Source organism: Atractosteus spatula, chromosome 14, assembly GCF_055471065.1.
Source record: "Atractosteus spatula isolate fAtrSpa1 chromosome 14, fAtrSpa1.hap1, whole genome shotgun sequence".
Lineage (NCBI taxonomy): Eukaryota > Metazoa > Chordata > Actinopteri > Semionotiformes > Lepisosteidae > Atractosteus > Atractosteus spatula.
In genome coordinates this window covers 41,410,776-41,526,419 of record NC_142719.1, presented here as the reverse complement: position 1 = coordinate 41,526,419, position 115,644 = coordinate 41,410,776, and the positions used below count along the sequence as shown (strand labels likewise).

The following is a 115,644-nucleotide window of genomic DNA, read 5'->3' as shown; positions in this document are numbered from 1 at the left end:
ATACCCAAACTGGTACTGCTAATCCTTCAGGGAAACTGGCTGAACTAAACTTGTTTTTCAGCTTGTTAAGAAAAGGACAAGGAAGAAGATGTATTTTTCAAAATGCTGGATGGAATTCCTAAACTGTAAAAACAATCCCAGGATGTAAGACACATTTGTGCAATCCTGCGAGTTTTTATTCGAGACGCACCTGGCACCTTTCCACCACAAGGAACGTGGTGTACTGCACGCTATTAAACTTTCCTTATCACTGTGACTGTGCAGTTTTTAAACAGCACCTGTGAGAACACACTCTCCTGTGTATGTGCACTCCATTCAGCAGTAATGTGAAAGTAATGGTATTACTGCTGCTGCTTCTTATATCACTACTACTGCTGCTACAGACAACAACTAAAGCTTATTACTAATCCTGTTACTACTAATATACTAATTGTAATACAGTTACTGCTGCCACTACCTAAGTTGCTATTACTACTCCTGCTGCTAATGTGACTGCAACTACAGCTGCTACTAATCCTACTGCTGCTATTTTCCCAATGCTACTACTAATATACTACTTCTAATACTGATTCTGATGCCACTACTAAAACTGCCATCACTACTAGTGCCACTTCTTCTATTCCTACTCTGTTACTACAGTACTTTCGGTGCCCTCCTTGTCCTACTACTGCTCCACTTACTGTTTATGTGGATACAGCTACTACTATTGCTTATATTCCTATTACTGCAGCTACTAGCACAGACAGCATTACAACTAGTAGTAGTCTTACTACTACTGCCATTCACATGATTAAATCTTCCCACATCTGCTGCTAATTTGACTATTACAACTGCCGCGAGCACTGTCAGTGATAATATTAAAAGTTCTCGTTAATAGAGTTTTGAGGACTCTAGAAGCGTAAAGTATATCCCCTGCTCAGCACAAGACAAAAGAGCAGGAAAGGAACCTGAACGTGGAGCCGAGGTTAAAAGTCACTTATATTCATGCTGTATGAAAGGCTGAGCTGGTATTACTGTTTCTCAGTGACCAGACCATCCAGCCTCTGCACCCTGCAGCGCACCCTGATGCCTTCAGTGAGACACCAGCCCTGGCTGGAGTCTGTCCCATTTTCTTCACCTTTGCAAAAATATTGATCAAATGCTGTACAAGACCTTATCTGTGAGGATCTACATTCCCTGCATGCCTAACCCAATATTATTGTCGCCTATGGGAGTAGAAATCTGTGCATTGTGGTAGACTGAAGACATAAAAGTGGGCTTGTCTTAAACACCTCGAACTCAGGATGTGTGTTTTTGAAAGGGAAGCACGCAGGCCATGTTTAGGACCAGAACTGTCACTTTTGAAGACTTCATGTCAGCATTTGTGTGCTTTTCGCAAGGCAAGGGCGAGGAGGGGGGCAGAATTCCCACATGACCATGCTAGCCCAGCCTTGCTTGCAAAAACTCTCCTGCAGCACGCAAGAGGGCCTACCTGTATGTGTGTTCCCAAAGGGAGCAGAGCAGCAAAACCAATTTTGCAAACCTGCAGAAATTAACAAAAAGATGACCTGCTCTGCCACTTCCTCGCTATGAACATGCACATTTGTACAGCCAAACTAAGCTGTGTTATGGATCAAAGCACTTTGAAAATGCTGCTCCACGAGCAGATGTCCCTTAAGTTGGCTTGCTGGTGTTTATACTGTCCTGATGCTGCAGCCCTGTCTCTCTTACTCTTTAACAGGCAGGAGCTGAGGGTCAATGGCTTGACCTTGGGAGATTACCACATGCATATTAATTCTATCAGGGGGAGCCTACATGTGCAGTGGGGGGTGAACAGGCTGCCCTGCCCTCTGCTTTCTTGTCTTTTTCAGTCAGGTTTGTTCAGCACAAACTCTGTTAGCTGACATGGTTGATGTCACTCCAATAACAGATGCTATAAGGGTAGCACAGGGGGCAGAAAACAGTGACTCTTGATTGGAGACCATTGTACACCTTGAGGTTAACGGCCAGTATGAACTCTCACTATCTCCAATCTCACCTGCAGTCAGGTGTCTTTCATACACACTGCTAGGGCAGGATTGGAATTAGTCCAGTAAGCTCGTTGACTCCTGCATCTTGCCGACCTCCTGTACGCTTACAGTGAAGTCACTGACAGACACCCCTCCATTCGGTCCGATCTCTCCTGTTAGGCGAACACAGCACACGAGCTCAAGTGACCAGGCGGAGGAGCAGGTCAATGAATCTCATTCTCTCCTGAATGGGTACAGGTGTCATTGCTAGAGAACTGAATCTTAAAAAATAATTTTTCATTGATTTGTGAAACCGAACAAAAATAAAGCAGCTGTTTTCTTTAAGTAATGTGTAACTGTAACGTGTTGCCGTTTTGAAAGAGAGTTCCTCAACACTGTCCACAATAACATACTGGAGCATTTGTATGTTATTTTTAAATGTAATGAAAGGAAATGAGAGGGCATCCGCTCATCATTTTACAGACCCATCCATGACTGTGCAAGACATTTCTAATGAGGTTCAAAGGACACAGTGGCCATTATGAAGAAACAAATCTGTTTTATTATTGAACATAAACTAATGTATACTGAGTGGTAAATATACTGTAATATACTGTATCAGTGATCAGTGTGTACTATATATACTGTACATACAGTAAACATAAATCAAAATTACATTACATATACTGCATGCATATATGAATGAGATAAGATGATTCAGATGTTTCTTTTTTCTGTGCAAGAAACAGAAGCCTGCCTGAACTCCTGCAGAGCAAGAGTTATGATCTTAGTGTGGCCTTTCCCAGGGTCACTATGAAACTCTCATGGTGCATGGATATGTACTTATCTTTTTTTAACCCCCTTTCTATGTGTTGATACCCAGTAATATGCAACTGGGGTTTAATTCTGAAAAGACTAACAACTGCAGTGTAGCACAGTCAATGTCACAGGAAGAGGTGAGGCCAGAAATCTTTATAGTGAGCGTGAGGTTCTACACGGTTCAATTAGCGAGCAGATAGTGAAAGGGCAAAGAAATACCGATAAGAACCTGTTTATTGTGTCATTGCTGCGGTGTGTGCTGTTGCAGGCAGGCAGGGTGTTGTTATAGCGTCGCTTTGTCTGCTTGGCTGGGTTCCTGAGTTGATGTGGATTTTTACTTTTACTGGGGAGTATTGTTTTAAAATTTGTATATTCACCCATTACTTGAGTAGAGCAGCTTAAGACAGAGTCCCAACAGAAAGTAGGCTTAAAAGAAACAACCACAGTTCGTGCATAGGGAAAAATAGGTTTAATTTGGCAAGTAAATTAGAGCCTGATCATTTTCAACAAGACAGCTTTTGTTAATGTTTTATCATACTTGCCATTAAAGGTGCCAAAAAATAAAACCTTATACTATAATTATTACTGTGTCCTTTAAATATTAGCATTTCTGATCTGTTACAAAACCTTAAATCATCAATTGTTTCCGATTAGTTAACACCCTGTTTAAGAAAGCTTCTTGTTATTTAGCCACGTGTACTGTGGCAGGATCACCAAATGCAGATGTGGTCACATGCGATCCTGAAGAAAAGCTGTTCAGCTTTAATACCGGCTGGATGAGAGCCTACTTATATAGGGCATAGGCAGCCATCGCCATCTGTGCTGAGTATGAAACTGGGGTCAAATCAGGGTCACAGAGGGGTCAGTCCCACATGTGAGTGCGCCACCATATTCTCTTCAGCAGAGGGCACTCTAAACACATTTCCTTCCTGTCAAGGTCAAGCTTGCACAGATGCTGGGTTGGGACATAAAACGTAATATTATAATAATAATTCCTTACACTTATATATATATATAGCACTTTTTGGGACACTCCACTCAAAGCACTTTACAGGTAATGGGGATCCCCTCCACTCCACTCACCTCCAGGAGGGTGCAGCCCCACCTGGATGATGCGACGGCAGCCATAGTGCGCCAGAACGCTCCTCACACACCAGCTCTCAGTGGGGGGGGGAGACCAAAGTGATGAAGCCAGTTCATAGATGGGGATTATTAGGAGGTCATGACAGGTAAAGGGAAATTTGGCCAGGACACCAGGGTAACACCCCTCTACTCTTTTTGAGAAACATCCTGGGATTTTTAATGACCACAGAGAGTCAGCACCTTGGTTTTACATCTCATTCGAAGGACGGCGCCTGTTTACAATCTAGTGTCCCCATCACCATACTGGGGCATTATGACCCACACAGACCGCAGGGTGAGCGCCCCCTACTGGCCCCTCTAATACCTCTTCCTGCAACAACCTTAACTTTTCCCCGGTGGTCTCCCATCCAGGCACTGGCCAGGTTTACACCTGCTGAGCTTCAGAGGGTTGTCAGTGGTGAGTTGCAGGGTGATATGGCTACTGATTATATCTTACACTCCTGTTGGAGCCCAAAACCTCACCCTCCAAATGGACTATCTGTGGACACGTAGATCCCTCCATGAAGACTTGGTGGCAAAAACACAGTGTTCCCTAATCCTGGTCTTGCAGACTGCATGGGTTTTAATTCAAACAGAGCTTGATATCACTTAGCCTGATTGAACCCATTGACTGAGCTATTTCCATGGTTACAAATTAACCCTACACTGATTAATACAGAACTAGCAATGAATAATAACAGCGTTTTATGCATTTTAACTCACTCCAGTATCTGTGCATCATTAATTGGTAATCTATTATGAACGGCCAACAATAGCTAAAGGGAAGCAACTATTTATTGATCACGTTGTAGCCAAACCAGAGCAGAATTCTCTCGTTTGCAAAAATGTCTGGGCAATTACTCACCCCACTTCCTTCAGTAATTAAACCAAAAACTGACTTTCACTGGGCCATGCTGAGGCACCCAAGCCTAGCTACCTTCTCACCCAATAAACGGACTGTCTAGCATGCCCCAGCAAGCCACTGCAAATCAAAGAGAAATGCTGGGAAACACAGGATTCTGCAAATGCAGTATGACTTTGCAAATTGTTTTCGACAAAGACGTGCAGCTTGCAGATAATTGGGCTCGTTCTGATCCGCAAGAGGGTGATTTGTCGGGTGAGGCAGTTCTCAGCTATCACACATCCAGCTGGGGACATCTCACCACCCACACCAGTCCACACCAGCAGACCCCTCCGATGCCTTTACTACACTGATTGGAGCGCTGCTCAACAGCCCCTCTGAAGAGGAAGCCATGTGGGCTTTCTGTTATGTTTCACAACTGATCTGGCACTTCTGACAGAAAATGACATGCCAGCAGTGTGAAACGCTGAATACAAGTAGCTGAGCCCTGCACGATCCGTGAAGCTGGTCCGGATTGTTTCTGGTATTTCTCCTTATCAGCAGTTGGAGAAGAAGGGAGATTTCCATACACCCACTTCCCAGCTGTTCTTCTTCCCAGTTCTGGGAAGCACAGTCCAGATGCAATTAAGCTTTATTCAGAGAAAGATAATATTGACTCCTGTTCGCAAACTTTATTCATAATTTAATAGCCTTTTTTTTATTTTTCAACCCCCAACCTTCTTAATCAGAATGTATTTTATGGGCTAGTCTAAAGCAAAGCACTTAAAAGGGTAAAATGCCATACTGAGCAATTTGTTAAATAACCGGTATCAGCTAAACGAACAACTATGTACTCCCCAAGATTTAAATTTCTTGAGTCAAACCCGAGGCACAGTGTATACACAGAGTTTCAGGTAACATGTAAGTGGCATACTAACATGCATTTGCAGTCTCAACTCAGCAACAGATTCTGCTCTTTGTTTTGCACGGCAGTTGAAACATTTCTGCTTCTTATTCCCTTTAATTCTAGATGGAATATTTTTCAAAGAGTTACTGACAGACAGTTCAAAGAGTTCTCTTACAGACCAGATCAGAAAGCATTCGCTTCCTAAAGCGCAGATTCCAGAAGGATTTGGAATGCAAGTCTATGGGCAGGGCACTGGCCCCCTGGAAGAAGGGGAGACGTTCGCTGGCATGTTGTGGTACTGATCAGAGCAGCAAGCGGAGCTGAATGAGAGATAGCAGGACTTTCTGGGATTGCTGCCAGACAGCCTTACTATAAAACAAGAGAAAAAGCTTCATAAGTTCAGCACATGATGAATATTTACATTCACGCCTTTTGAGATTCTGTAGGTGAGAATGGCCATCGCTGTCCTGTCTGGTCAAAGTGTGTACTTTCTCCAGTACACATAAAGCCACAGACTGCTCTATATGAACACAGTGCAGTGACACATTGATAGTGAAGAGAAACACATCCAAAACCTCCACAGGGATGTCGAAAGCCTCATTCTGTAATCACATTGTGCCCCCTCTCCTGGCCCAACGAGCAGAGGTCAGTGTCTCCAGCAATCACACGAAGGACTTGCGTCACAGAGACGTTTGATCCACTCCAGTCTTTACAAGACCCTGGCTCTGGCGCAAAACACCCTGATGAAACAGAGCAGTGAATGATTTCATCCACTATTAACCCTGTGAGCCTATCTACTGTATGCGCATTTCTTCAAAGGGAGGGAGGTACAGTAGGTGTAGCTTTGCAAAGGACCTCTGATCTGTTTCCTTGTCATTGGGGCCCTTCGGCGCACTGCACCTCATCAGGCCATTCAGATGCCTGCAATGTCCACTTCTGGAAAAAAAAAGTAGAAAAACAGATTCGACCAGGTTTTTACTACGGTAAATTGTATTCGTCTCCTAGGGTTCTGCAATATGTCACGTGACTGATGACAAACACATGGCAGAGAGCTCCTAGGTTGCTGAAAGAGGGAGTTCAATGATCACGTGTCCGGGGGGCGCAGTGTTTTCTTAGTAGAGGGCGGTCTGTCTAGAAGCACCCATGTACCATAAAGGTGCCGTGGCCTGATCAAGCAACCGACAGAAACCGCAAACTCCACTGGGCAAGCGCTGGTTGTTTCTGACAGATTTCTCTTGAAACCTTTAACCCTCATCCAGGAATTTCACAGATTCAGTGCCAGGATTAGGCTGCAGCCCCGCTGGCCATGACTGGTGATCTCGAACACACTATCTGTAATCACATTATTGCTTTCAGCAACACAGAGGGCAGCAACATAAAGTATCAATTCATATTTTACTACAAAATATGTATTTATCTATGATCTACACTTGCTTTTTTCCAAAACCAACAGCATATGACTTTAGAGGCCTCTTTGAATTCTTAGCACTTTAGAAGCTGGAAGAAAAGTTTCATTTAATGTCTAATTAGGACTTACTGTCTTCTCTAGGTCTTGAGGTGATTCGAAGTGAACTATAGAACCTGTTGGATTCCAGTGCTCAATGAACGTTAGGGAATCCAGCCATAAGTATTTATAACGATTTTTTTAACTGACTATAGAGATTTGCGTAAGAGAAAGTCTAGTGAAAGTGAAATCTATTACCTACCTTGGCTGATAACAAACCACGTGGAGAGGGGACTGCGATTTTGAACGACTGTGCAAGGGCAGTAGTAAATAGTAAACCACTGGCAGACACGGAGCCGCTCTGAGAGTTTGTGTTAAAAATGTATGGCACGCAGCAAGAGTACACTTCGCTCAGTGCCCAGGGTGTTTGTGTAAGATCCGATGACTTTAAACCCCTTTATCACCTGAACGATCCAGTGCGCTCGTTTGTTTAGCCAGCACGACAATGAAATTAGTTCCACATAATTGAGCAGCACATACACAGACTGCGGGTCACATGGCACAGAGGCACGTGTTGGCGCAGGCTATCGTCCGCCGCGAGGAGCGGCCGGTTACTGACGCGTGCCTCTTTCGTAACAGGAGCGGGGGAAACGTGTTTTTCACAGTTTTGACCAAAACTAACTCTCATGGTTTCCCCTGAAATCGTATTCGTCAGGTCTGTGCGCGATATTGGGCTGTGTGGTGTAGAAGCATCAACAATCTGTAGGTGAAAGGTAGGTTTTATCATGTGTACCTGGGCGCTTTGTCTCAGATTAATACATCTAGAACTCAAAGCTCAGAGCTTCACTGCTGTGAGTATTCGTGCAATGATTAACATTTAACATCTTTGAATTCAAAACATTACAAAAGTACAACAGATATTGCAAGAGTCACAGCCTGACAGAGCCTATCTTGCAAGATCCCATAGGCACATGTATTACATCAGAACAATCCTCCATCTGACAGGAAAAGTAATTGATCGAGGAGTTCAACTCTGTGGCTTCTTTTAAGATTTTTTTGCTGATGAGTCTTGCTAGACATCTGCATGTATATGGTTTCTAAAATTTGGCTGAATTATTTCGTATAGAATGTTCAACATATACAGTATCTTGTATAAATTAACTAATCAAAATCCTTGGTTTGCTACCTATTGTAATAAAGAGTAGATCATCAATAACTTGTTACATACACTGCTGGTAAAGTTCAGATGTTTGAAAAAAGCTATTTAGTTTATAATCCTCATTTCACTGTTTTGTTAAGTATCAGATTTTTAATAACTGTAGTTTTGATAAACAGCATACTCCCCTTAGTAATTATTATTCAGCCCTGTGTCACTTACTCCCACAGCCAAATTGCTCTGTATGCTATTAGATCATTTCACAAGGATGTCTTCTTATTGCAAACGCAATGGTAATTTGAAAACAATATTGACAGTTTCAAAATCTCCTTTACATAAGTGAATAAGTAAGACAAAGGTTCTCTGGGATTTTATGTTAGTGTAAATTTGTATAGCTGTGATACAACTTGTTTTACTTTTCTTTTCACCTGTGTAACAGAAATGTGCATGCTGGTCAAATCTGTAGAACTGTATTTTACATACTCGACTCCAACTCAGAGCCAATGTGAATATTCACACTCAGGGTTACACTGATGTCATCTAAGGCAGTTCTAATCTGCAGTGATCAGAACCTTAGCAAGACTCCAATATGTTCTATTGTGCTTCTGACCCCATTTCTGTCATCAGGTGACAAGCAAAAAAATTTCGCCTCTGTTAAAACCCCAAGTAAGAAGTAAGTAAGATTTACTGGAAGCTTAAATGCTCCTGCGTGTGCCCTGTGATAGCACAATAAGAAAAGCTTGACAAGCGATCCTCAGAGGAGAACGTGTAGATTAAGTCTGAGTGTGAACTGGGATGACTAGAAAGGCTCACATTTAGCACCTAGATTCCAGTGTTTTATAAGAGGCCATTAAATATTCACAGCAAAATTGAAAACGTTCGTTTTTAATATGTATTGTTGGCATTTTAAAAATGCATATTTGCTGTTTTGCATTTTATGTAATAGCAAAGGAGTGAAGTCATCATCACAGAGCACTTGGGCATTTTGCAGGAAAGGAGTCTGATGCAGTATCATTACCATTGTGACTTAACGTCTTTCTTAAATATATTCCATAGTGTTTCAAGATGTAAAAAAAACAGTTTGCATTTGCTTAGCACTTGTAATGACACATCACTTTATAGCCTTAGAAGGAATTTTAATACATTTACATAGAACGATACTACAGAAGGTAGATTGATTGAGAAAAATGCAGCATTAAGCTACTGCGATAAAAATAAAATGTAGAAATGAAGAAAAAATATAGTGCCTGTTCAGCACCTACAGCAAATGAGGTGAAGGACGAAAGTAAAATACACTTGAATAGTGAGTGAACAGTCTGCCCAAAAGTTCAGCACAGGAGCTCATGGTCTGGGCTTGTGTGGCTGGCTGTCCTTATGATACTGGTTTATAGGTTAGCAAGGCAGGGATATACTGTAGATCATAGGATGCTTGCAGATGGCTGGTTCTAACAAAGAGGACAGCAAAGGTAAAGTACTGTATAAGCAAGCAGGTAGCAGAACATGCACATAGGAATACTGTCCAGGCTGAAATATTCACAGTGATTATGATGGGAAAAGGAGAATGGAATCTACAAATTTGCATGCAATCTCCTGTTTTTCTTTCCTCACCCTTACTGTCTGAAAAATGCAAAATAAAGATGTCAATACTTTCTTCCTCAAGCTTTGCATTTATTTTCATTTTTTTAAAATATGTGATACATTGTTATAAAATAGAAACTGATATAATGGCCTTTATACTCATATTCTCATTCGGGAATGACTTACTGACCTTATCTCTGTTGAATCTTTCACACTGGTCACTCCTTAGAAAGTATATCACAAGAAAATGATGTTCCCTTCCAGTAACACTACTGCAGCATGAAAGCAGAACTTGATGTCTGTGGGTGTTTCACAAAGTAAAAGCAATTCATAACTAAAACAATTGAGAAGGTGTCATTAGTTGGATTTTATTCATTTCTGTCCTCCTGCTTTGCAACATATGAATTCAAATGATCATCCAAATAAGAGCTCTTTGGATGCTGTGACAATCCAGTTGTTTCACTTTGTCTTCACTAGCAAATCTTTGTCCTCAAAGACCATCTCTCAGGTGAAAAATGTGCTGATGATCACATCCGCCTTGTGGATGATGCAGTTGTATTGCACAACAATCAAAACGTTTCAAGCATTCTGATACAGTACAGGGAAACTGGTCAATCACTGATATGCTTCGTTTTAAGAAAACAGGGATACTTTGTAGAGAGGATGCCGAGACGACACTGTTGAATAAATGATATTTCAGTAGTTCGGTTAGATCCTAGGGAATATGAGATAGAGACAAGATATGTTGTGAGTATTTGGCATGACTCGCCAGGCTGAGGGAATGGCTGTCTAGCAGTGTGTGATAAGGCTGCATAAATCCCCCTCACTATTGTAAGGAATGAGCTGGGGAGCAGCTGCAGGGGTGTAGATAATAATAATAATAATTGGTTACACTTTTATAGCGCTTTTCTGGACACTCCACTCAAAGCGCTTTAGAGGTAGATGGGGAGGCGGGAGTGGGGGGTGTGCGTGTGAGAGGGAAATATGTGAAAGGAAGTCCTGGGTGCAAAACTAATCACTAATATACACAGGTGAATGGAAGTGTGTGAGAATAGGCTCTAGCTCTCCTCTTGAAATTCTGTTATAAACTCCAGCTGATCACTTCTTGGATGCATACATTGCCTTTATTTTTTAAATGCCCTCAGCACCCACCATCACTGTTCCAGATTCTTAACTTGATTTGCTTTCTGTTCTATTTGATTCATATCCTAAACATGAATTCTTAAAAATTATATTGATAGATTGATAAATGATGTTATCATTTCATCACATAAAATGATATCAAGAGAAGTGGGGCCATTTTCTCTCGAGAAATACATTGCCCTCATTTTAACAACATTGATCTGTCCAGGAAAGATGCCTCTGTGTCCCCTAAGAAAAAAAATGTATGATCCTTCCCAAACTGTAAATATGATTGATTGCTGTTTTATAATGACCAGAGCTGTGTGTGCCTGCATTACGAACTCACCTCAGATCAATGTGATGACATGATGTCCACAATATTCTATACAGTTGATGGCCAAAACAAAGCACATTGCATGAGCTAGCTTCACGACTGCAACATGTGGCTAATGAAACCCCTCTCTCAACAAAATTAAGCATTTCAGAACTTCTAGCAAGTGACAGTCTGGGTTATGGATGGGGAGCAAAACCCCCAGAATGCACTGCTGTCCTCCGGAGAGTTTACCCCAGAAAATGTGCTATTTTGGAATTCTTTTTTTTGCATGTTTGGAAATTAGATTAGCTTTGTTACAATCTTCCGTGTTTTGCTTTTCCCCACTGGTTTTGTCATGACGTTGTAGTGTTTTATCTTGTTTTCACTGTGCCATACCACCGTAATAGATAGGGCCATATTATAATCCAGCTAGTCCTGGGACTTCATCTCGTCTCTTCAGGTTTTTCCTAGTAGAATATACAGTTTAACCGACTGATTTTCTAATCAACCTGAATTAATCCATCAGAGGAAAACTTTGGATATTTTGTCCCAAAGCCTCATCCTCCTCAGACGTTGGCAATCTTAAATGATCGAGTCTCATTCAGATTATTTACTGTTGTAACCCACAGCAGGGAGCTCACTTGGATTGGAGTGAATTCAACCAGGAAATACCGTTCCTACCTCCGTTCAGATTGGCCCACACTGAAACTTTAATGGACATTTGGAAAGCTGAAACGGATATACGTTAAGCATCTACACACTTTGACTTTCCATTTAAAGATGGGAGTTTTTTTTTTAAAGAATAAAAAATAATGCATGTGCACATGCTTTGGAAATACTCGAGTTTACATTTTCCATTTCCTTAACTGTTTCATTCTGTCTCCAGGAAGCAGACTGAATAGTTGCAAAGTGAGGGACAGTGACCCAGCATACATAAGTGAGGCCTGTGGTTATCATTGCCTCTGTACCACAAAAGGATTTGTAATGAGATCATCCTTATGAAACAATAATCCATTGTCATCACCACCACCTCGTCTTGCCTTGCTGGTTATGTATCCTAATTTGGAAGCTGTGAACTAAAATAATACACATCTCCACATACACACAGAGAACCAAGGATGAGAATAAGACTCCCATGACAGAAGCGTTTTGGGTTTTATGAGCTGCAGATCAATACTGGTTTGCTCTCACACCTGGCGTAATTTGTGTTAGCTTAGTACATGCATATAAAATGTATTTACCTGCTACATATCCGTCTTTGTTTCATTATATGTAGTGAGCATTGCTTGGATTTGTGCAGTGCCTTTCATTGCATAGTCCCCCAAAGATGCTTCATACAAAGGAGAAGATCCAGCTCATCCGCCAGTGAAGAGCAGATCCCCAGCTAGGCTGGCACTCTGCTCATTCTCCTCATCGTGCAGAAAAACTGGGGAAGAGGTGAGAAATTGCTTCACCAGCTGAGTTATGGGGGAGCTTTAGGGAGTCCAGATTGTGGAGACCTAGAATGGAAATCAGCTTGGACACCAGGGTCAGCATTGGGTCTTTAACGACCAGGTAGGAAGGACCTTGATTTAATACCCCATCCCGAAGGCTGGCGGTTTCTACAGCACAGTGTCCTCTACCATCACACTCCTTGGGAAACCATAGTTTAAAGATGGAAGAGTGCCTCCTACTGGTCTGCCAAACCCACTTAGAGCCGCAACCCATAGGTTTTCTTCAGCCCGTGCCACTATTGACCAGGCCCAGCCTTGCTTAGCTTCTGAGCTCAGGCTACACAAGCATCGCATTGTACAAGAGCCAGTCTCTGCTGATGAGAAGCAGGACTAGAACATCCTGCTGCCACCAGCTTGCTTGTCAGGAGGGATGGTGCTGACTGTGTAATGCACTTGCTTCAGATGTACCTCCTTGCATTTATACCAAAAACGTTCCAGTTTTGTCCTGTCGGACCACAAAGCCGTTTTTCACATGATTGCAGTATCACTTACAGTAGGTGCGTTGTTGCAGACCCCTTACAGGATGTGAGGTTTTTTTTCCCCGGTTCCATACAAGTCATCTATGTGGAGTGACAGGGAAATTGATGCCCCATGGACATTATCTCCCATGTCATCCACTGACTTCTGGAACTGTAACAAAGTCAGATATAACTCTCAGGCATCCCTATCCTGGTCTGGGCTTCTTAAAGATCGGCTTTTCCATGCTCAAAGAGAAATTAAGGGTCTTTGAAATGTTTTTATACCCTTCTCCTGATCTGTGCCTTTATACAGCTTTTATGGAGTTGGAGTTGTTACAAAAGGTCCCTGGTGTTCATGGTTGAATCTTTCCTTGAAATTCACTACCTGACTGAAGGACCTTACAGACACAGGCACAGCACGTTTATTCTGAAGCAATGTGAACTACTATTATTGCACTCAACTAATTGTGCGGCTCGTTAAGATAATTATTGTGTACCTAGGTTTTCCACAGCAAAAGTCTGGAAATTTATGCAATCACGGTTTATATTTTTTTCACATCGTCTATTTACTTGTTTTATTTGTTTTGTTTTGTTTTTTGCTTTGAATATGTGGAGTGGTTTGTGTGTATATCAAAAGAATTGCTACTACAAAGGAACCTGACCGCTTTAAAGACACAACCTTGAGACCCGTGCGAGAGTCTGGAGACTTCTGCCAGGCTTGTCTTCGGGATTATCAAGGATTGAAGGAAAACCGCCTTCAAAACAGCATGCATACGTTACTACCCAAGCCTGCTCATTGTTGTGGTAGAACTTCAAGGCGGCGTTCACATTGTCCCATTGTTGTCGAGCTGTCTAATTACACGGTACACGCGGTCACCGTTTTCTTCTAGATGGACAAGGAACCGTCATCTCCTCCGAGGAATGCGGTGAAGGTCGGTGGCGGTTGGTGACAGTTGCAATGCAGGCTGTGCCGATCTTCGCACGGACCCGCAGTGTCTGCTCCTGGCGGGACTGCAGTTTTCCAACTGGCATTAAAGAGCGCTGTGGCGATCTCCTCTCGGAGGCGCCGGGTAAGCCCGTGTGCGCTGCTCTGCAAGCACGCACCGGCTGCGACACTGCGCCCGCCTGTCCCGGGGTTCAGCGGCCCCCCAGCTGTCTGTGTCGGAAGCTGCAGCTGTCTGTGCAGCCCGTTAAAAAAAAAAAACGACTTTATTTGAGTTGTTTACTCGGCCCAGTTCGTCCACGTCACCGGCCCAGGAGATACCAGCTAATCTGTCAATCAAACTGGCCCGTGCACCTGCAGCAGCAGGCGAGTATCGAAGATTTAATAGCAAAACCCCTCGGTACGCTAGGAGACCAGACAGAGCGCAGCCAGCATCATTTAATAATCGACGTGAGCACTTGATCTTTGAAATACAGCAATATTCGTGAGCAATCATCATATTTCATTAAAATACATCCTAATTACATACTTGGAAGATCTGTCGTTCATCTCTCTAAAACATCAACATAAAAGGGGATGTATAGTCCAGTAAACTTTTATCTGTCCCACTTGTTGAAATAGCCTCGTTATTTAGGGTGTTGCGCCCACTCGGTCGACTTGGGATAGTGGATCTACATGACAAGCAGCGGTGCTGTGTGCGTTGCTTGCCGTATGAATGAGTCATCATCGGTTGGCAACATGCGTCCATCGTGTTGGTGCAGACACGGCCGCGTTGACGCTGTGGTTTCTGTGGCGGATAAGCAGCACAGGGGGATACACGTCCATCGGACTGATCCACACAGAAGGCGAGACCGCCTGCGCCAGGTAGCATCAGTGAAGGACAGGGGGAGCGATAACTCGTCTGCGAGCCGAGTGCGGACCAAGCCTTGACCAAGTTCAGAGTCGCAATCGCCCTCTGCCGGAGGAGAGGCGCCAGTGACACTACCCGACTGCAGTATACTCCTGCTCTCCGGCTCAGGGCTCTCATTCGCTAGAAGATGGCGGACTGCACTTCACTGTTGGATGAGGAGCTCTCTTCTTTCGTCTTCAATTACCTGACAGAAAACACCGGGAGCCAGGTAGGAGCAGCCCGGGTTTCATACCGGCAGGATCGCGCGTCCGGGGCATAGTCGGTGGTCCTGTGCTTTATTCTCGGAAACGCCAACGTTGCAAGCCGGCAGCCTGTGACAGCCGGTATTGCACATGAAACTGCAGCCGGCGTCTTGTGCGCCTCTTGACTGTAGTGTGGGCTTCACGTGGAGACTGGGGAACTGCAGCCTGGCAGTTTTATCACGGTCGCAGGGCGTGCTTTTCGAAAATGGTTTTAAGAATAGAAATCAGGGAAAACAGGTGTGTGCGTGCGTGTGTGACATTACCCGTGCAGTGCCTGAATGCTGCGTTTTCTGGAAACAACACAAGAACACTTCGCAGCATATGCAGTGTGTAGAATACGCAGCTACTATAGTTCCAGCCCGTTCAGTTTTTTTTTCTCCATTGACTGTACAGACACGTGGGTGTCCTTTTTTATCAGAACTTGCCGTAACCTTTTACTTATCACAACTTATTTATTTTTAGAAAAAAAAACTACATTTATATCTGCGGCAGTGTGTAATGATTGAATAATATATATATAGAGAGAGATTTTGAAACTGAATATGCATTTAAACTGATTCCGGTACGTCTCGGTCTGCAAAAAAAGGAAACCACAAGGAAGTTGTTTTAAATTCTCCCTTTACATACACTTCTAGCGCTGTTTGTGCTTGCGCCTTGCCGACTGGAGCTCGTACGCGCGTAAATGTGGGATTTTGCGGCTGAACTTGAGCTCCAGACAGGCTTGATCGCGGCACGCCAGCGGGATGTTTCTTTAAGACGAAGTTGTAACAGCGGAGTTGCGCTCTCAGATCGCAGGCGACACGCTTACTGGGTCACCGAGATCCAAAGGTTTTAGACGGATGACGAAATGTTTCATTGTAACGTGAGGTGGTTTGATTTTTAATCTCCTCCCCCCCCAGCTCAAAAATAACAAGTTGATTTTTTCTGTCCCTTTTGTAATAGCGTTTGCGTAACCATACCGGCGACCAGTGTTACAAAACCGGGGGTAGACGGGGGGGGGGGGGGGGCTTTTATATGTAACACTTTTTGTTTGCATACATAATCTGGCGAGAGGGCATGTGTCAGACTTCTGTCATCACTGATGAAGCAGTATACTTTGTCGCGCAGGTATTCCAATAGCATACCTATAATTTATTTGCATTTCGAAGCATCGATGTTTACCCATGCTGAAATATTACATTTTAACTTAAAATCCGCGTTATCGTCGCAAAATGTCACTTTGTTGTAAACTAGACTGAGCAGCGCTATCTCCAAGATACGGATGTAACTGTGGAACAGGAACAAAATACGTCTTAATGAGTCCTTTAGGAGTACCGGTAGCACGTGTGCTCTTAAGTAAATGAATGACCCGTTTCTTTTTTCCCCCGAAACGATTTCACCTTTGAAGAGTAAAGAATATTTGTATTTGCTTTGCGTTTATTTGGGGTAGTTCGGGCTCGGGCGGATCGAGGGGGCTCGGGCTGTGGTGGGAGCTATTCCGGATTCAAGTCACATGCTTTGATGAATGAAGTCTGCGTGGCGAGGTGTCGGCCGGCATTTATCAACCGTGTGAACCGTGTGACCCTCACCCACAATACAAACCTCAATAAATGGGGGGTAATTCATGCATCGGTATTCTTCCTCTGTTATTATGATCTTAATGATTGTTGTGTTGTTGCAGATCCATGTGTGACGAGTGCTCGTGTTAAACCTGAACGTCTCCCCCCCCCCTCCTCCTCCTCCTCCCGATTTTAGAGCGCAGTGCTTGCGAGTTCCTACCGCTTTACTGCGGTCCACATTTACAAGTCCCACACGGGGCAACATGTGAAAAACTGCGCCCAGTCGAGCGTGTGAGCTCTGGGCAGGTGAACCGCACAGCGTCATGGAAAAGAAAGCTGCAGTGCTTCTGCCGTGGTCAAGTTCAGCGGCGGACAACGTCTTCCAAGCTGCGCTCCACACTCGTGACCGGGCTAACAGACGGGCGCTGCTGCAGTCATGTGCTCTGCTGTAGTAAAGGAAGGAGGCGGCTCCGGTGACGCGCTCTGACGACATCCCCGGGCACACTCCCGGGTCTGGGAGAAGCGCGCTCCCGCGGGCCTGGCTGCTCTCATTGCTGCGCACCGAAGAGGCTCTCTCTCCCCCAGTCTGGTCCGGCCCGGGGAGGGTTCAAGGCATCAGTCTTGTCAGACGAGATGTGCTGACCTCGAAAGCTCAGCCCCTGAGGCACTTATACTTACATAAGGCACTACACATCCCCACCGCTGAAATGTTAGCGGAGATGTTTTTATTTAAAGGGCTTCATGTTTATGCGAATGGATGACATTTTTGTGAGGCGTTCCGGGGCAGTTGAGTGGTCCTCACCAGTTGTAGTAGTAACAGGCAGTTGCCTACCTGCGCAAAATATGAGGATGGAGTGAGACACAGCCTGCAATTTAGCTGCAGTCCCTACAGCTCAGTTCGGGTCGTCTTTGTCCCCAGTCCTGGAGGAACAGACGCTTTCTGGAGTGTGCGTTTTTTATTGGCTGCACAGTGACCGAGGGGAAGTGGATAGAAAACAGAAGAGCGCCAGTTTTCCAGACGCACCGGCCGAAATCCTATCGGTTTCAAGAGGGGAAGTCTAAGGTTTCCATGTTTAGCAACGGCCTTTGGAAACAATGTAGTAGATTTAAAATAGCCTCTTTCGGCTGTGCGCGTCGGTGGAAGGCGAGTCGCTCTTGGCGCTGCGGTGCCGCGGGTCCGGTTTCTGTGATGTGCTCCGAGCCTGCTTATGTATTATTCAGTCTGCTCCCAACACTGGCTCCAGTGACACAGCAGCGTGGGCAGAGTCTGCTATGATGTCTTCTTTCAGCATTGATCCAGATAAGTGTTGTTAATAAATCAGACTCTCTCACACAAGCTCTTTGCTGCTTGTTTGGGTTTGCTGCCTATCCGTATAATTTTCAGTCCAGCTATGTGTGACATACCTTTTCAGTTCACTGGAGGCATATCGGAGAGATTACAGATTCCCCCCCCCCCCCCGTCAGTGGGATGGCCAGGATAGAGAGTGGTGGCTGGTGGAATTTTTGGACCGATCAGTGAAAAATACAAATAAAACTTGTAATCATCCCATCAGTGCCCTGGTAACTTAATCACGTTACAATAACATGCAGTAGTAGCAGTAATTTATTTAAGAAGTCTTCTTTGGGAGACATTTGTGACTTGGGGTTCATAGTGTCAAGAGTCTGGAGCTGCAACGCCTACCAACACAGATACCTGCGATGAAGGTTTCAGTTAGGATAACACAAACTGCCTCAGTTTTTTCGAGTAGCATTCCATCATAGGCAAGCGCTATAAAATGACGTTTTGTTCTGTCAGTGAGCCTGGAACCAGGGCCAGTGCAGATGACGTTTAAGTTGAATTAGAGCGTGGAAGCCCAATGTGTAAACTCACTGATCAGCGTACTGTGTGTCAGGTGAGGAAGAGAGCCCTGTGTTTTTTGTGTTTTTGACATTGAATTTGTTGGGAGTAAGAAGAAATCATTGCCATTCTAAAAAAGTATACTGTATTTGTGAATTCAAGCTGGCTTTATTTCTGCTTTGTCGTGTCTCTCTTGCGTTAGCACGATGTGTCAACTTGAAAGGAATCTTAATTCGACCAGAATACGATAAATTCAGATTTACATAAATCATGTCGTGTCTAACATTAAAAACAATGCATGTCTAAGCTAGACAAAGTAGACAAAGAACAAAAAAGTTATTTTTAACATGAATAGGTTTGAATATTTTGTTTCTAGTTTTGAGAAGTCTTTCCCACCTGACACCTGTGACCAGATGTCTGGCTGTTTGTTTCTTAGTCAGAATGAAATGAGATGGATGATTAAAGAGATCTGTGGTTAATTAATTAGGGAGAAGTTATGATGATTAAATCATAAACTGATCGTCCGCGTCTTTGCACACTCTTCTGTGGATCTGTCATCTCACTCACAGGCTGGTCTCGAGGGAAAGCCGTGCATGTGGATGAGCTGTCAGGATTCTCCCATTTTGATTGCCCCCCGAGCATTAAGTCACGTATAGTACAAGAAACTAGGCATCAATGAATAATCACGTGCGATCCGTCATGTGTGGGGAGGCAAATAATAGAAAATGTATTAAAGGTCAGCCCACATCTGGGAGTTTTGAGCTACGGCGTGTTAAATGAAAAATGGTTCATCTTAAAGCAGTTGAGCGCTGAAATGTGATTTATCGGTGTCTCTCCAGTGTTCAAGACAACAGCGGTCACCTTCCAGAGCATGCGTGAACTGTGCATGGCCACGCTGACCGTGGCCGGCCCCACCCCCTCTCTGAGGGGGCGATGATGTTAAGGTGCTCAGAGCGGTGAACCCGAGCACGTCAGCGAGAGAGAGAGAGATGTGTGTGTCAGAAAGACAGACGGTGTGCTGCGTACGGTACCAGTCACGCTGCAGTGCTGTGGAGTGCAATAAGATGGAAGGAGTACTGCAGCCGTTCAGAAGTGAAGGAGTGACGTGTGACTCAGTGACGGCACCAATCAGTTACCTCCTGGCAAAACCTTTTACTGTAATCCGTGCTCCACCTAGCCTCCGGTTTCCGTGGAATGCTAAAAGGTGGTGACAGAGAGTGGGCTTTAGTCCGGGGGGGGGGGCATTTTCTCAAGCTTCCTCGAGCCTGAGCACCGCCTGTCCTCTGTCAGCTAGCAGCTCCCAGAGTGCACGAGGCGTCACCACAGCACGTGCTGTCCAGGCGTGCTCCCGAGCCACTTTAAGTCCTTGCCACTCTATAGGCGGCTGGGGTGCTACCGTACAGTACCTTGCTGGAAATAGCTTTGTCAGCTGCCTGAACGGAACTAAATGCACCAGCTTGTGAAGGGAGACGCTCAGCTTCCTCCCGCCGGACCAGCCCTCCCCCAAGGTGACTCTTGAAATAGCACCATCGTGTTCTAGATTCCCAGCGAGGGCGCTGAGTAGTGATGAATTAACATACACAGACTTTGCTCTTCCCTGTAGGCAGCGTGCAGGAGGAGGCGGCGGCTAAGTCGCAAATAGCTGGACCCTGATTTTTTTCTGCATTAGGCCTTTTCCAGCCCCGTTGTGGTTGTGCAAGAAACACGAGCGGGCATCTCGTGATTTACAAAGCCAGACAGCGCGGTGACACTTGATATGCAAAATGAATTAGGCTGCAGGTGTGCAGTCGGTTCGGTTGATTGTTTTCTCCACCACCTGCTTTGGTATTAATTGCCCCAGCAGAAACATTTTGATGTCAGTTGTCCTTAGTATCCACTAGCTTCCTGTTGTAACTGCATCCAGCAGCAAGAAAGCCCTTGAATTTGCACTCCAGTCCTTTTAAAGGCAGGTATTCTGCTAACGCTGTGCTCGAGTCTTTAGCGGTGGGTGGAATTTAGCCCTGGTGCAGGTGTGGCGTTCATTCATGGGCCTGCAGGTTGTGAATGCAAAACACTACAAACAGCCTGCCTTAAACTCCTACGGCCAGGTCATGTTCCACTACGGCTGAAGTGTAGCTCAGGCCTCTTTGGATAAAAAAGACTGCGGCTGCAGGTTCCACAGGTTAGAGGCAGGATCAAAACCTGGCATGGATAGATCTGCTTCTTAGTGGTAGTCTTGTTTTTTATCCTTGACTGAGATCCATGTATCATTATCTTTCCAAAATAAAAACCCTGCACTTCCCATAGCTCTTAAGCTCTTAGCAGTCAAGAGTACCTTTAAAACAGGTGAGACACAAATGGAGTAAGAGTGATATCATCTCAGTTAGTATCTTGTTTACAATCTAAATAAATGGCCTGTATCATTATTGTTTAGATTTGATGATATTTCTGGGTAGCACTATTTGTTGTGACAATAGCTTAGGTAGATGTGAGCTCATCTAGGTTTATGAGCTGAAGGCAGCTGTGCACAAGACAATGAGCACATGTTGAGTGGCAGCTGATGCTAGCTGCCTTGTTTTGAGCAACCTTGCATAGACTGACGTGCAGTTTGAAAAAAAGCTTTTCTGCACTGTTCAGTGCCGGCAGTTAATAAAACATGAAATGGACCTGACTGCTGTACAGGGGGAGTCTTATGTCCTGCCCTGCAAGGGGGCCATCACATGGTGAATAGTCTGCTTTACCTTGAACATCAGCGGGGTGGAGAGAAGTGACTGGTGCCCACGTGCTGGACATGTCAGAGCAGCTTTGGTGAGCATGTCATCTTGCAAGAGGAAAATTCCAGTGCCAGGCGGAGCGTCTCGCCTTGTGCCCTGCTGACGAAACACCCGGAAACTGCAGGTCGAGACAGGACGGTTGGAATCGGGGATTAAAATCACTCAATCGGTAGGGAGGATGTCCCATCCTCTAATTTTCACTCAGTGAGTCCTACAGCTCTCACAGGTGAGTGGGCATCAGCTGGAGGTCAAGTGTGGCTTTCGCTGACGGTGTTGTGAGCCCACAGGAGCCTGCCTCGCCGCAGTCTTCAACGACCCTGGCTGATCGTTGGTCCCAGTGTCTAACCGTGTGCACAGTTGACCTGATGACCTCAGACAAGCTTCAGCTGGCTCTACCTGGGCTGTCTGTTTCCACCTGTTCCCCAGATCAAGGCCTTCACTGGTTGAGCAGCATTGGACCCCTCATGTGTACAGGTGTGTTTGTTTTTTGACAGTAGAAATTTGCCTGTTGAAAAATTTGTTTGGACCTTATGTGGAATTAGAATGGTAGCAGAATAAAACTTCCTGTAAACTGAGTGCTGGGAAAAAAAAGCCGTAATGATGATGTTCTTAACGCCGGAAGGCCGTGTGATTCCTGAAGTGGAAAACGTATTGTTGTGGGGAGAAGGGAATTCAGAAACAGGGCTTGAGAGGCTTATGAAAGCTGTCTATAAAGTGACTCATGCTGGCAAGCCAGTGCCTGTGTTTCCGTGTGAAACTTTCCGCGCTCTCACAAGACAGGGGCAGAGTGTAGGCTGGTTACATGAGAGAGGCATTTTAGGGTATTTAGAGAAGAACATAGCCCCTAGGAAACAGGAATGCAGCCTATTGCGTCTTCTCAGGAGCTTTGTGTTGCATTGGCTTGGAGAAGTGAAGAGATCCCCAGTTGCTGTTGAAGGCATTCAAGCCAGTTCTTTTTTTTCTACAACTCTTTGTCTTCTGGGCAGGATGCCAGGACAGTCTGTACCTGTAAATTTCCATTGTTGTTGTCCAGGCTAATCAGTAGGGAAATGAGATGCTGTAAATGACTAGGCAGTAAACGAGCACTGCAGGTAAGTGGGTGTGTGCTCCCTGGCTCTGAGGCTCTCCTGCAGGCCTCGTCAGGGCCCACCTGGGACATTCTTTAAAACCACAAGTCACCAAGCAGACAAGTTCTGCTAAAAGTAAATATTTCAGAGTCCCTGAAAGACTAAGTGAGACACCCTGAAACACCACCCAAAACCTATTATCTTTAAGTTTAAGCATCTTCCTTACATGGTTAGTATCATCTATGCTCGTACCGTGTTATAAGATGCTTAGAAATGTTGTTTTTGTCCTTTGGTACCAAGATGTATGTAAGTGCTTTTTAGTTTTATACTCACTAGTATTAATTTAAATTTCAATCAAACTCATATTTGATTTCCTAGCAGTGTCACTGTACAGTCCAATAAATGACCCTGGACTCCAAAGTCACAGAGCCTTCATCTGAATATTAAGATAATATTGATTTTTGTGATTATGTGAAATTGTGTAGAAACTCATTAAATCGATAAAGGCTGATTTTAGCCTGACCGTGGAGTTTCTGCAGTGGCACTCAGTCTGAGCTGTGAGCACTATAAAGAAAATCCACTTTTTTGTCCTGTGTTCAGTTAATCTTTTTCCATAGTTGGAAGCACCCCTGTGAGACTGGGTTTAAATTGTTATACTCAAAAAAGCAGTTCAAAGATTCTGAAAAGCGAGTGTGTACCAGCTGTTAAGATACTGCCCTTATAAAGACAGGCTGTTTTTCACCCTGAAGGGACTTGAAGGACTTGCCATAAATAGGATTTTTCAGTGTTTTTTACCCCTCAGTAGGTTAATAGCTACACTTCCCAGTATGGATAAGAGGTCTCAAGGTCTTATTTTTTGCCTTATGGATGCTGTTGTAGATCACTATTGGGGCCCTTCCAAACTGAGGCAAAGTGCATTGAACTTTAGTGAGGAAGCCCATCACTAAAATATGCATACTACTAATGGCAACTCAAAGAAACGAGAAAAACAGAAGTCTATTTTATTTTTTCAAATACTGACTCCCTGCAGTGTCAAATGAAATTGTGATGTGTGTATTTTTAGCCCTTGTACTATGGTAGCTCTGTATGTTCATGTCTTATTCAGTTGGGCTCACTATAATGCAGGTGAAAACTACTGTACAGTATGTTGTTCTTTTCACATTGTGTACTGTGTTGTGCCTGCTTTGAACACATGGCGTGGATAGTTTAGATTTCAAATTGTCAGCCTTTAAAAGAGCGGGGCTTTATCAAGCCTCTTGTTGTTATTTCCGGGAAGCAGAGTTCATACGTTTTAGCAAACAAACAGGGATACATTCCAAAGGTTTCAGTTGACTAGAGCAAAAAAGAAAAAAAGATCCCGATTAGTGCCTGACAGATTATCGCAGTTCATCGTCTCTGATATCTGATGCAGAGGTGTCACTGTGGTACAGTCTCTTCAGGTGAGCTCAGCTGAATGGGACGATCAAACGGGAAGGTTCTCAGGAGGCTCTCGGCTCTGCTCCTGATTACTTATTGATTTCTTTGAAGATGTTTGTCCAGAGAGGGAGAAAAATGTTTTGCTCTGAGTAATGATGTCCTTAAGGCAGTTTTTCACAAGTGCAGTCCTTGGACACAGGTGGTGCTTCAAACTGAACACTGTAAAGTAAATAAATTTTTACTTTGCTCTCACTGGCACCAACTTTTCAGGAGATTTCTTTTTTACAAGAGGGCCTATTTCTTTACTGCAATAAAGAGTTCAGTAGGTTGGTGTTTTCCATTTCTGAGCCACAGTGACTTGTGAGGCCAGAACTTATCCTGGTTTCTGAAATATCCATCACTGTTATCTCCTCCCAGTAACGCTGGTCCCACTTATCCAGTTTGGTGGACTGGAGTGACTGGGGTACAGTATCACTCATGGTACCACAGCAGTGTCTGCAGCAGGGACTCGAATCCCCAGCCTGCCAGTTATGAGCCCAGAAACGAATCCACTACACCGACCCAAAGACTTCGGTAGGAAGGGGAGGAGGAAGAGTGCGCACTCTGCGAGCTGGTCTTGTGAAGCTCGGCCTTCTGCTCCCACTCAAGGAGAATCTCGGCAGTGGCCTGCTTCTTTTGCAAACAGGCGCTTGTTTTCCTGGCGCGGAGCAGGACGTGTAAACAAGCTTGTGGTGGGTTCACTCAAATAAAGCTCGAACACTCGCCCCCCACCCCCCACCCCCGTCCTGCGTCAGTCTTGACTTTCCTTTTGGTTCTTTCAGAAAGGCTGTTCCCGTTGCAATGCAAAGATTAAAGTTCCGCGTCCGTGTGTCACTCCACAAGGGACTGCCAGTACCCTTGCTTCCTCCGATTTTTATTTTCCTGTGGGAAAAAAACATAAGCGGATCCAGTCTTTTTTTTTTCCCTTCGAATAGCTTAACGTGCCACTAGACAGCCCGGAGGAGGCAGCTGGCTTCCACAGCCGGAGTGCAGAGAGGGAGCCGGCACACTTAAGCCACTGAATGTTATCAGAGTGGCCAAAGCGCAAGCCTATTCCCTGATGGCAGCTGCTCAGAGTAATTATTATTTCCATCTTGAGGTGTGCTGTTTTACCACAGCATGTGTTTTCATTCTTTAATCCGGAGACTGTCACTTCGTCGCGGTGCGTGCTGACTGCTGTGGGGTGTGGGGGTGTCTTTTTGGGGGGGGCACTCTGCTGAAGGTTCCCTTGCTGAACTGAGCTGCAAGACTCCAGTTGCCTTTAGAAATGGCTACCATAAACCCAAGGGAATACTTAATATTAAGACTGGTTTTGATTGTAGAAGGCTAGCGTGGCAAAACAGTGAAATGTCCATGTTTATTTTGGGGGGTCACAAACCTTTTCATTGCACTGTATGTATAGTATTGATCGCTCGTCAATCTAAAGGGAGGGTCTCTAACCCTGGTCCCGGAGAGCCCCAGTCCACTCGTTCTTGTTGTTTTCACCCTTAATCACTTGCTTTTTAATGATGAGGAACTCTTGTTTAAGCAATTGATCAGTCAAGCTCGTAATGATTCATTGAAGGTGCAGTAACTCTGGTCCTTGAGGGCGGTTCTGGTTCATGTTCCGAATGCTCTCTGAATTAATTAATTGATTGATCATACCACCTGTTTAATTGGAACAATATTTGAATTATTCCAGGCCTTTAGAAACGGATGATTTAAAAGCTGCTGTACCAATAACACCTGCTGAACAGAGGCTCTCCAGGGTTGGAGACCCCTACTTTAGAATTAAGAGCTTTCATAACTGTCTGTAAGCCACTGTGCTTTGCTGGCAGCCAGCCCTCTCCAGTTACATAAGAGCCTCGCACACCCCCAGACAGACTTCACTAAAGCACAGTGACATAAACCCTGGCACACATTTCAGCAGACTCCCACTCTTACCTGAGAATAGGCTGAAATAGCTTTGCCTTCCTGGGCCTACTTGGAAATGGCAACTATATCTTTACGCACATAAATCCATACCTAGATTGCGAACTTGTGTTTTCTAGTCACAATAGCTAATTTGCAGCCAGGATGCCGTGCAGAAGCTAAGAGGGAGTTTCAACCCTCCCTGATCTCTGAATGCGTCGTGTGGAGAAGCCGATAAGGCTCCCAATGTACTGAAATTTGTTCCAGTTCTGCAGATCCTCGCCTTTAAGTTTCCAGGGTGTAGAACGGAAATTTGGATCACGCTGCAGGACAGCCGAATTCCGATGAGTTGCCCTGTTGGACACACCAAAACACCTTGGCTAAAGCATATTCTGATGTGCTAAACTGAACTTTCGAGCTGTCAGTAAATACTATATATAATATAATATTACATATGATATCATATGTAATGAAATTATATGTTTTAGGCAGTAGCGTAAAACATACAAGGCAATGAGGCAATGCTATTGTACTCTTGAGTAAGGTTGTCACTCAGGGTGCTGTCAGTAAATATGTCATACCGTATATAGTATGTTGCAGCTGTATAATAGGGTACAAATGTGAGAAAAAAATGCTAAATTTAATATTAGAATAAGTTACCCATATAATTAGGTTACCAACAGAGGTCTGAGCTGCAGTAACGCTTAGTAGGTCTCGGTTTAAATTCTGCACTGAGATGAAGGATCAAGTAGAACGGTCCCCACCTCCTCTGTCTACCCACGTCTGCTCTGGAAATGATCTCTTCTTCACCTTTGTTGCACATGAAGAGGACTACTGGCCCCCGGGAATTTCGGGAACCTTGCGGAGTTTTCCCGGAATGTCTGGAATCGGCCTTGGAATGAGGGAGGAGGTAGATCGCTCAGGCGATTGGTTGCAGTCTGAGCTCCACTCTTTGAAAGTCTGGCACAAAGTCCTGTGGGCGTTTCCCAACAGTCTGAGCTCGTCCCTCCTCTATTGATCTTTATTGGGGAAAAATACACCACAGGTTGAATCGCTACCTTCTGTACGGAACATCCTTGTAAAGCAAAGTGTACAGACTGAATCAGTGCTTGTGTGTAGCTGCTGATTCAGTACATATTGATATTGGTGTAACCGGAATCAATAGGTTTTCACTGAAAAAAAAACCTTCCCTACCCTTTCTATAGCCTGCTTTTCAAAAAAGGCTTATAGTTCTTCGTGTGTCAATGCAAGGAAAGATTCAGCTTTCAGATGTAGGTCTGGTTCTTTCTGAAGTTTGGTGTTTGTTTCTTAAAGAGTCCAGCAATTAGGAACATCTTTCAAGTTTTTTTTGTGTTAATCCTACCCTCCAGAGCTATGTGTCATTGTACTGTGTGTTGTGAAATAGGAAGAAAGGGAAGTTTGGACCCCTGTTGCTAATTCTTTTACAGAAGTGCAGAAGTGGAGATGGTTACTGAGCCAGTTTCTGAACAAATACTGGATTTCATTCCCAAGAGTTGATGCTAATCCACTGCTTCTGTGTCCTTAGCTTTCTCCAGGCTGAGCCCAAATAGGAACGTAAGGGCTCAGACGTGTTGAGCAGTTAAATGGATTAAACGGCTAATTTGAGAGGAATATTTCAGATTACAAGGTGTTGTATTTGAGTAATTGCCGTGTAGCTGTTCGTGACGTGAGCGGTCGTATTGTTCTGTGTTGCATGTGTTCTGGCTGTGTTCGGAGTGTTTCCAATCCTTTCTGCACTCTCCACGAGGTGACCGTTTCGCAGTTCTAAACACCCTTGCGCAGCTTAACCCAGAGTCGATTTTCTGCTGGTGGTGGGTTGAGTTATGCTAGCGCTTCAGTGAAACGTGCAGACAAATAAACGTTTCAACAGAAAGGAGAAGCACGTCCTGTACAGTCGTCACAGGCTGATTTTCTTATCAAGCATGAAGAACACTGAGCTCAGAGGGCAATGAAAACTTTCCTCTAAACTGGGATGTAGTGAAGACTTGGTGACTCCTAATTAATGTTTAAAGGGACTTAGACAGTAGGAAAATAAACACTGAAAACAAAGAGCCCTACATGTAATGTACTGCTGGCCAAATGCCTGGTTAAAAAAGCATCTTTGGTGTCTTATTGTGTTCCTCTAAACTCCATTTTAGGTCAGTGCTCTCTTTCCTTGGAGAGACGCTGTATTTGGGATTAGTTTAAATTTCAGCTAATTCCCAAGCTTGGCTGCTGTGCAGTATGGGTGTGTTTGTGTGTGTGGGGGGTGTTAAAGGTTTTTTTTCAGTCATTTTTTAGTCCAGTTTTCCTTTATACAACTTTGTGTTTCTTTTATATGCCAAAATTAGTACAATTATAAAAAATAGTTTCTATCGCAACCTTGTTATATTAAAACAAAAGGGCTTAATTGCTTACTGGCTGCTGATTTTATCTGTTGTGTTTTATGTGTGTGCTCAAGTGCACATGTGGGCACCGTGCTGGAGCAATGTGAGACCAGCATCAAGCAGACAACCTTCTAAATCCCTCTGCAAATGTAGGACACTTTGACCTGAGATTCATACATCTTATCAAAAGATCAGGCTATGAAATTGAAGAAAATAGTTTGGGATCATCCTATATCCCAAACACACAGTATGAGTCGAAAAACATCTTTGTCAATAACACTTGTGTAAATAAGTCTCTTTTCCTGTCTTGGGTCATATTGTGCAATGTTATTGATTCATCACGTATCCAGCTTTCCTTTGACATGTTAATAATTAAGAGTTATGGAGTTTGTTTCGTGGGTTTCCAACATCCTCCTAAGATGTCTGGATATTCTGATTATGCAGTCATGCAGTTTACTTTTGTTTGGTGTGTTTTCATTATGACCTGCAAACAATTCCTGAAAACATGGGGTATTTGAAGAATTCCCCTTTTCACCTGATGCTGCAGTTCTGAGTATTTTCAGTCACCTCCAGGTCCTGTAGCTGCTCTTTAAGTTTTCTCTTTAATAGCTGCGGTGTGGGCGTCCTAGAGAAAGCCATCCTAGGAATCAAATTGTAATGCCACACAGCTCAGCAGAGAAACTGAAAATAAAAACCGAGGACAGGAGGCGCTTCCTTGCCCAGAGGGGTGCGGGACTACGAAACAAGCTACTCAGCCATGTCGCTTCTTTCAAGAAACAGTTGGATGGGATCCTTGGATGGGTTGGATGGCACAAATGGCCTCCTCTCATTTGAAAGCGTTCTTATTGAGCTGTTCCTACTGCCTGTAAATGCAAGGCCATGAGCTTGCTAGACTGTTCTACCAGCTAGCGTGTTTCTCTGCGGTGTTTTATTGTCTGCAGCTCGATCAACAGGCTCTTAGAGCATAGTGCCTGGTTTGAGGGGGTGCGATCCCGTTGGAGAGATTCACTTTAGAGCTGCTTTAGAAAAAGAAACTGGGCACCGTTTAAACTTTCCAACAGGGTTTTGTGAGAGTCGTTGATGATACACAGAACCTGAGCTGTCTGGTTCTGCAGCACTGATCTCTTTTTCTCCTCTCAGACCTTTATTCTTGTCCTGTTTCTTTGCGTCACGGTTCAGTTCATTCGAAGCGCTCGATAATTGCTATCTGTCTGGTGGCACTTTAATATTGAGCACATGTGGCACTGAGGAGCATGCTTTTCATTTAGCACCCTAATTAATGAGTGCCATAACGAGAGCATGAGATTGGGCAGCCTTTCTCCAAGTTTTTTTTGAAAATAGATTGTTTTTTTGTTGAAGCCAAATATTTACTGTGAGATGGATTTTTGAAATCTTTTTTTTAAAAGATGGACATGGTGTTGTTTTAAAGCACAGTGGCAATGTGAATGAGAGGGGTGGTTCACTGACTTGTCGTAAGCTTGAGATTGCTTGTGCCTGTATGGCTTGCACAGCGTGGTGATTTCTCCTCAGAGTAAGATAGCGATCGAAAAAAGCACAGCAGTTGCACTTTTTGTATTGCCTCGGTTTGCTTTAATTAGTATAATTAAACACCGTATTCATGTGATCCTCAACTCTGTTATCCTCTCAGAACATTTTCCCTACACAGTTTGACTTTTCTTGGAAAGCACTGCTGTATTTTTCTTCAAATATAATCGCAGGGTATCTGTCACCTTCAAGGGTATATTTTGTTATGCTTAAAATCCCTCCTGGAATACACAGATGTTAATGTTTTCTTAAACACTGCTCTGTAGTACATCTCCAGAGCGTACAGTACATGGTAGAAAATGGAAGAAATATTGAGGTTTAGAACTTCCTTGATGTACTGATGGCAGCAAAAAGGGTGTACAAACCATGCGTAAAAGTTACCCTTTTATTCTGCTGAACTTTACACGATACCTGTTGATCTAGGTTTATATGGAAAACTATAAATATAGAATGAGTGGTGCCAAAAACAGAATAAAACCTCAAAGGAAACGTGGGATGCTTTGAAACACACCCAAAAGAAATACATTGCTTGGAAATAGACCAAGCATGTTTTATAAATACCTATATGTTCAAGATAATTTAGCTTTACCATTTTCTTATATCTCCTTTATATCTCCTGTTCTCCTGTACCAATCTGGGTGCTGGTGTTTTTAAGGAGCTTTCCCTTAGCATGTCAAAAAACACTTGAGATGCAAAACCTCATTTAAAATGTTGAGGTCTCACCTCATGCTTTGCTTTTAAAGTGGATTGCAAGGTGTGAGCTGTGCTAAGACAACGGTTTCATAACTCATCCAAAGCACAGGAGTGACTCGCCCGGGGGCAGCCTGCTGCTGGTAAGGAACTGCCAGTCGGTGGCACAGCCCACACCTGAACTGGGAAGCTCCTTGCAGAGAGATCCTTTAGTCCAGCACCTGTCCTACCTGCTGTAGCCACACACAGACAGTCCCTGCGTTTTGAACTTTATAGTGAAATTGAAAGGACATCCGAAAGCCTTCGTCATTTCAGCACACATTTGGGTAACCTACCTATCAGCATGTTCAAGATGAACATTGCCTATATATTTTGTATCTGTTGTAGCTTTCATGCTTTCCGGAGTTTGATAGGATTTTATGCTGTAAATCGCTGCCCATTCTTCTTTGTCCGGCTGCGACAGCACGGCTGGGTGGTGTGTTCTGACTCCCCTATCTCTTTGTGTAGAAAACGGTGCCTCTGTTGCTCTGTTTCTCGAAGGCCCTCCACACTGCCATGCGTGTTTGCTGCTTCGTGGGCGCATGTTTGCTGCAGTGGTGCTTCTCCTGTTCGCGAGCCCCGCCGGCTGTAGATTCTGGGGAGCTGCTGCAGCAGAGTGGGGGGGAGCACCATGTCGCCCTCTTACGCGGCACTCATCTCTCTCGAACGATTCCGTGTCGATAGTCTCCCCTTGCCCTTCAGCCCAGACCCCATAGGAATCTGAAGTGGTGGAGGTGGACGCTGGCGCGGTGGCTGGGACTGTGGGTGTCGTGAAGGTTGTCGGTGGAATCTGGCCATAATGAGACAAGCCGGGAGCTAAGGACAGCTGTCTCTGGAATCCGAACTGCCCGACAGGTGTCGGGCCACATTCTGGCCACAGGCACGGAGGGTTACCGGGGCTGTCAGTCGGTCTTTTGTTCTGGCTGCTGCTGACGGTGATACCCGCTCCCCCCAGCTGAGAAAGGCCGCGTGTTTTTACGAGGGCACTTGTATGTGTGATGCCAGCTGCTGGCTTTTTCATGCTTGGTAATTTACCTCGACTTAAAGCATGCAGACAGGCGTGCGATGAAAACCTTGACGTGGGTTTATTTACCTACACTACGTGCTCGTTTTTCTACTTTTGGCACGCGAGTCTATGGCTCGTGTACTGTAGCATATAGCATCCGCTTCAGCTGTGTCGAGCAGTATTGTTTTGTATCGCATGTTAACAAGATAAATCTGGTACATTTTTAATCTCTCTGCACGTACATTGGAAGATACAAACCTCTGTAATAATTTCTACACTGGTTTGATTCAGCTGTGTGATAGTGCCTTAGAAATTTTATTTTATTGCACACTATGCTGCATATTTTCCTGCACTTTCTCCTTCTGGTGTGTTTAGTGGCCCACTGATACTTTTGGGAAAACAAACAAACTTCTCCTGTCAGGATTCACCCTCCTTTCCCTGGGGACTTTGTGCACCAGGATTTGCTTTGTGCTCTGTTTGCGTAAGCTCAGTAGGACACTGGGCCCTTTGAAACACAACGGTAAGACAGACCACAGAGAAAAGAACAACGATTAAAAAAAACAGGTTTTGGGTTCAATATCTACTCCCTTCAGTGCACAGAAGGACAGGTGATTCTTAAAGCATTCCCTGCTTGGCAGAGACAACTGGAGGGGACTGAGGAATTATAACAACCATGTGCAGGATTTTTCCTCTGTAATCTATGAGCTGGCCTTATAAATGTGTTCTTATTTCTTGGAATTGCTGGATATATTGGATGTATTCATCGGAAGCGTCAGAAGCAGTACGGGGTAGGGGGCGATAGTGACTGTGATGCCTGCTGTTTGATTACACATGGGAGCGGAGCAGAGCAGCCTGCCGCGCTGTGATTTAGCAGAGAGATTCATGGTTTACAGAAGCAGAGGCAGGAGAGGTGAGTGATGGAAGACCAGTGTCGCTGGGATGTGTCAGGGAGGCATCCCTCACTCTGAGCTCCTGTCTCAAGGACAGGGCAGCTGATTGGATCTGTAAAGGCCCAGCTGGGTGAGGTGGGGGGAGGCTGGTGTAATGAGAGCTGTTGAAATGGCTACCTGTTTACCCAGACCTGGGCACTACAGGTCTACAGTACAACAGCTATGCATGACCAGGAGGGCAATAACAGAGCACATTTTCAGATCTTTCTTCTAGACAACCAGCCGCCCTTCCACAGGTACCGCCCACTCTCCGAGTGATTCATGTTGGGCATAAATGTGTACGCAGCACACAGATCTGAAAAAAATCTCATTTGGGAAATTGATGCAGGAATCTCTCAGTATTCAAAGTGTGTCAGATTAGAAAAGGACCAAACATACGGTAGTAAAGTATGTATCTGTGACAGCTTGTGGTTCATGACACCCTTGCTGCATCCCCGCTGGGATCTATATACTGTAGCCAGGTCAACATGTCGATTATAATGGTGGGCTCCACGCAAACACTTTTATTTATAACACACTTTCATTAGGTCCGCTGCTAAATAGGGTATGGAAAAGTATGAGGCACTGGGTCAGAGGTTTTTATTTTAGGAAAAAAAGATTTTAAAATAAAGATCAGAGTCTGACTCCCATTTCAGATAAAAAAGTGCATTTTGGCAGACATTAGCTGCATGGACACAGATTTTCTTTTCATTATTACGTGTTAGGGGAAAAAAAAACTACTGCTAGTCTTGTCACGGCTCCTATTTTTAAGTCTTTTGCTCATCAGAAACGAATCTTTCTGCTTCTCGGTGATGTCATCTGCACACTGCACTTGCCGTCTCATTCGCAGCTGAATGACGTCCCAGTGGACCTGTATTGTGATTGATGGGTTCTGCGACCACAGCTAGACGCGTCTTAAGACACCTTTTTAAATACATGGACAAAACAGGTTCGCTTTCCCTCTCCTGTCCCCTCCGACTGTGGCTCAGGAACGGAAGTCCTGGAGTGGAGAACGGGCTCTAGCTGGCCTGGGAACTGAACAGTAAATGAAGGATCTGTAACACTCTTTTCTGTTTGCTTTGTTTTCATAATTTCTTTTTTTTTTTACAGAAGTATAATTATAAGTACGGAACAGAATTTGAAAATAAGCCCAGGATCAAAACAACAGTCAAATGACACTCACGATGATGGGAATAACAGATATAATTACAACACAGTGATAACATAATTAGACAGCACCATGGAAGGCAAAAATAAACTTAGGTCGACATCCCTCCCCCCACCCATCCACTGTCTTTCCCCACGGGAAAGTTGCGATTAAAACCTTAATGCTCCTAATTGTACAGTTCATCTTCCGTAATGTTGGGTGTCGGAGGAGAGGAGGTGACCGTCAGTCTGCGTGCCTCCAGCCAGACAGCTGTCTGACAGGGTACCAGTTGGGGAGTTCGGCCTTGACTGTAATAGATACCCTCATGACTGGAGTCGTGAAACGCACTCTCTGAACCCAGATTCGTATTGCCGTAGTTTTCCTGCTCCCTCAGAGGAAGTGTGTGTCATGCCGTTGCAGTCGAGTTCACGGTTTCCTACAGGAGCCATCACAGACTTACAGACTGGCGCCTTTCTCTTTATGGAATGATGTTTGCCCCCTGTGTGGTTTATTATTATTTTGATCTGGCTCTCGAGATTAGACCCCTCGATTAAATAACTACTAAGCACTGAACACTACTACTAACTGCTGAATGGCCTCCTGGTTTATTCATTTTCTTAAGTTCTTATTTTTATCAAGTTAAACCTGATAGCAGGTTTCCTTATTGCAGACGTTTATAACAGCAGTCTCCTTGTTGGAGACTTCGGGGCAAAGTCTGCCCGAGATAGCGTGGGCAAACAGGCGAAAAGTGAAAGTCACCCTTGATGGTTTGAAAAGCTTGGGGACTGGGTCGGTGCAGCAAAACAGGGACCGTGCAGGTGTGCCATAGGCCAGTATTGAAAATATGTAGCATGTGTGTGCGCTGCGTTGTTATTGCAAGAAAAGGGGAGGTACAACTGACAAGCACCTCCAGTCATTATAAAACTGCTCAGGTATCCTACACATATGAAGTGTTCAGTATCAGTATCAGTCTTCTGCATGACTCTCTGCTTCAGACGCGCTCTGACGCACATTACCCAGCAACCAGACAGTTGCACAGACTGTGCGCTGTTACCTGCTCCCTTTTGTGCTTGGAGTTATGCTGAACTACTATTATACCTTTGTCAACGCATCTCTTTTTTTAATGTGGTCAGTGAAAGACTGTGGATACTAAAGTGGAAATTCATTTTTTTAAATTAAAAAAATGCTGTTTAGCCATTATGGTGATGATGAGTCTGCCTTTTGAAATGTTTTTTTCTGTTTGGCTTAAGTGCAGCAATTACATAATATATAGTTTGCTATAAATGAATGCAAGTGAAATATAGCTCTGAGGCTTGTGAAGGAAGCGAGCGAACTGCAGACCTTTTGAAAACCGGGAATCTTTATAGACAGTGAGCTATCAAACAGAGGCCAATGGTGAAAGGCAGCTCGGTGGGCTGCAGGCCCCTGCTCAGCCCTTAATTAAAGTAATTGAATCAATATCTGAATGATAACTTCTCTAGACAGGGAGCAGGAGTGAGCCTGCAGACAGCCCAGACTGGTATGCAGAACGAGAACGATCGACGTGGGAGCTGGGCGCAATTTGGTTCAATTATATCTTCCTTTGTGTGAGTTCATTACACTTGGAGTTTTCCCACTGTGCACACAAAGACCCAAAGAGCCGCAAGCTGGTTGCGCTGCAGAACAGTGGAATATAACTTGTGTCACATGCTCGGCACTGTTCAGGGCTTTCTGGAACAGTTCTACATTCTGATCAGACTTGATGTGACGAGAGGACATGAATGGGTTTCACTTCCTTTGAATTTTCTTTCCGATGGAAGGTGGGGATGGCTTTGTTTTCCTGAAGGGGCACTGCATCATTATGGAGTGGGCTTAAAAAAAAATGAACTGCTTCCTGCTCACAAAGATCTTGAGCACGTGTGTCATCGAGACAACACTTGCTGTGCCTTCAATTCACTTCTCTGTCACTACAGTTAAGTATTTTCTTGCATTTTCCCCTTGAACAGATGTGTGTTAGTGCTGCAATACCAGAATCCAAAAGTGACTATTTTTTTTAAAAAAACTCGGTAGCATTTCTTTTTTTCCAGAACCTGCAAAAGCAAGATGGCCTGTAGGTTTCCGTGCTGGATTTCAAGCGCTGCAGAAAGCAGGGCTTGTGCCTTCCAGAGCTGGGCGGCCCCACGTCCTGTAAGATAGAGCCGCGCTCTTCCCGAGTGAAGCTGGGAGCGAGGTGCACCGGAAGAGCGCTCTCCGCCGAATCTGGGCCATGCAAGTGTACTAGGTCTTGGGGGAGGAGGAACACTTTCAGAGCAGTTCAATTACTTCCCCGAGAGAGGGCCTGGTGCTGCTGGCATCACTGGGCTGCAGAATTCCCAGGCAGCCCGGTCTGTCCTTGTGCTGCGAGTGGCCTTGATCAGAATTGTGCGTCAGCACTTTTTGTAAAGCAGCGCGGGATGGCGTCTAGGCTTGGGCACGTGTGCGTCTGCGTGGCCGCGCGACCGTGTGCTGTGATTGCCCCCCGCGTGGCGTTCCGAACCCGTCAGCCTTCTGCTCGCTGCAGCCCGAGACGGAAACGCCAGGGCAGCGCTTGGGAAATGAAAAAAATAAGCTCTGCCCGGCGTGGCCCAGCGTGGCCCGCCCGGCCGACCACAAGCCCGACAGCCGAGCCCTCAGCCACAGAAAAGAAGGAAAAATAAAAGACGGTGTCAGGCCGCAGAGAGAGAAGAGAAGCGGCAGATGTGCAAACCGAGCACCGGAGACGCCCAGGGCCCTGGCTCTTGGGCTGATGCTCTGTGGGGCCATTTCACCACATTCCTGTTCAACCAGTAGAGCGAGCGATGCTTTAAATTGTGACTAATTACTTGGGCCTTGCACTCTGAAACTGTGGTGACAAAACTGAAACTTGGAGAAAGAGAGGGGACGGGTTTTGAGATACAGCCAAGTGCCATTTTCCCCCCATCCATCTCCCTTCCCAACATGCCCCACTGCCTGTCCGAAGACAGGCCAATCGCATTGTTTAGTTAAAGAATGAATGAGTGCGTGTTTTGGTGGGTTCCTGGTGTGTCAAAGACTCTTCCTATGATACCTGTGCTCCGGGTGCACCCTCATTTGTGAAGTTAGTACTAGAATAGCAAGTTCCTCTTCTCTCCACTTTCAGTTTTTATCTTCTCAGCACTTGCGAAATCTTAAGACGAGGAACAGACTAGAGCCCTCTGGAGCCACAGCGGCTAATGGCTCCAAAATCAAGGCTGCCACTAATTCAGTTTCCTAATAAATAAAGCAAGCTGCGTTGGCTGTCTTTCCAAGCAGCCTGCAGTCTTAAATCGATGCGTCCCAGCCTCACACACGTCCGATTGTGAAGACAAAGGAAATTTCGCAAGGCCCTGTAAAATACAAAATCAGTATTTTACAGAGGGTGCGGCGCCTTGCTCCTGGTGGCTTGCTGGCTGGCTTGCTGTCGCTACACCAGCTGCCTGCCTCACCTGGAAAAGCGCAGACGAAGGAAGGAAAGCAAGGGAATGTGCGCAGCTGAGGGAATGTCGGGATGGATCCGTGTCTGCGAGCGTCTGGGAGGTAATGGAGCATGGGTTAGCTAGGGGCGACAGAGAGAGGGGACAAAACCTTTAGCGACATTCAGATGTATTTCCGGATCGGGCTCTTTTTCCAATCTCCAGTACGGACCAACCATGTCTTTTTCGGTGCATTGGCTATACTGGTATCGCCCAGAAGTATAAACGTTCTCTGTCTGACACGGATATCTGACCTTCTTGAACACAAAACGGGTTTAGTACTACACCTACATAAGATCCTCTGGATTCAGGAAAACATAATCCAGTCTTTCCCAAAGCAAGCAGGTTCTCTGGTGTCTGCACCTGCTCACTTTTGGGCTCAGTATGGGGGTTTTGCGTTGCTTTGATAATAAAGCTGGGTTTTAATGGGACAGATGTGCATAAACGTTTGATGGATCACCTAGCAGAGGCGATTGTACTAAGTCGATGTTTGACAGACTTTGGATTTTGTGTGCAAGGTGTTGGTTAAGGTGTGGCTGCTGGCATGTGACAGCTTAGCTCCAAAGAGTTGTCCTCTTTAGCATGCTAGCTGTGTCGCAGGATCCTGATATTTGCACTTTATTTGAAAAAAAAACCCTGACCTTTAGGAAAGACAGGAAGCTGGGAGGTAGAACCACAGGGCCTCCTTGGAGAAATGCACAACCTTTCCTGCACAGAGAGATGCCGCACTGGAGCCCCACTCTCTCTGCAGTGCGCCAGGATAAGGCAAGCGCCTGTGGTGAACTGGCAGCGTCTCTTCACATGAGGGGAAGCTGACAGGTTTGGGAACCTGCAGGAGCCGATTTTAGCAAAGGTGCAGCGGAGTAGCAGAGCTTTCTAGTGCTGCAAGACCAATATTGGTTAAGTTCGAGTTAAAATAGGACAGACTGCTGCGTGTCGGTGTCCTGTTTTGCTGCGTAAGGGAAAATGCAGTGTTGACCTCATTCAGGTTATCAAAAGAATGCATAATGTCTTATGCGATATGGAGACTTCTCCTCTGCCATTTTCTATGTGACCTTGTGCTCATTGTTTACATCAGCTGAACAGAAGAATAAAAAATCGAATCAGTCAAGAACTCCAATCAAGCAGTGCTGCGGAGGGGCATCAGTAGAGCTCCTCCTGTCAGTTCAGCTCTGGCCCGCGCTGTCTCAGTTTTGGCCATTCTGGATGTCATTGTACTCCCTCCAGGTGATGCTGATGCTGAGGAGTGCAGATGTCTCTCGTGATTTCTTCATAGCTCTCAGAACGGATGTGTGTATTTCATGTTTACAAAAATTGTACAAAAAATGTGACACGGTACCTATCTTGAATTCAAATTCTTTTTGAATTTCATTTGCAGCTCTTACAGTATTTGCAGCTTATCCCCCTAATTTGGTATCATCTTCTTACCTGATTTAATAAGTATACCAGAATCTAAATATAAATTAAAAATAGCAGTGATCCTAATACAGATCCCTGATGTACACCCTTGGGTACATCAACCCAGCTGCTGCGTTCACCTGTACCCATGGTTTCCTATACATTAACCAGCTCTGAAACCAAAGACATGCATTACCTTGAATGCCTGCCACCTACAATTTGAGCATTCATGTTGATGAGGAATTCTAACAAAAGGCAAATGCTCTGTTTGTATCGATTGTTGCTGTTTGCTTGTTTAAAGAACACTTAATGAGTTGGTTAAGGAAGACTTGCCATTGCTGAATCTAGACAGACTATCCCCTAGACTCTACCATACTGATGATCCACTGTGTATTGAACCTGCTATGGATACCAGCTGAAACTCCGGCATGGTAAAGAGTTGAATGTATTTAAACTTGAGTTTACAAATGCTTTAAAAATTACTTTTGATAGAACTGCCTGTGGTGTAAGAGGAGACCATAGGTTTTAAAAACCTAAAATTAAAGCTAAATAAAGCTAAAACAGTTGTAAAAACTAAATTTATGAAATAATTAAAAAATATGAGGGATACAGTTTTATTGCCTGGTTCTTGCTGTCATTCAGAGGTAATGGCACTTACTGCAGACTCTGGTCTATTGCTTGTAATGCTGAGGAGCAACTTGTCTTACAGTTATTGAACTTAATGATGGACTTGAGTACTGCCTGGTTTTGCCCAGTTTTCTGACTGGTTGGGAGTTTCAATCAAAACGGTACAATGTTCGTGTGAGGAAGGGGGAAGAAAAGCCGTTTTCAGCCAGAGTACCTGGCGGTGGGTGTTTTGCATGTCCTGGCGCTGTCAGCATCTTGAAATGGAATATGTAATTGGATTTCCGGTGGCTTGACGAGCTGACTTCACCTTCCTTCCCTGGAGGAATCCGGGAGGCCGCACTTGGAGGGTGATAATGGCTGACTAGGAGCCCCCTTGCCCGTCACCTTAAGATGAACCTCAAGGGTTTCAGACCGGTCTTCTTCCTGCACCTAAAACACGTGTTACATAGCTGGGTTTGTCCTTGAAGATACAGTAGCTGCCTTTCAAAGACAAAGAGAAGTATAAAAAAAGAAGCAGCACACCCTGGTTTAATTACCCTTAACGACCCTAACCGATCGCTTATCCTGGCAGATTCATTAGGGGCCTGGAGCAGGAACAGACCAGTAACCCTTTCCTAGCGTCACTCCGTGTAGTCCCTGTGTTGGCATGGCTTCTGCTTGTGTGCCATTTTCTATCCCAGAAGCCACAGTCCTCCACCAGCCAGGGTGAGCTTCCAGGCGCTCCTCACTCTGAATCCTTTTAGCAAACCAAACACCTTGCTAGCAGGAAAAAAAGCCTGATGTTGCTTTTTAATGCAGCTGGAGTCTTGCTCCTGTCCTTAAGAGGAAGATGCAGGAGTTAGGCCTAAATGTCAGATGACTAAGTTTCCAAAAAATAAAAACCATTACTTATGTTTAATTTGCCAGTTGTATTTGCTGAATCTGATTCTTGAGCTTCACTGCAAAGTTGTTGTTTTTTCTGAAAACGAGACTCCTAGTTGTTTTGGTGATGTTTCATGTCTTCGGGAGTAGACTGATAGCACACGCATCCTGCCATAGAGATATATTCAGTGGCTTCCAAGCAAAGAATCACGTTAGAATCACATAAGAAAAGTTTGGATTGAGAGGAGACTGATATGTTGAAGGTAGTTTAGAACTGAATTTAAAGGATGAATACTGAGAGTAGTAGCAGCTGCGGTTAGTGTGGTTAGTGTCAAGTCAGACGTTAGCTGAACAACAGTCCTGAGAGAAATGGGTAGTTAGTGCGTCCAATAAAGTAGCAATAAAAATACTATACTATCCTTGAGAACTGTGAAATCTGAATTAATATTTCACCTGTCAAGTAACAATCTGTTGGCAGTCGCCAGCCTATAACTTGTGTGTCTGATCAGGGTGGGGTTGGTTATAATTCTAAATATTTAAAGTGAGGTTAAAGAACTGTGATGATTAATTCATGGTGGGCTTGATCACTCAGAGGAATGTTGTTTTGCCTGCTGGTTCCTCTTTGTCTGCTGGTGAGATTGGGTTGCTGCTAATCTCATTAAAACCTCTAAGTGAATTCTGCGGGAATACGCCAGGGCTACCTTTGAAGTCGCTGGGTTTTCCGGGGATCCCTGGAAACTGGCAGAGAGCCCACAACTGGAATAGGTCACTTTCCAGGTTTCCAGCCTTTATTAAGACTTCAGAAGATCCAGGCCCATGCACACAAATTGGAAACATTTACTCACTGCAGTTAAACTGCAAGTAATGAGCGCAGCACTGTTCTCCGGTAACGCGGGGTATTTGAAGTGCACTTTCATGAACTGGAATATAATACTGGGGCATTTGGGTCACATGGTACTATGGGTTTTAGGTCATTAATTGTAATTTAGACATGCAGTGTCTTTATGATGACCTTATTAGTATTAGTTTCAAAAAGTAGATATTCAAATAGTTTGTTCTAGCAAAGAGAATCCTGGGGACAGACCTAGGAGGGCAGGACATCAGCCCTGGACTTTGCACTGACTCTAAATAACACATGTACCTCAAACCCAATACCTGGGGGATCCTGGGACCCCCAGAGGTTTCTTCTCCCACTGTTTTTTTTTGTTTTCCTGTCCTCTGTGGCTCCACGGTCTACTCTTGTTAACTGTGCAGATTAAAATACTGTTTTAACAAGAAGGCTGTGGGTTGCAGTCCCGGACAGAGCACTGCTTGAGCAAAGCATCTCCCTCAGACTGCTTTAGTTAAATGTCCAGGTGTATAAACTTAAGTTGCTTTGAATGAAAGTGTCATCCAAATAACATTATCATAATAATATAGTGTGCCTGATCGTCCTGGGATTTAATTTCAGCTTGTACTTACCTTTGATGTTTTCTCTGCACAACATTTTTCTGACACAGTTATTAGAAATGTTATATTGCTGCTGCTATAAAGTTAATATCCTGTAATGCTCTGCAGGGCCTTGGTTTTTGAGCACTGCCTGGATGTGTTTGAAATGGCGATGCAGGTGGAACTGTATCACGTAGATGATGTTTGTGGCCCGAGTATCTGAGCTGTAAGCAACAAACAGCAGTTTGAAAATACTAGTCAGGCATTTTTATGTGCGTGTGCTTCGTGGATGAGGTTTCAAACATCAACACTATAGCATTTTACAGCACAGTGCTTCACAGGACCATAAAATCCTGGGGTCGAAGATTCGGCAGGGCTGTGACAGCTGCTCCTCGGAGGTGTCTCTTCGTCCTCCACGGTGAAGGTCAGCGCGACACTTCAGTCAGGGTTTATATTTCAAAACAAACCTCGCTCCAGCAGCACCCTAGAATAGATGGGCCAATTCTGACCTTGTGCAGGAGCCCTATTTTCGCTCTTGTCAAACCAGCGCAGGCTGAAACCTGAAACTCAAAGGATGTTTAACATGGGGCATGTGACAGTTTCTGTCTTGCACCGCAGGTATCTCTCTCTTCCTCCCCGTTTAGATGTTCAGAACGAACAGTGAAACAGGAGACAAGTGGAATAAACCATTCATTGTTCGTTTCCATGCAGAAAAGAGAAGAAAAGAAACGCAAGATTTCGCCTGTGGAGCCTTCTGTGGGTGTCAACACACCCTTCACACCTGAAGAAGGCTCCACAGGCGAAACGTTGTGTTTCTTTTCTTGCCTTTTCAGCAGGGAATAGACCTTTACTTGTTCCTTTGCGGCCTGTGCGTGCTGCGCGTCGCTCCCTACTCGAACTGCGACAACTGGAAACTACCTGGAAGAGCATTTATCACAGAACAAGAGGCAAAGTTTTTACCCAAAGTGTTGTGGGTAAAACGTGACATCACAAGCTACCCAGCAATGGTTTGTTAGCTGATTCCATTGGCTTTTTTAAAAAAAACAGAGGGGCTGAATGGCTTCCTCTTGTTTGTAACCGTTGTTATGTTCTTAAAATTACAAAACCAGTACCACTGCTGTGTGGCTGTTTGTTTTTTCATCAGACGGGAGAAAGCATTTCCTAAGGGATAGCCTGAAACCTAGTAAGAGACCAGTAGTGCAAAAACTATGACCATATTAGGACCTGAGACAAGCCTGCAGTGTTCAGCTGGGCTGTGCTAGGAGACGGTGGCTTGTTACAGATTATAATGAATTGGAAAAGGAAAAGAGATCCCCTCCACTCTCCCTCCTCGGCTCACCCCTGGAGATTAATCTCTGCTTCCTCCTCTGCCTGTGTTTATTCACTACATGCTTGTGTCAGAATCGGAATTACCTTCACCCTTGCAAAAGTTTGCTGTGCCCAAAGTGTAGTAAAAGCACACATACAGTGATGTAGATAGAAATGCAAGCAAACTGCTGGAAAAAAAAGGCATGAGGGTCAACCATCATATAAACTGTGAGAAACTGTAGTAAAGGCTTGTTAAATTTATGCTGCAGGCTAAAAAGGTATAATTGTACAAACACTGTGCAGATGTATGATGGCAAACTTTCACAAGGGTGAATGAATTATACTTAGTTCATGCTTCAGAGGAATAGCTCTGATGGGGAGGTGGAGATCACACAAAAGATGGAGCACACATAGGGGGACTGGCCAGGATTGTGCAGGGCCTGACACAGATGCTCACAGAGAGGATTGCTACAGCATGGGCTGTTTGAAAAGAGGGTTGTTTGGGAGGCTGCTCATGTGAATCGAGCGAGCTCTGTCAGTCAACAGAGCTGATCTGGTATTTTGGACACTCTTCACCAGCAGGATTTGTGATCTTGGTTCTCCTTTAAGAAGTGTTTCCTAAGCCTGACCTTGCTTTCCCCTCTGCCACCTTTATAGGTTCATTCCACTTGATGACGCGCTTTAATATCAGTGCAGGTCAAAGTGCCTCATGTGCAGCCTGATGTGATGTGGGTTTTAAAATCCCTGATCATGTGCCGGTTGGATCAAAATCCTGCCCTGGAGGGCTGGAGCCTGGGCAAGGTTCAGAAGCACTGCAAAAATCACAGCAGAGGAAGTGGAGATTGCTGGAGTGGAGGCTGCTACTGCCCTCTTCTGGTAAAGAGCTGAACCTCACGTTAACCATGGCATTTTAAGTGACCCCACTAATCGCCGTCTAGGCATATCTGCATACTCGAGGCCTGGCAGCAGATGGGGACTAAGGGGTCTGTAATCCTATTGCTGCAATCTGTGCTAAAGGTTTTTTTGAGTCTGGACTCTTCATTATCCCCTCAGGTTACGTAAGGTTTTCTCAGACTTGCTGCCATTAGATGCTGCAGTATGGAATATAGTTTTAGTCAACAGAGCTGTCCTCTGGCTTTGCTGTGTCTGAAAATTGACGTTGTGAGGCTCTGTGAGATGAAAGCCCTATGTCCTGTTTAATACCCTGAATGGTGGGTTTGTGAGGACGTGTACACAGTAGGAACAGATGGTTTGCTTGTGCTGTTGTTTGTTTTTTTTCAATGAGACAATCAGCTGTGCAGGATTTTAGCTGTTATTCCCAGTTTCAAAGTGTCCAGGGCCTGTAATTGACAGGCAAAACCTGTTTATTCTCCTGTAAGGTCTTGTTCCTTATACAGTGTTGTCCTGGCCTTTGTAGCAAAAGACCACACATGAGTGTCTATAACATGTTTCATCCCTCTCTTTTACATGATAACTCTTATGTCATCAGCGTGATTGTCTAATGTTAGAATATTATTGCATCTAATCTAAATTGGAGTGGTTGATGTTAGCTTTTGAACAGAAATGAACAAAACAAGGAACACGCGAAGAATCACTTCTATATTTTTTTTTTAAAAAGTATTTGTTTTTTGAGTTAATTGCCTGAGTATTTTAGCATTTTGAAGTGAGGGTTTAACATAGTGGTGAGCTGTGCAGGTCTGAAGGTAAGGACAGCCATTGTAGTGTGTGATCCACATCCCCTTTCACAAGCTGCAATAACCATATTCCTCATTCCATGAAGTCATTATAATAATTAAACTACAGTCCAAGTCTTGTAAAACTTGTGCAGGTGGACCAGAAGCACAAGCGGATTATTTGCGCATCTTTAACGTTGCTGCAGAAATACAGGTCCTTCCTCGTGGATCTTCTCAGAGTGAAGCAACACGCGTGCAAATCCCAGCACTGTAGCACTGGTATTGCAGGAGCCTCAGGCAATTTCAGATCTCAAATGGGTCAAACAGCTCCTGCTGCAGTGGGTCTTTTTAAACCCCCCCTTTATAAAGGACGTCTGCGCTTGAAAAAAGAAAATCCAACAGTATATACAAGCTGGTGACACATGCTCACGCACACATGCAATGCATGTCTCTAGATGAAGGTGATGGTAAGAAACTGCATATATTTCTTCGTAATCCTGCTGTATGACTGCTCTGATTCTTAAAGGCAGGAATTTAGTCTTGTCCTTCAGCCATGCTGGAATGGTCCAGTTTTTTGAGTTTGAGGACCTGCTTCATAATGGCACAGACGCACAACGACACCGGCAGTCCCTAGTTATCTAAAATGAATCCAGTCAAGCTGATGCAGGCAAAAGAAATAAGAAGTCAGAGATGTGCTTCACAAATTTTCATATATCTTCCTTGTGTGATTCACAGTACTTGATTCTCAAGGGTGTGAATGATGTTTTTGATTGGCTGTTGATGTCGGTTTATTATTAAATTTTATTTCAGTTATGTTATTAAAATGCTATTACCCTTCTTACTGACCTGATTATTCTGACAGTTTAATTCTATATAATCAAAAACAAAGCAAGCAAGCCCTGCCTCTGGTAGCCAAGCATTGTGGTTGGGTTTTTTTAACACTGAAAGCAAGAACTGCTAGAGACAGAAACACAGGAGTATCCAAGTCTAAAGATCCAGTTGCACTGTCGCATCACCAATATTACACTGGGGAATCTCATGTAAGATCATGTGAAAGTGAACCTTGTGCCAGTAAAACATGAATGATGCAACTTGAGAGCTGCCCTTCTCTGACTTTGCTCATACGAAGCACAGCCCTATACCCCCCCTTGCAGACGTGAGTATTGCTGATCGTCTGATCCATTATTTCTCCCTTGTTTAACTGATTTAAAGCTTAAGTATTGACGTATTTTTTAGAAGGGGTGGGAACACAACTGTAAATATCCTTCTTCTTAATCTGCAGTTTGGATGACAGAGAAAAGATCTTATTTCTCCCCCCAAGCAGGGGGTGCACTGCAAACCTTTGTGCTGTTAAGTTCGCAAGTTGTGTATTCAGTGAATTTCTCTCTAATCTGTTTTAAGTTAACAGCACACATTTCCAGGAACTGATAAGATTTCTTGAAGATCCATTTTAGATGCATTGGTCTTAATGAAACAGCAATTAATTGTGCATATGCACCGCACTTCATAAATGGTGTTCATTAGTCTTTAAACTGTAACCTTAATGAGAACCACGCTAAGGATTTGCCAATTAATCACATTTATCCTCCTTAAAAACAAATTGCCTTTCACAAATTGTCTCTGTTGATTTTGTTTTCAAATTACTGTAAGCCACTCTGGAAAAATAAGACATTTTCAAACATGTTTGTGAGAATGGTGAGACTGCCCACATTGATAAAATAGGCTGCAAATAAATTAAGCCTCATCAGGCCTCTGTGCTCTTGTACAAAAGAGTAAGATTCTGCTGTGGTGTAGTCTAGTGAGTGCATAGTAAAGAGCAGTGAAACCACAATGTAATTCTGGTAAAAGCAGATTAAAAATGTCAGAAATCATAATCAAATGAAAGAAGGGGGATGAAAAATAACACAAGACACAGTCTTCTACCCTCTTCCTGAGTGTTCTAATATACTGTCCATCACAGTGGAATTGCCTCTCATGTAGTTCTCCATCAGGTGTGCACACACTCATGCAGTGGAGCACTGTGAAATACCCTGGACTGGGGCTTTTCGAGAGTCCGTTAAGGTTTGGAGTGGGAAGTATGAACAGAAGCCTGTTGTAACAACCTACTCGAGGGAGAGAAAGTGGAAATGTTGGGGGGAGAGCAGGTTATTATGCACGAGCAAAGTAATTTATTGTACCATTAAATGGGCTTTCACAGTAGTTTCTAAGAGCCCTGTCTCATGTCTGGCTTACACAATGGAGGCTTTGGCTTGGACAATGGCAGCTCTGTATAAGAGTGCCTTTACTGTGCAATCAATATGTGCTATTTTTTTAAAGAGTCAGCTCGTGTCTTGTTTTACCTGTAAGTAATTACCTGTCAGCCTGCAGCGAGATCGCCAGCGTGGCAGAAGAGCCCAGGTGATTTTGTGCAAGGTCACCACTCTGTTCGACCCCTTCCCAACTTCAAACCCTTCCCTTCCTTTCATTTTCTGTGCCATCCTGGGATTCACGTCTCACCCCGTTTCTTCTCGGCTTCCCTCCTTTAACTGTAACATCCAGCAAAAGACCAATTACTGTTCCCATGCCTGCTTTCTATAGTACTGTACCTTTGCTGTTTGCTAGGCAGTGTAATTAATCAGCTGCCTTCTGCTTGGAAGATGAAAGTACAGGCACCCAGCTTTTCAGAAGCTTTGTGCCTGTATAGCCACTTTGCTTTATGTACCTTGCTTGTAGTCTCTGTGTTTCTAACTTTGCTGCTTTTGATGTTGGAGCACAGGAGCTGGCGGTGTGAACAGGACCCTTACTGTAGCAAAGTGTCATCCTATAGTGCGAATGACAAAAGGCACAGCGATGCTCTGCTTTGCTTCCCGTGAATTGGATGAATTTTGTGGCAGTGCTTCAGAAGCTTAAGAGTTTGTGGGTTTTGGTCTTCGCTTTTATAGAATATTGTGAAAACAATGATTGGTTCTTTTTTTAATCAAAAATACCGCTTGATGAAGTGATTCTTGGCCCTTTTTTAGGCAGTAGTTTTTTCTGGGGGTATTTAAAGTTGCACAAAACAAACTACCTCACCTTAGGAGGTACCTTTCCCCCCCAGTCATTACACTGACTGCAACCCCACCAGGGCCACATTACAGATTCCATTAGCGCCGCTGCCTGGCGGCTCCACGGTTGCAGGTTCGATTCTTGCTTTGGGGCACAGATTACGCTGGGTGGAATTTGCATATTCTCCTCCAAGCTCCCAGTGACGCGACGACATTGGGACCAGCTGCGCGAGGCCGCTGGAGATGCCTTCTCTCAGCTGCTGCTGTTCTGCCACGTCCTTGTCTGAATCTGTGATCTGCCGGTGACAGCATCGTCCTCGAAGTCGTAGCTGAGGTGTGCTTTTGCAGGTTTTCTCTTATCCACAGAGCCATCACCTCCCACCCCACGTTCTCCTCACCCAAAAAAGAAGATGAGAAACCTTTTTAATTGTCGTGAATCTTGTTAGAGCTCACATGCTGTCATATCTTAAGAAGCTTCAGACAGTCAAGTGACAGCAATTAGCGACAGTAAGAAGGAGATTGTCATGACTGGGAGCTCTATCTGTAAGAGGTTGGGCACATACAGCAGAATAGCAATAGAACACACCTTTTTGATGGCAGCTACAGATTCTGTCTCTCATTCTCCTTGTGAAGGAAAATTGCTGCTCTTAATCTGCATTGGAAGAAGCATATTTTCAGACAGCATTACACAGTTATTGAGCAAATATTCACCTACTGTAGGTGCTTATGATTATGTCCCTAATCTGTCCCACGTCAGCCTTAACGCTGCAAAACGGAACAATTTAGAAACAAACGAGATGGGTAGAAAACTTACGTACACAGCGCCGTCGCTGAAGCGGTGAAGTTCTGATGTCTGCAGCAGGTGTGATATTATGTGGTATACAATGCAGTTTACAATGAAAGGCTTTATCGGTTCTGTCTCGTAAATTACCTTTTAAGTACAGCGGACATGGGACCTATGCTGCAGGCCAAAAGTATTAACCTTCTGGTGTCACCCTTAGCCTGGCTTGGAGTCAAAATTGTAACACTTGCAATATACTTACACACTTACAACTTATATGATCCAGGCTTAGTAGGGCAATATACCTAATGCATCAAATGGAAACAGCACATGATCAGCTGTTCAGTTGTGCAGAACAGTAAGAGATTTGTTTATACTCCTGCCCATTTCTCACGTTACTGTTATTGTAATTAGTGGTTCATATTTTCTAACTGCTGAAAAGAACTGGTGTCCCATCTGGGGTGCAGTCCTGCCTCTCGCCCCGTGCTTCCTGGATCCTCACCAGGCACAAGCGTCTTCCCGAGAAAGGACGGACGGGTAATTGCCAGTGAACGGGATTAGTGGAATATTGTAAGTGTAGCTGTAACTGAGCGAATCCTTGCAGCTGCGCTCTGGTAGCCTTTTACACTCAGTACTGTATAACCTGTGGACCTCTCGTGATGGCAACGCAGAGGTCTCGGTATAATGAGCTGGCAGGTTCTCAAAGCTCCTTTCCCGTGGATTGAATCCTCTTGCTGATCAGATCCCATTACTGATCTGCGGCGAGCGCCCAACACGGGGGCCCCGGCGCTGCCCTTGACCCGCTCCTGACACTCGCCTCGCCCTCCTGATGCGGATCTGGCGCTCGTTAGCCGGGATCGCGATGGGAGACGCGGATCTGGCAGACGCGTTGCATTTGCAAAGGCTCAATTAATCTGGCCTGCTCTGGGCCCGCTAAATTTGGCTTTCTGAAATCTCAAAACCGGCATTCCTCCAGCTCTAAGAGGGACATCAGGGTCCTTACTCTAATCACGGGCTTAAACAGAAACTACCTAGAATGCAGGTTACACACAGTATCATATGAGTCTGTTTCTGTATCCCATAATTCTAGGTTACCCAGCATTATTTAAACCACCCTGAGCTGAAAACTGAGGGTAACGGAGAGCGCTGTAGGGTTTTAGTTACAGTCCCTACTTTCCTGGCACTAAATCTAAAGAGTGTTTGAACCTTGTTGCCATGACAATCAAATATTAACTATTCTACTGCTTGGGACTGTAATTTCGGGAACACTTACATTTTGATTTTACCATCTACTGTACCTTTCAGTATGGAAAGAACTATGGTTAAATGGAGCTACATGAAGCCAAAAAGCATAAGAGCTACCTCTCAGGCTTGAAAAACGACAATAAATTATTCAATTATCAGGCAGTAGAAATTACTTTTAAGAGGACCCAGATGTCTTTTTCTGTCAGTCATATACAGTCATCTCTATTACTGTAAATCCAAAACAGAACCACTGCATTGGGATTTAAAATATAAAACAAATATTTAGGAATTATTTCTTGACCAGTTCCCATTTTTACATCAGCCACCCTGTAATTGTACTGGGGTTGCAACTGGTACTTCTACAGTTTCCATTCCTACATAGGGATAAGGCGAAAGATGCATTTTGCCTATTAATGTCCCGATTTATTATTTTTTAAAGGAGGCACACCAAACAGCATCTTCAGAGACAATAAAGACTGTACCCCCTGCACCAGCAGAAAGAACAATTCAACATTTCTTGAGTCTCCAGGGAGATTACATGGCAGAGATGTGTTAATTTGTCATATAACCTTTAGTGTATGACTAATGCAGAGTTTCATTTCGTGAAGGTTAAACTGTTTGTCAAGGAAAAGGAGACGCTTGAGTATTCTTGGCATCACCGGTATCAGAAAATACAGCTTTTTAATGAGGGAGTTTAATGACTACCTGGCCTTGTTAGCTCAAATAAATGAATGTTTTTTGTGCATTGGATCAGTTTCTTCATCTTTTGTATTGTATTTTGATGGAATTTGCGCAGTGAGGTGTTCGGTATATAAAGGGGACTTGATGTTCTGGCATTTAAGATTGTGCTTTCCATATACAGGTGTTCTCCAGGAGAGGGAGGGGAAAATCTTTTGAGTTGAGGAAACATCGTTACATCAGATTTTTAAAGAGCCATTGTTGCGAAACAGAATGGAATACGCTGAGAGATAGGACAGGCATTTTTATGACTTATCCTGTTGGGTCTTGTGAGCAGTGAAGAAAGAAGTTCTGTTCATTCCTCAAGAGGTCTGCAGAAGCCATGGTAATTTTCCGTAGTGGTGTTTTTTGTTTTGTACAGTTTCCACAAAGTCACTTCTTTCCCCTTGCATCAGCATTGAGCTTCATGCACGAAGCATTCTTCATCTCCAAAGGCACAGTTTCAAATGAAACAGCAGTTGCTTGCGCTAAAGAGATGGTGTTTTTTTTTCAAGGCTCCGCCATTGAATTGCATATCCGGCGGGTGGCAGAGCAAGCATTCACTCCTCTTGCCCAAGTCAGGAGACGGTGACAGGCTGGAGCTCAAGTATTCAGAATCCACACACTCAACCCAAAGAATTGCTTTCAGGCTCAGAATCGAAGCTCACAAGTGAAAATGAAGGGCAGGTGCATGTGTGAAAATAGGAAGCACTTCTTTACACAGATGGTTTTAGTTTTTGGCAGGCCTTTTGTTCATCTCTTGGCTTAAACGTTTCTGGGAATGATGGTGGGGCATCTTGATGTTATGGACCCAGATTCCGTAAATATCAATCTTTTTTTCTGAAAAGCTCTCCATCAGAATGAGGGAAGTGGTGCGCTTCAGTGCAAAAATCATTTTCAGAGAAGGCATTTTTTTCTTCTCATTAAAAGAAGGTATCTAGGAACATTAGAAAGAGAGCACGTGTTTCATTAAAGCAGCAGACTTTTGAATATGTTTCATTTCCATCCCATTCTCAGTAATGTCATCTGCATTAGAGCTTTCCCCGTATTTAACTAAAACATATTCAGTTTAGCTCTATTTACCACAATGTTGTTTCTTATTAAACTTGTATCCATACATTTTTACATTTTATTTTCGGAAAATATGGGACCATGCAATTTGTGCATTGGAGTACAAAAGCTTGGGAAATGATCTTGTTAACCTTTAAAGACGATAACGCCAATAACTAGAGCTTCCGAAGTTGTTTGTGTGATATTTATTCAGGTCTTCCAGGACATCTGTCACGGTTCTAGGCTTCCTTGTGTCAGGAAAGGTAAGACAGTCATCTGAAATGAAAACAAACAGAGCAGCAAGTAAACAGCTGCTGTGGCTCAGGGAACAATAGTTCAGAAAGAGCTGTGGCTGAAAATGGGCTGCTTGACCTTTCAGATTGACCTTGCCTACTTGTTAAAACCTTATCTCAGCCGCAGTCCCTCTGCTTTGTGTTTCGCCATCTTAAGCTGCCAACAGTGGCCCAATTTTTACTTTTAACTGTCCTATTTCCTTAAGTCCTTTAATTAAATCAATTAATCTTCCTTAAGTCAATTAATTATTTTTCTTCTGTTAGCAGAATGAGAGGCAGGGAAAAACAATTCTTCAAAGCCTGGCATGAAACTGAAATTAAAAGTCACTCTGCGCATCAAGACAGGTAGTGGCAAGCGTTGCTATGACACAAGATCCTCGTTATGTGACCTGTTGCTCTTTAACGTTTGTTCTGCATCATCCACCAAAAACCAGATCAGCGTTTCCTGCACCTCCCAGGAGGCCTAACCCAGTTATCCAGTTTCCTGAAGGCAGTGGTCTGTGATGTGGCCGGTTGCGAAGATACAGGAGTGTGGAGGTAGACTCTGGGATTCAGCGGTGAATGTGCGCGCGGTTGTCACGACTAACCGTGGATAAGAGGAGACCTTGTGAGGCTAGATATTTAAATACCTGCCGACCCCACGCGGAGCAAAGTGTGGTCTCTGGCACAGGATCAGCAACGTCCAAGCATGCCAAATTCTGCCGGAGAATTTTGAGAGTTGGAGCCCCACGTGGAGTTGAGTGGATTTTCCAGATCTCCAGCATTCCTTGGAACAGCCTTTGCGGTTTAGTGTTTCTAGCTAACCTCTGCAGGGCCATGCTCTGACTGTATCTCTCCGGCTCAAGTCTGGAGTAATCCAGTTAGCACTGGATGCAGGTCAGTGTGCTTTTTTTTTTCTGCCTGTCTCCCTTGTTCAGGCATGAATTGTCAGCTTGGAGGTCCCATCTGGATGTGGCATTTGCCAGCATTTCAAAAGCCTGACCCATCACAAGCAGCTTGTGTACCAGTCATAAGACCAGGGGATAACGGCTATATATATCATACCTTAGATAGCAGCCAGCTCCAAGAGAGCAGGCACCCAGATAAGAGCCTATTAACTTGCCAAGCACTCGAGATAAATGAACAGGCTGTGGGCTTGTTCAAATCCGAAACTCGAGCTGAGCCTCCAAGAGCCCCGAGATTTGGAAGCTGGGCGAGCCTGCGGGGGTTGAGATTGTGCTCGGCCAGGATTCTCGGTGGGGTCGCTGCAGTGGCGGGATTTCGGAACCAGACCAGCTTCTGGGGTGAACGGCGGTGGGAGGACCCCCGGGCAGGAAGTGGCGGGGTAACAGAAGGTGGGGCGCAGTGCTTGCCCGCACGTTTCTGTACTTCCTGACACCTCGCGCTTGTCCGCCCTGCGCCCAGCTTTCCAGATCCTCTCTTGCACGCTGTGTGTTGGAGCTGTGGAGGGAGGTGATCGCGCTGGAGGTGGGCATATTCCTCTGGTAGTCCCTTTTGATTCTCAAAAGAATAAAATAAAGTAAAACAAACTTAGAACTAAACCACAATGAGCACGTTGTATTTATCTCCCTACATGACAGTCGTGACCCTCCCTGCCCCAGGAAACAGCAGAGCAGATATTTTTCATCACCCAGTGCCTGCTCTGCAAATCTTCTGCAAGCACGCTTAAAAAAAATCTCGGCTGAATCTCAGCCTGTCTTCCCTTCAGGAGTCATCTCTTCTTCGTGAGGGAAAGGGTCTGATCGGTTACATTAGCTGCTTAACTGAAGGAAGAGAATTTGCAGTTTCCCCACACAACCAAAAGGCTTTTCCCTGAACGCTGGGCTTTTTTTGCAGTGTAACAATAGGCCTTCTGGCTCCACAGCAGAGCTGCTTTCACTGTGACTGAAGCACATGCCTGGACCTCTGGCACAGCTTTACGTAACGTGCAGTAATCAACATATGTAGGCTATAATTAGAGTATTTTTAGCAGACAACTCAGCACTCAACCTTTCATTGTGGAGACAGGAAGTACTGAATTAGATGAACAGAAATGCTTGTGCTTTTAACAGTTTTAGCAATTGCCTTTCCCTTTTAATATGTTTGTCTCTGTTTTCTTGCAAATGCAGTATCAATGCTCAAGGGGGAAACATCAGCATTAAAAGTATTTCCTCCTAACACGGGACGACAGCAAATGCAATGTTAACCTCAGGAGACTGGGTTTTAGTTTGTCGTTGCTTTGCTTCACTTTGCTGTCTGGTGTCTGTGGCTTGTTGAAGCATACATGGAAGGATTTCACAGATCTCAGTTTGTGCCGTGCTCTATTTGCATATTCATGGTTTCATTAAACAATGTTTGGCCCGCTTGTCCAGAAATGACAAGACTGTTGGAAGCCCATGCCTAGTGATTTGTGTTAATTCTAAATCTACTGCTGAGCATTCAGTCTCTCCACCAAAGCTGTGTGACTCGTCTGCGTTCTGTGCCTGGATTAGCAATTATGTGCACCAGCTTTGTCTTCTATTCACGTTTGCATCTTAGACATGTATCACAGCAGACTGAGGTACATTCTGGTTTTGTGGTAAATGTTTGTCTTTTCAGTACAAAAAAAGGAAGCTAAGGATGCTCATGTTGTACCTGTAACCTGCCATTCCTTCGACTAGGCCTCTTTCATTTTGCATCACATCCTGCCGAAGCTCAGCTCACACTCTCCTTCTTGCATGCTGCTCTGAAGAAGGAGCTGGATTTTGCAGCTGAAATTTCTGCTCCGACTTTTGTGAGTTTTGTGCAGAGGGCACCAGTCTGTCTGCGAGGACATTCCAGAGTAGTGTTACTTTCACTCCTTCTTATCACCTGTCTGTTTTTTTCCTCCCTCTCAAAGTCTTCCATTCAAAGTCTACAATGGATTTCATGATGATTCTGATAAGATAATGCAACTAATTTGTGGGCTTCCTGGAAGGCAGGCTGAGTAAGCATTTAAGCACTTAACAGAGCCCGCATTATGATCCATAGTAATGTAAAGATTGTCTTATACTATCCAGCTTGATTTCTTCAAATACAGCTTGCTCTCAGGTACTGCAAATGTAACAATAGCGCTTCTTAGCTGTCCATGCATGTGTCTTTTCACTGAGAAATGCACAGAGGTATTGTTCATTGCATGCTGCACCTGGTTGGATCAATTGCTTTGTTACAGAGGGACTGAGGCAAGAGTTGAGTGTTTGACAATGGTGTTGTACAGTACGTTAGCGACAGAGTGAGTGACAATGTGGTTCTGTGACTCCAGTGTCGACTGGCCCTCACACTCCCCCAACATCACAGTGGTCATCCTGTTGCTCAAATGAGCAAAGAGCAAAGTGTTCTAAAAATTAAGCAGCAGTGAATACAGCTCAGGGCAAGACTTCTATTTACAGGGCAGTTGGATTCATGTCAGATACGAGAACCTGTGCGTTCTTGTAAAACATTATGCTGGTGAAGCAGGAAATAATAATTTGCTTGTGTCTTACTATTTTGCAGCCACATTTCAGTATGGAAACTCAGAATGCGGTAAGAAGTGTCACATGTTCAGAATCTGGTCTGGTGTTATTGGCTTACGTACGGAAGCCCTGATCATTCTGCACCCACATCAGTCATTTCAGTATCTTTTCAGTCTGCTAAGGATACCCTTTCTAAACTCTGAACTGAATAAAGTGTGGGCGGGTTGGCTTCTTTAATCAAAGTGCGAATTCTTCTGTCCGGCATGTCTGAGCCCCAGACCTTCAGGACTCAAGGATGTTATATTGATTTAACGTAAATCATGCAAAAGATCAGAATAAAAAAAAGAGAGAGAAAAGAGTGAGCCAGTCTGGAAATTACAGTCGCCCGGAAGAATTCATGGGAATTGATTTTGTTGGGTTCCTGTTTTCCTGGGAGTGTAAGCAGAGACGTGTAGCGCACTTGGATGTGTGTGTGGGGGGGGGTTTGGGGGGCTGGAGCTGCAGCAGTCTGCTGAGCTGCGATGAGTCACCCAGGCACATGAGCGGGATGTGAGAGGAGTGCTAAAAGAGCTCACCTGCATCAGCAGCCCCATCCCTGATCCCTGATCCCTAATCCCTGATCCCTGATCCCTGATCCCTGATCCCTGATCCCCGATCCCCGATCCCCGATCCCCGATCCCCGATCCCTACACCAGGCAGCCAGCTGCTGAGCCACATCAGGCTACTGCCAGGGATGACTGTGGGCAGAGGGAGTTTGTGTTGGGGGAGAGAGGGGCAACACCTAACCAGAATCTCTCAAAGCCTTTCTGACATTTTCGGATGGATTCCAGGAGCATTGTCTTCGGGAATAAACCTTAGCCGTCTTGGATTCTGCAGAAAACAGTGTTACTGTTGCAGGTTACTGTTGTCAATCTGAAAATTGCAGTAGCCTGTCTGCTGCGTATGGTTTTGACGCAGGGTGTAAATGGGAAAACAAAGTTTGTTTCCCCTGTTCTTCTCTTTTTGTTTTCCGACATGCAGTCAGGAGAGCAATTCATGATCTTCCATTTCCATTTCTGTGCACTTTCTAAATTTGTATGTGGGGGTGAATGACGTAATGTATTACAAAGGATTAAGTAGTCAATAGAATCCAGTCATGTAGGCTGTTAGTCCTTGTAAAGAGAAGACCTTTCTTGGTTTGTTAAGTGAATAGCATACTTGTGTAATGGAGATGGTCTATATGCAGTGGTCCCCTTTATCAAATATGCATGGACAGTGTAATGCAACATTTATGCCTCTTACTCGTGTAAGCAACAGCATCACAATGGCAGCTGTCTGTTGGCTGTAATGTCTTTTTATTTAGTAGCTTACATTTAGATTTGCACATATCAGGTGCCCAAAAAAATGTTTTTTCCCTCTCCACTTCTCTACTAGGATCGGGCACGAATTACATGCAGTGTAACAAGCTGTTACTGTTATCAGTGACATTGTCACCCTAGCCCTGCCGCAGTAAAATGGTGAATCTTGACGTAGTGCTTATGCAGCTGCAACAACACCAAGCACAAAACTGAGCAGCACAAACACATGTGGTAGAATGCACTTTGCACACACCTGGGGCACTGAAATGCCGTGGCTTCACGGAGCAGTGCCTGGGAGTGGGAGTGGCAGAGCTCGTTTATTCCGAGGGGCTCTGTGATGATTATGAGCAGCATGCTGGCTGCAGGTGACGTGGGCTCTCGTCTGCACCTGGCCCTGAGCTGTCAGCTCTGGATCCCCGGTGCGGGCAGAAGCTGCCCAGATTGTGAATGTTGCTAACGCTGCGGTTTGTGGTCGACCATGAGGGACTTTCGGTTCTAATCAGCCGCCTCCCTCCTACTCCACCAACACACGGCACTCAAAACAGGATGAGTGCTTGACACCTCTTCCTGAAAAGGAAAGAAAATCTTCCAGAGTGTAAAAATAAAGATCAGACGAGAACTTCCCACGGGTATTTCTGTAGGTTTTTTTTTTAAAGGAAATGCAGTTTCCTCTTTTCCTCCCTCGATAGCCTGACTTCTGCTTCTGGCTGTGCTGCCCGCCCCCCCGTTAGCCGTGTGAGTTACAGAATAGAAATCGAGCCAGTGGTGCTGAAGAGAGACCTCGATGACTTCCTGAAAGCAGGCGGCCCGTAGTGGGCTAAGCAGCCTTGACCTGAGATCGTTGCGCAATCGGACGAGATAAGGTACAAGCAAGGCAAGGCCAAGCTAAGAATGAACAGCAGGTTGAAATCCGCTAGCTGTGACTTCCAGGGCCTGACACAGACGCTCAAGTGGCTGGCTGGCATTTATGTCAAGGAGCTGTGGAAGTATTCTGGGAGAACTGCGCCTTTACATTTAATGGATGTTACTTGTAAAGCTGTTGGGAGGGGAAGGGTACTTTAGGGTTCATTTTTCTGATTTTAACTGAAGTACAAAATTCGGAAAATGGACTTTAAGGTCACTGATCTGGAAGCTGATGTTTTTCGCAATATCGATTATGACAGCCCATGTCACGAACCAGCTAGTGAGGCTGTTCGTTCCTCATTTGTGTACTAAATGACGGGGTGATTTCTGCTGCTCGGCTCTGCAGTCCTCCAGTGTCACTCAGAATTATCCTTGAAGCATGTCGGGCGCTGCTGTTTGGTCAGATATTTCATTTGACTAATGCGCTTTCCTGTGATCAGTTTGGAAGGAGAGAACGGGAGACTTGGCTTTTTCAGGGTAACAGAGCCCAGCCATTTTGAAATAAGCAGGCTTGTCATGCATGAGATATAGAGTACAAAAGAAACTCATCACATGACTGCACCAAATTCCCGATTGGGAATATGGAAATCTCAATCGGGGAAAATGGCAAGCATTTTGTGTAGCAAGTACATTAACATCTTATTTAATAGATGTGATAGTTAAATTTATCATGTTGATTAACTTTGCTGTGAAAGCCACAGGCTAGGAGAGTGTACAGCTGCCACAAGAAGACGCACAAGACGCATGACTGCGATGCTTGTGTGCGCCAGTTAGGATCGTGTCCCATCCCTCTCGTGGAGCCTGGTCACTGCCCTCCAAGCCCTAGATCTCACATCATCCCAGCTCATCCCAGAGACGTAAAACAGCACTTAATCCTGGTGAGCTGGGCCTCCACAGGGATGAGGAGGATGTGTGGTGTCCTTCTGGGATGCTGTCCCATCGGGATGGGCCCACCGGAGGGGCAGCCAGGGAGGTCCCAGGACTTGATCAGTCCTGGCGCCGTGCAGTCATGCTACCATTGACCACTGCAGGGAGAGATCTGTAGACACTAGACACTCCTGGTATCTTGTTCCACACCACCGCCACCCTTTGTGTAGTCACATCCGCATGGGGTAGTTCTGCCTTGAGGAGTGTGCTAGTCTTGACTCGGCTGTTATCCACGTAGCCGGTATTGGGAAAAGGTCATTTCCAAAGGCTTGGAATGTGTTCCCACCCGTGCCCATTTTAATACACTAGGGCTCTGTCTGTTTATGCCCTTGTGAGCATTATTGTCTGTTTTTGTTTTATTCTTCGCGTGCGTTTCTTTCCTTTCAGCACTAAAGAGGTTAAGACACCGCAGCTGGGGTTACTTCTTAAGCGTGTCCACAGGAGAAAAGGGCCCGCGGTCCTCAGCCAGCACAGCTCACCGTCCCTTCTCCTTGTCCTTGTTTCAGTACGGGGAGGAAGAGGTCTATTCTGACCGCCTGGATGCGGACTTTCCCGACATTGACCTCTCCCAGCTGGACGCCAGCGACTTCGACTCGGTCAACTGCCTCAGTGAGTTACAATGGTGCAACGACCAGTCAGATGCCTCCCCAGCCTCCAGCTGCTATAGCTCGGGGGACCCCGAGCTCTTTGAGGTAAGCTTGCCACGGGGGAGTCCCCCCCAATCCGGGATATCAGCCAGCGAGTTCCTGGGACGCATCTCTCTAGTAATGTCCCATAATGCAGGTGCAGCTGCAAGAGTAATGTCTGTCAATTACTCCCCCTGTTGTACGGAGAGCTGAAAGCATCAGTACATCAGAGGAAATATGACAAAAGCACTTGACGCTAACAAGTCAGCAGTTTAAGCAGAATAATTATTTTCAAGGGTGTGGCTTTGATGAAAGGGAACGAAGGGGATTTTGGGCTTTCTGTCTGTGGGTGCTTGAAACTCTCCAGTGGGAGAAAGGTGTTCTTTTAACAGACATGAGTGCACCACAGTGGCACTGCTGTTGTTGCTGCAGTTAGTTAGTTGCTGCAGTAAGAATGCTTTGCCTGTCTTCGTTATAAATCATTCATTTACCGAAGACTTTTCAGCGGGAATGGGGAGTTGCCTTCAGCTGATGCAGCTAGGAGCCGTTACACGAGCTCCAGCCCACGTATTGGTTAAGAAACGCGCAGCGCCACGATCAGTGCTTCAGTGCAGGATGTCTTTTTGCGTGTGGCTTTTCATTCACTGATGTCAGCCTCTAGTTTTCAACTTTTCATTATATTATGGCCATAGATGAGTGGGGTTTGAATAAGGGATGTTCCCTGATGTATTCATTACGTTCTGGCTTAAGAGCTGTTCAGCTCAAGGCCCAGTGCAATTAGCCTTTAGCAGGGCAAAACAATTTAAGGAAGGCTCTGTTCCTTTTATGGGAGCCAGTTCATTTTATCTGCTGAATTTTAAAAGCACTGACTGGGATAAAAAATAAAAGCAGTTTATTGCTCACCGTTTTACCTGCCTTTTTAGACTGAAAGCTTACTTTTTTGGTGAAGTGATGTCTGCTACGTACCTTGGAAAACAGCACTTCCTAATCCTGGCACTTGGGATCTTATTGTTTCCTGGGATTTTTTCCAGCTAAACCTGATCGTTAATTAAAGCAATTCCTAATTGAATTAAAAATTATTAGCTAAGCTAGGCCCTTTTTCAGTTCCTAAAAGTTGCATATTTCATGTTGTGCATGCATCTTTAATTCTTAAAACATTTACATGTACAGTTGGTTGCAGCGTCTCGTGTTTTAGGTAAATTTGCGAGTCTAGCAAAAGTTTGGTAAATGAGCACGCAGAAACATAGAGCTGTAATTGAATGTAATTGTCTCATTTACACTTGAACTGGATGTTTTTCTTTCCTGTGTGAGATGTAACGAAGTTCAATGCACAGAAGGAAAACATCTGCACCACACTGAGGTTTGTTTTGCTTGCTGGCATTTAATTTAAGAATCGAATCAACTTTAAATCCAGTAAAAGGCAGGAAGATAAGAAAACTAAACTAGATCTTGACGTTTTAGAACAGCCAGGCTTACACTCAGTGGAAGTAGAAGTGCTTTTGGCTATAAAATAGTGCACCTGATGCATGTTTGTTTACCGTGCTTAGCACCGTGTTTAGCGGTGGATAATATGGAGCTGCGGTGAATGGTTAGGTGTTAAAAGAGCCTGACATTATGGATTTTTGTTTGCTGTGCTGCTAGACGTGGGATTTGGGGAGTGACTATAATCCAGGGCAGTATTTTATTGAAGCATTGTTCCATGAGCGCTGAATGAGCACCTCACTATTAGAGTGCACGATGCTGAAAACGGGAATCCGAAAAAGAGATTAACTTAAAAGAGAAAGTGCTCGTGTGTTACTAGCTCCCATGGCAGCATGCGGGGCACTGAATTGTTGTGTTGCAGGGGACTAAACCCTATTTTAAAGAACCTTGATACCCACGATTGCGAGACGCTGATGGACGTGGAGTGGTCTGACTCGCGTGTTCTCTGCTGCCCCCTGCAGATAGAAGACGAAAATGCGGCGCTGCTGGCCGCTCTCACAGACAGCCTTGACGGGATGGTGGACGAGGTGGGGGGGCTGTCTGGGTTCCCCTCGCTGGGGGAGGGGGGAGAGGGGGAGGAGGACCTCCCCTTGGAAAGTGACCCCTTCCCAGCCCCCCCTAGCCCAGAGACAGAAGACCCGTCTCTAGTAAGAACCCTTCCTTCCTGTTTAAGGTGGATTTGGATGGGCCTCTGACTACCCCACAGCATGGGTATGATAGGCAACAAAGGTCTGAATTTTTTCTCATTTTGGGTTTTCCCATTCTTGTAGATATCACTCTAACAGAGCCCTTTTTTTGCAGGCATGTTTACCGGATCACCCTTTCCCTTTCCCCCTGTAGCGGAAAGGCCTGCCAGCGGCCCCCTGCACTGTGAGCGTCTGTCTCTCTCTCTCTTTTTCCCCTCCTTGTCTGTCTCGGAGAGTGACGCTTTTGCCTCCTCAGCTTCTCCCTGCTGGCTTCCGCGAGCTGCTCTGGCCAGTGTCCCACCCCTGGGCTCCCTGCTCCCACCTCTGCCCCAGTCCCCTGGTTCCCTCAGCAAACAGGCCTTCTTCAGAGCCTCTGTTTTCCACTCACCTGCTCATCGCAGTTCTCCAGAGGCAGATCTGTCGTTATCAGTCCCGCAGCCCTGCACCATGTTTATTCGCACCTAATTCTCCTAATTGTCGTAGCAGCAGCGCTTCAGATGGAAATTTAGTCCGGCTGTGAAGCAGTGGGGGGTGGGAGGTGGTGATGAAATAGATCTGGGTGAGGAGTGAGACGGCCCTCAGACACAAACAGCAGAGCGCCGAGCGTGGTAAAGTGTGTCCTGTCCCAATGGGACACTGGCCTCCAAGCTCTGCTTCCCAGCCTCAGTTAATTCGCCTTCTTTTACAGATCGGTGTTTGATTAGTTCGTCCGACAGTGTGTGTAGAGGGTGACTAACACCATTCAGCCCAGTGTGTGTTACTGTTAATTGCTTCACCGGTGGCAGCTCGTTACCTTCTGTCCTCCACCCCACCCAGAGAAAAATCAAGGAACCACTTTTATCAAGTACTATCGCTTAGTGTTGATATAGGAGAATCAAGATTTACTTTACACAAAATGTTTGGTTAGATTTCAGGCTCTGATGTTATTAAGGAGGCTGATCATATCATGGGTTAGTAACTATTACAAACACAGCTTTCCTTCCCGTTTTGCATGTGAAAGCAGAGCTGTTTTTGTTATATTATTGGCTGAAATAACTGATTATTGGATCTCTAGGTATAACGATAGCTTGTAACTTTTCACTATAGGATGATGAAAGGTTCCTACACTATACAAATATACTGCCTGGTGCTCTGATATGTGCCAGTGTGTCATACCATAGTATATCAGCCCCTTTGGACCTCCAGCTAGACGAGAAGACGGCTCTCACTAGATTCTGTTCAGTGCAATGCCAATTCCACATTTTAAATGAGAAGCACAGATGCAGGAATCCAGCTCTGTATCGCAGAGCTTGGGCAGTTATTTCATGAACTGCGCACACATTACTGTTTGACACAATTCTTCATGTGTTTTAGTTCACACTTCCAGTTTTATTTTTGTACTCCTCAGGCAGGTGTAGATGGAATCAGACCTGGTTTGGATACCTCATTAATGTGATTTTTTTGTGCAATTATTAGAAAAATCAATTTGCCAATTGGTAAAGCACCTTCAGATTGGCTTCTGGGAAACGTCAGACCATGTCAGAAAAAAACCTTCTGGAAATTCTGACTTATTCAATCAGTCAGTCCTAGGAAATGACTAGTCCTGACTTTTCTGAAACACCCTCCAAACTCTGCTGAACAGTAGCTGACAGAAAGGAAAAATGGATTCAGTTCATTTCACTTGAAGGCTGTGCAGCTTATTGATGAATGGCGATGGCCAAAAAAGAAAAAAAAAGTCACATCTCATGAATAGCTGATGCAGAGCACACCTAGGGAATCACACTGTCAATACGAGGCAGCAGTTGTGTGCTCTCCTGTGTTTTTCCACTTACATTGTCTTGCCTTTTTTGTTGCCATTCAGACCAGACTTTAATTTGATTTATTACGAAAGCTTCCTGATGTTTTCTTCTGCTGTCACATGAGCAATTACCTGTTTTTAATCCAGCCATGAGCACTGGACTTAATTCATTGCACGTCAGAGGTAGCACTGTGCATTTAGGAAAAGCAGTGGCACTGTGGTCATGTACAGTACCATCCAGTCAAAGGGTCTAATTGGAAAGTGTGTGGCACACACAGTATTTTGCAGTGTTTTTTCTTGTCTTCTGACTCTAAAACCACTCCTGTGGTGACAGGAGTTCAAAATTCTAGGTACCTTAGCAATTTTCCTTTCCTCAAATGCAGTAAGTAATTGCATAATGTAGTTTTGGCCATTTGTAAATCATTTTTGGGTGTTGCATCACTGGCGTTTGCTGTGGTTAAGAAGTGACCTCGCCGTTTTCTCAATTTGAGATTTTACTCAATCTCTGCATTTTCTCACTGTGTGTGGCGGTTGTGCAAGCATTTACTCCATGACAAGCCGGTTACTGTGAGAAGAAGCGCATTGCACACCCAGCATCTGGGACCGCTTGCACACAGAAGCTCCAGACAGGATCTCACATGTGACAAACTCCTGCTCCACTCTAGCGTTTCTGGAGTGACTGAATGATTAAATGGAGTTTTTAATGAAGGTTTGGGAAGATCTCTTTCAGCTCTGCTGCTTTAACTCCTAATCTTGCATGGCTGCACTGGAAAACTCTCATTGCCACAATGAGCTCTTCCATTCCAGTCTTTCTCCTCCTCCTCTGCTCCTCTGCCCCTTGTTAACTCCTCACTCTGCTGGGGGTCCTGACTTCCTGTCCTGTGGCCAGGTGGTTAAGCCCCAGCAAAGTGGGTTAAGGGAAAGCTGCTTATGTCTAACTTCTTGATACACATTCCCAAGCGCATTTTCTTGTGGTGTGTTATGCCCACGTGAAGTCTGTTCGTTTTGAACTGATGAACTTTGAGCTCATGAGCATCTTCTGGCTCAGCCAGCGGAGGGCGGCTCGTTCGGAGAGCGGGCCCAGCCCCGTGACCCGACCACCGCGTGTCTGAGCCGCTTGTCCCCAGGGCTTGCGCTGCAGGGTGGGCTGGGAAGAGGGTCTCTCTGTGGACACTGCCTCCTGGCTCACAGAGACGGAAGCTGGCTGGGTGATGCCGGAGGAGCGCGGGGTCAGAGGCGCTCAGTCCTAGAGCGGCTGGAGCTCCCACGTTCACTGGGTAGATGATCAAAAAAGAACTGGCGAACCTGAATTGAGCACCAACAGAACAAGCGTGTTTTTCCTCCGTTATATGTTTTGTGTGCCGCATACTTTCCAGTGACTGAATGGTACATGACCACAATGCCACTGCTTTTCCGAAGTCCCTCTGATGTGCAGTGAATTACGTCCAGGGCTCATGGCTGGATTAAACACAGGAAAACATCAGGAAGCTTTCGTGATTTCAAGATCATCCTTGAATTCACTTTATTTAGTCAGGTTCAGAGGGAGAAATCAGTCAGCATTAGGGTGACCATACTTTCCAGTTTTTCCCGGGTTTCCTTTTTGGTTCTTATAAATCTCTGTGTAGGAAGAATTATTTTCAAATATCTTAAGACGTCCGTGATTTTTCCCTTATTCCCCCCCCCCCCCAATGTTTGCTATGCGAAGCGGCTGCTGGGATTGGGAGAGTGGCGATCATTCGTGAGGGAAACTGTGTGCTGATTGTAGTCGTAGACCTGCCTTGTTCACCCCCCTGTTCGGTTTTCATTCTTAACTTTGTCTGATTTTTCCAAAGCACCCACCTCAGGCTCAGCCACGGTGCGAATTTCAGGGAGAGGACTTGTATAAAGAGGTGCAGTAAAATTCGAATAATTAAAGTAAACCACTGATTTTTGAGGCCATATAACTGTTTGTTATTTTGCAGATATTAATATAGAAATGTGTATATGTAACACATATTATAGCATTAATACAACACCTTTTTAATCGATATTGGTACAAATCCCGTCTCCCCCCTCATGATGGAGAGGATATTCAGATCTGGTAGCCCTAGTCAGTACAAGGGAGGGCAACAAAGATTCAATCTGATACCCGCATCTTTTGAAAGAGTTCAGTGTGCTACACTGTGGAACTGTCAGCTTTCAGCAGGAGGCAAACAAGTTACGACGTGTCAGACACTAGATTAAAAGACCTCTGTTTTCATTACTGTAACTGCTGTGCTAAAAGACGAGCATCACAAAGTGAAACTGCTGCTTCTAGCTTCCAGTGCTAAAATGCCATTGCTAGCACGCTGGTTTGCAAACAGCTACATCCTGAAGCAAATGAACAAAATCAGACCAAGTTAAACCCACCAATTGGCTATTAGGTATTGTGCGATTACAGTTAAAATAAATAACATAATGGTCTTAAGAATTATTGGCATCCTTGATGAATAAAAAAAATAGTATTACTCAATTGAAAATATTAGTTTTGAAATAATTGAGAATAAATTATCTTGTTTTTCCATTTTGGGGGCATAAAATATAGCTGTTGTTGCTGTTTTTCTTTATCAAGGGTGCCAATAATGATGGAGCCCACAGTATCTAAATTAAAGAATCATAATCTATGTTATAATATATCAATAATAAATTATTAGAGAATACATAATAATATTTCTTTTCATCCCAGTCAGTTACATGGGTAGGAGTGGAGCCATATCACCCCCACTGAAGCTCAGCCCCAGCCAGGCCACTCCGCACCAGCAGCCGCACTGCACTGCAGACCAGGGGGAGGACTGAGAAGCTGCTTCCCCAGATGAAATAGCGGGGAACTGCTGTGGAGGCCAGATTATTCATTAGCCAGAACACCAAGATTTAATACCCCTGATCTTACAAAGACAGCCAAGCAGTCATCTAAAAGAAGGATACAGCTGGACAGTGTAGGAGAGATCACCGCCCTACAGGGCCAACAGCACCAAATTATTTTTTATTAAATTGAATTAACTTTTATTTCCCCTAAGGGACTCTTTATCCCTCAAGAGATCATAAGCTTCTAACATACACAACAATAATACAATTCAACAACGGTACAATACTATAATACAAAACAACATCACTCGATCAGAACTCTTCCAGAACCATAAGTCTAAAAAAACAGGCAATTAGTTTGTAAAGAGACTAAAAGCAGCATCAATGATAATAAGATCCCTGCCTGCAAACATTTTTTTCATTGTTCAGCAACTGAATGCTTTATGGTTCCAGTATCGCTAATGCACGCATGTACATTATAAAAGAAAACATCTGTTCACTGCAGTGCTTTAAGCTACAAGGTGCTGAGTAATATAAGGAATATGAATGAATGAAAGAGGTCTGCGTGGACACATTGACCTCATCATCATTTTTAAACTGAAGTCCAAATAGATAGCTCTTGTTGCACAGTGAAGAACCAGATCCAAACAAAAGTAGCATGCAAACAAGAATTACAGTATGCTTTTCAACACGAGAGGTTTTCATCAGTTGACTTAATATATAGGTATTTATGTAAAAAGCCAGTTCCTTGGTGCTTGCTTGTGTAATTCATCTGTTTGCCAAAGATCTGCTGCCCTGTGTTGTCCTGTAAAAAGCACTGGCAGAAAAAATCTAACTCAGCAGAAAAGGAAATTATGGAGAACAGTTGTTGAGAAAGAATCCAAAAGCTGTCAAAAAATAAGAACAGTATGTTATGTTTAGAAGGTCTCTCTCCATTGGGCTAAATCATTTAAAAAGTTCGGCAAAACTAGGGTTAAGGAAACATTTAATTGGTCATCTCTTCAGTGACTCTGAATGAGCTTAATGGAAAGAAATTAAATGTTTTTTTTTTAAAAAAACCTCTGAAATGACATCCAGGAGCATAAAGAAAAAAAACTCAGTACTTTCAGAGTGCCAGTGTGTCTGGGTGTTTGACGAATGCCACTGACATTAGCATAATAATAACAGTTAGTCCCAGGGCTCATTTACTGCCGGTGGCCTTGGTGGTGCGCAGCAGTGCAGGGCTGAAGCAGCTCAAACTCAGCTCACAGTGTTCATACTGTACATACAGACACACACAGGCGGGGACAGGAAGCTGTCAGGGTCAGAAGTGCTGTATACAGTAGCCTCTGTAACCTCACAGTGCTCCTACACCCCCTTATAACTGAAGACTAATGAAGGAAAGAGATCACTGTAAGTGACTAATTTTGTTTCCTCTTTCGTTAGTGCAGTACCTCTTTATACTGCGCCCTACCACCCCATCACACACAAAAATCATGCTCTTGGCCTTTCATTTTGCTGTCTCAGACAAGGGATATTTGACACTGGCTTGTGGCTCCACCTTGAGTCCTTTTTCTGCATCTGGGTTTCTCTCCCACTGCTAGGAGCAGGCGACAAGACTGTTCTGTTGAGAACAAGGGGTGTATTGAGTAGAGAAACCCAGGAAACAGCAGACTGAAACACAGCCTTTCATCTGGGGGAGGCTGGACTCTGCCAAACCAGTTTGTACACTGAGCTGGAAACTAGAACACCCTTCAGATTTTATTCAGGCGATATTGAGAGGCATCATTGACCAGATTGCCAAATTGGCACATGTATGAAATTTTTGTGTTTTCTTTTTCCCTTTCCTCCTCTTTATTTTCACTGTTCATTGTGATCGCCGAAATAATCTTAGTGCTGTTAAGCAATTTGCCGGGTTGGAATGTGTCAACAGAATCACATAAGCAGATCTGATTTAGCTGTGTCTGCACCAGGCTGGAGACAGCACTAACCCTTTCACATAACTGTTTAATCTGTGCAGGGAGACATTCAGCTGTGAACAGAAGGAGACAGGGAGCTGTAAAGAAACACCTTTTCATAATAATCTGTATCATGTCACCTCTGCTGTCTGGAATCCTGTGATAGGGGAACCATTTGTTTCTGATGATACAGTCTTCTATATGATATTGCAGTTTTTATATCATTTATAATAATATTTAATCTAAGGAGACATTTAGAGATGGCGTAAATGGGAATCTTAAAATTTTTAAGCAGGTGTTTTAAAAAGTAAAAACATCTACTGTCTGCAGCAGTGAAGGTTTAATGATCTGACAAAGCAGAAGCCATGTTGTCCAGGAATCAGTAGTTTTTTCATTTGCTCTTTCAAAACCAGGCTCTTTGAAGCTGATTTTCAGGTTCTTGATATAGAAAAAAAATGTTCTGGTAAATAGTTTGCTTTATAAGACCTCATCTTTAAAAAAAAAAAAAACATCTTGGCTGTAGCTTCTTCTAAAGTGATCTTGTAGAGCGTAGCAGTGAGAGTGACGACTTCAAGCGGAAAGTTAACCTTCGAAGAGCCTGGTGTTCGGAGGAGTGGGTCGCAGTGTTACTTGTGTCCGAGATGTCGTATGTGGAGGGAGGGGTGGCTGGCTGGATAGGTGTGGGTTGTTTTGATGTAGTGCTTTGTGTGGCTGGAGAGCTCTATGTGTGAATTACAGTTGTTCCCCCAACTTCTCCACGCAGCTAAAGAAGCTCCTGCTCTGCCCCACCAACGTGCCTGTCAGCTATGAAATGCACAATCAAGGCACCACACATCGCCATAGCAACGGACACCCCAACCTCAAGCCCCAGAGGCCTTCAGTAAAGGTAATAAAAACGCCTCTTCGGCTTTGCCGAGGCCAGAGCTGTAACATACCTCGTGAAAGCGAGCGCTGGAGCGTTACGGGTAGCCGGTGTTCCTAGCCCTGCCTATGGCCAGCACAATGTGATGAGTAGCAGTTACTGAGAAGGAATAGTAAATCATCATCATCATCATCATCATCCTCACCACGCTCACAGACGCACGGCTTGTCTGCTTCTGTGCCCCCCAGCCTGCTAGCGGTCAAGAGCGGAAGCCCAGACTCCGGCGTCCACAGGGCCGCACGTGCACCGAGCTGCACCGGCACTTGACCACCACCCGGGAGGCCGAGGACACGGGGGCGGAGAGCGAGTCGGAGGAAGAGGAGGAGGGGGACTCTTCCAGCGAGGGCGAGGGCGAGGCCCCGGCCGCACCCCCTTCCCCGCAGTTCAGCTCCGAGGAGGAGCTGCGCTCGGTGGTGGCGCTCGTCAAGTACATGCACACCTACTGCATCCCCTCCCGGAAGCAGCTCGGCGCGGACAGGAGGGAGCGCGAGGGCCCGGGCTCCGCCCGGAAGCTCAGGCCCGAGGGCCCGGCGGGGAGGCCGCAGCCCCCGCCGCCCTGCCCCAGGGCCGCCCCTCGAGCGGAGGGCAGCGGCGCCGGCGGCCCCCCTCGCTCCGTCTTCGCCCGCAGGAGGGAGGTGAAGGGGCACTCGCTGCTCCGGGAGCTCCTGGAGTCGGCCCGCCCCTACGACGTGAGCAAGCCTTACAGACTCCACAGTCCTCCCTACTCCCACGGCAGGGGAGCGGCGCCTCAGACCGAGCCCAAAGACTCGAGAGGCAGAGACCAGGCCCCCGCCTCTCCCCCTGCGGAGCCCGGAGCCGCCAGGTCAGCGAAGAAAACCCAAGAGGCTTCCTTCTCGGTGCGGCGGTCCAGGAGGCTCGCCTCCTTTCCCGGACGCTTCGCCAAGAAGCCCTGGGCAGCGGGGGGCCGGGGGAGGGCCGAGACGGGCCCTGCCGCCCGCCCCGGGGAGGAAGCGTCCGGCGGGAGCACTTCCTGTGAGGCGGGCAGGACGGGCCAGCGGCGGACGGCCACGCCCAGCTCGCCGTGTGGCCAGAGCGGTAAGCCTGAAGGCGCTCTTGGCTGTGAGAAAGCAGAATCTGTGATTGGCGTCCCTGTCAGCCATGTGTATGTGGTATGCACACGTATGTGGGAGAAACAATCGACACGTACACATCGATTCCTCTTTTATTAAGTATTTGTTCTTGATTGCTGTTCCGCCAGCTATAAAACAATAGTAATGTTCAGTTGGATTTATATGAGCTTTTTCATTCCATCCCAGAACACTTCATATATAGGAAGCTGCCCACATCACCACCTCTCTGGAGCGCAGCCCCCACCTGGTTGACACTCAGCAGCCCCAGTACGCAGCAGATGTAGTAGAGAGGTTTTGAAATTGTGTCACCAATTGAATAATAGCTTTAGGACCCCCTAGAGAGGAATTTCGCCAGGACACGTGGTCCAGAAGGATGAGCACCACCTACTGGTCCACCATCAACACTTACAGCTGCATCCTAGTTTCCTCATTGGTCTTCCATCCCAGTACTGAGCAGGCCCCGAGTTTCATGACAGGAAGTATTGAAGATAAATAATTTGTCTATGTGTCTCATCAGGAGAAGTTAATGCTTTATTGAGTTCTATAATAATGTAAAGATTTTTCATTATCATCCCCATTTCTTGAAAGCACAAATCAAAGATCTGATGCGCTTGAGTCAGAGGGTGAATCCACAGAGGGTGTACAATCTCCCTTGGCTACAGTATATCCATATTCTACCTTCCAATGTATAATCTTGAATTTTCATCAATATCAAGAAATAGCCATAATAACAGAGAGAAGGTGAGATTTAACCTACACTCTCTCTCTTCTGGAAATTTTGTTAAACATGGATGTTATTAAATGAACTGCAACTAATGTTTTTATTTTTCTGATTCCAGAGAAGCGTGCCTGTCTGTGTCTGCCGCTGACTCCTAAATCCACAGGGTGCGTGTCACAGGCATTAAATCATTTTATGTTTTTGGATGACATCCATAAGCTAATAAAACTGTCTATAATGAAGATTTCTAGATTCCCTCCACCCCAATGATTACTGTTATAAAGCACAAAAGGTTGCGGCTGCTGTAGAGACAAAATGTTCTTTAAAAAGGGGCAAGGGATTTCAGAACTACCCAGTGATGCAGGAAGAGACTTGCCCGTAGGCACACAGTGGGCAGACAGCTCACCTAATTAAATTACAGTTGAACGGGCTGTTTCTCCACGTCTGCACACAGGAAGTCTAAAGTGTGCAGTCTGCTGGATTTCTTTAAATGTTTTTAATTTGACCATTCTCTTTTCATTAAACTTTGGTTCTGGAAATTCAATCTCTCGAGAAGAATTGGTCTTCAAAAAATGGTTGCCACCCATTAGCTGTTAGAAGGTCAAGTAATGTAAAACAGAATAATCTGCCAACGAAGGTCCATAATTCTAAACGTCTTTTCTGAATTGTTCTATTACCCACTACAAAGACAGAGAATCCAGCATACTGTAGCTGTACTCCCTTTAAATTGTTGTTTTTTTGCGATGATGGGATCCCAACCTTTTTTCAATTTGTAATTGACTGGTTTTGACTTGTCTTCATCAATGCAAATATATACTGATAACTCTACTCTTTTCTTTCTTTGTATTCAGGGAAACACAATACGCTAACAAGCCCTTCGAACAGACACTAGGTGTGGAGCTGTGCGGCACAGCAGGTAATTTTTGCCAAGTTTTCCATTTTCCTTTCCTTCTGTTTTAAAGCCTTGCTTTACACTTTGGTGCCTTGTACTACAGTATCTCATTGAGATAGGATTGATATATATTTAACAGTGCTGGGGTATCTTCTCACAGAGCGGGTTTACAGACTTAAAGAAACAACTGCAAAAGGATAAAGAAACTCCTACTGTCGCAAAACAAATGCCCGAAATAAAAGACCCCCAGGAAAACTCAGGTTTTTCAACTTTTATGTTGTGTGCCTCTTTGGGGAAAAAAGGGCTATAATCGGAAAGCGATGGAGATTATTTTGTGACTAAGCCTCAAAGTATTTCTGTTAGTATTTCTTCTTCTAAGACATTATTAAAACATGTAGTCACAAGATTTGTCTATTATCCTTTATTTAGTTTGCTGTATTTACAGCTTATGTTAAGAAGATTTTTTACCTTATAAGGCAGGTCAGATAAAAACTGACTCTCAAACTGATGCCTTTGAAACTGACTCTCTTAAGTCTCCCAGTGACCCCAGTGTAAATGATCTGGGAAGCACAGTCTCCCAGTGACCCCAGTCTGAATGACCCAGGAAGCGCAGTCTCCCAGTGACCCCAGTCTAAATGACCCAGGAGGCACAGTCTCCCAGTGACCCCAGTCTGAATGACCCAGGAAGCGCAGTCTCCCAGTGACCCCAGTCTGAATGACCCAGGAGGCACAGTCTCCCAGTGACCCCAGTCTGAATGACCCAGGAAGCGCAGTCTCCCAGTGACCCCAGTCTGAATGACCCAGGAAGCGCAGTCTCCCAGTGACCCCAGTCTGAATGACCCAGGAAGCACAGTCTCCCAGTGACCCCAGTCTGAATGACCCAGGAAGCGCAGTCTCCCAGTGACCCCAGTCTGAATGACCCAGGAGGCACAGTCTCCCAGTAACCCCAGTCTGAATGACCCAGGAAGCGCAGTCTCCCAGTGACCCCAGTCTGAATGACCCAGGAAGCGCAGTCTCCCAGTGACCCCAGTCTGAATGACCCAGGAAGCGCAGTCTCCCAGTGACCCCAGTCTGAATGACCCAGGAAGCGCAGTCTCCCAGTGACCCCAGTCTGAATGACCCAGGAAGCGCAGTCTCCCAGTGACCCCAGTCTGAATGACCCAGGAAGCGCAGTCTCCCAGTGACGCTGGTCCAGATGTCTCCGGACTGCAGCGTTGTGTTTGCTCCCGTTTTTCAGGGCTCACACCTCCCACGACACCCCCCCACAAGCCAGTGGAGGATGACCTCTTCAAGCCCGAGGTCAAGGGGGAGTCTCCGCCGAAAGCGTCCTGGCTCCCCGCAGGGTCGGGAGGGGGCCGGCCGCCGTCGCGGAAGCTTCCGGAGCAGACGGAGCTGTACGCGCACCTGAGCAAGGCGGGCGAGGGCGCGGAGGGGGAGGAGCCGGCGGGGCAGGCCGGGAGGGCGAAGGGGGGCGGCGCTGGGCCCGGGCTGCGGACTTTCGGGGACCACGACTACTGCCTGCAGAGCGGGGCCGGGGAGGGCCGCGGCCAGCAGGCCCAGCTCGTCTCCGGGGCGCCGCCGGAGTGTTTGTACAAGCTGGGGCGCAGCAGCTCGCCGTCTCCCCAACAAGCCTTATGCCCCCACAACGCTGGGCAGAGGGCGGAGCGACCCTCCCGGCCCCCGACGCCCAGCCGGTGCGCGTCCTGCTGCCCCTGCTGCCCTTCCCACTCTCCCAGCGGAAGGCAGAGCTTCAGGTGAGAGGCGTGGGGTACGGGAGCCCAGTCTAGTGGCGTCGTCTCAGGAGACTGTGAGCGTCACGGCCGGACCTTACCGAACTTGGTTCCAGTAGGCCGCTGTGTCAGCACGTGTGGGCTGCAGAGGAACAAGTAAAGGTTTATCCCTGCTGAAAAGAGTTTTGTTGCCATCGTATGGGGCCTTCTTCAGACGTGGTCACCTGCAGCCCAAATGTTATGTTTCTTTTCTTCTCTTTTTCGGCCCGAAATAAACCTTTGCTTGTTCCATTACTGGAATGATTCTGACAGTTACGCATGATCCTCCCAGCGCAGCTCGCTATGCCAGGAATACCTGGGTTGCCAGTTTCACGTGAAAGCTTGGCCTGGGCAGATCACTGTTTGGTTTGTAAGTGTTTCCTATTGGGCTACTGCAGCGCCTGTGTGACGCAGAAAAGGCGGGTCTCTGAACCCTGTTTCGTGGTTCAGTCTGGCCAGCGGAGATCAGAGGAGGTCAATAATAAACAGTAATCAAATTAGTGCTGTATTGTACTTGCCATCATGCGAGAGAAATGTACAGATTATTCTGCTTTATTCATGCCTCTAGTTGCACACTGTTTTTAAGTTTTTGTCAGTTGTAGGCTGCGGATTACGGTTGTTTTTAAAATGGAGGAATGTTGATTTTGGTTTATTTTCTGAATTTTCCCACCCCCAAACACGAGCTTTTCTTTTTCTGTCTCCACAGCTGTGAGAATTCGGAGACGTGTCATGGAGAAAAACAGAGGAATAAAGCGAACGTAAGTTAGGATGACACTCATTCGAGACCTTTCTTTTGAATGATGTGGCATGTGGCACAAAGAGGGTGTGTTTCGCAGAGCGAGGCAGACTCAGGTACTGGATCTGGTTGCTTGACCTTATGCATCACGCAGATAATCATGCAGAGATCCGCTGCTGTACCGCTGCTGTAGAAGCATTGCAAGACTGTTGTTTTAATGAGCTCAGTAGGTTAGGCAGTTGATTTCACCATAATGACAGCTGTATGTAGGCTTGGTGACAGAATGTGTTCTGTTTATTCGGGTCCCAAACGCGGTCGTCTTTCTTTGTGATGGGGTGCTTCGGCGCCGGGGCTCTGACGGTCTCACTGGTCTTTCTCCGCCCAGGACGAGTGCCGCGTGTTCTACATTCACAACCTGCCGAGCGGCATCACGCAGACGATGCTGCGCCGGCGCTTCGAGGCTTTCGGAGAGCCGGACGAATGCAAGGTCATCATAAAAAACAAGTGAGTCCAGACCCTCCCCTCTCTGCCCCCTCGGCCCGAGGATCGCTTGGCACAGCGTGGTGCTGGCGCCCTCGGGTGCAGGGCGCGCCGCCTTTGTGTCTCCCACATACTGGGCAGGGATAGAGGCGCGATACCAGCTGTGCGCGGTGTAACAGCACGCGGTAGAGCATACCAGACACAGGAGCAGCAGGCAGAACGTGGCAGAGAGGCTTCTGCAGAAGGCCGTCCTGGATGGGCGCTGTGAGGTTCAGTAAATTGGACCTTCTTGTTCACCTGCTCAGCACACTGAACCACAGGGGTCCCTAGGGAAGGTGAACACGGGGGCCAGCCCACTGTTCTGCAGATTCAGGGGGGTTTCTGTATCCCCCTTGTCCACCTCCTGCCCTCCGGTTTCCCTTTTTGCCACAGATGTAGAATTTCAGGGGTCTCACCAGGAGACCTCAAGCAAGGGAATTCTGAAACTGGCACTGATCAGTTCATGATATATATATTTATCGCTTTTCGGCTTTCCCACGTGTCCTGAATATTCCTGACTTCACAGTTGGTGCACTTTATAGGAACCAGCCAGAATACTTCACAACCAGTGGCTGGCGCAAACTGGCCACAACAAGACTAAAGAGGCAAGCAGCATACTCCTCAATTGTGTGAGCAACTTTTCAACCTGGAGTGAATGACGGGATGTGTCGTCCATACTGATGAGCCCTGGTCCTCAGTTTCCATAGTTACACCAGTGCAGTTATCAGGAACCTTCTTTTTGTCTCTTGCCAGCGAGCGATGTGGCGTTATCACCTACCGGCAGGCTGAGGGCGGGCCAGGACCACACAGGAGACGAGAACAGTCCGGCTTCGGGGGGCTGCGCAGGTTCTGCAGGAAGCGCTACATTGACCTGGGTATGTCACTGGAAGCATGACAGGCATCTGTCATCAGGCCCATACTGTATGTCTGATTTAAAAAGAAGTCTGGGTCCTGACTGACCATGTGGGTAAACAGTGGGCTGGCTGCCCACTCCAATGACAAAGTAATTACCAGCTTACTTGCGGTGGAAAATCCAGCCCTAGATCTCGAGTATGCCATGTGAAAAAGAGTCCGTGTTTCAGTATTTTCAGCAAAATACAAATTTGAGGGGTATGTAGTTTTGTGGTCCGATGTTTTTCAAGTTTTAATCCTCCCTGCCGAGACCCTTCTGATTAAGACGCAGTGAGCTTAGGGCAGTGTTCCCCAGACTGTATTGGCTCCTGCACGATCAGCCAAGCAAGAGGGGTCTCTACCAGATGGAGAGCACCTACCACAGTGTAAGCAGAGATGAAATACGGGGGTGGCTCATCCTGGCGGTGGAAAACCTAGCACTGAAAATAACTGAGACCGCTCGAATTATTGCGCTTGTTTCCGTTCTTTGCTTCCGCTGGCGAGAGAAGGGATCCCCAGCCAGTAGTGGCCAGTGAAGCTACAGGCTGTTGTTGCTCGATGAAAAGTGAGACCCGCTGCAGAGGAATCTGTAAACACGAAACCTCTGGAACTCAGGGGGCCGGTGAAGGAGTCTGTGACTCGCAGTCGGCGGACAGGCCGGAAGAGCGCTCTCGTTTAAACTAGAGGAAATCCCAGAAGGAAATGCGGTCCTGGGAATCGGTTGCCCGCTTGTTTTTTTTTTTTGTGGCGCGCCGTTGCCGTTCCTGTTGCTGTTGCTTGCCCTGTGTGCATTAAGCATTGAGCACCGTGTTTCTCCCCAGATGAGGCCGGTCCTGGCCCGGTGAAGAGCAAATACGACGCCATGGACTTCGACACCCTGCTGAAGGAGGCACAGAAGAGCCTGCATCGCTGACAAGCCTTAAACCCAATGAAGACTCACTCGCCTCAGTACCTCAACCAGGGCACCCCTCCTAACTGTTTACGTTTTTAACTTCGGGAGGGGAAAAAAAAAACGAACAGACCTTTTCTCTGGAAACTGAGGAGGGAGGGAGGTAGAAGGAGAAGTTTACACTGAACACGAAGCTGCTTCCTGTGTGCGTGTTATCAGAATCGCCTCGGCCCCCTTTCCAGAAGAGAAACGGCGAGGGGAGGGCTCGGGCAGCGTAGCAACAGCACTCTTTCCATTGGTCGTTGTGACGTGCGTTAATGTGTGTGTGTGTGTCGATTTACTGTCGGTGGGTTCGCAGCCGCGTTCGCCGCCATGTTTGTCTTTGTGACCAAACTGCTTTGACGTAGCCAGAATTGTGGATGTAAAAAAAAACCAACCCGTGTGCATACTACAGTATAAAATAGAAAATAAAATCACAGAAAAGCAATTGACAAGTTAGAGTTTACAAGTCTTGGGGGGGAGGGGGAATAACTTCTTGTTTTGTAATTTTAGTGCTTCCTTAATTTCATCTATGCACTCGTGACAAGGTAATTGTCTGCTCTTTCAGTCCCCGTCCTCCCCCGTCTGTGGGGCTCTGTTGTCTTGGCTGCTGGTCTCCAGCAGGGGGCGCTGAGGGAGTCCCCCCCCATGGCTCTTGCTGGGACGAGCGATAATCGACTTGAGAAAAACCTGGTTGACGTTTTTTTTTGGAACAAGCAGCATCGAAGAGTACGTGTGCATACTGAAGTGGCTCTAGTCTTGGGGGGGGTTCTTCTAATATCTATAGACTGCTGCGGTCACGTGGATTGAATGAATCTAACCTTTGACGTTCAGAAATCCTGTAGATGAGGACCAGAACCAGGACAATTTTGTGTCGAAGACGACCAGTACATGAACACTAAACCAAATAGCAGAGAAATGCTTTTGTTTCTAAATGCTCCTTCACCTTTCCGCTTTCTGTCTTCAGGAGCTCTCCAGCAGCGAGGTTGTAACGGGATATTCTAGGAGCCTTTTGCCCCTGCTGCAGTCCATCTTTAGGCATTACTGTACATCGTCAGAGCTCTTTTGCGACAATAGCAGTCAGCCTCTGGATTGCTGCGTTTCCGAGAGAGAATGTTTCTTTCGTTCAGTGGCGAGAACCGGGAAAGCCAGAGATTCTAGAACTGTCCTTGCCCCCAGGAATCCAGAGGGGTTTCTCTACCTCGTTTACAGCCTGTCTCTCTCTCTGTCTTTCTGTAGCTCTTTCTTTGCCAACTCGGAGAGCACTTGCCTTGTGGCTGAACTAGCTCTGTCTGTGTGTGTGTGTGTCTGCCCGTCTCTGTGTACGGGCGCTGAGACTGCAGGGGACTCTTACTAATTTTCCAACTCGCTCGCTGTCTCCGTCTCTCCATTTTTTTAGCCTTCTGCCAGTCCTCCTGTCTCCAGATCCCAACGTGCAGTCTAGCCCTTTGTACTTGTGAGGGAGATGGGGTAAGGGGGGGGCTGTATGTGCCCCTCTGTTTTAAATTTTCCTAGCCTGCCTCCAGCCACCCCCAAAATCTTTCTCCCTCTTCCACATCTCCTCTCCTTCCACAAGGGAATGTTTACATCACATGGATTCTCCTTCTTTATTAGAACACACACTAAGTACAAAGACGCCTTATTCAGTGTTCGCAGTACCCTACTAGGAGGTGCCGTGCTGGCTTACCTTAGTAGGTTACTTATCTAAAAACTACAAGCATATTTAGTGTTATACATACTTCAAAAATGAGTGGCATCCATGTTTCGTCATGGACCACAATGTCCTGAATGAGCATTTGTACTTAGTATGTATACTACTAAATAGTGAGAGAATGTGCAGGTTTACATAATTAACCAGGTTGGAATGGCATATCTATGGTGTATATATGGAACCATGCCTAGACGTAACATGAAGTGTATTGTTGTGTACTCTATGGCTCTGTGTAAATGTATTTAATGATGGTGGTAGGTAATAATCCTAATTTAATGTAAGGGGAAGAATATGCCTATTGAATCGTGGCTTGGCCTTTCAAAACACCGGTATGAGAATGCTTTTAAACAGACATTAAACTATTGTAGTCTGTATTTTTAAACTGCAGTGGATGAGAAGTTCAAAATCGTGCTTAAAAACTCATACAATCCCAGCTGATGGCAAATGTCTTCTGCTCCAAAATCAGCCTTTTCTACTGCGGAAAGGCACAACATTTAAAAAAAAATAGTTAATTTGCTATTGAATAGCATACTGTGTATGGATTAGATGAACATGGCAATATTTGATTCACCCTGGGCCATAGAATTCCCCATTTCGGAAGGTAGAGGTTGGTGTAACAATTGTGTGTTCATCAGCTGGATAGCTACTTGTTTGATTTTTGGTCAGTTTAATGCTAATTTACGTTACTGGCACTGCTGGTATCAAATTTTAACTTAGAAGCAATTACAATGAATTCTAGGGTCTGTGCTGGTTTTGACTGAATTTTATTTTAATGAAGGTCTTGAAAGATTTGTGTAAAAGGAAAAAAAAAACACTGTTTACTTTTGCCATACCAAGGTTCAGGATGTCAGAATGTCTGAAACCTTTTTGGCATTAAAGTACCACAAAAAGGGATAAAAGTAAAAAATGTAGTAAGGAGAGCCTTAAAATAATTGAGTGAACATAAAGCTACAAATTGCTTTTATCAATACTGTATAATCTCCTTTTAAATGTCCTGTGTGTTTATAAATCACAAAATAATTAAAACTTTTAATACAGCCATATTATAAACAGTATATATACATATATATTTGTGTGTGTGTAGATAGATATATAGACGAATATATAATTTCTTACTGAAAGCTTTAATGTTGACCACTGTCTTCATTCATTTAAAAAATATTGATCATTTCAAGCATAATCATTGGTCTTTCGTGTGTGTGTGAAACAGCAAAAAGATTTCCAGACATTTTCACGGGCTGCTCAGAAAGAAAGCAATGCAAAATGTGTCAAAAAATTACTTTCTGTTCATCAGTAATCTCACCAAAAAAACTGGCCATCAGCTGACTCCTCTGAAGTCCAATCGTAACAAGGTCCAAAATCAAATTAACGTCTTTCAAACAGCGTTTTAACACCATGCGCCCCACAGCCGTGTCAAACAATGACGTACTATTTCCCCCCTAGCAGAGTTACACGGAAACGCTCCCAATTAAGATTCCAGTCAAGATCTGAGTTAATTGGATTTTGGATCCTGCCCGAGTTTCCTGTAACAGTAGCCGGTTTAGTGCGACTTCCTGTTAGGGACATGATTGATGAACGAGGTTGTTTCTTTACAGGCAAAACCGCTTGAAGGATATTCTGAGCTGTTTTTTGGTGTTAAAACTGGTTTCCTCTCTTGGAGTTTTGAATGCCTGCTGTGCGTCTCGGGTTTTTTTTTTCTGCCGTCAATCTCTGAAATCGCCGTCGGTCGTTGTTCTCAAATGTGAATCACTAAACGCCCGCGCCACTTCTTGCCGGGGCGAGTGGACTGTCCCCATGCTGGGAGAGATTCTGGTCAAGTGGTTTGTTTGTTCATATCTACTGTACATCATTTGATCATAGGTGATCATATGACCACATTTTTATCCTTGGAACATCCTTCGGAAGTACATTCGCATCAGTACTCTCTCTGTACTCAAGGTCCATGGTATGACGTGTATTATAAAGGGCATATTTTTTTACAGTTTTGTGTCTTTTCATCTAACAAGACGTTCGCAACCTGATTTTGTTTTTTTTAACATTTGTTTTGGTATACAGTATTTGACTAGTAAAAGTTTATATTTTTTACATATGTTGGTTTTTATTTTATTTTTATTCTTTATTTAAATGGCACTTAGCTGGAATGTCTTTTAATCCTGTTTCTTATCCAAATCGTGAGATTTCATACGTCTGGGAAGTGTGAAGACAAAAATGCATTTCTGTATTTTTTGAATCGTTAAAATGCTCTAGTTTCGTAGATAATTTTACCAAAATAGCTGAAATTATCTGATGTGATAAATTCTATTTTAAGTCATGTAAATAGTTTTAAAAGAAGAGAAACTGGCTTCCTTTTAAACTAAAGAAAATTTCTCTGGAGAGATTGTTTACATTATTAAACTGTAGAGATGTTGCTCATAAACTGTAAAAATAAATATATTCATTGATTTCTCCTCCAAAAAATAAAAACCTTAATGAACAACTTTAAGACTCCTTTATTGCAGGACCGTACGTGTTTCTGTGCGAGGTGATTATTTATAGCAGAGTCACAGTGCCCTTCTGGGTGTGGTCCCAGCTGAGCTCTGAATGACTTCATTAGACCAATTAATTGTATAATTAGTACAAATTAACATGGTTTCCAGGTGACTACTCCAGGACAAATTTAAAGCATTTTCTAAAACCAAGAGAACTCTTTCTTTGTAGGGCCATGCTAGGTGTTTGTATTCCATACATTGTCTGAAACTCTTTTAGTTCTCTAAGGAACAGGCTGCCACAGTACCTTTGGTGTTTAGCTGTACTGGTTAAGTAATGAGGGATTTTCATAGGAGCTCAATTTTCTGCCCAGTTTTAAAATTTCACTTTTTTTTCTTTTGGAGGTTAGCTTGTGCTTGTACCATTGAGACAAATCTGAACAACATTTCTTCAACTTTTACTCTTTATTTTCAGTCATTGTTCCATTTATACAGTACAGAAGCAGCTGAGATTGATTTGAGGTAGCAGTCCTAATGTTAATAGCAACTCATTTGACAAAAGCTTTAATATTAAGCTCACCGTGCACTGTGGCTTGTCTAGTAATACAGGTGTGATCATGACTTGGACCGTGACATTATGAGGGTTTTAGTCTGCTAGACTCGTAATGTTTGTTGGATTTTTACTTATTCACCTGTGTTCTAACATAAAAGAAGGTAGAAGAGCTATTCTGAATGCTCTGGATGTATCGCAAGTAACAAAAATAGACCGATAATTGCTTTCAGGTGTTTGTTAAATTTAGTTTAAAAAAAGAAGCAGGAAACAAAATGCCCTACCCATTATTCCAATTGTAACGTTGTCGTCAAAGGAGAACGAATAAACCAATGGAAAGACTGACACTCTGGAGTCTTTCAGAAAGCAGCTGATTGAGATCCTCCAATTAGGACAGCAGTTCTTTACACCAAGGGTTGTGGGAGTGTTGAACAAGCAATCCAGCCATGCTGATGAAACTGATGCCTTGGCTTCTTTCAAGAAAGGGCTGGATGAGATCCTGGGATAATGTAGCTACTACCATCCACTTGATTTGCACGGACCAAATGGCCTCTTCTGGTTTGTAACCTTCCCTAGCTGATGCAATGCCCTCTGTTTTCCAAACGAAAACCATCCACATTGCATACACATCTCTTCTTTCAGCTGGGCTACAAGTTCTAATGTTTAAAAGCTGCCGGTTCTTGCCAGGAGGTAGCTGATGTCAAGATTTGACCAGTTCCAAATGACCCCAGTGGAAACTCTGTATCGGACCGTCTGGAATCCATTCTCTCAGGTAAAAGATCTCTCTTTGTAGGGACTGTGAGCCATTTAGTAGCGAGTGCGATGGGGTTGCTTTGGCAAAGCTACCTTCTGAAAAACGCTCCTGAGCACAACTCTTCTCCTCCCCACTTCTCAAAAGGAAGGGTGCCTCCGTTAGCAGCTCTAAGGAGGAGAGACCAGCCCTGGCTCTTAATTAGCGAGATTTTTCCAGAAGACATTTGACTGAGCATGGCCCCGTCTCACGTCCAAGTGGATACTGGGTCAGATAGCTTGCTTACATGCAGGAAGCTAGTTTATCCTGGGCTTTTTTCCCCCATTTGAAAAGAATGCCAATGAATTGTCTTTTTCTCTCCCACCAGTGATCAACAACAGGGAGGTGTCTCGCATTTTATTTCAGGTGGTAGGCAGATGTGCTGCAGTGCCAGATACGTCTTCAGATGTTTGGGCTTTGTTTATAACCAGCTCATTAATTGTCTATTCGGTCAGTACATGACTCAGAAGCCCAATTGAACTAGATCTGATTAAATTGATTTCCAAGGGAAGAAAGCTCAGAAAGCTGGGGGTAGTTCCTACCCTAAGATTCCTTTGAGAGGTCTTTTTTGGGTTTTGGTTATGCTGTAGTGTTGTTGAATTGCAGGCTTTATTCAGGCAGAGCTAAGGCCATTATGACCATCTCATAACGACTAAGTAAACCTGGAGCAGAATATAAGCTGAACAGTTAAGTGACAAAAAATAAATAAAAAGAGTGACAGACTTACAGTCAGACTTATTGCCATCCAATGGGTTGGGCCCATCCAGTGGCAATTTCTTTCAGCCGGACAGTGGGAGTTTATATTCTGAAAGCTATTTTTTTCCAGTTACAACAATTCTTTTGCTCCAGCATTTCATCTGTTCTTTTCAGAACTGTCTACTGAACTGGCTTCACTGTTTTTACACATTTTTACATATTTCCTTGACCCGTGACCTGCTAGGTCAGTGGCTTTAACTTGAGGTACATCACAAAAATGTTGGCGCCCAGAGACATCACAGACGGGTGAGTTTATATTTAAGATGCACAGAAAATGGCGCCTGATTGGTATTTAATACTAACTGACAATTTTGTCTCCCCAAACCTAGATTTCCATTCATTACACAATGTTTCGATCTGTCACAAGAAAACAGTCATTTTTCATTAAAAATAATGATTTCACTTCATAGTCCTATGGTTAAGAATAATGTATCATTCATTTTCTATAGAATAACAAGCAGACTCGGCACCACTTATCTTTTAGTCGAATACAGGTGTTAGATGATCATTTCTACACCTTTGTTAAAGAAATGGTGTTTTATTCATTCTGCTCTCACACTTCCTTATGCTACAATCAACTCACTCTCGGTTCTCCATGGACTTTGCCATTCCATCATCTGAGCTCTAATTTGTGAAATGCACTCTTCCAAAGCAGGTCTGATCGTCTTCAGAGATCCTGCCTGAATCATTGAGTAGGTAGGTTTCATCAGCTGTAAACTACTGTAACACACAGAGTTTGTAGTTTACAGATTCAGAAATCAAACTCAATCTTTAAATGCAGTTAAGGTTAAAAAATGTTTCGGAAAGAATTGTTCTAATTTCTGAAAGTCGTCAGATGTTGGCTTTGAAATTATCATGCCATTCAATATGTTCAGACTTGCAATTTGAAATCATTTAACTTTCTTCAAGGAGTTCCTCATTTTTTGCAATATTGCAACATTGGAGTGGACACAGAGATGAGACTGTGAGAGCACAAAGATGCCTTCATAAATCAGGTGTTATTGTGAGATTGCAGGTGCTGTGAGACTAACGATAATCTTTAAAAATTCATTATAACTACTGTCTACATCTGCAAACTGATCAAATCGTCTGTGTCTTCTTACAGTATCGGTGAAATGTATTGATTGTCTTTGACAGCATAATCAGTCATTTAAAAAAGGAGCCTAGTATCAAAGACTACGTTCCTGGAATTTATCAGCAATTAGAAAAAAAACTACTACATTTAACCTCATAAAGGTTGCCCATGTGGGGTTCTCCATATCTATGATAATTATTATAATTCATGAAGTCATGACAGATGACAATCAATACACAGGTGTCTTATACAGTAGGTAAGCACCCGATCTGATGCTATTTATACTTGTTGGCATGTTTACAAACACATGAGAATGACTGTATTTATGATTTGCAACTTTATGTGGACAAAGAGAATATAGTTAAAAATGGACTTGTACGTGCGAGAGCGTTCTTCGCCTGCTCTGAGCAGGCAGCAGGACGAGGCGGCTGTGAGCAGGGCACTCCCTTGACGCTCCTCTGCTCTAGTTGATGACGCAGGTCTTGGACTCGGCCTGGGGCTTGCTTGCTGTGAGGAGAGAAGTGGGGGGAGACTGAGAAACAGGACCACAGGAAACAGAAAACAGCTCCGGTCAGCAGGAGGCGCTGTCTTCTCCATGCCTCATGCGCTGCTGGCTGAAGTCTGGTATTTCAGGGTTTAGCACGAAAGCTGTGCTTTCTAAGCAAGTACACAGTCACACAGTGGGAGCTTGAAGGGGAGCTGCCACGCTGTTTTCATAGGAAGAGTCAGCGTTGATGAGTGCATTTTAAATCACAATGAAAGTAAAATGTTCACAGTAACTTGTAAAACAAAACAGAAATTTCCAGGTATGCACAAAGCTGTATTGCAGTTATCGCCTTAGATTCAGAACGAGGCAAGCAAGATGCCGGTGAGGTGAAGCTGCCCTCTGGTGAATACACCAGAGAGAAATCCAGTAGAAATATTGCTCTCGACTTCGAGACGATTTTGCCGACCAGTACTACTTACTTGTTCACTCTGCATGCAGATCACATTGGAGCATTTCTCCTGCGAAATGTCTGCTGCACAACCTGTACTGATTCACTCATACATCACAGTATATTAGTTATTATAGTGAGTAGTGAGCAGGAAGGGACGGTTTGACGTTGCAGTTCGTGGGAACTCTCTCTCTTGCCCGTGGGTGAAACCAGCACGGTTTGCAGCAATGTGGCGACTATACAGAACTTTCACAAATGTCATGATTTTGTGCTTAATTCAGAATCTGTAAAGTTTTGAGATACCGTCAATTAATCTATTTTATTACTCAGACTTAATTTGCTTTCAAGAGGTCTGCTCACCCTAGGGCAACCCTAGGGCAACAGGAGTGTGTCCTCCAGGCACAAGTGTGCTCAACATCACTCAAAGCTGCCGGAGAATGAAGTTTCTCCCCAGCAGGGAGTGATGTGAGATAGACTTGTACTTGTACAAGTAGCTAGGGGCCCTAGGGTGAGCAGACTTCTTGAAAGCAAATGCCCAGCTTTCAGTTCACAAACTGCATTTTCAAATGAAATCAAAAGACACTGACAATTTTTTTAGAACAAGAGTATTTTTTTCTGGAGGACTGAAGCCAGATCTATAGCGCACAGGAGTTAAACGTTAGGCCAGGCGTGTACAGTAGATGTCACACAGTATGTAGAAAGCAGCAACACTATGACGTATAGTAAGTTTTCTTCTAGGTATTTGTTTATAACCGCCACCTAACAGCTTCCTTTAGTGTCCCACAGATTTTCTGTTTCATTGCTTCAAGTTATGAATGCAAGATATCTCCTCTCAGACTAAATTGCCTCATTGCAAGCTTAATAAGTACATGGCTGGTCCCATCCATCGCACTCCCCTCACCGGGCTCCGTTCCAAGCCAGTTCCCTAATTATCTCGTCCATCATCGCTGACTGCGACTCAGTTCTGGCCAATAAATAAGGTGGCCAGCTGGAACAGATCCTCAGGGAGGGTTTCCATACGTTTGCAGGGTATTTTTGCAGCTGTTTTTACGTTTGCTTTACTCTGACATTAATTCCCATGGATGGGCTGCTGCCCTGTCATACTGTCACAATTTGGTCCCCACGTTCAAGAAAATATATTGTCGCTCTGGACTCAGCCCAGAACTGAACATCCATATACATTCCAGGGCCTAAGGGAAGATCCTACTCTGATGGGCCGAAGGGGCGGAGCTCAATGCTTTACTCTTGAACGGAGAAGACATGAGGGCACCTGATACGAGCATTCAAAGCCCTCAAAGACATTGACAAAGTCAAGCCAGCTCAGCAGTCAGCAGTAAAAACCACAAACCAGAGGACCCAGGTGGATCCTACATGGAAGTACAAAGGAAGTCTGGAATAAGATAATCCAGTCGTTTTATCAGACAACACGGCACCTGATCCATGAGATGAGATCCAGAGTTACAGGCCAGACGGGGCGGCCGGTCCCCCACCTTGTTCGGGACGCGTCTCCCGCCCTGCTGATTACCTTGCTTGGCCGCCGCGGCCGCGGCCGCCGCCGCCTCCTTCTTCTTCTTCTCCTCCTCCAGCTTGGCCAGCTTGCCCTCGTGCTCCTCCTGCAGGGCCTTCCACTCCTTCCTGTTGTTGAGCAGCCGGTCCAGCATGGGCGTGATCTCCACGTGGAAGCGGGAGAACTCCTGACCAAAGGGACACACACACACACGCTGAATGAGAACGGGCTTTTCTGAAGACTGCCCAGGTGAGACTTCACTGCTGGGGCCCAGGCTCATGTTACGAGTTTGGCGTCTGGTAAACAAACTGTGTGTGCAGTCTACAGGTGTGGAGGGTCCCAGTATGTCAACATCAACAATAAAGAACCTGCAGAGCTCAGCTGTGATATGTGGAAGGTATACGAAACACAGCAGACACAAACACACTAGTAGCAGCTCATGCAGGGCCTGACGCCAATGGTCATGCAATGGTCATTTTGTTACTACTGGACAATTCCACTGTGTTTGGGGGGGGGGGGGGGCTTTCACCTTTTACCAGGATTGGCAAGGATCTACTGTGTGTCAGGGGTCTCCAACTATTCTAGCAGGTCAGCCTACATCACCTAAATGTTATTTTCAAATGAGGAACACCTATTCGAGCAGTCGATCAACTGAGCAAGTAATGTCTTAAAGAAGGAACGTGGGTCCTCGTGGGCCGAAGGATCTGAGCCGAATAATCTCGAATTACTTAATTGATAGTTTATGCGATCATAGTTGGATTTTCGCAGGTCTTTAGAGACAGCTGATTTAAAGGCTACCTATGAAAACGTGCTGGACTGGGGTTCTCCAGGACCAGGTGAGGCCCTATCCGTTCCACCGTTGAGCCCTGCAGCTCTGCAATCCAGGGGAAGACTGGTTTTGACTGGGTTGTCCCACATGGGCTGATCAGCAGGTGTTGCAGACGGTTCAATGGGTGTGGTCTTTGCCACAGGCCACTGGTGTTTCAAGACAAATCAAGTTTGGGCTGGTGGAAAGGAAGCCAGTATGCATGAACCTGAAGCTGGCTGGTTCAAGCAACGGTTCTTGGAGAAAGCTACATAACTCTGCATCAGACCTGAAGAAATACCAGCAGGACGGCCAGGTATTTCCGCAGGTCTACCAGGTACGAACTCACCTTGTACACAAACGAACAGACGAAATCGATGAAACCGCACTGCAGTTTGGGTAGCTCGTCTGCTTTGTTCCTGTCCATCATTGGCTGGGACACAAAGAGAAGTTAGTACAGAAGTTAGAGTGAGAAACGTGTCTCCAAGTGACAAATGGATCAAACCCTTTTAAGACAACTACAATTAAAATCTAAGTTTAGAAGCGAGGAGCTGTGTCTTCTTGCAGGCTGCAAAAGGAGCAAAATACAGGTCCACAGTGAAATTAGTGAAATGAAAACATTTCAGCTGTAGAGCCCACTAGGATCCCATTCCATGTTAACCCAAGTTAACCTCTATTTGTTCCTAATTTTAAAAGTAACAGGTTATTGTACATTTCTGTCAGTACCCTCCTTTTTTAGCAGCCTGCCGACTGCTAGAGTAAGTATCAGTAAGGTACAGAACGTGCTGCTTTTATTTTTCACAAATAAACTGTTGTGACCTTAAAAGTCCCTGACCTCTCTTTATGATTCAGCGCACGACAGAATGTAATTTGTTTAAGCCCTGTCTTGCAGGAACATTCAGTTCCTTATTTCACTGCGATTGACCCCAGCAGAGGTCGTCTTACAATGGGGTTCTGCTGCAATACGGTCCTCTCCAGATCACCCTGTTCCCAGAACTCCGCCGCCACGGACAGCGCCACCTGCAAACCCAAGTACAATAGTTACTGAACAGCCACACGCCAACAGCACATATTTTAGCATCAATCAAACACCTTGATTCTTGAACTGGCCATACTTCAGAACCTAAGCGATGCTGGGCCAAGGTAAAGGCTTAGAAAAATTATCATGATCCTTTTGAATGTTTTACACATCATTATATACTCATTTCTGCATCATCAGGGAGTTGATGAAGATATGCTTTTTAAAATGTGAAAGTGTGAAGTTCTGTTCTGGTGGACCCACAGTAGATGGTGTAAGGCAGAAAGGACAGACGGTACATTTGAGACCATGTAATTACCTTGCTCTGTATCTCCCAGGGTTTGGCAATAGCTGACAAGTCACAGGCAGTCATCATCATCGCCCTGCGATCAAGAAGACAGTTGACTATCTCAAAACGGTGTTAACCGCTTGTCCTCTCTGTACCACAGCTCTTTTTGAAGTAGAAATGAAGAACATGAACACCATAATATCCACTCATCTGTCATTTTAAAGGAATGTACGCCCTTGTGTGAAGTGTCACCATACACCCCCATTTTTGTGAAAAACTGCCACTGCTAAGCTCCCGCCACCCCAGATCAGACACTACTGGAAATAAAGTTGCATACATGGTGTTGCACAGGCGGCCTCCTGTGAACTTTCAGGAGGTATTATCCTCACATGTCCCAGTTCGCTCACTTCGTTCTGCTGGTTCTGAGCTCCTTTATTGTTCCACTGTGCCACAGGGGACTGAACTTTCAGTGGTAACCTCTTGTGTCTGCAACGCTCTTTCTGATGAAATTAAAAATGCATCTTCTGTTGATGTTTTTGAAACATCATGCCTTAAAATGGATGTTTTCAATGGCCTTTAATTCTTCATTTTTTTTTTTTCCATTTTTCACTTACGTCTGGTTTTATGAGGTTCATTATGCATGCTGCATTGTTTCACGTTGTGTAATTTGTGGAAAGTGCCTTTGGAATGCTCTGTACTAACTGATCGACTGACCACCTACATGACAATCTCCTTCCGAGTCGTCTCCAGCATCATGTACTCGGTCCACGTGTCCCAGTCATCATATGTTTTGGACTGATCCACTATCTTCTGGAACATGGCTCTCTTCCTGCCAGGGGTGAGAGACAGACACGGTGCAGATGTGCCCACAGATGCTTACTGAGAAGACGCAGTGATACAGGGCCTGTGACCTGTGAGCACACTTACTTGAAGTACAGTGCCAGGTCAGTTGCGATGATGGCAATGTCCATGAGATGAATGACATGTTCATGCTGTCGTCGGTTAAGATTTTGGTAGATGTTTAAGTCCTAAATGGAGAACTCTGGGTTAATGTTTCAGGTGAATGACCTTATGAATGCATAAAATATGGAAATACCCCTCCATGTGGTCTATGTCCTGATTCCAGTAAGGATATCAGGGCAAAAATATCAATTTCATTTCCTCCATTGAATCCTATATTAACAGTGAAATGCAAGGACACAAGTGGAAACTACGTGGAAGTGCATTTCAATTTGTGAACAGAAGGCATTTTTACGCACAGGGCGGTGAGAGTGTGGAACAGGGTGTCTAGCCGTGTTGTAATAGCAGGTTAGATAGTAGATAGTAGATACCCTGGCTTCTTTCACGAAACAGCAGGATGTAATGTAATGTAACACCAACGCTACACAGATACCACAGTGGCTCTACCTCATCTCTCAGCAAAGTCTTCCCAAACTCCAGGTGGTGCCTTTCCAAAATGGAAGATCCATGCAGCTTTGCGAGTGGATTGCCAGACCTGAGTGCATAACAGATACCAGGCAGGTGGTGACACACAGCAAGGTGAGCTACACCTTGGTTTCACAAGTGAGCCACAACTAAGAGAGACAGTTAGCAACCGCATGATTCATCACCGCATTCGAAAATGATCTTTTGGGGCTCTTACAAAAATCCAGGAGTTTTGGGACCAAAACTCTCATGGATTCCTGAAGCCCCTGTATGTTTCCTGTGGCAGGAGTCCTGCAGGGAGTTTGCAAGAATCTGCCCCCACATCTCTCCCCCCACATTGTATTGAATGAATATTTAGCTGATTGTACAAGCTTAATGACATTTTGGTAGCTCGGTAGAAGAGGATGCTTCTGATTATTGGTATCACGGTATTAAGAGTAAAGGGAAATTGGCCATTAACAGAACTGTTAATATTGTAGTAGTAAAATAATGTGGATGACCACAGAAACTGCTTAAAGAGCTGTATTACAGTATATTGTAGTTCAAAAGAAAGCTCAGATCATCATGCCCATCTCCAGGGAGGCGGTTAGTGAAGCGCTAGACTTTACCACTGTTACAGGAGCACGTCTTACTTCATCTGGTAGAGGTTGTTGGTTCCCCTGTGGTCGATATCGTGGCAGAACCCGGCAGTTACCATGGCCATGGCCTCTAGGTCAGTGTAGTAACGCTTCAGGTCGCCTGTCTAATTAAAACAATTAGAGGCTGATGAAGTCTCCACGGGAAAGCATCAGAGCATGCACTTGCTGCTTTTAATAACCAAATGCTAAATCTTTGCACTAGATGTTTTGTTCTTCCCCTTGAGGGCTAATTAAGTTCACGTCACTAAGTTGAGTATGTGTGTACTTAACCTCTCCCCGTCTCTGTCCCAGAGAAATCCATACATGACTTCCAATGACAGAGAAATGCATGGACAATATTTTGTCTTCCCCCTTGCTGCTGACGAATGTTGAAAAGGAAGTGGGGAGACGACCAAGAAACATTGTCTTACATTACATTGTGCATCAATCCCCCCTCCCATGTGGCCAGAGGAGTGTAAGCAAAAGGCCTGTAAACTTTCTTCTTTAAAGTCAAGAGAGATGTGGGCATGAAACGCGGGCGTTGACAAGATTGCCGGGGTTAACTTGTGCTGTGCTTCAGAAATCGAAAGCTGTCTCTTGAGGCCTGGATTGTAACCTTCCTCTCCCCTGAAGGTGGCTGCTGGCAACCCCTTGTTTCAGAAGATGTTCCAATAAGTCTTGACTTTGTAACTGCAATCAACGGGTCATTAACATACTGAGGCATATTTAGGCAAACAAGTTACCTAATGAAATCAAGACATTTGGAAAATGTACATAAGTAAACAGAGAGATTGAAAATACAACAAAAGCCAACAGCACATTTCCTATTTAATGCTTCTTAGTATCTATTATACTGTATTATAGGAAAGATTACACACTTATAATATGCTATACATACATGTAGATATAATCTATCTACTGTATGTATGTATGATACCAGATGTGTATCAATTTCAGGAAAGAAAGTAATTGCATTATTAAGCTTGTCTCACTGTATTATGGAAAGGGAATATGTCCCAGAAAGGCTACAGTTTTAATTTTCCTCGTTTTAACTGCTCGGCCGGTGGTGCTGTCAGAGGCGCGGGGCGGGTGCTCACCATGAGCAGCGTGAACATGGTCTGGCCCACGTTGAAGCCGTGCCTCCAGTTGTGGTAGGTGATCCTCCGGTAGCCCTTGCTGACGGAGTACATGAACTTCACAAGAGCCTGGTGAGCACAGGACAGCAGTCACTACCGGCCACCGCGTGGCTCCGGCCTGTCGGCTGTGTGTGCGTTCGCCCCGGCGCGCGAGATGGCAACTGGAAATTCGTGGGGCTCCGAAAAGAACTTTGTGAGACCACCTGACGTGGTCGATGTGTTGAAGGAGCTAATGGGTGCCTGCTTCTAATGAAATCAAAACCAGACTGTAATTTTACACAAAGATATACGTCTGCCCACAGGTAACACGTCACCGAGCCAGAAGGGCAGCAGAGAGTGTTGTCTGGGCAGTGCCTGTCTGTACTGGGAGCTCTGGAAAAGGCCTGAGGCAGAGTCACCCAAACCAAGTCCTGCCTCTGGGCTTTACTCCACCTTGAGCTCCTAGACAATTTAATTAGTCCATGACTACAGCCGTCTTTCCCAGCCTGCAGCAGGTGAGGGATTGACAAGACCTAAAACTCCATCTGGAGCCAGTCTCCCAGTCCTGAACCTTAGGCCACCCTTGTCCTGTCTCGTAAGAGTTCCCTGGCACATCAGTCTGCATGCTATCAGACGTTATGTGACTCTTAAAGGCTGTGATATATATTAAGAATACAGTAAAAAGACATTTCTACATGAAGATTTAAATTGCATCCTCCGAGGTATGAGTCTTTTAATTCATCACTATCATCAGACAGATTAATTTCTTGTGAAAACTTCATTGCTTTGTGGTGTGCAGGTTTTCACATGTCAGGGCAAACATAATTTATGAGTCACTATTTCTGATACAATCATTCATTCTTTACAAAGGGCTGAACGTAAAATAAACTGCATACTATAAACACCTTATTTGTTCAGATTGCAATGAAATTAAAAGAGCTGGTATAATATTGGTAATGGAAAGAGGATGAATAATAGTTGGAGATACCTCACCTACTTTCAGCCGTGTTCCCGTATTGTAAGGGTTAAATATTAGTAATGGACCTTCATTATTTCATTATATCATTCATAAAAAACACAATAGAAAATAATTTCCTACTGAAGCTGCTCCCACCCTCTGTGCTCACCTCCTGCGGGATGTGAAATTTATCCACCACACCCAGCTCATAGTACATTGCAATCCCACATTTCACCAGGTCCAGCTCAGAGTGGTCAAAATCACAGAAGTGGAACTCGTAGATCTCAGATTCCTCTGGGTCTGGAAGCTCTTCCTCCTGGAAGAGGTGGTCAGCCATTGGGAAAGAAGAATCAGACATCCACAAATGTGAAAATCAAAACAGAAATGTAATGCATGTGCAGCTACAGTATGTGACATATACTGTATCGTCATTTCATTTAATTCTCTATGGTTTTCTATGGGAACGGAGTAGGGAGTAGGGAGTGTAATAAATAAATTAAAAAAAGTGATGAGGTGGCATTGATGTCTGTGTTTTTCACATGTACAGCCATATAAAGTAATGTACTGTAAATTGTACGGTACAACAAATAAGAAAATGAAAAGAGGAAAATTGTCAGGAGACTAATGCAAGTATTCCACAAGTATTCAGAGCCAGTCGCAGGACTACCACCTGAGGAGATGCCCACCCCGATGACAGCTGCCCACGGCAAATCACTGTTGCAAATCACGGCAAATCACTCATCAGGCAGACTGAACCCAAGGGGTTCACCCACTTTCCCAGCTGTGTGCAACACAATATGGGCTTGCTGCCATAACAAGAATAAGGGACGATACAATCTACGGAATCATTTATATTTATATCAATCACTGTACTTCCCTGGCATATTAGAAGACCAGGTTCAGAATTCCTCACTGCTGTTGTGTATCGGTCAGTATTTGACAGTTCTGCCTGTTTTAATTGCTTTCTGATTTCCTGTCCTCTTGTGCGTCACACGACTCCGCACAAAGTCACAATGTTTGGGTAATGTCGGCAGCCGTGCAGGTTACCTTAGAGCGTCTCTCCTTTCGACTTCTCCCCCCGACCCCCGAGTCCTGACAAGCACCCTTAAACTCACCAGAATGGCGAAAAGCTCGTCTTCCTCACAGTCCTGTGGCTCTCTTCCGTACACCTCTTGTGTTTTCTACAAGCAAAGCAAACCGCAGAGCGCGTCACACTTCCAGCTGAAGGCCATCTCTGATGCACCAAGCTCTTCGTTGTTTAAACAAGCCTCTGTCACATTCACAGCAGCCAGACCACACTTGTCCCAACTCTCTCTCCACGTTTCAGCTGAGACTGTTCTCTGCTCCACACAGCATGATCAGATTGCTTCGTGCCACAGCCTGCTCACTGTTCACATATATTGTGCTTCTGTCATTCAGCTTGTTATGGTCTTTGTATCTTGTTCTGTATTTGTGCTGCACTGCATAATGTGTGAGGTTTTGGCAGTACCTTGTATCAATGCTAATCTGCTGTACTCAGGACCGCTCTGTAGGCTTATATAACATTTTAGTTATATATATTACATATTCATATAAATTAGAACAATTTCTTTAGTTCGCTTTTTAACAGAGGACCCAAATTCTATGTAGAAAACATTTATAACCTCTAATATATATGGTTTTCTGAGCTGACACCCTTAACCAAGATGACATAATATATACCAACTCAATACTGACTGTAACCGGATGACTATACAGCTACACAGGCCATTTAATACACTTGCTGTTTCTTCAACACATTTATTGGTAACTGTTGCCTGTACACTAATTTGCTAAAAATTAAAACCCCAAAAAATACCCCACAGAGAAAAACATGCAGTTCTGTGGGTTTTGATTATGGTGTATTTAATTCTAACAAGTGGCAGATGTTTTGCTGCTGCATTTTTTTCTATGAAATGCCAAGTCTCATTGTTTTCCATCTGAGAAGTGGTCGGCTTTTGTGCTCAACTGTAGAAATACAACAGTACAATATTTTAAAATGTGAATGCAACCATATTACATATTAACAATGTCAATATCCTGGTAGAAACAGACTCCCTAATAATGAGTACAGTACCATTTATTTACCAGTATCAAGGTGTTATGGTACACAAATACAAATACTCTATAAATGTTCAAAACCTATATAACAGACCTGACCCTGCCCTTTGAATATGTATACAAAGAAATCCGCAATGACAATCAAAGATAGGAGATTCTCTCAAGTCTTACAACAAAACGAAAAGCTACTCAAAAACCACCGCAGGCCCAGTGCACGCCCTTCACTTATTACACCATTGTGAGAATGTGCGCCGGTGAATGAATCTTACAATAACTCCAGGCCCTTTGGCGGCCTCTAGTGGTAGGCTGTGCGTAATTACAGCTCCTGTTAAGGTCAGTGTTTTTGTTGGCATTTGTGCCGATTCAGAATCAACACTGAGATAGCAACTGACATGACCTGGGCCTGGTGCATATCCAAAAAAAAAAAAAACCCAACCACTCCTGTTTCATTTTGTAAGGCTTGAGAAATTCCCTATTGAGATTTTTTTTTTATGTTTCTACATTTCGTTTTCCCTACCAAGATGAGCTGGAGCTCGTCCTTCCTGCACTTGACGTGGTAGAGGACCATGTCCTGGAAGATGTCCTTCCTGTTCTCCAGCTTGTTCATCTTGTCGTACGTGTCGGTATTGAGAACCGACCAGCCGAGGAACTGGGCGAGTGACTGCAGGGGAACGCGGAGAGAGAGGATGGACAGGCGTCAGCCCAGCTTTATTCTTCCAAGTGCCATCAGTCATCACAAACTTTTATTTGATATAACACCTATAAAAGTGGGCTTCGTCTGACCTCTAGTGGGGAGGAAGTATAGTGCACCCTGGCAGCTCAGACTGGACTACATGTGTCGTCCAGACAGGTCTAACCTCCTTGCTTAGTTGGCAACTCGAGTTGGAACAGAAAGACAAGAGACTACGGCCTCCAGGAATCGAGTCAGAGACCTAAACAGTAAGTACTTCCTCACAGTGCAGGAGATTAGGACTCCCAGAATCATCCCAAAAATACCTTCTTACACCTTGCTTGCTAACTCAGCATAACTTTAAGGCAAAGACTAATGAAATATATTTGTATTTGTCAATACAAACTCACTTTCAATGATTGGGATCTCCTTCCAGTATGACACTGCATGTTAGTAATTGAGGTTTTTTGAAAACGAAATTGGTAGGTTAATGGGTTTCTAGCCCTGGTGTGAGTGTGTTTGTGTGCTTGTGTCTCTCTGCCCTATGATGGACTGGCATCCTGTCAGACTGGTATCCTGGACAGATGGACAGATGGATGGAGGTCTGCAAACACCAACACCAAAGAGCAGTAAAGCAAAAAAATAAAACATTGTGAATCTTCTTCAAGACATCACAATCTTACGTTTTATCTAGTCAATTATTTTATAGTCAATTATTTTATAAGGATGAATTATGAGCCTAAAGTTTCCATTTCTTAGTGCTGCGTTACTGTAGTGGAAGCGTGCTCGTCGGTGTGGAGCACCTCCATGAGCGTTTCGTCCATTTCGTCGAAGGGCTTCCCATCCTTCCTGTTGTAGAAGGTGGCCACGCCCACGATTTCCTCTTTCTTGTTGACAATGGGCATCGAGAGCACATTCTTGACCACCCATCCGGATTCATCCAAGGGCTCTTTCTTGAGAGAGCACAAGAAGGACGACATGAGGACGTCATTCAGATCACTATCACTTTATCGGCCATATACAATGTGGGTACTGTATTAGGAATTTGTCTTTTCGCATACCCCAGCTTACTCTCCATGATTCAATACATAATTAATACAGTAGGTAACTCACCATGAGTAGAATCACAAGATCATATCGCAGTCACTGTCTTCATATTAAGGATCTGGAATTGTTTTTTATAATTCATTTGATGTTATTCTAACTCTTGAGCCTAACAAAACTCTTTTTACATTACTGTTCTGATGACATGAGGATGAGAATACTGCTTGTTCCCTCTGTGAATTAGCTGTACGCACTGACAGAGCATTCCAAGGGTTGAACTTGTGCGGCTTGCCTGAGTGACACTGATCGTTAGACGTATTCATTAAGATTTGCAAATATTCAGTGCTTTCGATGTTTGTTGCTACGGGTGGCTGTGATACTCTGTATATAGATCGGGAATAATTCAACATTTTACCTGAAATTTAAAGACGTCATCTGCTGCTGCATTCATTATGTTGCAAATCTATAAAAACAAATGGAAAAGAAAGCAATTATTGAAGCTGTTTTTTTTTTTGCTTGTGTTCACATTCTCATAAGTTGACTGTCATTATCATCTTATTGTTTAGTTCCCAGTGCAGGCAAGGCGGAAATTAAATGCGGATGTGCTAAATAAGCCACAAGCAGGCTGTTTGTGAAGTCAGTCGATATGGTGAAAATGTGAACTGGGCATCCTTTGATGCAGAGCCACTAGATATAAACATGCTGAGCCTGAAGATTCATCCCATGCTGTCACTGAGAGGCTGAGGTTTATATCTGGCTGCTGAACCAGGTGTGATTCTCCTCTCTGATACCAGTTTACGAACTAAATTCCAAAGGCCACTGTGTTTAAGAAAGAAATCATTTTAAAAATTGTACTACTTCCTCAACCCTGACAGCTCTTACCAGCCCAGTTTCAGCCACGTAGGTGGGCAGCCCACTGACAAGAGCCCAGTGATCAGCAGGTGGGTTCCTGGAAAACAAACATGCAACATCTGATCTAAGTGAACGTTCATATGGCTTTGAGGCTTTAAGATTTCATTCTGTATATCTAATTTGAAATCCTGTTACCTGAAATCCTATTCCACAGTAGATAATGAATGTTAAAACTCAGAGCCAACTTAAAATTGCATTAATGTTTTCTTTCCAATAGAGACCCAAGGTTACTTAAATACATTATAAAAAAGATCTGATGACTTACGGAATGACTTTGATGTCTTCCTTTCCATGCAAGATATAGTCGATGACTTTGTAAAACACAATTTCCTAAAAACAGATGAATGTGAATCATTGTCTTCTGTTTAGACCAATAAGGCATATCCAATAAGAGATACATAGATTGTAGTTCTTCATTTATTTAAGTCTAAATTAATTGCAAATTAAACTACATATTGTTTAATTATGTAAAATTTTTAAGCATATGGACTACTTTTAAAAAGAAAGGTACCACTTTAAAATCAATGATTTCATTTCCCATTTCTGGGTTGATTCTGTGGTTTTCATTACTGCCTTACAACATGCGATATCTCCCCAAAAAAATACTGTAAAATAAAGACAATACTTTCAAGAAAAAATAAGCTTTGTGGACATACCAATAAGCAAACACCAAAAAAAGAAATCTGTAGGTCAATAATAAATGGGCAGCAGTGTGGAACAGTGGTCAGGGCTTTGGGCTCCAGACCTCTGTAATCAGACTGTTGTGGGCTCAGCTGCTTGAACAAGGTACTTCAACCGCACTGTTCACATAAGATACCAAGCTGTATAGATGGAAACTAAGGTTGGTTGATTTGGATGACAGCATCAGCAATTAATTTTAAAAGAGTACTCACCCTGCCGTCTGGAGTTTTGGGTCCAGAGTATGGAGGTACTTCTCCCATCAGCACTGGCCAGAGATCGAAAAATTCCTGCAACAAGAGAGAGAGCTTAGCACAGCACCCTATCACACCCTCCACTGCCTGACAGCTGAGTCTGGACTCCTGCCCCTCCCACCCTCCACTGCCTCACAGCTGAGTCTGGACACCTGCCCCTCACACCCTCCACTGCCTCTGAGCTGAGTCTGGACTCCTGCCCCTCCCACCCTCCACTGCCTGACAGCTGAGTCTGGACACCTGCCCCTCACACCCTCCACTGCCTCTGAGCTGAGTCTGGACTCCAGCCCCTCACACCCTCCACTGCCTCACAGCTGAGTCTGGACTCCTGCCCCTCCCACCCTCCACTGCCTGACAGCTGAGTCTGGACACCTGCCCCTCACACCCTCCACTGCCTCTGAGCTGAGTCTGGACTCCTGCCCCTCCCACCCTCCACTGCCTGACAGCTGAGTCTGGACTCCTGCCCCTCCCACCCTCCACTGCCTGACAGCTGAGTCTGGACTCCTGCCCCTCCCACCCTCCACTGCCTGACAGCTGAGTCTGGACACCTGCCCCTCACACCCTCCACTGCCTCTGAGCTGAGTCTGGACTCCTGCCCCTCCCACCCTCCACTGCCTGACAGCTGAGTCTGGACTCCTGCCCCTCCCACCCTCCACTGCCTGACAGCTGAGTCTGGACTCCTGCCCCTCCCACCCTCCACTGCCTGACAGCTGAGTCTGGACACCTGCCCCTCACACCCTCCACTGCCTCTGAGCTGAGTCTGGAGACCTGCCCCTCACAGCCTCCACTGCCTCAGAGATGAGGCTGCCTCACTTTCCTCTGGTTGACCTGTATGTCTACAACATAATGCTCAGAATTCTTAATACTGATAATGTTTTCAGCTGACTTAGCGTGCCACTCTGTCATTAATTTAATTAGACTATTTTGCATTTGTGCACACACTCCTTTAATGACATCCTTAGGCCATACTTGTTTTCTCTCTTTTTTAAAGTAATTTGGAAATCTGTGGATTTTTATAAACCCCACATTTATTTTAACAATGCTCTGTCTCTTGTACTGTCCAGGGTTTCACAACATTAGACAAAAAAATAACAAATCATCTTATTTTATTATAGAGCGAGTACTGTACAGTATATACTGGAGAAGCATTTGCTCTTGCCCTAAGATATGGTATCTGAGTAGGTAGCGATGGTAATAAAAAGCCTTGATTTCTTTCAAGCAATGCATTCCACTATAATTAATTACTTGATCAATCTCATGTACTCAGTTGATAGTAACTTAAAGAAGATCTCATCCTGCCCATTCTTCCTAGATCCCAGAAAATGGCTGGAATATTGTTTCAAACAGTCCAGTAGCCTGTGGCCTTTGCAAATCTAAAGTGGGGAAGAGGTTTTTGGCCTTGTTGGTGACAAAAAGCAAGGAGATCTCGGATCCCAGTGTTTTGTGCTCACCTTAGTTTTGGTCATATCGAGGAGGCCCACAGAGTAGCGGTCACAGTTCAGGAAGGCCCGTACTGTATAGAGGGCCTTGTGGAACTGCCGCTCGATGTCAGTGAGCTCTTCAAAAACTTTGCTCGCAGACCAAAGCAACACCTGTCAGCGAGGGACAGAGAACAGCTTCAGATCAGTTCGACCCATGCTGAAGAACGACTCTTTGTTGAAAAGGAACTTGAACAATCATCTATCAGATCATTCTTAAACATGGAAAACTGTAGGCTTTCACATGAACACCAGCGTGAAGCCTTGAAAATAATCGACTATATCGAGTAATAATTATGCTGGATGTGTTTTCGACAGGGTGCGTTATTTAAATGAACAGATCTGATCTTCTGTGGGCAAACATTCCGATTGACTTCTATTTTCATTGGACTTTTCGACCAGTTGAACTGCAGTGGAAAAGTAAGGACTTCTATCACAGAACAAGACAAGATTGCTTCACCTGTCCTCGCCTGGTTTCGCAGTTGTGAAGGTAGCTGAGATGGAAAATCCTCAGAATCAAATTGCCGAAGTTGAGATACTTCATCAAAGTCTGCAAGAGATGGCAGAATCACTTAATGGAGAGAGTCAGGTAAACAAAAACTCTGTCGTTTCCAAAAACTAAATTCATCCCGTAATGACTGGAATATAGATCAATTATCTAATGGAAAATGAACATGGACAGCCGTTGCATCATGCAGGTGGGGCTGCACATTGGTGGGGGTGGAGGGGATCCCCATTACCTGTAAAGCGCTTTGAGTGGAGTGTCCAGAAATGCGCTATATAAGCATGAGGAATTATTATTATTAGTGTTTTTATCCCGGGCAGAGTGGCATGTTGCTGTTTTTCACAAGGCTCTGAATTAGCTTGATAAGAATTCAAAAAACAACATCACCAAGCCTCAGGCTTTTCGTTGGCAACCTTTCCAGTGGAGTAGGTACAGTATGTCAAAGCTCAACGTGGTCCCAAATGCTGGTTATATACTGTGTACCCCAAACACAATGAGCACAGGAGGAACAGGAGGTGTACGTTCACACTGTGTAATAGACCCCGCAGATGACCCGCTGTATGTAAACTGGACCTGGAATCCAGCCCAGGGCATGGAGGGCTGCTTTGTCTGCAGGTTTTGTTCTACTGTAGTCCTTAGCGACAGAAATCAGCAAATTTGTCGGCTTAATTGAACCAGTTTAGCAGTTTTCCCCAGCTACAGACACTCCAGCGCACCAGTGCATGGACTGGACAACCCCTGGTTTATGCTAATAAATGATATTGAAAAAAACATTCCAATAAAAAAATACTGCAGAATTATTCTCGGCATGAATACAACTGGTGCTCACCAATGTGACTTGGGGTCAATCACAGCTGCTTCTGGCAAAGAGATAATCCCATTCAGGCAGCGCCATCAGCAGCATTTATAACCAAATTGTGGAAACAACGCAATCCCACATGAGCAGGTGTAACCATAGCAGAGGTTTACTGTTTCAGGTTGTGATCCCCGATGACCATATCCTTCACGGGGTGTAACTCCCCAAGCTCCAGATATGCACCGTACTGTACCTCCTCGTCTTTGGCGGTGAAGTGCGGTGCTCCAACTTTGTTAACCGCCATCATGACCGCCACCATGTCTTTGCCGTTCAGAATGGGCGTGGCCAGGATGTTCTTGGTTTTGTAGTCAGTGAGTTGGTCCACGAAGTCGCTGAAGTTGCTGTTCTGTGGAAGAGGCCAGAGAAGAAGAAAAGCATGTCACTCCTTGTTCCTGGCAAATGCATGAAAATGCCTAAACTCAGGCTGAGCCTCCTTGCTCTCTGTTTCTACAAATGTCATAATAATTCAAACAATCTGTCAATCTATTTTTATATAGTACATACATCCTGCATAGTATATCACTTCAAAGAGCTTTGCTGGAAAATACAGTATGACATACAGTACAGTACAGTACATACTGTACAGTGTCATAGCTTACTGTGTTTGGCTCCGGCTTCCTCCACAACCCTGTACTGGATATAGAAAATGGATGAATATATAGCGTAGTAGACAATAGTTATCAAACATAAATTATTGCATGAATACAAAGATTTTGAACAAAATCTTACATGAATTAAGATCTATGTAAATCCTATGTAAATAATTTCGCTCTTTGGCCTTAGAAACAACAATAGTAAAGCTGGTTTTCCATTAAATGGCATTATTAATTATCAAAAGGTAGGCAGTGTGTTCTCATGTCTTCTTTGATGAAATATGGACAAGTCTCCAAACTACAGGCTCGTTTTAACCCCAGCACTTCTGCCTGTCTGTCTGTGTCTGTCTGCTCATGATCCTGGGGTCCCTGAGGCTAATGTACCAGATGCTGGTGTGTTGGTGGCTGCTCCATTTGTTTCTAGGTGTATGTATATATGTTTTTTTTTGTATCTGTGTCAGTGCAACTCATTTAAAAAGCAATGCAACAAAAAATATAATCTCACTCAACTGCCTTATATTCATGCTCATCGTGAGGTTATGATATTATAATGTTCAAAATGATTTACTGCCCCTTTTACAGTCTACATGACACCAACGCTAACTCACCATCCCAGACCAAACTTGTCTAGTTTTTCTTATTTTCTGTTCCCACACCCCTGGCTCATTTGAATCAGGAAACAATTAATACTCAACATCTGTGCACGACATCTGGGGGAGACAGCACAGATGTGACGGAAGAGTTGTAAGCCTCTTCAGTGAACTGTGGGGGCCCCACTGACCAACGTTTCCTTGAATGACTTATTTTGATTAGTTTCTTTCGAGGAGTAGGACCTGCTGCGCTCAAAGTCTTTTTAACATGCTGTGGAGCAGTCACACTTGTGCACCATGGTGGGAGTGCCAGGCCCCAGTGTTTATACGGGATACTGTCAAAGTAAATAAGTCTCCATACAGTCTCTATACGCTAGACTTGTAAATAAGTCTCAAGATCCTCCTCTGGGTTTAAACACTGTACGGAAATAGAACGCAAAAAGGTCTTTGGAAAGAAGCCGTGTCAAACAGTTTTGCTGACTAGATGAGCTGCGACAGCTTCGAGGGCATGCCCTCCAAAATAATCCTGGATCGTTCTAATTAGATCTAGGATTATAGGAGTTTAATCTGTTTCCATTCTAGTCTGCTCCCCAGGCCGAGGCGGAGGAAAACCTGCGGTTCTGCGGTGCCTCATGCCAAGAGCCTGGGAGAGAGGCTCAGAGTGGAAGAAATGCTGCTTTGTTCGATTGGTCAGAAAGGACAGGGCTGTATTGTGTTCACTGACGTACAAATTCTTTTAAAAGAGAGGGGTGCCCAGCCACAGCCCTTCAGGTTTCATGGGATGTCTCCAATCAGTTGCTAAAGATCACCTTAATCCTGATGAATTAAGCCAGTAACAGGTTCAGTGCAATTATCCCTTCGTGATGTTGTAGCTCCTTTTACTTTTCCCTGGGTCTCATCACTTCCAGTTATTGCCCTAGTGCCTCTCCAAGACCTGTCTGGAAACCAGGGATACTTCTGCAGGGTCTCCCGAATCCATGTCGGGATTGATGGGAATCCCTGTCACTTTTACAGATGGGGACACCTGACAGGTCAGATGCTCCACTTTAACCAGCACAACCCTGAGACAATAAAAGGTTGCAATTTATTATTTTAAAGATAATAATGTGCATTATGGAACTGGACACCATATATGGAAACCTGTGCATTGTACACTTTAAACACAGTATACAGTATGTGCAGTACCTTAGGTTCTAAAACAGCATGGTAATGGAAAAGAAACCGAATTCCTCATCATTTCCACTCAAAAACACTGAGTATCAAACCATGGATATTGCACCATATTTTCAGACCTTGTAGCATTTGAACATCCTCTTTCTGTAAAGAGCTCAGCATGTTACTTATTTGGTAGGGTTTCGACAGTAACATGTCAGGGAATTCACGCTAACAATGGAAACAGAAATCCCACGTCGAAAGATTTTTATCACATGCGCTGTTGAAGACTAATGTAATTCTCTCCTTTTTCTATTACAGCATCTGTTACAAAAATAATTGCACAATTGAATTATGTTCCTATTTACCTTTTTATATTAATACATGTCTTTTTAAGACTTTTTGTCATTTGTCATACAGCGTGCTGGATATCAGCAATCATTGATGTTAAATGTTAAGTTAAAGTTAAGTTAAAAGAGGTTTAAATCTGGGGCTCAGAAATGAAGGCTCTTTATACAAAGAGATATACAGTAGGTGTCTGGAACAAGATACCCAACTATGTAAGGAATACTGATTGCTGGGATCCTTCAGAAAAGGCTGGATGAGATGCTCAGATTAATAAACTAATAGCAAACAGCAAACAAATGAACTACATGGCCTCTTCTTGTTTGTAACATTTTTTATGTTCCTATGCTATAATGTACAGGGCACAATTTCTTACAATATAATAATTTCATAACTCGGTTAAAGTAATAAACATCTGTCCCTGTATTTCTATTGCTGTACACAGTTCTGACAACTCAATTATTATCACTTCATTCAACCCAGATAAATTATGCCTATGGGGAATACTCTACCACCTCAGTGTTTTGTCCACCTGTATGGTCTTATACCCTTTAAACAGTGTGACAGGGTGAGTCCGTAAGGCCTTTAGCCCTTCTGGCCTCGCAGCTCTGGGTTGGGTAATGAGGTGCAGCAGACCAGCTTTTCATGGAGAAAAATCCCAGGAACAATCTAGGGTAACTATTCAGTACAGGAGTTGCAAATTCAGATTTAAGCCCCTTATAACTCATAAGACATAAAGACAGCAGGGATCCAGTTCTTTAAACTAACATTGAATTAACGTAAGCTTCAGGTGAAGTATAAAAATAAAAGTAATGATATGACAGTTAAATAAAATATTAAAAAGTATTCATTTCTTCTTTGCATTTCTGCTGGTATTTTTAGAAGATGACACTGCAGGTAAACCAGCACAGTGGTGCAGTGGTTAGCATTGCTGCCTCACATTTCTGGGGCTCTAGGTTCAGCTCTGGACTGGACTGACGGCCTGGCTTTCTGTTTTGTTTGGGAATGAAGGTGTGTGGTGGTTCTGGGAGTGAGGCGGGTGTCTGTATGGCATTTCATATGTTATTCCTGCTAAATAAAGTCACTCTCTGCACACTTCCTGTGTATTAATGCAAGTGGTAAACACGGGGCAGACAGAATGTCATTCCTTACTTTCTGAAAGAACTTAAGATCAAGGGGAAAAGGTTCTAAGCTAGAACTCCATGATCTCTGACTCACTCCGAGTCAAAGGACCGAGTCTACAACCTCTAGACAGCATCTGGATACCTGCCCTGCGGCGTCCAGTCTGTGAGCACCCCACTGCATATGGCCTCTGAGGCCTGGCTCACTGTGATTAATCTTCCTCAAGAAGAAAGCTTGGCATTTGAATCACAGGCTTTTACATCTCAACTTTAAAAAAAGCTTCTTGGCAAAACATCTAATCAATCTCGGATTGAATCTTCTGCATCTCAGAAGGGAAACCTAAAATCTGATTTTCATGGAAAAGAAATCTGAGTGCTGGCATGAGCCCAGTCCCAGGATATGTTGGCACGACAGACTGACAACTCCTTTCATCAGCCAGCGGCTGCTCCGGTACTCTTCCGCTCACCTCTCTCCTCACACGAAAGCCCTCTTGCAATCTTGTATTTCACTTTTTCTTTTCAGGGAGGGGTTAAACTCTGCTTATCCTTTCCTGCAACCTGCCCGCTGTTGCACCTCCCCACTCTAATCTCTTCAGAATTCACTTTAAATCACCACCTACCTGTGGTACACAAACAACTGTACTTCCAGTTGGAAATGGAATCTCTTAATTGAATAAGCATATTGATGTGGTGGCGAAACCCTTCTTTAGGAACAGGTTTTGAATGTGAATGAACTTTCACACACACACACACGCCCAAGCCAGACAAGTCCAGCAGCCTTGGCTGACAGATGCTATTTCTGTAGCTGCTGTACAAGTTTGCAAACTCCACCTTCTGTCACAGAGACATATCCTAGTCATCGGATGTGCTACTGTGCTCTGTGAGTGCAAATGCCACAGACACAAGCTATGCGGCCAGATCCCCTGGGAGATAGTTGAATGAGAGCTGTGGTTTATGAAACTCCTAACAAGAAAATCAGTAAGGTTACTCACAAGACTCACAAGACTTTTTCCGTAGACCACCTGGTTATATACAGCAAGGGGATACAGAATCCAGTCCTTCACTGGCCATGCGCAGACAGCTAACCTCCATGCCTTCGGAGGGTCCTCCGTTGTGTTTGCGCTCTTCCCTGTGAATTGCTGGGAAGTTAACCAGAACGCCATGGGACGCCCATGGGGCTTTCCTGTTTTAACCGCTATAGATCCCGGCTCTGGAAATCTAGGGAGAGCTCACGAGCAGGTCTCAGGCAACAGCGCAAAGAAATACACAGATACACAGATTTAACATACACAGATATAATAAATATATACAAGTGGAAAAGAAGCACCTTCTTTTTTCATTCTAAAACAGGCAACCCCTTAATCTTCACTTGTGTCCTCCTCTCACCCGCGTGCCTGAGGGCTTCCTCTAGACTGATAAACTCACTACCATTCACCGCGGCACCAGTCATCTTCTGACGCTTTTCCTTTTTTACTTTCGTCCCCCCAAGATGAGCAGATAGTTGTTGAAAAGAAACTATCGAAAGTGGCGTCCCACCGGCATGCAAACCAGAGGTTCAGAACCACAGTGTTTTTGCGAAGCTCCCTGGCTCCCCAGAAAGAACACCAAGGACTGGTGGATCTTCACCCAGTCTGGTATAAATTACAATGCGTAACAGCTTTTACCTACACAAAATCCCCAGCTCCCGGGGCAGGGGGGTTCTTTTCTCGAAAGGAAAATCTTTTGCACAGATTTCGGTGCCATTTCTAGAGCTGTGCTGGCTGGAGCACTCTGGGTAGTGCCCCTTGCCGAAGCTCAGAACCGTAGCATCCACACCCGGGGTCTGAACCCACGTCCTCCAACGTCCAGAGCTTTGACCACTGCCGCGCAGAAGGATCGCTCTTTTCCTCGACCGGGGGCTGCTGATTTGGGGGTGAAAGGCTTCCCTTTGTACAGCCCCGGAGATCCCCAGGGGAGCCCCCTGCGCCCCTGAAATCCACCTGCAGTACGTTTGCCCAAACACACACGTCACTGGCACGAGGTCCAGCACAAACGTGCGGTCAAAGCGGTTACCTGAGTGACGTCGGGAACGTTGATGGTCTTCTTGGAGGTGGCCACGTAGCCCACGATCCCAGTGTCCAGCGGGTACACGATCTCGCTGTCTGGCGGCACGAGGCACTGCTCCAGCGTGGAGTCCTTGTGCACGTTGAAAAGCCGGGTCGCGAGCTCGCCCGTGCCGTTTCGCATCCTGAACATGAAGAGGCTCATGCGGTCGGCCGTGAGCAAGAAGCTCAGGTGCCGCATCAGGTTGAAGATGGACTTCTCCATCTGCAGGTTCTCCTGGATGTCGCGGATCAGGTCGAACACGATCTCGCTCTCCTCCACGCTGGTCACCTTGTGGTAGCTGCTGAAGTCCACCTGCATCGTTTTGCACGACAGTATGCTGGCGATGGCCGCCGGCCGCAATTTGTTGTCATAGTACTTCTTGGCGAACACAGGGTTGCTGTCCAAAAATTTCTCAGCCACTTCTGCGTTGACTACGGCCATTTTACAACAAGGGGTGCACCTCTTTTCTGGGGCTGGGGGAAGAGAAGAGCAATACTGGGAGTACCTCCAGCAGAAAAGACCCCCCAGAAATTAATCAAGTGTCTTTCACAAAACACTCTGATTTCTTACTGGGAGTGTAATTGTGCATTGCATTCGTGACTAGAGGAAGGAGAAAAAGAATGAAAATGTTTTCATGAAGGGATGGAAAGATCAAGGATATCCTCCGGCAGGGCCCTCGGCTCAGTACTGGAAGTGCACAATCAGGACAGGCTCCATTTCACGTTATTCCTGCTGGTCCGTGGCAGCTAGACTGTTGGGCAGCTGAGAAAGAACAGGGATTAGCAGGATTGTTTTAAACAACCACATGGTCTCCCCCTAATCTGGCATCCAATTACACATCAGGATTATGGAATTCACACATCTCACCCAGTCATGCTGGGCAGCAGGTCGGGAGTTTGTGAAGTGGTTAGTAGAACGAGCATCAGAAGAAGCTACATGGTTTTAAAAAGAAAATAGAGTAAGGCTATTGTTTAGTATTATCTGGTGTCATCTTCATCCTTCAAACCAGAAGATAATGCACAATTGTTTTTGACTGTTGCGTGAACCCTAAATCACCTTGTAAGCAAGAAAATTGATTGGGCTCAGGTGATTTCAACCTGTTGAGTGAAAATCAATTACTGTACGAAAAACACATCCAAGAGCAAGTGCAATAATCTGGGCAGGAGTGTCCCGTCTGTTTGTAGCGATTGATTGCAATCTCACCGCGCAGTGTTACATTGATCAAGGCCCGGGGCCTCACCTGGTGCCCTTCCTGCAGACTAATGACAGATGTGATCATATTCCAGCAGGACAGCACACATCCACATGCTGCTCCTGTAAAAACAGCTTTCTTGGGAGATGAGCATGTGACAGTTACAGTGTGTGGTAACTACTTGCTAGATGTGAACCTCACCTACTGTAACACCTCTGGGATGAGCTGGGATGACATGTGGCATCTGGGGCTCAGAGACCTGTGAACAGTTTCAAGCTTGTCCGAGCTGTATGAGAGAAATGGGGCAGAATCCCACAAGACAGCATCTGCAGCCTGCAGCAAAGCATGATGCCTGTACAGCTGGAGATGCTTCTGTCAGTCACCACATATACCAGGGGACTGTGACTTTCACACCTGACTCCCTGCTGATCAACACAGTTAGGACCAGTTAATCAGCATAATGAATTCATGCCATCTATGCCATGTCTGGCCAATAAAATGGCAGTGCACCGGCTACAAAATGTGATTTACCTGATAACTTTGTGAATTTCTTGAAATTATAGGTGACACATTTCCTTTACTGCTCAGCATCTACTGCCCTGATACAGGCATGAGAACAGGACTCACTGTCCAGGTTAGACAAGAAATCTGGACATTAGAGGCTCCATGTAAAAGCTCAGAGTTATTCAACAAGAGTGCTGATGAGAAAAACCATTGTATCGAATCAGTATAATAGCTTTTGTTTTATATAGTGCATCATCTCAAGGTACTGTATCATAAAATATTCAAGACGATAAACAAAATTAGACAAATAAAACAGTACATTAATCAGGAGTACATTACCAGTTCTAATTTCATTTGCCTGTTTTATTACCAACAGAGAGAATAATGACCCAGGATGTAGAGATATGGAACTATTTTAAGGGTCTTTAATAAAGGTCTTGAAATGAAGGATTGCATGACCAGAGTCTGTATGTTTTGGTAGCTGAGTGGCCAACGACGCTGACATGAGACATAGTGTAGACGTCAGGGACTCAGATTAAAAGGAAAGTGCTGAGGCTGAAGGCACAGTAGTAACTGGTAGTGTGTAATGTGGAAAGAAAATGATAAAATTAGGACTAAATTAAGGTATCTGATGCAACTTAATTGCCTTGACCCATAGTAAGCTTTTTAAAAAAGAAAAAAAAAACTTTCAACGATACACCTACTCTGAGAAAGTCGCACAGAGTAGAATAGAAAAAGATCAAAAGTCCTTTCTTGCCTAATCTCTTTCCTTATTGGATTGTATTTCTCTCAATCACAAAATATAAAAATGACAAAAAGAAGATAAACGATTGATTGGTCCATACTTTACATCAGAAGGATCAATTATTTCCACACTCCATGAACCAACAGGACGTCTGTCGTAATAGTTATGTCATGAGGCAATTTCCCTTTTCTTTTTTGAGGAAAAAAGTGAAGTCAGTCCACTTTGCACATGAGCAATTCTGGGTTTTTTAAACAGAAGGTATGCAGTGCACTTTTCACTTGAATGTACCAGACATTTCCTTGATCTTGCTGAATTCAATTTAATTAAGATTTAGCAGCCTTCAAAAACAACCCGACAAGAAAATGAGTCCAAGGATTAGTTACTTAACAATAAAATCTAGCGCAGTGTTCTAACACAGTACCCAGCTACTGCTGAAATCTGCCCTTCACGGGCCATTATTATAAGACTCCTAAGAAGAAATCGGCTTAAAAGTCTTTATCTGGTACTGAGGTGCTGGGTGTCTCCCTGCAGAGAGAAAAACACAGGAGCTTATGTTAGACGAGAGATCTGAGCATTAGAGGCTTCTTGCAAAAGGGTAGGGTTACTTCACGAGAGCGCTGCTCAAAACCCTGTATATGTATATGTCAAATTAGTAAAATAACTGTTGTTCTATATATAGTGCATAATCTCAAGGCGCCAGATAATAAAGCAGTCCAGGGAGACACGGAATTGCACAATAAAAGAGTACATTCGTTAGAAAACAAAAAGTGTTAAGTAATCAGAATTCAAATGCTGGAGTATAATAAGTGAGTTTTAAGACAGACTTTGAGAGTGTCGACTGAACAATTTACTGGGTCCATCAAGATTACATCCGCAGCCGGGTGTTCAGCAGCTGAGTGATGAAGACATGTCTTTGGACAGCGTCCGAGCACACCGATATAATATATAAAAACACCTCCTTACGCAACGGCAAAACGCCAATATACGAGCCTCCTAATATTAATTCAGAAATGCTGACGCTTCTCGTAATTATTCCCTTATATCGAAATATTGTTATAACCTGTTCCTGTGCTGTGCTCAATTAGAACAGGTTTTCACTATGCAGTACGACCACAGGAGGGCGCTGATGAACACTTTTAGGTTTTTTATACAAGGCGGCCGATCGACGTTTGTCTCATTTCCTTCCAACGGCAGCTCTAGCGCAGAAGTTTGTAGTTAAAGCACACAGCACTCTTCTTCAGGTTCCGGTTGAAAGGACTACAATGCTTCCGTTTTTATAGATTTCTAAATGGACCTAAAACATATTGTTGCTTTATATCTCCAGCCTCACACGCTAGCAATCCTTACAAATGGAGTATATTTGCATTCGACCTGTACAGTTCTATTGCAAGCATAATCCATTTCAATTGTACCAACAAAGCATAAAATATCTAGTTTTGCTGCCAGTAAAAGGATGTAAATTCTAGGATGAATCTGGCTTTCACAGTCTAAAATTGTAACCAGGGGTTAAAAGCAGGTTTTAACCTGGGGTGGTCTTAGCCTGAACATTATCAGAATGTACTGACTGCATTCAGAGTGCATCAGTTTTAAAAGATGATAAAGGTTTCATCAGCATGTCACTGCTGATTCTGGAAAAAACTCACTGGGTTGAATTGGCCTTTGCCTCTGAGGAACTCAAACACATCAGAGCCCCTAGTAGTCTATAATAATCATACACTACAATCTGATTTTTTTAAAATTGGGCAACCCTTGGAGAGGATTTCTTGAAAGCTGGTCCTACAAGCAGAGAAAATTGAAAGCCTTTTGTCTAAATTGCTCCACTAAACTGTAATGAGAGCTTTCCCTACAGGGATATTGAATACTGAATACTATTCAGGGAGACATTCACAACTGGGCTGATAACTTCTCTTTTCACTAATGCTAAATGTGGTTCAGGTACATCTTTGGAAAGTCGTGCATATGATTTCCTTTTCAGCAGAAAAAAAACACAATATTCCAGGGTACTTTTGTATATTATGGCATGATTTGTTTTTAGGGTTGGGATCTTTTACCTACATGGTATTGGAAGCAGCAGCGAATTTGGAGATTCAGAATAGCCTAGATTCAGGGTTATCCGGACTAAATCCCTCACTATTTCTGGGTTTCCTGCTGCTGTCAAACTGATGAGGTCTGCTGCAGACACCATGTTCCATCACAATCGCATTCCTGTCATTCCTATAAAGAGGAGATGTTTAAGGATTTCGGCCAGATCTCTGGCCTGTTGTTAGTGTGATGCCTTTCTGTATGTCAATACCTCTGTACCCTTTCAACACTCATGCCTTCTTGTCTTTACTTTTTACTGGATTGTCAGCTTCTTTCAATCATGTGCCATTCCTTCCACTCTCACTGTATATCCTGAGGAATCAGGTCCCTAGTTTGTCTTTCTGTGGCCACTGAACACAGCTGGAATGCATACTGCCATTGTAATAGAGGTTTTCCCTCTGCTGTTTCAAGTGGAGAAGACAACTTCCTTCAGACTAGAAGAATTATGACATACTGTATGATGTAACAGTTGGCAATATACTACTTGGTACTAAGTACTAAGAACTGGAGAGTTATTGCTATGTGATTTCCAACTATAAACCATTTTCAAAGTCCACTGCATTCCTTTCATAATCTCTTTCTCATACGTTTCATTATGGCAAAAGTGCTCTAATCACTTACACAACAGACCTGAATCTATTAACCACTTTTTTAACAATGTCTCAATATTTCTAGAAGGTAGCACCGTGACCACAGTGCACTTCTTCCCCATTTTTTTCTTTTCCTCACTAAAATAACCATCACTTGTCTTATAAGGTAGATTTTAATTTATTTTAAAGTTCATGTTCTCTTCCAGCTAGACCATTTTTACTTTTACCTTAGTCGGGTCGATAACCAGCTCATCTGATTTTCTGTATTTTAAATTGTATCACACTGGGGACTGAATGTGCTTTTTAAGGTATTTTTCTATAGGCGGGTTTCAACACCTAAAACCCCAAAAAGATTCCTTTTCTCGTGCTCTCATGTACATTTACATGATGCAGCTTCTCTCTGCAGCCTCTCTCTCAGTTCTTGTACCACCGAGGCAGAAGATTTTAAGAAAGTTCTTTGTTTTCTTTCTGTTCTCACTGTTGCTCTGGGTTTTTCTTATCCTACTCCAACTAACCTACTGTTAGCTCCCGGCTCATGATTCCCCAGCTGAAGTACTCCTCAGCTACTCGACACATCAGAGTTACCCTGGCTCAGATGCAACCAGTTCTTTTGTTGCAAGTCTCTCCAATCATGCTTTCCAGAAAAGACCACCACAGATGTTTTGTCCCTAAATTCCCAAGCTAAACCCTTAAAATTGCCTTGTTCTACGTCAATTGTTCCAAAATTGACCTTGACATCTGAACCCTCTTGGGCTCAGTCCAGCAGCTTGTCCACTTGTTGCAACCTGGGCATGGGGGCAGACAGGCAGTACACCACCCAGGACACCACATGGGACTCACACTGTCTCCACATATTGAGAGTCACACTCTGCCTGCTCCTTACCCATCAGTCTTGCTGTTTCCCTCCAGGCAGCCAGTGGCTGCAGAATCTCACGCCCTGTGTGATAAGCACACCCTTCCCACTCGACCCACAGCGTGCACACCCCCCTGGACACACTGCTGCACGCCCCCCCGGGCACACCCCCTGGACAACACCCCTGGACACACCCCTGCACACACCCCCAGACACACTGCTGCACACACCCCTGGACACACCCCCAGACACACTGCTGCACACACCCCCAGACACACCCCCCCCGGACACACCCCCAGCAGGTATTTCTGTAACTGCCCACCTGACACATAGAGCACACGGCACAACTGATCCACACTCACAGACCGGCACAAGAGCCCTGCGGGCCCCAGCTACCAGAGTCACTGTCCCCAAGGCAGCAGGACTCCCTGAAGACAGTGATCTGGTGTGTCTCCTTCTGCCACACTAACAGAAGGGACAAAGCCTAGTGTAGCTGCTTCGGCTGTCCTTAGGTGTCCCCTTGGTCCCGGCTGTCCTGAACAATGTGGTTCCTCATGACCCCCCACCCTGCTCGTCTCCGAGTGCAGTATTTGGGTAGAGACGGGAGGAAGACGATGCTGGGGCCTTCCTCCTCTGCTCTCTGTAGAGTCCCGGGTGTCCGAGTCCTCTGCTGGGTCCAGCGGCTGCGATCAGCGACCCCTTCAGTTCCTCCCTCTCAAACCTCCTGGCCAGAGACCAGGACCCCTCTGCAGGGGGTCGAAAGGGGTCCCTGTGATGTCGTGAGTGTGGGCAGAGCTAACTGCTCGGGCTCATCGGGGAGCAGGCTGTCCGCAGGTGCACTGTGTACTCACACCCTCCTCCAGAGCCCCCCTCTCAGACCGAGACCCAGTGAGCCCTCTGTCGCAATCCCACATGTCACCTCTGAGCTCTGAGGCAATTAACTGTGTTTGCTCAAGGAGGACCTTTGATCGACAGAAACAAGGGAAGATGGATGAACCACCCTTACAGAGATCCTATGCCCATTTCAAGTCAACCTAGTCCTTGACATCTGTTGCCCCCTAAACCCATTTTTCGGTGCTGTGACACTGGCACTCCCTCTATGGCGTGTCTTTAAAAAAGTTTTTAAATTGAAACAGCGGGAGAACAGTTGACAACGCGAAGCGACCCCCCTCTAGGCGTGAACTGAACCAGTCAAGCATGTTCTTTTAAGGTAATGCAAAGCAATTTTAGTAAAAAAAGAAAGGTCCCCCTGTTCTGAATGGACGGTCGTTGAATTACAACGCTGTGTGCATCATGTCTGATGACGTGACCTGCTCGTAACTGCGGTGCTTGTGCCGGTTGCCGGAGGTTTTTTTTTTTTCCCCGCTGGAAATCTGCTGTCACCAGATTGCCAGGGCTGAGGCAGGGCAGCGGGGCCCTCCCCTGTCATGTGACGGGGGCTTCATGGCTGCCGCGAGCCGCCCCGTCGCTCTTCCCCTGCGCTCGACGCGAGCGAGCCGCAGCGGCGAAGATGTCTGTTCACGACTGCTCCTAGCAGACAAGGCGAGCCGAGCTTCCGAGTGGAGTGCAGGTAAGTGCCTCTGAAGGAGGACGTACTGTGAGTTTGGTGACCGATAACTACACTAGCAAGCTGCTGCATTCTGTTTCCTGACTGTTTGCTAAGTACGCTCAGTGCAAAATAGTACACGTAGCAACTTAAAGTAGGTTATCGGGTAGCGGGGTTGTGAATTCGATGAAGTAAAGAGGAGTTGTAATCCCATTTCATTGCATGTGTGCGGTCGGAGAGAGGCACACATAGTAACGCTATCTTGAATCTCTCTGCTAAAAGTGTAGCTGGGTTTTTAATTTAAAAACAAACAAACGGTACAGCACTTCTATGCGTAAATGCTGTGAATAAGAATAGACAAGCGTTGGTCTTATTTTGCAACTATATGTACTACAAAAAAACGAACACGGGAGGATCGAACCGAAAACTTGCACATCTGGGAAAGCAGTTCAGGTGGGGAGCTGCGTCAGCATGCGTAGGCTGCAAAGGAACAAGTAATAGGTTTATTCCATGCTGAAAAAAAGAAGAAAGAGAACACAACGTTTCGGCCGTGGAGCCTTCTTCAGGTGTGGTAAACCTATTACTTGTAAACCTATTACTTGTTCCCATCTGGGAAAGCTGCGAGTCCCGCGAGTTCGAATCGGGTGGTAACGCTGAGTGTGCACCTGGACAAACGCAGGCTTGTTCCCCCGCCCCCGGCTTGGCTAGCCGAGAGCCCAACAAACCAGCGTCTGTCCCGCATGACCGAGGCGCGTCGCAGGTTACCGGCGCTGCGCTACAACTACAGAAGCTTTCCCTTCTCAGGGACTCGCGCTCTCCCCTGATGTAGGGGGGGTCTAGGCGGCAGAAGCGCAGCTGAGAATCCCTTCTGTAATGAACAGCCGTGGTGTCTTTAAAGAGCAGGTAGCCAGGACCTTGGTTTAGCATCTGATCCAGCGCGCAGCACCTCATCACCTCATCACCTCGAGCACAATTACAGTACATGATTCTGTACACCACCGATGGTTACGTTTCCCAGTCAGAATGTGACCTAGTGGGCATCCCGAATTCCAGCTTCCTTACTCTATGGAGGTGTATTTTTTTTTTGCATTTCTCCCATTTGCAATGTTTCCCTGAAGAAATTCTCCAGTAACTCTTGGTTGTTTGCAAAACGGGGTGGGGGGGAGATCAGTGCAGTTGGAGATTTGCATATTGTCAGACTGGGCATGCAGGCCTTAGGGGCTACATTTGAACTCCTTTGCATCGACCCGGTGGTGTGGTTGAAGCAGATGCCTTCGCTCCCTTCAAGAAGCAGCTGGGTGAGACCCTTGGGTCAGTAAGTTGCTAACTAAAAATGAGCCCAGTGGGCCCGGTGGCCTCCTGTCGCATGTCCCAGACCTGTAAGTGCCTGTGGATGTGGTGTTAGCAGCCCTGACGAAAGCATGCAGTTTTGCAAGCTGCCTCTTCTTTCTGACCTCTCAGTTATCAGAATATTGATTTGATTAGATGACCCCTGTCTCTAAGTCTTTAACCCTTAGCTGTACCACTTCCAGAGCTGTAGCTGTGCTGGACAGGGTGGAGCATTGTGGTTTTAGTGTTTTTATATATTGAAGAGTTCACACAAAACCGCCTCTAGTTCTCATTGCAATGTAATGGCTATTTTTTTCTGTGGCTCACAGCTTAGTGAGGCGTTTGGTGGAGAAGGGACTGCTGTAGCCCTTAACAAGGAGTACACTTACACATGAGCTTTCTGCAGGGGGTTTCTTGAGATTTAGGACAGGCTTCCCTGTTGATGGAAGATTTCAGTAGGTGAAGGATCTGGATTAATGCCAAACCGTTGAAACAGATAGA

The 115,644-nt window shown here is 44.8% G+C and overlaps 3 protein-coding genes across 3 annotated transcripts in view; 2 read left to right on the top strand and 1 right to left on the bottom strand.

Moving 5' to 3' along the window:
- The first annotated feature begins 15,209 nt into the window (after window positions 1-15,209).
- On the top strand, window positions 15,210-80,111 carry ppargc1b (peroxisome proliferator-activated receptor gamma, coactivator 1 beta). Its single transcript, XM_088932422.1, has 12 exons — window positions 15,210-15,302; window positions 58,634-58,819; window positions 60,697-60,882; window positions 68,222-68,344; window positions 68,569-69,436; window positions 70,311-70,356; window positions 71,041-71,105; window positions 72,319-72,835; window positions 73,557-73,608; window positions 73,972-74,090; window positions 74,859-74,980; window positions 75,818-80,111. The coding sequence occupies exons 1-12, from the start codon at window positions 15,222-15,224 to the stop codon at window positions 75,907-75,909; spliced, it is 2,457 nt and encodes an 818-aa protein (XP_088788548.1). The 5' UTR covers window positions 15,210-15,221; the 3' UTR covers window positions 75,910-80,111.
- Window positions 80,112-80,556: 445 nt separating this feature from the next.
- On the bottom strand, window positions 80,557-106,823 carry pde6a (phosphodiesterase 6A, cGMP-specific, rod, alpha). The gene is made up of 22 exons (XM_088932399.1): window positions 106,270-106,823; window positions 100,610-100,762; window positions 99,516-99,605; window positions 99,029-99,169; window positions 97,539-97,613; window positions 96,911-96,975; window positions 96,616-96,682; window positions 96,149-96,196; window positions 95,493-95,642; window positions 94,537-94,680; window positions 93,056-93,121; window positions 92,110-92,256; window positions 90,965-91,072; window positions 89,883-89,992; window positions 89,233-89,320; window positions 88,753-88,853; window positions 88,547-88,654; window positions 87,856-87,919; window positions 87,464-87,538; window positions 86,868-86,951; window positions 85,732-85,900; window positions 80,557-83,778 (listed from the first exon to the last, which is right to left on the bottom strand). Exons 1-22 carry the CDS (start codon window positions 106,741-106,743, stop codon window positions 83,735-83,737), a joined length of 2,571 nt encoding a protein of 856 aa, XP_088788525.1. The 5' UTR covers window positions 106,744-106,823; the 3' UTR covers window positions 80,557-83,734.
- A 6,954-nt stretch (window positions 106,824-113,777) lies between these two features.
- The window catches only part of slc26a2 (solute carrier family 26 member 2), an 11,499-nt gene continuing 9,632 nt past the window's right edge, over window positions 113,778-115,644 (top strand). Inside the window, exon 1 of the mRNA XM_088932569.1 lies at window positions 113,778-113,838. The gene's annotated coding sequence lies outside the window, so the exon portion shown is untranslated. The remainder of the gene's footprint in view (window positions 113,839-115,644) is intronic.

Coding starts and splice junctions, on each gene's coding strand:
- ppargc1b (XM_088932422.1), top strand. CDS start 15,222: ATGGCGGACTGCACTTCACTGTTGGATGAGGAGCTCTCTTCTTTCGTC. Junction 15,303..58,633: donor CAGAAAACACCGGGAGCCAG/GTAGGAGCAGCC, acceptor TCCTTGTTTCAG/TACGGGGAGGAAGAGGTCTA. Junction 74,091..74,858: donor AAGGTCATCATAAAAAACAA/GTGAGTCCAGAC, acceptor GTCTCTTGCCAG/CGAGCGATGTGGCGTTATCA.
- pde6a (XM_088932399.1), bottom strand. CDS start 106,743: ATGGCCGTAGTCAACGCAGAAGTGGCTGAGAAATTTTTGGACAGCAAC. Junction 99,170..99,515: donor GCGAAACCAGGCGAGGACAG/GTGAAGCAATCT, acceptor CCTCGCTGACAG/GTGTTGCTTTGGTCTGCGAG. Junction 97,614..99,028: donor TCGATATGACCAAAACTAAG/GTGAGCACAAAA, acceptor CTCTTGTTGCAG/GAATTTTTCGATCTCTGGCC.